A 144,179-nucleotide genomic window follows, 5' to 3' on the forward strand; every position below is an offset into this window, starting at 1 on the left:
TGTAAATTGTGCTGCAATGAACATTGTGGTGAATGTGTCTTTTTGATTTATGGTTTTCTCTGGGTATATGCCCAAAAGTGGGATTGCAGGCTCCTATGGTAATTCTCTTTTTAGTTATTTAAAGGAACATCCATACTGTTCTCCATAGTGAGTGTATCAATTTACCTTCCCACCAATAGTGGAAGAGGGTTCCTTTTGTCCACACCATCCCCGGAATTTGTTGTTTGTAGATTTGCTGATGATGCCGATTCTAACAGGTGTGAGGTCATACCTCATTGTCGTTTGGATTTGCATTTCTCTAATAATTAGTGATGTTGAGCAGCTTTTCATGTGCGTCTTGGCCATCTCTGTGACTTCTTTGAAGAAACGTCTATATAGATCTTCTGCCCATTTTTGTACTGGGTTGTTTGTTTTATTAATATTAAGCTGCGTGAGCTGTTTATATATATTGGAGATTAAACCGTTGTCCATTGATTCGTTTGCGAACGTTTTCGCCCATTCTGAGGCTTGCCTTTTTCCATTCCCGTTTTTTTAACCAAAAAAGAAAGAAAGCAAAAGAAGCAGAACACTAATGTGCGTGAAATATGCCTCTTGAAACAGTCGTTTTGAAATATGGACGTCTTTTGCATTTTTTGGTCGGTATATGACCCCAGGATTTGTTTTCAGGGCAGGTGTCATTTACAGGCCTGCAACGATTTTGAATATCCACTGACCATTAGCGCTGGGATTAAAGCTGCTCTTGTGTGAAACGGCCACAAGGTGGCAGCAGTTCTCGCTTACCAAATCTGGTTACTAGGGCCACAGAGCCTCAATGGAAGTCCTGTTCTAGATTGGAATTTAGAATGGAATGTGCCAGGAGAAAGCCCCTCAAGTTTGTCTCACTACTTCTTGTTCGTGTTTTTAATTTAATTTTTTATTTTTTATTACAGCAAGTTTGATGACAACGTTTGGCTTCTTGTAGGTGTGCAAGATGTGGTTCTTTTACACATATACATAGGTCTGTTCTTCCTGGGACCCTTTTCCCATGTACGTTATGACAGAATGTTGAGTAGTCTTCTCTTGGTATTCCGTAGGTCTTTGGTGATTATATATTTCACCTGTGTTTGTATATGTCTGTTAACCCCGATATCCTAATGAATCCAATCCTCACACCTTTCCATTGGTGAACCATAAGTTTGTTTAATGAATCTGTGATTGCCCTTCTCCGTGGAAATATCTGCCCTGGTATCAATTTTTAGGTAACACCTATAAGTGATATCCTACGATATGTGTCTTTCACTTTCTGACTTACTACAAGTCACGTGATTACCTCTAGACTCATCTACGGTGCTGCAAATGGCATTGTGTCCTTTTTTCCCTTGGCTAATATTCTGTCTTAGCGAGGTCCTTTTTCTGCAATGTGATTCCCTGGGGGCTGAGGATTAGCTGACCTGGGCAGCCTGACCCTGCCGGCAAGCCCTCCCCAGGTGTGCCTGGTTTGAGGTCAATATAAACAGCACTCCAGGCAGCAATAGCCCCTGCAGCTGTACCTGGCTCCATATTCTCTGCCCCGTCAGCAGTCTCGGGGCTGTGCTGGTGGGAGGGTGTGAGGGTCCACGGCTTTGTTGGTGGCCCGGTGTGAGTGGGGCTCTGCTGGACTTTCTGCAGGAGTTGCCAGGCTGCCACCTGTAAAGAAGAGGATGTGTCACCCATAACTTCCACTGGAATTTCTCTCCGGGCTGAGGAAGGAACAAAAGGAGTGGGGGGGCTTCCCTGGTGGCGCAGTGGTTGAGAGTCCGCCTGCCGATGCAGGGGACACGGGTTCGTGCCCCTGTCCTGGAAGATCCCCCATGCCGCGGAGTGGCTGGGCCCGCGAGCCATGGCCGCGGAACCTGTGTGTCCGGAGCCTGTGCTCCGCAACGGGAGAGGCCACAGCAGTGAGAGGCCCGCGTACAGCAAAAAAAAAAAAAAAAAAAAAAAAGGAGTGGGGGCCGGGACAGGAGGGGTATCTCAGGCAGGGAAATGGAAAGCTTCCAGAAGAGCGCCCGGGGCCGGGACCATCCTGGCTGGCCTGCAGGCAGCAAGTTGGCCTGCGTGCTGTCGCTGGTGTGGCTCCACGGCCCTTCCTCTAGGCTTTCAAGCCCTTGTACATATTCAGGTGTTTTACCTGGGAAGGGTGGGAACAGTTCAGTAGCAGCTGGCCTGGGGCTCAGCTCACGTTTACTCACAGAGGCCTCGGCATGGTCCCCCAGCTTTGCAGTGAGGACGCTCCTTGCATGGGGGGACGGGGCTGTTGGTTGTATGGAAGATGATTCCCCACCACTGACCAATTTCAGAATTGTTTACTGCTGGAACAAGTGCCTTGGTAGTGTTTTCCTCTGTATAACTGTTTGGTTTAGGTTTATTTTTCTTTCTTGGTTCAAGTTAGATTTTATTCCTCGTTTATGTATTTATAGATATAAGCATGGGAATAATTCATTCATATAAATACATCTGTGTGAATGGAAGAACTTTCTTCTGTTTTATTTTTAAAATTTTTGAAATTTAATTTTATTTATTTCTTTATACAGCAGGTTACTAGTAGTTATATATTTTATGCATATACATGTATACAGGTCCATCCCAATCTCCCAACTCATCCCACCACCACCACCCCATGGCTTCCCCCACTTGGTGTCCATACGTTTGTTCTCTACCTCTGTGTCTCTATTTCTGTCCTGCAAACCAGTTCATCTGTACCATTTTTCTAGGTTCCACATATATGCATTAATATACAATATTTGTTTTTCTCTTTCTGACTTACTTCACTCTGTATGACAGTCTCTAGATCCATCGACTTCTCTACAAATGACCCAGTTTCATTCCTTTTTATGGCTGAGCAATATTCCATTTTATATATGTACCACATCTTTATCCATTCGTCTTTCTGTGGGCATTTAGGTTGCTTCCATTACCTGGCTATTGTAAATTGTGCTGCAATGAACATTGTGGTGAATGTGTCTTTTTGATTTATGGTTTTCTCTGGGTATATGCCCAAAAGTGGGATTGCAGGCTCCTATGGTAATTCTCTTTTTAGTTATTTAAAGGAACATCCATACTGTTCTCCATAGTGAGTGTATCAATTTACCTTCCCACCAATAGTGGAAGAGGGTTCCTTTTGTCCACACCATCCCCGGAATTTGTTGTTTGTAGATTTGCTGATGATGCCGATTCTAACAGGTGTGAGGTCATACCTCATTGTCGGTTGGATTTGCATTTCTCTAATAATTAGTGATGTTGAGCAGCTTTTCATGTGCGTCTTGGCCATCTCTGTGACTTCTTTGAAGAAACGTCTATATAGATCTTCTGCCCATTTTTGTACTGGGTTGTTTGTTTTATTAATATTAAGCTGCGTGAGCTGTTTATATATATTGGAGATTAAACCTTTGTCCATTGATTCGTTTGCGAACGTTTTCACCCATTCTGAGGCTTGCCTTTTTCCATTCCCGTTTCTTTAACCAAAAAAGAAAGAAAGCAAAAGAAGCAGAACACTAATGTGCGTGAAATATGCCTCTTGAAACAGTCGTTTTGAAATATGGACGTCTTTTGCATTTTTTGGTCGGTATATGACCCCAGGATTTGTTTTCAGGGCAGGTGTCATTTACAGGCCTGCAACGATTTTGAATATCCACTGACCATTAGCGCTGGGATTAAAGCTGCTCTTGTGTGAAACGGCCACAAGGTGGCAGCAGTTCTCGCTTACCAAATCTGGTTACTAGGGCCACAGAGCCTCAATGGAAGTCCTGTTCTAGATTGGAATTTAGAATGGAATGTGCCAGGAGAAAGCCCCTCAAGTTTGTCTCACTACTTCTTGTTCGTGTTTTTAATTTAATTTTTTATTTTTTATTACAGCAAGTTTGATGACAACGTTTGGTTTCTTGTAGGTGTGCAAGATGTGGTTCTTTTACACATATACATAGGTCTGTTCTTCCTGGGACCCTTTTCCCATGTACGTTATGACAGAATGTTGAGTAGTCTTCTCTTGGTATTCCGTAGGTCTTTGGTGATTATATATTTCACCTGTGTTTGTATATGTCTCTTAACCCCGATATCCTAATGAATCCAATCCTCACACCTTTCCATTGGTGAACCATAAGTTTGTTTAATGAATCTGTGATTGCCCTTCTCCGTGGAAATATCTGCCCTGGTATCAATTTTTAGGTAACACCTATAAGTGATATCCTACGATATGTGTCTTTCACTTTCTGACTTACTACAAGTCACGTGATTACCTCTAGACTCATCTACGGTGCTGCAAATGGCATTGTGTCCTTTTTTCCCTTGGCTAATATTCTGTCTTAGCGAGGTCCATTTTCTGCAGTGTGATTCCCTGAGGGCTGAGGATTAGCTGACCTGGGCAGCCTGACCCTGCCGGCAAGCCCTCCCCAGGTGTGCCTGGTTTGAGGTCAATATAAACAGCACTCCAGGCAGCAATAGCCCCTGCAGCTGTACCTGGCTCCATATTCTCTGCCCCGTCAGCAGTCTCGGGGCTGTGCTGGTGGGAGGGTGTGAGGGTCCACGGCTTTGTTGGTGGCCCGGTGTGAGTGGGGCTCTGCTGGACTTTCTGCAGGAGTTGCCAGGCTGCCACCTGTAAAGAAGAGGATGTGTCACCCATAACTTCCACTGGAATTTCTCTCCGGGCTGAGGAAGGAAAAAAAGGAGTGGGGGCCGGGACAGGAGGGGTATCTCAGGCAGGGAAATGGAAAGCTTCCAGAAGAGCGCCCGGGGCCGGGACCATCCTGGCTGGCCTGCAGGCAGCAAGTTGGCCTGCGTGCTGTCGCTGGTGTGGCTCCACGGCCCTTCCTCTAGGCTTTCAAGCCCTTGTACATATTCAGGTGTTTTACCTGGGAAGGGTGGGAACAGTTCAGTAGCAGCTGGCCTGGGGCTCAGCTCACGTTTACTCACAGAGGCCTCGGCATGGTCCCCCAGCTTTGCAGTGAGGACGCTCCTTGCATGGGGGGACGGGGCTGTTGGTTGTATGGAAGATGATTCCCCACCACTGACCAATTTCAGAATTGTTTACTGCTGGAACAAGTGCCTTGGTAGTGTTTTCCTCTGTATAACTGTTTGGTTTAGGTTTTTTTTTCTTTCTTGGTTCAAGTTAGATTTTATTCCTCGTTTATGTATTTATAGATATAAGCATGGGAATAATTCATTCATATAAATACATCTGTGTGAATGGAAGAACTTTCTTCTGTTTTATTTTTAAAATTTTTGAAATTTAATTTTATTTATTTCTTTATACAGCAGGTTACTAGTAGTTATATATTTTATGCATATACATGTATACAGGTCCATCCCAATCTCCCAACTCATCCCACCACCACCACCCCATGGCTTCCCCCACTTGGTGTCCATACGTTTGTTCTCTACCTCTGTGTCTCTATTTCTGTCCTGCAAACCAGTTCATCTGTACCATTTTTCTAGGTTCCACATATATGCATTAATATACAATATTTGTTTTTCTCTTTCTGACTTACTTCACTCTGTATGACAGTCTCTAGATCCATCGACTTCTCTACAAATGACCCAGTTTCATTCCTTTTTATGGCTGAGCAATATTCCATTTTATATATGTACCACATCTTTATCCATTCGTCTTTCTGTGGGCATTTAGGTTGCTTCCATTACCTGGCTATTGTAAATTGTGCTGCAATGAACATTGTGGTGAATGTGTCTTTTTGATTTATGGTTTTCTCTGGGTATATGCCCAAAAGTGGGATTGCAGGCTCCTATGGTAATTCTCTTTTTAGTTATTTAAAGGAACATCCATACTGTTCTCCATAGTGAGTGTATCAATTTACCTTCCCACCAATAGTGGAAGAGGGTTCCTTTTGTCCACACCATCCCCGGAATTTGTTGTTTGTAGATTTGCTGATGATGCCGATTCTAACAGGTGTGAGGTCATACCTCATTGTCGTTTGGATTTGCATTTCTCTAATAATTAGTGATGTTGAGCAGCTTTTCATGTGCGTCTTGGCCATCTCTGTGACTTCTTTGAAGAAACGTCTATATAGATCTTCTGCCCATTTTTGTACTGGGTTGTTTGTTTTATTAATATTAAGCTGCGTGAGCTGTTTATATATATTGGAGATTAAACCGTTGTCCATTGATTCGTTTGCGAACGTTTTCGCCCATTCTGAGGCTTGCCTTTTTCCATTCCCGTTTTTTTAACCAAAAAAGAAAGAAAGCAAAAGAAGCAGAACACTAATGTGCGTGAAATATGCCTCTTGAAACAGTCGTTTTGAAATATGGACGTCTTTTGCATTTTTTGGTCGGTATATGACCCCAGGATTTGTTTTCAGGGCAGGTGTCATTTACAGGCCTGCAACGATTTTGAATATCCACTGACCATTAGCGCTGGGATTAAAGCTGCTCTTGTGTGAAACGGCCACAAGGTGGCAGCAGTTCTCGCTTACCAAATCTGGTTACTAGGGCCACAGAGCCTCAATGGAAGTCCTGTTCTAGATTGGAATTTAGAATGGAATGTGCCAGGAGAAAGCCCCTCAAGTTTGTCTCACTACTTCTTGTTCGTGTTTTTAATTTAATTTTTTATTTTTTATTACAGCAAGTTTGATGACAACGTTTGGCTTCTTGTAGGTGTGCAAGATGTGGTTCTTTTACACATATACATAGGTCTGTTCTTCCTGGGACCCTTTTCCCATGTACGTTATGACAGAATGTTGAGTAGTCTTCTCTTGGTATTCCGTAGGTCTTTGGTGATTATATATTTCACCTGTGTTTGTATATGTCTCTTAACCCCGATATCCTAATGAATCCAATCCTCACACCTTTCCATTGGTGAACCATAAGTTTGTTTAATGAATCTGTGATTGCCCTTCTCCGTGGAAATATCTGCCCTGGTATCAATTTTTAGGTAACACCTATAAGTGATATCCTACGATATGTGTCTTTCACTTTCTGACTTACTACAAGTCAGGTGATTACCTCTAGACTCATCTACGGTGCTGCAAATGGCATTGTGTCCTTTTTTCCCTTGGCTAATATTCTGTCTTAGCGAGGTCCTTTTTCTGCAATGAGATTCCCTGGGGGCTGAGGATTAGCTGACCTGGGCAGCCTGACCCTGCCGGCAAGCCCTCCCCAGGTGTGCCTGGTTTGAGGTCAATATAAACAGCACTCCAGGCAGCAATAGCCCCTGCAGCTGTACCTGGCTCCATATTCTCTGCCCCGTCAGCAGTCTCGGGGCTGTGCTGGTGGGAGGGTGTGAGGGTCCACGGCTTTGTTGGTGGCCCGGTGTGAGTGGGGCTCTGCTGGACTTTCTGCAGGAGTTGCCAGGCTGCCACCTGTAAAGAAGAGGATGTGTCACCCATAACTTCCACTGGAATTTCTCTCCGGGCTGAGGAAGGAAAAAAAGGAGTGGGGGCCGGGACAGGAGGGGTATCTCAGGCAGGGAAATGGAAAGCTTCCAGAAGAGCGCCCGGGGCCGGGACCATCCTGGCTGGCCTGCAGGCAGCAAGTTGGCCTGCGTGCTGTCGCTGGTGTGGCTCCACGGCCCTTCCTCTAGGCTTTCAAGCCCTTGTACATATTCAGGTGTTTTACCTGGGAAGGGTGGGAACAGTTCAGTAGCAGCTGGCCTGGGGCTCAGCTCACGTTTACTCACAGAGGCCTCGGCATGGTCCCCCAGCTTTGCAGTGAGGACGCTCCTTGCATGGGGGGACGGGGCTGTTGGTTGTATGGAAGATGATTCCCCACCACTGACCAATTTCAGAATTGTTTACTGCTGGAACAAGTGCCTTGGTAGTGTTTTCCTCTGTATAACTGTTTGGTTTAGGTTTATTTTTCTTTCTTGGTTCAAGTTAGATTTTATTCCTCGTTTATGTATTTATAGATATAAGCATGGGAATAATTCATTCATATAAATACATCTGTGTGAATGGAAGAACTTTCTTCTGTTTTATTTTTAAAAATTTTGAAATTTAATTTTATTTATTTCTTTATACAGCAGGTTACTAGTAGTTATATATTTTATGCATATACATGTATACAGGTCCATCCCAATCTCCCAACTCATCCCACCACCACCACCCCATGGCTTCCCCCACTTGGTGTCCATACGTTTGTTCTCTACCTCTGTGTCTCTATTTCTGTCCTGCAAACCAGTTCATCTGTACCATTTTTCTAGGTTCCACATATATGCATTAATATACAATATTTGTTTTTCTCTTTCTGACTTACTTCACTCTGTATGACAGTCTCTAGATCCATCGACTTCTCTACAAATGACCCAGTTTCATTCCTTTTTATGGCTGAGCAATATTCCATTTTATATATGTACCACATCTTTATCCATTCGTCTTTCTGTGGGCATTTAGGTTGCTTCCATTACCTGGCTATTGTAAATTGTGCTGCAATGAACATTGTGGTGAATGTGTCTTTTTGATTTATGGTTTTCTCTGGGTATATGCCCAAAAGTGGGATTGCAGGCTCCTATGGTAATTCTCTTTTTAGTTATTTAAAGGAACATCCATACTGTTCTCCATAGTGAGTGTATCAATTTACCTTCCCACCAATAGTGGAAGAGGGTTCCTTTTGTCCACACCATCCCCGGAATTTGTTGTTTGTAGATTTGCTGATGATGCCGATTCTAACAGGTGTGAGGTCATACCTCATTGTCGGTTGGATTTGCATTTCTCTAATAATTAGTGATGTTGAGCAGCTTTTCATGTGCGTCTTGGCCATCTCTGTGACTTCTTTGAAGAAACGTCTATATAGATCTTCTGCCCATTTTTGTACTGGGTTGTTTGTTTTATTAATATTAAGCTGCGTGAGCTGTTTATATATATTGGAGATTAAACCTTTGTCCATTGATTCGTTTGCGAACGTTTTCACCCATTCTGAGGCTTGCCTTTTTCCATTCCCGTTTCTTTAACCAAAAAAGAAAGAAAGCAAAAGAAGCAGAACACTAATGTGCGTGAAATATGCCTCTTGAAACAGTCGTTTTGAAATATGGACGTCTTTTGCATTTTTTGGTCGGTATATGACCCCAGGATTTGTTTTCAGGGCAGGTGTCATTTACAGGCCTGCAACGATTTTGAATATCCACTGACCATTAGCGCTGGGATTAAAGCTGCTCTTGTGTGAAACGGCCACAAGGTGGCAGCAGTTCTCGCTTACCAAATCTGGTTACTAGGGCCACAGAGCCTCAATGGAAGTCCTGTTCTAGATTGGAATTTAGAATGGAATGTGCCAGGAGAAAGCCCCTCAAGTTTGTCTCACTACTTCTTGTTCGTGTTTTTAATTTAATTTTTTATTTTTTATTACAGCAAGTTTGATGACAACGTTTGGCTTCTTGTAGGTGTGCAAGATGTGGTTCTTTTACACATATACATAGGTCTGTTCTTCCTGGGACCCTTTTCCCATGTACGTTATGACAGAATGTTGAGTAGTCTTCTCTTGGTATTCCGTAGGTCTTTGGTGATTATATATTTCACCTGTGTTTGTATATGTCTCTTAACCCCGATATCCTAATGAATCCAATCCTCACACCTTTCCATTGGTGAACCATAAGTTTGTTTAATGAATCTGTGATTGCCCTTCTCCGTGGAAATATCTGCCCTGGTATCAATTTTTAGGTAACACCTATAAGTGATATCCTACGATATGTGTCTTTCACTTTCTGACTTACTACAAGTCACGTGATTACCTCTAGACTCATCTACGGTGCTGCAAATGGCATTGTGTCCTTTTTTCCCTTGGCTAATATTCTGTCTTAGCGAGGTCCATTTTCTGCAGTGTGATTCCCTGAGGGCTGAGGATTAGCTGACCTGGGCAGCCTGACCCTGCCGGCAAGCCCTCCCCAGGTGTGCCTGGTTTGAGGTCAATATAAACAGCACTCCAGGCAGCAATAGCCCCTGCAGCTGTACCTGGCTCCATATTCTCTGCCCCGTCAGCAGTCTCGGGGCTGTGCTGGTGGGAGGGTGTGAGGGTCCACGGCTTTGTTGGTGGCCCGGTGTGAGTGGGGCTCTGCTGGACTTTCTGCAGGAGTTGCCAGGCTGCCACCTGTAAAGAAGAGGATGTGTCACCCATAACTTCCACTGGAATTTCTCTCCGGGCTGAGGAAGGAAAAAAAGGAGTGGGGGCCGGGACAGGAGGGGTATCTCAGGCAGGGAAATGGAAAGCTTCCAGAATAGCGCCCGGGGCCGGGACCATCCTGGCTGGCCTGCAGGCAGCAAGTTGGCCTGCGTGCTGTCGCTGGTGTGGCTCCACGGCCCTTCCTCTAGGCTTTCAAGCCCTTGTACATATTCAGGTGTTTTACCTGGGAAGGGTGGGAACAGTTCAGTAGCAGCTGGCCTGGGGCTCAGCTCACGTTTACTCACAGAGGCCTCGGCATGGTCCCCCAGCTTTGCAGTGAGGACGCTCCTTGCATGGGGGGACGGGGCTGTTGGTTGTATGGAAGATGATTCCCCACCACTGACCAATTTCAGAATTGTTTACTGCTGGAACAAGTGCCTTGGTAGTGTTTTCCTCTGTATAACTGTTTGGTTTAGGTTTTTTTTTCTTTCTTGGTTCAAGTTAGATTTTATTCCTCGTTTATGTATTTATAGATATAAGCATGGGAATAATTCATTCATATAAATACATCTGTGTGAATGGAAGAACTTTCTTCTGTTTTATTTTTAAAAATTTTGAAATTTAATTTTATTTATTTCTTTATACAGCAGGTTACTAGTAGTTATATATTTTATGCATATACATGTATACAGGTCCATCCCAATCTCCCAACTCATCCCACCACCACCACCCCATGGCTTCCCCCACTTGGTGTCCATACGTTTGTTCTCTACCTCTGTGTCTCTATTTCTGTCCTGCAAACCAGTTCATCTGTACCATTTTTCTAGGTTCCACATATATGCATTAATATACAATATTTGTTTTTCTCTTTCTGACTTACTTCACTCTGTATGACAGTCTCTAGATCCATCGACTTCTCTACAAATGACCCAGTTTCATTCCTTTTTATGGCTGAGCAATATTCCATTTTATATATGTACCACATCTTTATCCATTCGTCTTTCTGTGGGCATTTAGGTTGCTTCCATTACCTGGCTATTGTAAATTGTGCTGCAATGAACATTGTGGTGAATGTGTCTTTTTGATTTATGGTTTTCTCTGGGTATATGCCCAAAAGTGGGATTGCAGGCTCCTATGGTAATTCTCTTTTTAGTTATTTAAAGGAACATCCATACTGTTCTCCATAGTGAGTGTATCAATTTACCTTCCCACCAATAGTGGAAGAGGGTTCCTTTTGTCCACACCATCCCCGGAATTTGTTGTTTGTAGATTTGCTGATGATGCCGATTCTAACAGGTGTGAGGTCATACCTCATTGTCGTTTGGATTTGCATTTCTCTAATAATTAGTGATGTTGAGCAGCTTTTCATGTGCGTCTTGGCCATCTCTGTGACTTCTTTGAAGAAACGTCTATATAGATCTTCTGCCCATTTTTGTACTGGGTTGTTTGTTTTATTAATATTAAGCTGCGTGAGCTGTTTATATATATTGGAGATTAAACCGTTGTCCATTGATTCGTTTGCGAACGTTTTCGCCCATTCTGAGGCTTGCCTTTTTCCATTCCCGTTTTTTTAACCAAAAAAGAAAGAAAGCAAAAGAAGCAGAACACTAATGTGCGTGAAATATGCCTCTTGAAACAGTCGTTTTGAAATATGGACGTCTTTTGCATTTTTTGGTCGGTATATGACCCCAGGATTTGTTTTCAGGGCAGGTGTCATTTACAGGCCTGCAACGATTTTGAATATCCACTGACCATTAGCGCTGGGATTAAAGCTGCTCTTGTGTGAAACGGCCACAAGGTGGCAGCAGTTCTCGCTTACCAAATCTGGTTACTAGGGCCACAGAGCCTCAATGGAAGTCCTGTTCTAGATTGGAATTTAGAATGGAATGTGCCAGGAGAAAGCCCCTCAAGTTTGTCTCACTACTTCTTGTTCGTGTTTTTAATTTAATTTTTTATTTTTTATTACAGCAAGTTTGATGACAACGTTTGGCTTCTTGTAGGTGTGCAAGATGTGGTTCTTTTACACATATACATAGGTCTGTTCTTCCTGGGACCCTTTTCCCATGTACGTTATGACAGAATGTTGAGTAGTCTTCTCTTGGTATTCCGTAGGTCTTTGGTGATTATATATTTCACCTGTGTTTGTATATGTCTCTTAACCCCGATATCCTAATGAATCCAATCCTCACACCTTTCCATTGGTGAACCATAAGTTTGTTTAATGAATCTGTGATTGCCCTTCTCCGTGGAAATATCTGCCCTGGTATCAATTTTTAGGTAACACCTATAAGTGATATCCTACGATATGTGTCTTTCACTTTCTGACTTACTACAAGTCACGTGATTACCTCTAGACTCATCTACGGTGCTGCAAATGGCATTGTGTCCTTTTTTCCCTTGGCTAATATTCTGTCTTAGCGAGGTCCTTTTTCTGCAATGAGATTCCCTGGGGGCTGAGGATTAGCTGACCTGGGCAGCCTGACCCTGCCGGCAAGCCCTCCCCAGGTGTGCCTGGTTTGAGGTCAATATAAACAGCACTCCAGGCAGCAATAGCCCCTGCAGCTGTACCTGGCTCCATATTCTCTGCCCCGTCAGCAGTCTCGGGGCTGTGCTGGTGGGAGGGTGTGAGGGTCCACGGCTTTGTTGGTGGCCCGGTGTGAGTGGGGCTCTGCTGGACTTTCTGCAGGAGTTGCCAGGCTGCCACCTGTAAAGAAGAGGATGTGTCACCCATAACTTCCACTGGAATTTCTCTCCGGGCTGAGGAAGGAAAAAAAGGAGTGGGGGCCGGGACAGGAGGGGTATCTCAGGCAGGGAAATGGAAAGCTTCCAGAAGAGCGCCCGGGGCCGGGACCATCCTGGCTGGCCTGCAGGCAGCAAGTTGGCCTGCGTGCTGTCGCTGGTGTGGCTCCACGGCCCTTCCTCTAGGCTTTCAAGCCCTTGTACATATTCAGGTGTTTTACCTGGGAAGGGTGGGAACAGTTCAGTAGCAGCTGGCCTGGGGCTCAGCTCACGTTTACTCACAGAGGCCTCGGCATGGTCCCCCAGCTTTGCAGTGAGGACGCTCCTTGCATGGGGGGACGGGGCTGTTGGTTGTATGGAAGATGATTCCCCACCACTGACCAATTTCAGAATTGTTTACTGCTGGAACAAGTGCCTTGGTAGTGTTTTCCTCTGTATAACTGTTTGGTTTAGGTTTTTTTTTCTTTCTTGGTTCAAGTTAGATTTTATTCCTCGTTTATGTATTTATAGATATAAGCATGGGAATAATTCATTCATATAAATACATCTGTGTGAATGGAAGAACTTTCTTCTGTTTTATTTTTAAAAATTTTGAAATTTAATTTTATTTATTTCTTTATACAGCAGGTTACTAGTAGTTATATATTTTATGCATATACATGTATACAGGTCCATCCCAATCTCCCAACTCATCCCACCACCACCACCCCATGGCTTCCCCCACTTGGTGTCCATACGTTTGTTCTCTACCTCTGTGTCTCTATTTCTGTCCTGCAAACCAGTTCATCTGTACCATTTTTCTAGGTTCCACATATATGCATTAATATACAATATTTGTTTTTCTCTTTCTGACTTACTTCACTCTGTATGACAGTCTCTAGATCCATCGACTTCTCTACAAATGACCCAGTTTCATTCCTTTTTATGGCTGAGCAATATTCCATTTTATATATGTACCACATCTTTATCCATTCGTCTTTCTGTGGGCATTTAGGTTGCTTCCATTACCTGGCTATTGTAAATTGTGCTGCAATGAACATTGTGGTGAATGTGTCTTTTTGATTTATGGTTTTCTCTGGGTATATGCCCAAAAGTGGGATTGCAGGCTCCTATGGTAATTCTCTTTTTAGTTATTTAAAGGAACATCCATACTGTTCTCCATAGTGAGTGTATCAATTTACCTTCCCACCAATAGTGGAAGAGGGTTCCTTTTGTCCACACCATCCCCGGAATTTGTTGTTTGTAGATTTGCTGATGATGCCGATTCTAACAGGTGTGAGGTCATACCTCATTGTCGTTTGGATTTGCATTTCTCTAATAATTAGTGATGTTGAGCAGCTTTTCATGTGCGTCTTGGCCATCTCTGTGACTTCTTTGAAGAAACGTCTATATAGATCTTCTGCCCATTTTTGTACTGGGTTGTTTGTTTTATTAATATTAAGCTGCGTGAGCTGTTTATATATATTGGAGATTAAACCGTTGTCCATTGATTCGTTTGCGAACGTTTTCGCCCATTCTGAGGCTTGCCTTTTTCCATTCCCGTTTTTTTAACCAAAAAAGAAAGAAAGCAAAAGAAGCAGAACACTAATGTGCGTGAAATATGCCTCTTGAAACAGTCGTTTTGAAATATGGACGTCTTTTGCATTTTTTGGTCGGTATATGACCCCAGGATTTGTTTTCAGGGCAGGTGTCATTTACAGGCCTGCAACGATTTTGAATATCCACTGACCATTAGCGCTGGGATTAAAGCTGCTCTTGTGTGAAACGGCCACAAGGTGGCAGCAGTTCTCGCTTACCAAATCTGGTTACTAGGGCCACAGAGCCTCAATGGAAGTCCTGTTCTAGATTGGAATTTAGAATGGAATGTGCCAGGAGAAAGCCCCTCAAGTTTGTCTCACTACTTCTTGTTCGTGTTTTTAATTTAATTTTTTATTTTTTATTACAGCAAGTTTGATGACAACGTTTGGCTTCTTGTAGGTGTGCAACATGTGGTTCTTTTACACATATACATAGGTCTGTTCTTCCTGGGACCCTTTTCCCATGTACGTTATGACAGAATGTTGAGTAGTCTTCTCTTGGTATTCCGTAGGTCTTTGGTGATTATATATTTCACCTGTGTTTGTATATGTCCGTTAACCCCGATATCCTAATGAATCCAATCCTCACACCTTTCCATTGGTGAACCATAAGTTTGTTTAATGAATCTGTGATTGCCCTTCTCCGTGGAAATATCTGCCCTGGTATCAATTTTTAGGTAACACCTATAAGTGATATCCTACGATATGTGTCTTTCACTTTCTGACTTACTACAAGTCACGTGATTACCTCTAGACTCATCTACGGTGCTGCAAATGGCATTGTGTCCTTTTTTCCCTTGGCTAATATTCTGTCTTAGCGAGGTCCTTTTTCTGCAATGTGATTCCCTGGGGGCTGAGGATTAGCTGACCTGGGCAGCCTGACCCTGCCGGCAAGCCCTCCCCAGGTGTGCCTGGTTTGAGGTCAATATAAACAGCACTCCAGGCAGCAATAGCCCCTGCAGCTGTACCTGGCTCCATATTCTCTGCCCCGTCAGCAGTCTCGGGGCTGTGCTGGTGGGAGGGTGTGAGGGTCCACGGCTTTGTTGGTGGCCCGGTGTGAGTGGGGCTCTGCTGGACTTTCTGCAGGAGTTGCCAGGCTGCCACCTGTAAAGAAGAGGATGTGTCACCCATAACTTCCACTGGAATTTCTCTCCGGGCTGAGGAAGGAAAAAAAGGAGTGGGGGCCGGGACAGGAGGGGTATCTCAGGCAGGGAAATGGAAAGCCTCCAGAAGAGCGCCCGGGTCCGGGACCATCCTGGCTGGCCTGCAGGCAGCAAGTTGGCCTGCGTGCTGTCGCTGGTGTGGCTCCACGGCCCTTCCTCTAGGCTTTCAAGCCCTTGTACATATTCAGGTGTTTTACCTGGGAAGGGTGGGAACAGTTCAGTAGCAGCTGGCCTGGGGCTCAGCTCACGTTTACTCACAGAGGCCTCGGCATGGTCCCCCAGCTTTGCAGTGAGGACGCTCCTTGCATGGGGGGACGGGGCTGTTGGTTGTATGGAAGATGATTCCCCACCACTGACCAATTTCAGAATTGTTTACTGCTGGAACAAGTGCCTTGGTAGTGTTTTCCTCTGTATAACTGTTTGGTTTAGGTTTTTTTTTCTTTCTTGGTTCAAGTTAGATTTTATTCCTCGTTTATGTATTTATAGATATAAGCATGGGAATAATTCATTCATATAAATACATCTGTGTGAATGGAAGAACTTTCTTCTGTTTTATTTTTAAAAATTTTGAAATTTAATTTTATTTATTTCTTTATACAGCAGGTTACTAGTAGTTATATATTTTATGCATATACATGTATACAGGTCCATCCCAATCTCCCAACTCATCCCACCACCACCACCCCATGGCTTCCCCCACTTGGTGTCCATACGTTTGTTCTCTACCTCTGTGTCTCTATTTCTGTCCTGCAAACCAGTTCATCTGTACCATTTTTCTAGGTTCCACATATATGCATTAATATACAATATTTGTTTTTCTCTTTCTGACTTACTTCACTCTGTATGACAGTCTCTAGATCCATCGACTTCTCTACAAATGACCCAGTTTCATTCCTTTTTATGGCTGAGCAATATTCCATTTTATATATGTACCACATCTTTATCCATTCGTCTTTCTGTGGGCATTTAGGTTGCTTCCATTACCTGGCTATTGTAAATTGTGCTGCAATGAACATTGTGGTGAATGTGTCTTTTTGATTTATGGTTTTCTCTGGGTATATGCCCAAAAGTGGGATTGCAGGCTCCTATGGTAATTCTCTTTTTAGTTATTTAAAGGAACATCCATACTGTTCTCCATAGTGAGTGTATCAATTTACCTTCCCACCAATAGTGGAAGAGGGTTCCTTTTGTCCACACCATCCCCGGAATTTGTTGTTTGTAGATTTGCTGATGATGCCGATTCTAACAGGTGTGAGGTCATACCTCATTGTCGTTTGGATTTGCATTTCTCTAATAATTAGTGATGTTGAGCAGCTTTTCATGTGCGTCTTGGCCATCTCTGTGACTTCTTTGAAGAAACGTCTATATAGATCTTCTGCCCATTTTTGTACTGGGTTGTTTGTTTTATTAATATTAAGCTGCGTGAGCTGTTTATATATATTGGAGATTAAACCGTTGTCCATTGATTCGTTTGCGAACGTTTTCGCCCATTCTGAGGCTTGCCTTTTTCCATTCCCGTTTTTTTAACCAAAAAAGAAAGAAAGCAAAAGAAGCAGAACACTAATGTGCGTGAAATATGCCTCTTGAAACAGTCGTTTTGAAATATGGACGTCTTTTGCATTTTTTGGTCGGTATATGACCCCAGGATTTGTTTTCAGGGCAGGTGTCATTTACAGGCCTGCAACGATTTTGAATATCCACTGACCATTAGCGCTGGGATTAAAGCTGCTCTTGTGTGAAACGGCCACAAGGTGGCAGCAGTTCTCGCTTACCAAATCTGGTTACTAGGGCCACAGAGCCTCAATGGAAGTCCTGTTCTAGATTGGAATTTAGAATGGAATGTGCCAGGAGAAAGCCCCTCAAGTTTGTCTCACTACTTCTTGTTCGTGTTTTTAATTTAATTTTTTATTTTTTATTACAGCAAGTTTGATGACAACGTTTGGCTTCTTGTAGGTGTGCAAGATGTGGTTCTTTTACACATATACATAGGTCTGTTCTTCCTGGGACCCTTTTCCCATGTACGTTATGACAGAATGTTGAGTAGTCTTCTCTTGGTATTCCGTAGGTCTTTGGTGATTATATATTTCACCTGTGTTTGTATATGTCTCTTAACCCCGATATCCTAATGAATCCAATCCTCACACCTTTCCATTGGTGAACCATAAGTTTGTTTAATGAATCTGTGATTGCCCTTCTCCGTGGAAATATCTGCCCTGGTATCAATTTTTAGGTAACACCTATAAGTGATATCCTACGATATGTGTCTTTCACTTTCTGACTTACTACAAGTCACGTGATTACCTCTAGACTCATCTACGGTGCTGCAAATGGCATTGTGTCCTTTTTTCCCTTGGCTAATATTCTGTCTTAGCGAGGTCCTTTTTCTGCAATGAGATTCCCTGGGGGCTGAGGATTAGCTGACCTGGGCAGCCTGACCCTGCCGGCAAGCCCTCCCCAGGTGTGCCTGGTTTGAGGTCAATATAAACAGCACTCCAGGCAGCAATAGCCCCTGCAGCTGTACCTGGCTCCATATTCTCTGCCCCGTCAGCAGTCTCGGGGCTGTGCTGGTGGGAGGGTGTGAGGGTCCACGGCTTTGTTGGTGGCCCGGTGTGAGTGGGGCTCTGCTGGACTTTCTGCAGGAGTTGCCAGGCTGCCACCTGTAAAGAAGAGGATGTGTCACCCATAACTTCCACTGGAATTTCTCTCCGGGCTGAGGAAGGAAAAAAAGGAGTGGGGGCCGGGACAGGAGGGGTATCTCAGGCAGGGAAATGGAAAGCTTCCAGAAGAGCGCCCGGGGCCGGGACCATCCTGGCTGGCCTGCAGGCAGCAAGTTGGCCTGCGTGCTGTCGCTGGTGTGGCTCCACGGCCCTTCCTCTAGGCTTTCAAGCCCTTGTACATATTCAGGTGTTTTACCTGGGAAGGGTGGGAACAGTTCAGTAGCAGCTGGCCTGGGGCTCAGCTCACGTTTACTCACAGAGGCCTCGGCATGGTCCCCCAGCTTTGCAGTGAGGACGCTCCTTGCATGGGGGGACGGGGCTGTTGGTTGTATGGAAGATGATTCCCCACCACTGACCAATTTCAGAATTGTTTACTGCTGGAACAAGTGCCTTGGTAGTGTTTTCCTCTGTATAACTGTTTGGTTTAGGTTTTTTTTTCTTTCTTGGTTCAAGTTAGATTTTATTCCTCGTTTATGTATTTATAGATATAAGCATGGGAATAATTCATTCATATAAATACATCTGTGTGAATGGAAGAACTTTCTTCTGTTTTATTTTTAAAAATTTTGAAATTTAATTTTATTTATTTCTTTATACAGCAGGTTACTAGTAGTTATATATTTTATGCATATACATGTATACAGGTCCATCCCAATCTCCCAACTCATCCCACCACCACCACCCCATGGCTTCCCCCACTTGGTGTCCATACGTTTGTTCTCTACCTCTGTGTCTCTATTTCTGTCCTGCAAACCAGTTCATCTGTACCATTTTTCTAGGTTCCACATATATGCATTAATATACAATATTTGTTTTTCTCTTTCTGACTTACTTCACTCTGTATGACAGTCTCTAGATCCATCGACTTCTCTACAAATGACCCAGTTTCATTCCTTTTTATGGCTGAGCAATATTCCATTTTATATATGTACCACATCTTTATCCATTCGTCTTTCTGTGGGCATTTAGGTTGCTTCCATTACCTGGCTATTGTAAATTGTGCTGCAATGAACATTGTGGTGAATGTGTCTTTTTGATTTATGGTTTTCTCTGGGTATATGCCCAAAAGTGGGATTGCAGGCTCCTATGGTAATTCTCTTTTTAGTTATTTAAAGGAACATCCATACTGTTCTCCATAGTGAGTGTATCAATTTACCTTCCCACCAATAGTGGAAGAGGGTTCCTTTTGTCCACACCATCCCCGGAATTTGTTGTTTGTAGATTTGCTGATGATGCCGATTCTAACAGGTGTGAGGTCATACCTCATTGTCGTTTGGATTTGCATTTCTCTAATAATTAGTGATGTTGAGCAGCTTTTCATGTGCGTCTTGGCCATCTCTGTGACTTCTTTGAAGAAACGTCTATATAGATCTTCTGCCCATTTTTGTACTGGGTTGTTTGTTTTATTAATATTAAGCTGCGTGAGCTGTTTATATATATTGGAGATTAAACCGTTGTCCATTGATTCGTTTGCGAACGTTTTCGCCCATTCTGAGGCTTGCCTTTTTCCATTCCCGTTTTTTTAACCAAAAAAGAAAGAAAGCAAAAGAAGCAGAACACTAATGTGCGTGAAATATGCCTCTTGAAACAGTCGTTTTGAAATATGGACGTCTTTTGCATTTTTTGGTCGGTATATGACCCCAGGATTTGTTTTCAGGGCAGGTGTCATTTACAGGCCTGCAACGATTTTGAATATCCACTGACCATTAGCGCTGGGATTAAAGCTGCTCTTGTGTGAAACGGCCACAAGGTGGCAGCAGTTCTCGCTTACCAAATCTGGTTACTAGGGCCACAGAGCCTCAATGGAAGTCCTGTTCTAGATTGGAATTTAGAATGGAATGTGCCAGGAGAAAGCCCCTCAAGTTTGTCTCACTACTTCTTGTTCGTGTTTTTAATTTAATTTTTTATTTTTTATTACAGCAAGTTTGATGACAACGTTTGGCTTCTTGTAGGTGTGCAAGATGTGGTTCTTTTACACATATACATAGGTCTGTTCTTCCTGGGACCCTTTTCCCATGTACGTTATGACAGAATGTTGAGTAGTCTTCTCTTGGTATTCCGTAGGTCTTTGGTGATTATATATTTCACCTGTGTTTGTATATGTCTCTTAACCCCGATATCCTAATGAATCCAATCCTCACACCTTTCCATTGGTGAACCATAAGTTTGTTTAATGAATCTGTGATTGCCCTTCTCCGTGGAAATATCTGCCCTGGTATCAATTTTTAGGTAACACCTATAAGTGATATCCTACGATATGTGTCTTTCATTTTCTGACTTACTACAAGTCACGTGATTACCTCTAGACTCATCTACGGTGCTGCAAATGGCATTGTGTCCTTTTTTCCCTTGGCTAATATTCTGTCTTAGCGAGGTCCTTTTTCTGCAATGAGATTCCCTGGGGGCTGAGGATTAGCTGACCTGGGCAGCCTGACCCTGCCGGCAAGCCCTCCCCAGGTGTGCCTGGTTTGAGGTCAATATAAACAGCACTCCAGGCAGCAATAGCCCCTGCAGCTGTACCTGGCTCCATATTCTCTGCCCCGTCAGCAGTCTCGGGGCTGTGCTGGTGGGAGGGTGTGAGGGTCCACGGCTTTGTTGGTGGCCCGGTGTGAGTGGGGCTCTGCTGGACTTTCTGCAGGAGTTGCCAGGCTGCCACCTGTAAAGAAGAGGATGTGTCACCCATAACTTCCACTGGAATTTCTCTCCGGGCTGAGGAAGGAAAAAAAGGAGTGGGGGCCGGGACAGGAGGGGTATCTCAGGCAGGGAAATGGAAAGCTTCCAGAAGAGCGCCCGGGGCCGGGACCATCCTGGCTGGCCTGCAGGCAGCAAGTTGGCCTGCGTGCTGTCGCTGGTGTGGCTCCACGGCCCTTCCTCTAGGCTTTCAAGCCCTTGTACATATTCAGGTGTTTTACCTGGGAAGGGTGGGAACAGTTCAGTAGCAGCTGGCCTGGGGCTCAGCTCACGTTTACTCACAGAGGCCTCGGCATGGTCCCCCAGCTTTGCAGTGAGGACGCTCCTTGCATGGGGGGACGGGGCTGTTGGTTGTATGGAAGATGATTCCCCACCACTGACCAATTTCAGAATTGTTTACTGCTGGAACAAGTGCCTTGGTAGTGTTTTCCTCTGTATAACTGTTTGGTTTAGGTTTTTTTTTCTTTCTTGGTTCAAGTTAGATTTTATTCCTCGTTTATGTATTTATAGATATAAGCATGGGAATAATTCATTCATATAAATACATCTGTGTGAATGGAAGAACTTTCTTCTGTTTTATTTTTAAAAATTTTGAAATTTAATTTTATTTATTTCTTTATACAGCAGGTTACTAGTAGTTATATATTTTATGCATATACATGTATACAGGTCCATCCCAATCTCCCAACTCATCCCACCACCACCACCCCATGGCTTCCCCCACTTGGTGTCCATACGTTTGTTCTCTACCTCTGTGTCTCTATTTCTGTCCTGCAAACCAGTTCATCTGTACCATTTTTCTAGGTTCCACATATATGCATTAATATACAATATTTGTTTTTCTCTTTCTGACTTACTTCACTCTGTATGACAGTCTCTAGATCCATCGACTTCTCTACAAATGACCCAGTTTCATTCCTTTTTATGGCTGAGCAATATTCCATTTTATATATGTACCACATCTTTATCCATTCGTCTTTCTGTGGGCATTTAGGTTGCTTCCATTACCTGGCTATTGTAAATTGTGCTGCAATGAACATTGTGGTGAATGTGTCTTTTTGATTTATGGTTTTCTCTGGGTATATGCCCAAAAGTGGGATTGCAGGCTCCTATGGTAATTCTCTTTTTAGTTATTTAAAGGAACATCCATACTGTTCTCCATAGTGAGTGTATCAATTTACCTTCCCACCAATAGTGGAAGAGGGTTCCTTTTGTCCACACCATCCCCGGAATTTGTTGTTTGTAGATTTGCTGATGATGCCGATTCTAACAGGTGTGAGGTCATACCTCATTGTCGTTTGGATTTGCATTTCTCTAATAATTAGTGATGTTGAGCAGCTTTTCATGTGCGTCTTGGCCATCTCTGTGACTTCTTTGAAGAAACGTCTATATAGATCTTCTGCCCATTTTTGTACTGGGTTGTTTGTTTTATTAATATTAAGCTGCGTGAGCTGTTTATATATATTGGAGATTAAACCGTTGTCCATTGATTCGTTTGCGAACGTTTTCGCCCATTCTGAGGCTTGCCTTTTTCCATTCCCGTTTTTTTAACCAAAAAAGAAAGAAAGCAAAAGAAGCAGAACACTAATGTGCGTGAAATATGCCTCTTGAAACAGTCGTTTTGAAATATGGACGTCTTTTGCATTTTTTGGTCGGTATATGACCCCAGGATTTGTTTTCAGGGCAGGTGTCATTTACAGGCCTGCAACGATTTTGAATATCCACTGACCATTAGCGCTGGGATTAAAGCTGCTCTTGTGTGAAACGGCCACAAGGTGGCAGCAGTTCTCGCTTACCAAATCTGGTTACTAGGGCCACAGAGCCTCAATGGAAGTCCTGTTCTAGATTGGAATTTAGAATGGAATGTGCCAGGAGAAAGCCCCTCAAGTTTGTCTCACTACTTCTTGTTCGTGTTTTTAATTTAATTTTTTATTTTTTATTACAGCAAGTTTGATGACAACGTTTGGCTTCTTGTAGGTGTGCAAGATGTGGTTCTTTTACACATATACATAGGTCTGTTCTTCCTGGGACCCTTTTCCCATGTACGTTATGACAGAATGTTGAGTAGTCTTCTCTTGGTATTCCGTAGGTCTTTGGTGATTATATATTTCACCTGTGTTTGTATATGTCTCTTAACCCCGATATCCTAATGAATCCAATCCTCACACCTTTCCATTGGTGAACCATAAGTTTGTTTAATGAATCTGTGATTGCCCTTCTCCGTGGAAATATCTGCCCTGGTATCAATTTTTAGGTAACACCTATAAGTGATATCCTACGATATGTGTCTTTCACTTTCTGACTTACTACAAGTCACGTGATTACCTCTAGACTCATCTACGGTGCTGCAAATGGCATTGTGTCCTTTTTTCCCTTGGCTAATATTCTGTCTTAGCGAGGTCCTTTTTCTGCAATGTGATTCCCTGGGGACTGAGGATTAGCTGACCTGGGCAGCCTGACCCTGCCGGCAAGCCCTCCCCAGGTGTGCCTGGTTTGAGGTCAATATAAACAGCACTCCAGGCAGCAATAGCCCCTGCAGCTGTACCTGGCTCCATATTCTCTGCCCCGTCAGCAGTCTCGGGGCTGTGCTGGTGGGAGGGTGTGAGGGTCCACGGCTTTGTTGGTGGCCCGGTGTGAGTGGGGCTCTGCTGGACTTTCTGCAGGAGTTGCCAGGCTGCCACCTGTAAAGAAGAGGATGTGTCACCCATAACTTCCACTGGAATTTCTCTCCGGGCTGAGGAAGGAAAAAAAGGAGTGGGGGCCGGGACAGGAGGGGTATCTCAGGCAGGGAAATGGAAAGCCTCCAGAAGAGCGCCCGGGTCCGGGACCATCCTGGCTGGCCTGCAGGCAGCAAGTTGGCCTGCGTGCTGTCGCTGGTGTGGCTCCACGGCCCTTCCTCTAGGCTTTCAAGCCCTTGTACATATTCAGGTGTTTTACCTGGGAAGGGTGGGAACAGTTCAGTAGCAGCTGGCCTGGGGCTCAGCTCACGTTTACTCACAGAGGCCTCGGCATGGTCCCCCAGCTTTGCAGTGAGGACGCTCCTTGCATGGGGGGACGGGGCTGTTGGTTGTATGGAAGATGATTCCCCACCACTGACCAATTTCAGAATTGTTTACTGCTGGAACAAGTGCCTTGGTAGTGTTTTCCTCTGTATAACTGTTTGGTTTAGGTTTTTTTTTCTTTCTTGGTTCAAGTTAGATTTTATTCCTCGTTTATGTATTTATAGATATAAGCATGGGAATAATTCATTCATATAAATACATCTGTGTGAATGGAAGAACTTTCTTCTGTTTTATTTTTAAAAATTTTGAAATTTAATTTTATTTATTTCTTTATACAGCAGGTTACTAGTAGTTATATATTTTATGCATATACATGTATACAGGTCCATCCCAATCTCCCAACTCATCCCACCACCACCACCCCATGGCTTCCCCCACTTGGTGTCCATACGTTTGTTCTCTACCTCTGTGTCTCTATTTCTGTCCTGCAAACCAGTTCATCTGTACCATTTTTCTAGGTTCCACATATATGCATTAATATACAATATTTGTTTTTCTCTTTCTGACTTACTTCACTCTGTATGACAGTCTCTAGATCCATCGACTTCTCTACAAATGACCCAGTTTCATTCCTTTTTATGGCTGAGCAATATTCCATTTTATATATGTACCACATCTTTATCCATTCGTCTTTCTGTGGGCATTTAGGTTGCTTCCATTACCTGGCTATTGTAAATTGTGCTGCAATGAACATTGTGGTGAATGTGTCTTTTTGATTTATGGTTTTCTCTGGGTATATGCCCAAAAGTGGGATTGCAGGCTCCTATGGTAATTCTCTTTTTAGTTATTTAAAGGAACATCCATACTGTTCTCCATAGTGAGTGTATCAATTTACCTTCCCACCAATAGTGGAAGAGGGTTCCTTTTGTCCACACCATCCCCGGAATTTGTTGTTTGTAGATTTGCTGATGATGCCGATTCTAACAGGTGTGAGGTCATACCTCATTGTCGTTTGGATTTGCATTTCTCTAATAATTAGTGATGTTGAGCAGCTTTTCATGTGCGTCTTGGCCATCTCTGTGACTTCTTTGAAGAAACGTCTATATAGATCTGCCCATTTTTGTACTGGGTTGTTTGTTTTATTAATATTAAGCTGCGTGAGCTGTTTATATATATTGGAGATTAAACCTTTGTCCATTGATTCGTTTGCGAACGTTTTCGCCCATTCTGAGGCTTGCCTTTTTCCATTCCCGTTTTTTTAACCAAAAAAGAAAGAAAGCAAAAGAAGCAGAACACTAATGTGCGTGAAATATGCCTCTTGAAACAGTCGTTTTGAAATATGGACGTCTTTTGCATTTTTTGGTCGGTATATGACCCCAGGATTTGTTTTCAGGGCAGGTGTCATTTACAGGCCTGCAACGATTTTGAATATCCACTGACCATTAGCGCTGGGATTAAAGCTGCTCTTGTGTGAAACGGCCACAAGGTGGCAGCAGTTCTCGCTTACCAAATCTGGTTACTAGGGCCACAGAGCCTCAATGGAAGTCCTGTTCTAGATTGGAATTTAGAATGGAATGTGCCAGGAGAAAGCCCCTCAAGTTTGTCTCACTACTTCTTGTTCGTGTTTTTAATTTAATTTTTTATTTTTTATTACAGCAAGTTTGATGACAACGTTTGGCTTCTTGTAGGTGTGCAACATGTGGTTCTTTTACACATATACATAGGTCTGTTCTTCCTGGGACCCTTTTCCCATGTACGTTATGACAGAATGTTGAGTAGTCTTCTCTTGGTATTCCGTAGGTCTTTGGTGATTATATATTTCACCTGTGTTTGTATATGTCCGTTAACCCCGATATCCTAATGAATCCAATCCTCACACCTTTCCATTGGTGAACCATAAGTTTGTTTAATGAATCTGTGATTGCCCTTCTCCGTGGAAATATCTGCCCTGGTATCAATTTTTAGGTAACACCTATAAGTGATATCCTACGATATGTGTCTTTCACTTTCTGACTTACTACAAGTCACGTGATTACCTCTAGACTCATCTACGGTGCTGCAAATGGCATTGTGTCCTTTTTTCCCTTGGCTAATATTCTGTCTTAGCGAGGTCCTTTTTCTGCAATGTGATTCCCTGGGGGCTGAGGATTAGCTGACCTGGGCAGCCTGACCCTGCCGGCAAGCCCTCCCCAGGTGTGCCTGGTTTGAGGTCAATATAAACAGCACTCCAGGCAGCAATAGCCCCTGCAGCTGTACCTGGCTCCATATTCTCTGCCCCGTCAGCAGTCTCGGGGCTGTGCTGGTGGGAGGGTGTGAGGGTCCACGGCTTTGTTGGTGGCCCGGTGTGAGTGGGGCTCTGCTGGACTTTCTGCAGGAGTTGCCAGGCAGCCACCTGTAAAGAAGAGGATGTGTCACCCATAACTTCCACTGGAATTTCTCTCCGGGCTGAGGAAGGAAAAAAAGGAGTGGGGGCCGGGACAGGAGGGGTATCTCAGGCAGGGAAATGGAAAGCTTCCAGAAGAGCGCCCGGGGCCGGGACCATCCTGGCTGGCCTGCAGGCAGCAAGTTGGCCTGCGTGCTGTCGCTGGTGTGGCTCCACGGCCCTTCCTCTAGGCTTTCAAGCCCTTGTACATATTCAGGTGTTTTACCTGGGAAGGGTGGGAACAGTTCAGTAGCAGCTGGCCTGGGGCTCAGCTCACGTTTACTCACAGAGGCCTCGGCATGGTCCCCCAGCTTTGCAATGAGGATGCTCCTTGCATGGGGGGGCGGGGCTGCTGGCTGTATGGGAGATGATTCCCCACCTCTGCCCAAATTCAGAATTGTTTACCGCTGGAGCAAGTGCCTTGGTAGGGTTTTCCTCTCTATAACTGTTTGGTTTAGGTTTTTTTTTCTTTTTTGGTTCAAGTTAGATTTAATTCCTCTTTTATATATTTATAGATATAAGCATGGGAATAATTCATTCATATAAATACATCTGTGTGAATGGAAGAACTTTTTCCTGTTTTATTTTTAAAAATTTTGAAATTTAATTTTATTTATTTCTTTATACAGCAGGTTACTATTAGTTATATATTTTATGCATATACATGTATACAGGTCCATCCCAATCTCCCAACTCATCCCACCACCACCACCCCATGGCTTCCCCCACTTGGTGTCCATACGTTTGTTCTCTACCTCTGTGTCTCTATTTCTGCCCTGCAAACCAGTTCATCTGTACCATTTTTCTAGGTTCCACCTATATGCATTAATATACAATATTTGTTTTTCTCTTTCTGACTTACTTCACTCTGTATGACAGTCTCTAGATCCATCGACTTCTACAAATGAACCAGTTTCATTCCTTTTTATGGCTGAGTAATATTCCATTTTATATATGTACCACATCTTTATCCATTCGTCTGTCTGTGGGCATTTAGGTTGCTTCCATTACCTGGCTATTGTAAATAGTGCTGCAATGAACATTGTGGTGAATGTGTCTTTTTGATTTATGGTTTTCTCTGGGTATATGCCCAGAAGTGGGATTGCTGGATCCTATGGTAATTCTCTTTTTAGTTTTTTAAAGGAACCTCCATACTGTTCTCCATAGTGACTGTATCAATTTACCTTCCCACCAATAGTGGAAGAGGGTTCCTTTTGTCCACACCCTCCCCAGAATTTGTTGTTTGTATATTTTCTGATGATGCCGATTCTAAAAGGTGTGAGGTCATACCTCATTGTCGTTTGGATTTGCATTTCTCTAATAATTAGTGATGTTGAGCAGCTTTTCATGTGCGTCTTGGCCATCTCTGTGACTTCTTTGAAGAAACGTCTATATAGATCTTCTGCCCATTTTTGTACTGGGTTGTTTGTTTTATTAATATTAAGCTGCGTGAGCTGTTTATATATATTGGAGATTAAACCGTTGTCCGTTGATTCGTTTGCGAACGTTTTCGCCCATTCTGAGGCTTGCCTTTTTCCATTCCCGTTTTTTTAACCAAAAAAGAAAGAAAGCAAAAGAAGCAGAACACTAATGTGCGTGAAATATGCCTCTTGAAACAGTCGTTTTGAAATATGGACGTCTTTTGCATTTTTTGGTCGGTATATGACCCCAGGATTTGTTTTCAGGGCAGGTGTCATTTACAGGCCTGCAACGATTTTGAATATCCACTGACCATTAGCGCTGGGATTAAAGCTGCTCTTGTGTGAAACGGCCACAAGGTGGCAGCAGTTCTCGCTTACCAAATCTGGTTACTAGGGCCACAGAGCCTCAATGGAAGTCCTGTTCTAGATTGGAATTTAGAATGGAATGTGCCAGGAGAAAGCCCCTCAAGTTTGTCTCACTACTTCTTGTTCGTGTTTTTAATTTAATTATTTATTTTTTATTACAGCAAGTTTGATGACAACGTTTGGCTTCTTGTAGGTGTGCAAGATGTGGTTCTTTTACACATATACATAGGTCTGTTCTTCCTGGGACCCTTTTCCCATGTACATTATGACAGAATGTTGAGTAGTCTTCTCTTGGTATTCCGTAGGTCTTTGGTGATTATATATTTCTCCTGTGTTTGTATATGTGTGTTAACCCCGATATCCTAATGAATCCAATCCTCACACCTTTCCATTGGTGAACCATAAGTTTGTTTAATGAATCTGTGATTGCCCTTCTCCGTGGAAATATCTGCCCTGGTATCAATTTTTAGGTAACACCTATAAGTGATATCCTACGATATGAGTCTTTCACTTTCTGACTTACTACAAGTCACGTGATTACCTCTAGACTCATCTATGGTGCTGCAAATGGCATTGTGTCCTTTTTTCCCTTGGCTAATATTCTGTCTTAGCGAGGTCCTTTTTCTGCAAAGTGATTCCCTGAGGGCTGAGGATTAGCTGACCTGGGCAGCGTGACCCTGCCGGCAAGCCCTCCCCAGGTGTGCCTGGTTTGAGGTCAATATAAACAGCACTCCAGGCAGCAATAGCCCCTGCAGCTGTGCCTGGCTCCATATTCTCTGCCCCGTCAGCAGTCTCGGGGCTGTGCTGGTGGGAAGGTGTGAGGGTCCACGGCTTTGTTGGTGGCCCGGTGTGAGTGGGGCTCTGCTGGACTTTCTGCAGGAGTTGCCAGGCTGCCACCTGTAAAGAAGAGGATGTGTCACCCATAACTTCCACTGGAATTTCTCTCCGGGCTGAGGAAGGAACAAAAGGAGTAGGGGGGCTTCCCTGGTGGCGCAGTGGTTGAGAGTCCGCCTGCCGATGCAGGGGACACGGGTTCGTGCCCCTGTCCTGGAAGATCCCACATGCCGCGGAGTGGCTGGGCCCGCGAGCCATGGCCGCGGAACCTGTGTGTCCGGAGCCTGTGCTCCGCAACGGGAGAGGCCACAGCAGTGAGAGGCCCGCGTACAGCAAAAAAAAAAAAAAAAAAAAAAAAAAGTAGTGGGGGCCGGGACAGGAGGGGTATCTCAGGCAGGGAAATGGAAAGCTTCCAGAAGAGCGCCCGGGGCCGGGACCATCCTGGCTGGCCTGCAGGCAGCAAGTTGGCCTGCGTGCTGTCGCTGGTGTGGCTCCACGGCCCTTCCTCTAGGCTTTCAAGCCCTTGTACATATTCAGGTGTTTTACCTGGGAAGGGTGGGAACAGTTCAGTAGCAGCTGGCCTGGGGCTCAGCTCACGTTTACTCACAGAGGCCTCGGCATGGTCCCCCAGCTTTGCAGTGAGGACGCTCCTTGCATGGGGGGACGGGGCTGTTGGTTGTATGGAAGATGATTCCCCACCACTGACCAATTTCAGAATTGTTTACTGCTGGAACAAGTGCCTTGGTAGTGTTTTCCTCTGTATAACTGTTTGGTTTAGGTTTTTTTTTCTTTCTTGGTTCAAGTTAGATTTTATTCCTCGTTTATGTATTTATAGATATAAGCATGGGAATAATTCATTCATATAAATACATCTGTGTGAATGGAAGAACTTTCTTCTGTTTTATTTTTAAAAATTTTGAAATTTAATTTTATTTATTTCTTTATACAGCAGGTTACTAGTAGTTATATATTTTATGCATATACATGTATACAGGTCCATCCCAATCTCCCAACTCATCCCACCACCACCACCCCATGGCTTCCCCCACTTGGTGTCCATACGTTTGTTCTCTACCTCTGTGTCTCTATTTCTGTCCTGCAAACCAGTTCATCTGTACCATTTTTCTAGGTTCCACATATATGCATTAATATACAATATTTGTTTTTCTCTTTCTGACTTACTTCACTCTGTATGACAGTCTCTAGATCCATCGACTTCTCTACAAATGACCCAGTTTCATTCCTTTTTATGGCTGAGCAATATTCCATTTTATATATGTACCACATCTTTATCCATTCGTCTTTCTGTGGGCATTTAGGTTGCTTCCATTACCTGGCTATTGTAAATTGTGCTGCAATGAACATTGTGGTGAATGTGTCTTTTTGATTTATGGTTTTCTCTGGGTATATGCCCAAAAGTGGGATTGCAGGCTCCTATGGTAATTCTCTTTTTAGTTATTTAAAGGAACATCCATACTGTTCTCCATAGTGAGTGTATCAATTTACCTTCCCACCAATAGTGGAAGAGGGTTCCTTTTGTCCACACCATCCCCGGAATTTGTTGTTTGTAGATTTGCTGATGATGCCGATTCTAACAGGTGTGAGGTCATACCTCATTGTCGTTTGGATTTGCATTTCTCTAATAATTAGTGATGTTGAGCAGCTTTTCATGTGCGTCTTGGCCATCTCTGTGACTTCTTTGAAGAAACGTCTATATAGATCTTCTGCCCATTTTTGTACTGGGTTGTTTGTTTTATTAATATTAAGCTGCGTGAGCTGTTTATATATATTGGAGATTAAACCTTTGTCCATTGATTCGTTTGCGAACGTTTTCGCCCATTCTGAGGCTTGCCTTTTTCCATTCCCGTTTTTTTAACCAAAAAAGAAAGAAAGCAAAAGAAGCAGAACACTAATGTGCGTGAAATATGCCTCTTGAAACAGTCGTTTTGAAATATGGACGTCTTTTGCATTTTTTGGTCGGTATATGACCCCAGGATTTGTTTTCAGGGCAGGTGTCATTTACAGGCCTGCAACGATTTTGAATATCCACTGACCATTAGCGCTGGGATTAAAGCTGCTGTTGTGTGAAACGGCCACAAGGTGGCAGCAGTTCTCGCTTACCAAATCTGGTTACTAGGGCCACAGAGCCTCAATGGAAGTCCTGTTCTAGATTGGAATTTAGAATGGAATGTGCCAGGAGAAAGCCCCTCAAGTTTGTCTCACTACTTCTTGTTCGTGTTTTTAATTTAATTTTTTATTTTTTATTACAGCAAGTTTGATGACAACGTTTGGCTTCTTGTAGGTGTGCAACATGTGGTTCTTTTACACATATACATAGGTCTGTTCTTCCTGGGACCCTTTTCCCATGTACGTTATGACAGAATGTTGAGTAGTCTTCTCTTGGTATTCCGTAGGTCTTTGGTGATTATATATTTCACCTGTGTTTGTATATGTCCGTTAACCCCGATATCCTAATGAATCCAATCCTCACACCTTTCCATTGGTGAACCATAAGTTTGTTTAATGAATCTGTGATTGCCCTTCTCCGTGGAAATATCTGCCCTGGTATCAATTTTTAGGTAACACCTATAAGTGATATCCTACGATATGTGTCTTTCACTTTCTGACTTACTACAAGTCACGTGATTACCTCTAGACTCATCTACGGTGCTGCAAATGGCATTGTGTCCTTTTTTCCCTTGGCTAATATTCTGTCTTAGCGAGGTCCTTTTTCTGCAATGTGATTCCCTGGGGGCTGAGGATTAGCTGACCTGGGCAGCCTGACCCTGCCGGCAAGCCCTCCCCAGGTGTGCCTGGTTTGAGGTCAATATAAACAGCACTCCAGGCAGCAATAGCCCCTGCAGCTGTACCTGGCTCCATATTCTCTGCCCCGTCAGCAGTCTCGGGGCTGTGCTGGTGGGAGGGTGTGAGGGTCCACGGCTTTGTTGGTGGCCCGGTGTGAGTGGGGCTCTGCTGGACTTTCTGCAGGAGTTGCCAGGCAGCCACCTGTAAAGAAGAGGATGTGTCACCCATAACTTCCACTGGAATTTCTCTCCGGGCTGAGGAAGGAAAAAAAGGAGTGGGGGCCGGGACAGGAGGGGTATCTCAGGCAGGGAAATGGAAAGCTTCCAGAAGAGCGCCCGGGGCCGGGACCATCCTGGCTGGCCTGCAGGCAGCAAGTTGGCCTGCGTGCTGTCGCTGGTGTGGCTCCACGGCCCTTCCTCTAGGCTTTCAAGCCCTTGTACATATTCAGGTGTTTTACCTGGGAAGGGTGGGAACAGTTCAGTAGCAGCTGGCCTGGGGCTCAGCTCACGTTTACTCACAGAGGCCTCGGCATGGTCCCCCAGCTTTGCAATGAGGATGCTCCTTGCATGGGGGGGCGGGGCTGCTGGCTGTATGGGAGATGATTCCCCACCTCTGCCCAAATTCAGAATTGTTTACCGCTGGAGCAAGTGCCTTGGTAGGGTTTTCCTCTGTATAACTGTTTGGTTTAGGTTTTTTTTTCTTTTTTGGTTCAAGTTAGATTTAATTCCTCTTTTATATATTTATAGATATAAGCATGGGAATAATTCATTCATATAAATACATCTGTGTGAATGGAAGAACTTTTTCCTGTTTTATTTTTAAAAATTTTGAAATTTAATTTTATTTATTTCTTTATACAGCAGGTTACTATTAGTTATATATTTTATGCATATACATGTATACAGGTCCATCCCAATCTCCCAACTCATCCCACCACCACCACCCCATGGCTTCCCCCACTTGGTGTCCATACGTTTGTTCTCTACCTCTGTGTCTCTATTTCTGCCCTGCAAACCAGTTCATCTGTACCATTTTTCTAGGTTCCACCTATATGCATTAATATACAATATTTGTTTTTCTCTTTCTGACTTACTTCACTCTGTATGACAGTCTCTAGATCCATCGACTTCTACAAATGAACCAGTTTCATTCCTTTTTATGGCTGAGTAATATTCCATTTTATATATGTACCACATCTTTATCCATTCGTCTGTCTGTGGGCATTTAGGTTGCTTCCATTACCTGGCTATTGTAAATAGTGCTGCAATGAACATTGTGGTGAATGTGTCTTTTTGATTTATGGTTTTCTCTGGGTATATGCCCAGAAGTGGGATTGCTGGATCCTATGGTAATTCTCTTTTTAGTTTTTTAAAGGAACCTCCATACTGTTCTCCATAGTGACTGTATCAATTTACCTTCCCACCAATAGTGGAAGAGGGTTCCTTTTGTCCACACCCTCCCCAGAATTTGTTGTTTGTATATTTTCTGATGATGCCGATTCTAACAGGTGTGAGGTCATACCTCATTGTCGTTTGGATTTGCATTTCTCTAATAATTAGTGATGTTGAGCAGCTTTTCATGTGCGTCTTGGCCATCTCTGTGACTTCTTTGAAGAAACGTCTATATAGATCTTCTGCCCATTTTTGTACTGGGTTGTTTGTTTTATTAATATTAAGCTGCGTGAGCTGTTTATATATATTGGAGATTAAACCGTTGTCCATTGATTCGTTTGCGAACGTTTTCGCCCATTCTGAGGCTTGCCTTTTTCCATTCCCGTTTTTTTAACCAAAAAAGAAAGAAAGCAAAAGAAGCAGAACACTAATGTGCGTGAAATATGCCTCTTGAAACAGTCGTTTTGAAATATGGACGTCTTTTGCATTTTTTGGTCGGTATATGACCCCAGGATTTGTTTTCAGGGCAGGTGTCATTTACAGGCCTGCAACGATTTTGAATATCCACTGACCATTAGCGCTGGGATTAAAGCTGCTCTTGTGTGAAACGGCCACAAGGTGGCAGCAGTTCTCGCTTACCAAATCTGGTTACTAGGGCCACAGAGCCTCAATGGAAGTCCTGTTCTAGATTGGAATTTAGAATGGAATGTGCCAGGAGAAAGCCCCTCAAGTTTGTCTCACTACTTCTTGTTCGTGTTTTTAATTTAATTATTTATTTTTTATTACAGCAAGTTTGATGACAACGTTTGGCTTCTTGTAGGTGTGCAAGATGTGGTTCTTTTACACATATACATAGGTCTGTTCTTCCTGGGACCCTTTTCCCATGTACATTATGACAGAATGTTGAGTAGTCTTCTCTTGGTATTCCGTAGGTCTTTGGTGATTATATATTTCTCCTGTGTTTGTATATGTCTGTTAACCCCGATATCCTAATGAATCCAATCCTCACACCTTTCCATTGGTGAACCATAAGTTTGTTTAATGAATCTGTGATTGCCCTTCTCCGTGGAAATATCTGCCCTGGTATCAATTTTTAGGTAACACCTATAAGTGATATCCTACGATATGAGTCTTTCACTTTCTGACTTACTACAAGTCACGTGATTACCTCTAGACTCATCTATGGTGCTGCAAATGGCATTGTGTCCTTTTTTCCCTTGGCTAATATTCTGTCTTAGCGAGGTCCTTTTTCTGCAAAGTGATTCCCTGAGGGCTGAGGATTAGCTGACCTGGGCAGCGTGACCCTGCCGGCAAGCCCTCCCCAGGTGTGCCTGGTTTGAGGTCAATATAAACAGCACTCCAGGCAGCAACAGCCCCTGCAGCTGTGCCTGGCTCCATATTCTCTGCCCCGTCAGCAGTCTCGGGGCTGTGCTGGTGGGAAGGTGTGAGGGTCCACGGCTTTGTTGGTGGCCCGGTGTGAGTGGGGCTCTGCTGGACTTTCTGCAGGAGTTGCCAGGCTGCCACCTGTAAAGAAGAGGATGTGTCACCCATAACTTCCACTGGAATTTCTCTCCGGGCTGAGGAAGGAACAAAAGGAGTGGGGGGGCTTCCCTGGTGGCGCAGTGGTTGAGAGTCCGCCTGCCGATGCAGGGGACACGGGTTCGTGCCCCTGTCCTGGAAGATCCCACATGCCGCGGAGTGGCTGGGCCCGCGAGCCATGGCCGCGGAACCTGTGTGTCCGGAGCCTGTGCTCCGCAACGGGAGAGGCCACAGCAGTGAGAGGCCCGCGTACAGCAAAAAAAAAAAAAAAAAAAAAAAAAAAGTAGTGGGGGCCGGGACAGGAGGGGTATCTCAGGCAGGGAAATGGAAAGCTTCCAGAAGAGCGCCCGGGGCCGGGACCATCCTGGCTGGCCTGCAGGCAGCAAGTTGGCCTGCGTGCTGTCGCTGGTGTGGCTCCACGGCCCTTCCTCTAGGCTTTCAAGCCCTTGTACATATTCAGGTGTTTTACCTGGGAAGGGTGGGAACAGTTCAGTAGCAGCTGGCCTGGGGCTCAGCTCACGTTTACTCACAGAGGCCTCGGCATGGTCCCCCAGCTTTGCAGTGAGGACGCTCCTTGCATGGGGGGACGGGGCTGTTGGTTGTATGGAAGATGATTCCCCACCACTGACCAATTTCAGAATTGTTTACTGCTGGAACAAGTGCCTTGGTAGTGTTTTCCTCTGTATAACTGTTTGGTTTAGGTTTTTTTTTCTTTCTTGGTTCAAGTTAGATTTTATTCCTCGTTTATGTATTTATAGATATAAGCATGGGAATAATTCATTCATATAAATACATCTGTGTGAATGGAAGAACTTTCTTCTGTTTTATTTTTAAAATTTTTGAAATTTAATTTTATTTATTTCTTTATACAGCAGGTTACTAGTAGTTATATATTTTATGCATATACATGTATACAGGTCCATCCCAATCTCCCAACTCATCCCACCACCACCACCCCATGGCTTCCCCCACTTGGTGTCCATACGTTTGTTCTCTACCTCTGTGTCTCTATTTCTGTCCTGCAAACCAGTTCATCTGTACCATTTTTCTAGGTTCCACATATATGCATTAATATACAATATTTGTTTTTCTCTTTCTGACTTACTTCACTCTGTATGACAGTCTCTAGATCCATCGACTTCTCTACAAATGACCCAGTTTCATTCCTTTTTATGGCTGAGCAATATTCCATTTTATATATGTACCACATCTTTATCCATTCGTCTTTCTGTGGGCATTTAGGTTGCTTCCATTACCTGGCTATTGTAAATTGTGCTGCAATGAACATTGTGGTGAATGTGTCTTTTTGATTTATGGTTTTCTCTGGGTATATGCCCAAAAGTGGGATTGCAGGCTCCTATGGTAATTCTCTTTTTAGTTATTTAAAGGAACATCCATACTGTTCTCCATAGTGAGTGTATCAATTTACCTTCCCACCAATAGTGGAAGAGGGTTCCTTTTGTCCACACCATCCCCGGAATTTGTTGTTTGTAGATTTGCTGATGATGCCGATTCTAACAGGTGTGAGGTCATACCTCATTGTCGTTTGGATTTGCATTTCTCTAATAATTAGTGATGTTGAGCAGCTTTTCATGTGCGTCTTGGCCATCTCTGTGACTTCTTTGAAGAAACGTCTATATAGATCTTCTGCCCATTTTTGTACTGGGTTGTTTGTTTTATTAATATTAAGCTGCGTGAGCTGTTTATATATATTGGAGATTAAACCTTTGTCCATTGATTCGTTTGCGAACGTTTTCGCCCATTCTGAGGCTTGCCTTTTTCCATTCCCGTTTTTTTAACCAAAAAAGAAAGAAAGCAAAAGAAGCAGAACACTAATGTGCGTGAAATATGCCTCTTGAAACAGTCGTTTTGAAATATGGACGTCTTTTGCATTTTTTGGTCGGTATATGACCCCAGGATTTGTTTTCAGGGCAGGTGTCATTTACAGGCCTGCAACGATTTTGAATATCCACTGACCATTAGCGCTGGGATTAAAGCTGCTCTTGTGTGAAACGGCCACAAGGTGGCAGCAGTTCTCGCTTACCAAATCTGGTTACTAGGGCCACAGAGCCTCAATGGAAGTCCTGTTCTAGATTGGAATTTAGAATGGAATGTGCCAGGAGAAAGCCCCTCAAGTTTGTCTCACTACTTCTTGTTCGTGTTTTTAATTTAATTTTTTATTTTTTATTACAGCAAGTTTGATGACAACGTTTGGCTTCTTGTAGGTGTGCAAGATGTGGTTCTTTTACACATATACATAGGTCTGTTCTTCCTGGGACCCTTTTCCCATGTACGTTATGACAGAATGTTGAGTAGTCTTCTCTTGGTATTCCGTAGGTCTTTGGTGATTATATATTTCACCTGTGTTTGTATATGTCTCTTAACCCCGATATCCTAATGAATCCAATCCTCACACCTTTCCATTGGTGAACCATAAGTTTGTTTAATGAATCTGTGATTGCCCTTCTCCGTGGAAATATCTGCCCTGGTATCAATTTTTAGGTAACACCTATAAGTGATATCCTACGATATGTGTCTTTCACTTTCTGACTTACTACAAGTCACGTGATTACCTCTAGACTCATCTACGGTGCTGCAAATGGCATTGTGTCCTTTTTTCCCTTGGCTAATATTCTGTCTTAGCGAGGTCCTTTTTCTGCAATGTGATTCCCTGGGGGCTGAGGATTAGCTGACCTGGGCAGCCTGACCCTGCCGGCAAGCCCTCCCCAGGTGTGCCTGGTTTGAGGTCAATATAAACAGCACTCCAGGCAGCAATAGCCCCTGCAGCTGTACCTGGCTGCATATTCTCTGCCCCGTCAGCAGTCTCGGGGCTGTGCTGGTGGGAGGGTGTGAGGGTCCACGGCTTTGTTGGTGGCCCGGTGTGAGTGGGGCTCTGCTGGACTTTCTGCAGGAGTTGCCAGGCAGCCACCTGTAAAGAAGAGGATGTGTCACCCATAACTTCCACTGGAATTTCTCTCCGGGCTGAGGAAGGAAAAAAAGGAGTGGGGGCCGGGACAGGAGGGGTATCTCAGGCAGGGAAATGGAAAGCTTCCAGAAGAGCACCCGGGGCCGGGACCATCCTGGCTGGCCTGCAGGCAGCAAGTTGGCCTGCGTGCTGTCGCTGGTGTGGCTCCACGGCCCTTCCTCTAGGCTTTCAAGCCCTTGTACATATTCAGGTGTTTTACCTGGGAAGGGTGGGAACAGTTCAGTAGCAGCTGGCCTGGGGCTCAGCTCACGTTTACTCACAGAGGCCTCGGCATGGTCCCCCAGCTTTGCAATGAGGATGCTCCTTGCATGGGGGGGCGGGGCTGCTGGCTGTATGGGAGATGATTCCCCACCTCTGCCCAATTTCAGAATTGTTTACCGCTGGAGCAAGTGCCTTGGTAGGGTTTTCCTCTGTATAACTGTTTGGTTTAGGTTTTTTTTTTCTTTTTTGGTTCAAGTTAGATTTAATTCCTCTTTTATATATTTATAGATATAAGCATGGGAATAATTCATTCATATAAATACATCTGTGTGAATGGAAGAACTTTTTCCTGTTTTATTTTTAAAAATTTTGAAATTTAATTTTATTTATTTCTTTATACAGCAGGTTACTATTAGTTATATATTTTATGCATATACATGTATACAGGTCCATCCCAATCTCCCAACTCATCCCACCACCACCACCCCATGGCTTCCCCCACTTGGTGTCCATACGTTTGTTCTCTACCTCTGTGTCTCTATTTCTGCCCTGCAAACCAGTTCATCTGTACCATTTTTCTAGGTTCCACCTATATGCATTAATATACAATATTTGTTTTTCTCTTTCTGACTTACTTCACTCTGTATGACAGTCTCTAGATCCATCGACTTCTACAAATGAATCAGTTTCATTCCTTTTTATGGCTGAGTAATATTCCATTTTATATATGTACCACATCTTTATCCATTCGTCTGTCTGTGGGCATTTAGGTTGCTTCCATTACCTGGCTATTGTAAATAGTGCTGCAATGAACATTGTGGTGAATGTGTCTTTTTGATTTATGGTTTTCTCTGGGTATATGCCCAGAAGTGGGATTGCTGGATCCTATGGTAATTCTCTTTTTAGTTTTTTAAAGGAACCTCCATACTGTTCTCCATAGTGACTGTATCAATTTACCTTCCCACCAATAGTGGAAGAGGGTTCCTTTTGTCCACACCCTCCCCAGAATTTGTTGTTTGTATATTTTCTGATGATGCCGATTCTAACAGGTGTGAGGTCATACCTCATTGTCGTTTGGATTTGCATTTCTCTAATAATTAGTGATGTTGAGCAGCTTTTCATGTGCGTCTTGGCCATCTCTGTGACTTCTTTGAAGAAACGTCTATATAGATCTTCTGCCCATTTTTGTACTGGGTTGTTTGTTTTATTAATATTAAGCTGCGTGAGCTGTTTATATATATTGGAGATTAAACCTTTGTCCATTGATTCGTTTGCGAACGTTTTCGCCCATTCTGAGGCTTGCCTTTTTCCATTCCCGTTTTTTTAACCAAAAAAGAAAGAAAGCAAAAGAAGCAGAACACTAATGTGCGTGAAATATGCCTCTTGAAACAGTCGTTTTGAAATATGGACGTCTTTTGCATTTTTTGGTCGGTATATGACCCCAGGATTTGTTTTCAGGGCAGGTGTCATTTACAGGCCTGCAACGATTTTGAATATCCACTGACCATTAGCGCTGGGATTAAAGCTGCTCTTGTGTGAAACGGCCACAAGGTGGCAGCAGTTCTCGCTTACCAAATCTGGTTACTAGGGCCACAGAGCCTCAATGGAAGTCCTGTTCTAGATTGGAATTTAGAATGGAATGTGCCAGGAGAAAGCCCCTCAAGTTTGTCTCACTACTTCTTGTTCGTGTTTTTAATTTAATTTTTTATTTTTTATTACAGCAAGTTTGATGACAACGTTTGGCTTCTTGTAGGTGTGCAAGATGTGGTTCTTTTACACATATACATAGGTCTGTTCTTCCTGGGACCCTTTTCCCATGTACGTTATGACAGAATGTTGAGTAGTCTTCTCTTGGTATTCCGTAGGTCTTTGGTGATTATATATTTCACCTGTGTTTGTATATGTCTGTTAACCCCGATATCCTAATGAATCCAATCCTCACACCTTTCCATTGGTGAACCATAAGTTTGTTTAATGAATCTGTGATTGCCCTTCTCCGTGGAAATATCTGCCCTGGTATCAATTTTTAGGTAACACCTATAAGTGATATCCTACGATATGTGTCTTTCACTTTCTGACTTACTACAAGTCACGTGATTACCTCTAGACTCATCTACGGTGCTGCAAATGGCATTGTGTCCTTTTTTCCCTTGGCTAATATTCTGTCTTAGCGAGGTCCTTTTTCTGCAATGTGATTCCCTGGGGGCTGAGGATTAGCTGACCTGGGCAGCCTGACCCTGCCGGCAAGCCCTCCCCAGGTGTGCCTGGTTTGAGGTCAATATAAACAGCACTCCAGGCAGCAATAGCCCCTGCAGCTGTACCTGGCTCCATATTCTCTGCCCCGTCAGCAGTCTCGGGGCTGTGCTGGTGGGAGGGTGTGAGGGTCCACGGCTTTGTTGGTGGCCCGGTGTGAGTGGGGCTCTGCTGGACTTTCTGCAGGAGTTGCCAGGCTGCCACCTGTAAAGAAGAGGATGTGTCACCCATAACTTCCACTGGAATTTCTCTCCGGGCTGAGGAAGGAACAAAAGGAGTGGGGGGGCTTCCCTGGTGGCGCAGTGGTTGAGAGTCCGCCTGCCGATGCAGGGGACACGGGTTCGTGCCCCTGTCCTGGAAGATCCCACATGCCGCGGAGTGGCTGGGCCCGCGAGCCATGGCCGCGGAACCTGTGTGTCCGGAGCCTGTGCTCCGCAACGGGAGAGGCCACAGCAGTGAGAGGCCCGCGTACAGCAAAAAAAAAAAAAAAAAAAAAAAGGAGTGGGTGCCGGGACAGGAGGGGTATCTCAGGCAGGGAAATGGAAAGCTTCCAGAAGAGCGCCCGGGGCCGGGACCATCCTGGCTGGCCTGCAGGCAGCAAGTTGGCCTGCGTGCTGTCGCTGGTGTGGCTCCACGGCCCTTCCTCTAGGCTTTCAAGCCCTTGTACATATTCAGGTGTTTTACCTGGGAAGGGTGGGAACAGTTCAGTAGCAGCTGGCCTGGGGCTCAGCTCACGTTTACTCACAGAGGCCTCGGCATGGTCCCCCAGCCTTGCAGTGAGGACGCTCCTTGCATGGGGGGATGGGGCTGTTGGTTGTATGGAAGATGATTCCCCACCACTGACCAATTTCAGAATTGTTTACTGCTGGAACAAGTGCCTTGGTAGTGTTTTCCTCTGTATAACTGTTTGGTTTAGGTTTTTTTTTCTTTCTTGGTTCAAGTTAGATTTTATTCATCGTTTATGTATTTATAGATATAAGCATGGGAATAATTCATTCATATAAATACATCTGTGTGAATGGAAGAACTTTCTTCTGTTTTATTTTTAAAAATTTTGAAATTTAATTTTATTTATTTCTTTATACAGCAGGTTACTAGTAGTTATATATTTTATGCATATACATGTATACAGGTCCATCCCAATCTCCCAACTCATCCCACCACCACCACCCCATGGCTTCCCCCACTTGGTGTCCATACGTTTGTTCTCTACCTCTGTGTCTCTATTTCTGTCCTGCAAACCAGTTCATCTGTACCATTTTTCTAGGTTCCACATATATGCATTAATATACAATATTTGTTTTTCTCTTTCTGACTTACTTCACTCTGTATGACAGTCTCTAGATCCATCGACTTCTCTACAAATGACCCAGTTTCATTCCTTTTTATGGCTGAGCAATATTCCATTTTATATATGTACCACATCTTTATCCATTCGTCTTTCTGTGGGCATTTAGGTTGCTTCCATTACCTGGCTATTGTAAATTGTGCTGCAATGAACATTGTGGTGAATGTGTCTTTTTGATTTATGGTTTTCTCTGGGTATATGCCCAAAAGTGGGATTGCAGGCTCCTATGGTAATTCTCTTTTTAGTTATTTAAAGGAACATCCATACTGTTCTCCAGAGTGAGTGTATCAATTTACCTTCCCACCAATAGTGGAAGAGGGTTCCTTTTGTCCACACCATCCCCGGAATTTGTTGTTTGTAGATTTGCTGATGATGCCGATTCTAACAGGTGTGAGGTCATACCTCATTGTCGTTTGGATTTGCATTTCTCTAATAATTAGTGATGTTGAGCAGCTTTTCATGTGCGTCTTGGCCATCTCTGTGACTTCTTTGAAGAAACGTCTATATAGATCTTCTGCCCATTTTTGTACTGGGTTGTTTGTTTTATTAATATTAAGCTGCGTGAGCTGTTTATATATATTGGAGATTAAACCTTTGTCCATTGATTCGTTTGCGAACGTTTTCGCCCATTCTGAGGCTTGCCTTTTTCCATTCCCGTTTTTTTAACCAAAAAAGAAAGAAAGCAAAAGAAGCAGAACACTAATGTGCGTGAAATATGCCTCTTGAAACAGTCGTTTTGAAATATGGACGTCTTTTGCATTTTTTGGTCGGTATATGACCCCAGGATTTGTTTTCAGGGCAGGTGTCATTTACAGGCCTGCAACGATTTTGAATATCCACTGACCATTAGCGCTGGGATTAAAGCTGCTCTTGTGTGAAACGGCCACAAGGTGGCAGCAGTTCTCGCTTACCAAATCTGGTTACTAGGGCCACAGAGCCTCAATGGAAGTCCTGTTCTAGATTGGAATTTAGAATGGAATGTGCCAGGAGAAAGCCCCTCAAGTTTGTCTCACTACTTCTTGTTCGTGTTTTTAATTTAATTTTTTATTTTTTATTACAGCAAGTTTGATGACAACGTTTGGCTTCTTGTAGGTGTGCAACATGTGGTTCTTTTACACATATACATAGGTCTGTTCTTCCTGGGACCCTTTTCCCATGTACGTTATGACAGAATGTTGAGTAGTCTTCTCTTGGTATTCCGTAGGTCTTTGGTGATTATATATTTCACCTGTGTTTGTATATGTCTGTTAACCCCGATATCCTAATGAATCCAATCCTCACACCTTTCCATTGGTGAACCATAAGTTTGTTTAATGAATCTGTGATTGCCCTTCTCCGTGGAAATATCTGCCCTGGTATCAATTTTTAGGTAACACCTATAAGTGATATCCTACGATATGTGTCTTTCACTTTCTGACTTACTACAAGTCACGTGATTACCTCTAGACTCATCTACGGTGCTGCAAATGGCATTGTGTCCTTTTTTCCCTTGGCTAATATTCTGTCTTAGCGAGGTCCTTTTTCTGCAATGTGATTCCCTGGGGGCTGAGGATTAGCTGACCTGGGCAGCCTGACCCTGCCGGCAAGCCCTCCCCAGGTGTGCCTGGTTTGAGGTCAATATAAACAGCACTCCAGGCAGCAATAGCCCCTGCAGCTGTACCTGGCTCCATATTCTCTGCCCCGTCAGCAGTCTCGGGGCTGTGCTGGTGGGAGGGTGTGAGGGTCCACGGCTTTGTTGGTGGCCCGGTGTGAGTGGGGCTCTGCTGGACTTTCTGCAGGAGTTGCCAGGCTGCCACCTGTAAAGAAGAGGATGTGTCACCCATAACTTCCACTGGAATTTCTCTCCGGGCTGAGGAAGGAACAAAAGGAGTGGGGGGGCTTCCCTGGTGGCGCAGTGGTTGAGAGTCCGCCTGCCGATGCAGGGGACTCGGGTTCGTGCCCCTGTCCTGGAAGATCCCACATGCCGCAGAGTGGCTGGGCCCGCGAGCCATGGCCGCGGAACCTGTGTGTCCGGAGCCTGTGCTCCGCAACGGGAGAGGCCACAGCAGTGAGAGGCCCGCGTACAGCAAAAAAAAAAAAAAAAAAAAAAAGGAGTGGGGGCCGGGACAGGAGGGGTATCTCAGGCAGGGAAATGGAAAGCTTCCAGAAGAGCGCCCGGGGCCGGGACCATCCTGGCTGGCCTGCAGGCAGCAAGTTGGCCTGCGTGCTGTCGCTGGTGTGGCTCCACGGCCCTTCCTCTAGGCTTTCAAGCCCTTGTACATATTCAGGTGTTTTACCTGGGAAGGGTGGGAACAGTTCAGTAGCAGCTGGCCTGGGGCTCAGCTCACGTTTACTCACAGAGGCCTCGGCATGGTCCCCCAGCTTTGCAGTGAGGACGCTCCTTGCATGGGGGGACGGGGCTGTTGGTTGTATGGAAGATGATTCCCCACCACTGACCAATTTCAGAATTGTTTACTGCTGGAACAAGTGCCTTGGTAGTGTTTTCCTCTGTATAACTGTTTGGTTTAGGTTTTTTTTTCTTTCTTGGTTCAAGTTAGATTTTATTCCTCGTTTATGTATTTATAGATATAAGCATGGGAATAATTCATTCATATAAATACATCTGTGTGAATGGAAGAACTTTCTTCTGTTTTATTTTTAAAAATTTTGAAATTTAATTTTATTTATTTCTTTATACAGCAGGTTACTAGTAGTTATATATTTTATGCATATACATGTATACAGGTCCATCCCAATCTCCCAACTCATCCCACCACCACCACCCCATGGCTTCCCCCACTTGGTGTCCATACGTTTGTTCTCTACCTCTGTGTCTCTATTTCTGTCCTGCAAACCAGTTCATCTGTACCATTTTTCTAGGTTCCACATATATGCATTAATATACAATATTTGTTTTTCTCTTTCTGACTTACTTCACTCTGTATGACAGTCTCTAGATCCATCGACTTCTCTACAAATGACCCAGTTTCATTCCTTTTTATGGCTGAGCAATATTCCATTTTATATATGTACCACATCTTTATCCATTCGTCTTTCTGTGGGCATTTAGGTTGCTTCCATTACCTGGCTATTGTAAATTGTGCTGCAATGAACATTGTGGTGAATGTGTCTTTTTGATTTATGGTTTTCTCTGGGTATATGCCCAAAAGTGGGATTGCAGGCTCCTATGGTAATTCTCTTTTTAGTTATTTAAAGGAACATCCATACTGTTCTCCATAGTGAGTGTATCAATTTACCTTCCCACCAATAGTGGAAGAGGGTTCCTTTTGTCCACACCATCCCCGGAATTTGTTGTTTGTAGATTTGCTGATGATGCCGATTCTAACAGGTGTGAGGTCATACCTCATTGTCGTTTGGATTTGCATTTCTCTAATAATTAGTGATGTTGAGCAGCTTTTCATGTGCGTCTTGGCCATCTCTGTGACTTCTTTGAAGAAACGTCTATATAGATCTTCTGCCCATTTTTGTACTGGGTTGTTTGTTTTATTAATATTAAGCTGCGTGAGCTGTTTATATATATTGGAGATTAAACCGTTGTCCATTGATTCGTTTGCGAACGTTTTCGCCCATTCTGAGGCTTGCCTTTTTCCATTCCCGTTTTTTTAACCAAAAAAGAAAGAAAGCAAAAGAAGCAGAACACTAATGTGCGTGAAATATGCCTCTTGAAACAGTCGTTTTGAAATATGGACGTCTTTTGCATTTTTTGGTCGGTATATGACCCCAGGATTTGTTTTCAGGGCAGGTGTCATTTACAGGCCTGCAACGATTTTGAATATCCACTGACCATTAGCGCTGGGATTAAAGCTGCTCTTGTGTGAAACGGCCACAAGGTGGCAGCAGTTCTCGCTTACCAAATCTGGTTACTAGGGCCACAGAGCCTCAATGGAAGTCCTGTTCTAGATTGGAATTTAGAATGGAATGTGCCAGGAGAAAGCCCCTCAAGTTTGTCTCACTACTTCTTGTTCGTGTTTTTAATTTAATTTTTTATTTTTTATTACAGCAAGTTTGATGACAACGTTTGGCTTGTTGTAGGTGTGCAAGATGTGGTTCTTTTACACATATACATAGGTCTGTTCTTCCTGGGACCCTTTTCCCATGTACGTTATGACAGAATGTTGAGTAGTCTTCTCTTGGTATTCCGTAGGTCTTTGGTGATTATATATTTCACCTGTGTTTGTATATGTCTGTTAACCCCGATATCCTAATGAATCCAATCCTCACACCTTTCCATTGGTGAACCATAAGTTTGTTCAATGAATCTGTGATTGCCCTTCTCCGTGGAAATATCTGCCCTGGTATCAATTTTTAGGTAACACCTATAAGTGATATCCTACGATATGTGTCTTTCACTTTCTGACTTACTACAAGTCACGTGATTACCTCTAGACTCATCTACGGTGCTGCAAATGGCATTGTGTCCTTTTTTCCCTTGGCTAATATTCTGTCTTAGCGAGGTCCTTTTTCTGCAATGAGATTCCCTGGGGGCTGAGGATTAGCTGACCTGGGCAGCCTGACCCTGCCGGCAAGCCCTCCCCAGGTGTGCCTGGTTTGAGGTCAATATAAACAGCACTCCAGGCAGCAATAGCCCCTGCAGCTGTACCTGGCTCCATATTCTCTGCCCCGTCAGCAGTCTCGGGGCTGTGCTGGTGGGAGGGTGTGAGGGTCCACGGCTTTGTTGGTGGCCCGGTGTGAGTGGGGCTCTGCTGGACTTTCTGCAGGAGTTGCCAGGCAGCAACCTGTAAAGAAGAGGATGTGTCACCCATAACTTCCACTGGAATTTCTCTCCGGGCTGAGGAAGGAAAAAAAGGAGTGGGGGCCGGGACAGGAGGGGTATCTCAGGCAGGGAAATGGAAAGCTTCCAGAAGAGCGCCCGGGGCCGGGACCATCCTGGCTGGCCTGCAGGCAGCAAGTTGGCCTGCGTGCTGTCGCTGGTGTGGCTCCACGGCCCTTCCTCTAGGCTTTCAAGCCCTTGTACATATTCAGGTGTTTTACCTGGGAAGGGTGGGAACAGTTCAGTAGCAGCTGGCCTGGGGCTCAGCTCACGTTTACTCACAGAGGCCTCGGCATGGTCCCCCAGCTTTGCAGTGAGGACGCTCCTTGCATGGGGGGACGGGGCTGTTGGTTGTATGGAAGATGATTCCCCACCACTGACCAATTTCAGAATTGTTTACTGCTGGAACAAGTGCCTTGGTAGTGTTTTCCTCTGTATAACTGTTTGGTTTAGGTTTTTTTTTCTTTCTTGGTTCAAGTTAGATTTTATTCCTCGTTTATGTATTTATAGATATAAGCATGGGAATAATTCATTCATATAAATACATCTGTGTGAATGGAAGAACTTTCTTCTGTTTTATTTTTAAAAATTTTGAAATTTAATTTTATTTATTTCTTTATACAGCAGGTTACTAGTAGTTATATATTTTATGCATATACATGTATACAGGTCCATCCCAATCTCCCAACTCATCCCACCACCACCACCCCATGGCTTCCCCCACTTGGTGTCCATACGTTTGTTCTCTACCTCTGTGTCTCTATTTCTGTCCTGCAAACCAGTTCATCTGTACCATTTTTCTAGGTTCCACATATATGCATTAATATACAATATTTGTTTTTCTCTTTCTGACTTACTTCACTCTGTATGACAGTCTCTAGATCCATCGACTTCTCTACAAATGACCCAGTTTCATTCCTTTTTATGGCTGAGCAATATTCCATTTTATATATGTACCACATCTTTATCCATTCGTCTTTCTGTGGGCATTTAGGTTGCTTCCATTACCTGGCTATTGTAAATTGTGCTGCAATGAACATTGTGGTGAATGTGTCTTTTTGATTTATGGTTTTCTCTGGGTATATGCCCAAAAGTGGGATTGCAGGCTCCTATGGTAATTCTCTTTTTAGTTATTTAAAGGAACATCCATACTGTTCTCCATAGTGAGTGTATCAATTTACCTTCCCACCAATAGTGGAAGAGGGTTCCTTTTGTCCACACCATCCCCGGAATTTGTTGTTTGTAGATTTGCTGATGATGCCGATTCTAACAGGTGTGAGGTCATACCTCATTGTCGTTTGGATTTGCATTTCTCTAATAATTAGTGATGTTGAGCAGCTTTTCATGTGCGTCTTGGCCATCTCTGTGACTTCTTTGAAGAAACGTCTATATAGATCTTCTGCCCATTTTTGTACTGGGTTGTTTGTTTTATTAATATTAAGCTGCGTGAGCTGTTTATATATATTGGAGATTAAACCGTTGTCCATTGATTCGTTTGCGAACGTTTTCGCCCATTCTGAGGCTTGCCTTTTTCCATTCCCGTTTTTTTAACCAAAAAAGAAAGAAAGCAAAAGAAGCAGAACACTAATGTGCGTGAAATATGCCTCTTGAAACAGTCGTTTTGAAATATGGACGTCTTTTGAATTTTTTGGTCGGTATATGACCCCAGGATTTGTTTTCAGGGCAGGTGTCATTTACAGGCCTGCAACGATTTTGAATATCCACTGACCATTAGCGCTGGGATTAAAGCTGCTCTTGTGTGAAACGGCCACAAGGTGGCAGCAGTTCTCGCTTACCAAATCTGGTTACTAGGGCCACAGAGCCTCAATGGAAGTCCTGTTCTAGATTGGAATTTAGAATGGAATGTGCCAGGAGAAAGCCCCTCAAGTTTGTCTCACTACTTCTTGTTCGTGTTTTTAATTTAATTTTTTATTTTTTATTACAGCAAGTTTGATGACAACGTTTGGCTTCTTGTAGGTGTGCAAGATGTGGTTCTTTTACACATATACATAGGTCTGTTCTTCCTGGGACCCTTTTCCCATGTACGTTATGACAGAATGTTGAGTAGTCTTCTCTTGGTATTCCGTAGGTCTTTGGTGATTATATATTTCACCTGTGTTTGTATATGTCTCTTAACCCCGATATCCTAATGAATCCAATCCTCACACCTTTCCATTGGTGAACCATAAGTTTGTTTAATGAATCTGTGATTGCCCTTCTCCGTGGAAATATCTGCCCTGGTATCAATTTTTAGGTAACACCTATAAGTGATATCCTACGATATGTGTCTTTCACTTTCTGACTTACTACAAGTCACGTGATTACCTCTAGACTCATCTACGGTGCTGCAAATGGCATTGTGTCCTTTTTTCCCTTGGCTAATATTCTGTCTTAGCGAGGTCCTTTTTCTGCAATGAGATTCCCTGGGGGCTGAGGATTAGCTGACCTGGGCAGCCTGACCCTGCCGGCAAGCCCTCCCCAGGTGTGCCTGGTTTGAGGTCAATATAAACAGCACTCCAGGCAGCAATAGCCCCTGCAGCTGTACCTGGCTCCATATTCTCTGCCCCGTCAGCAGTCTCGGGGCTGTGCTGGTGGGAGGGTGTGAGGGTCCACGGCTTTGTTGGTGGCCCGGTGTGAGTGGGGCTCTGCTGGACTTTCTGCAGGAGTTGCCAGGCTGCCACCTGTAAAGAAGAGGATGTGTCACCCATAACTTCCACTGGAATTTCTCTCCGGGCTGAGGAAGGAAAAAAAGGAGTGGGGGCCGGGACAGGAGGGGTATCTCAGGCAGGGAAATGGAAAGCTTCCAGAAGAGCGCCCGGGGCCGGGACCATCCTGGCTGGCCTGCAGGCAGCAAGTTGGCCTGCGTGCTGTCGCTGGTGTGGCTCCACGGCCCTTCCTCTAGGCTTTCAAGCCCTTGTACATATTCAGGTGTTTTACCTGGGAAGGGTGGGAACAGTTCAGTAGCAGCTGGCCTGGGGCTCAGCTCACGTTTACTCACAGAGGCCTCGGCATGGTCCCCCAGCTTTGCAGTGAGGACGCTCCTTGCATGGGGGGACGGGGCTGTTGGTTGTATGGAAGATGATTCCCCACCACTGACCAATTTCAGAATTGTTTACTGCTGGAACAAGTGCCTTGGTAGTGTTTTCCTCTGTATAACTGTTTGGTTTAGGTTTTTTTTTCTTTCTTGGTTCAAGTTAGATTTTATTCATCGTTTATGTATTTATAGATATAAGCATGGGAATAATTCATTCATATAAATACATCTGTGTGAATGGAAGAACTTTCTTCTGTTTTATTTTTAAAAATTTTGAAATTTAATTTTATTTATTTCTTTATACAGCAGGTTACTAGTAGTTATATATTTTATGCATATACATGTATACAGGTCCATCCCAATCTCCCAACTCATCCCACCACCACCACCCCATGGCTTCCCCCACTTGGTGTCCATACGTTTGTTCTCTACCTCTGTGTCTCTATTTCTGTCCTGCAAACCAGTTCATCTGTACCATTTTTCTAGGTTCCACATATATGCATTAATATACAATATTTGTTTTTCTCTTTCTGACTTACTTCACTCTGTATGACAGTCTCTAGATCCATCGACTTCTCTACAAATGACCCAGTTTCATTCCTTTTTATGGCTGAGCAATATTCCATTTTATATATGTACCACATCTTTATCCATTCGTCTTTCTGTGGGCATTTAGGTTGCTTCCATTACCTGGCTATTGTAAATTGTGCTGCAATGAACATTGTGGTGAATGTGTCTTTTTGATTTATGGTTTTCTCTGGGTATATGCCCAAAAGTGGGATTGCAGGCTCCTATGGTAATTCTCTTTTTAGTTATTTAAAGGAACATCCATACTGTTCTCCATAGTGAGTGTATCAATTTACCTTCCCACCAATAGTGGAAGAGGGTTCCTTTTGTCCACACCATCCCCGGAATTTGTTGTTTGTAGATTTGCTGATGATGCCGATTCTAACAGGTGTGAGGTCATACCTCATTGTCGTTTGGATTTGCATTTCTCTAATAATTAGTGATGTTGAGCAGCTTTTCATGTGCGTCTTGGCCATCTCTGTGACTTCTTTGAAGAAACGTCTATATAGATCTTCTGCCCATTTTTGTACTGGGTTGTTTGTTTTATTAATATTAAGCTGCGTGAGCTGTTTATATATATTGGAGATTAAACCGTTGTCCATTGATTCGTTTGCGAACGTTTTCGCCCATTCTGAGGCTTGCCTTTTTCCATTCCCGTTTTTTTAACCAAAAAAGAAAGAAAGCAAAAGAAGCAGAACATCCCCACAGATACACCAGAAATACAGCTACACGTGCAACAACTCCTACAGAACACCTACTGAACGCTGGCAGAAGACCCCAGACCTCCCAAAAGGCAAGAAACTCCCCACATACCTGGGTAGGGCAAAGCAGAGAGATTCCCGCACAGAGGAGCGGTGCCGAGCGGCACTCACCAGCCCGAGAGGCTTGTCTGCTCCCCCGCCAGGGCGGGCGGCGCTGGAGCTGAGGCTCGGGCTTCGGTCAGAGCGCAGGGAGAGGACTGGGACTGGCGGCGAGAACTCAGCCTGAAGGGGGCTAGTGTGCCACAGCTAGCCGGGAGGGAGTCCGGGAAAACTCTGGAGCTGCCGAAGAGGCAGGAGACTTTTTCTTCCCTCTTGGTTTCCTGCTGCGCGAGGAGAGGGGATTAAGAGCGCCACGTAAAGGAGCTCCAGAGACGGGCGCGAGTCGCGGCTGAAAGCGCGGAGCCCAGAGACGGGCGTGGGACGCTGGGGCTGCTGCTGCCGCCGCCAAGAAGCCTGTGTGCGAGCGCAGGACACTGTCCACACCGCCCTTCCGGGAGCCTGTGCAGCCTGCCACTGCCGGGGTCCCGGGATCCAGGGGCGGCTTCCCTGGGGGAACGCACGGCGCGCCTCGGGCTGGTGCAACGTCACGCCGACCTCTGCCGCTGCAGGCTCGCCCCTCACTCCGTGCCCCTCCCTCCCGCCCGGCCTGAGTGAGCCAGAGTCCCCGAAGAGGCTGCTCCTTTAACCCTGTCCTGTCTGAGCGAAGAACAGACGCCCTCCGGCGACCTACACGCAGAGGCGGGGCCAAATCCAAAGCTGAGACCCAGGAGCTGTGAGAACAAAGAAGAGAAAGGGAAACCTCTCCCAGCAGCCTCAGAAGCAGCGGATTAAAGCTCCACAATCAACTTCATGTACCCTGCATCTGTGGAATACATGAATAGACAACAAATCATCCCAAATTGAGGAGCCAGGAGTCAGTGCTGTGCCTCTGAGGTGGGAGAGCCAACTTCAGGACACTGGTCCACAAGAGACCTCCCAGCTCCACATAATATCAAACGGCGAAAATCTTCCAGAGATCTCCATATCAACACCAGCACCCAGCTTCACTCAACGACCAGCAAGCTACAGTGCTGGACACCCTATGCCAAACAACTAGCAAGACAGGAACACAACACCACCCATTAGCAGAGAGGCTGCCTCAAATCATAAAAAGTCCGCAAACACCCCAAAACACACCACCAGACGTGGACCTGCCCACCAGAAAGACAAGATCCAGCCTCATCCACCAGAACACAGGCAGTAGTCCCCTCCACCAAGAAGCCTACACAACCCACTAAACCAACCTTAGCCACTGGGGACAGACACCAAAAACAACGGGAACTACGAACCTGCAGCCTGCGAAGAGGAGACCCCAAACACAGTAACATAAGCAAAATGAGAAGACAGAAAAACACACAGCAGGAGAAGGAGCAAGATAAAAACCCACCAGACCTAACAAATGAAGAGGTAATAGGCAGTCTATCTGAAAAAGAATTCAGAATAATGATGGTAAAGATGATCCAAAATCTTGGAAATAGAATAGACAAAATGCAAGAAACAGTTAACAAGGACCTAGAAGAACTAAAGACGAATCAAGCATCGATTAAAAACACAATAAATGAAATAAAAAATACTCTAGATGGGATCAATAGCAGAATAACTGAGGCAGAAGAACGGATAAGTGAGGTGGAAGATAAAATAGTGGAAATAACTGCTGTACAGCAAAATAAAGAAAAAAGAATGAAAAGAACAGAGGACAGTCTCAGAGACCTCTGGGACAACATTAAACGCACCAACATTCGAATTATAGGGGTTCCAGAAGAAGAAGAGAAAAAGAAAGGGACTGAGAAAATATTTGAAGAGATTATAGCTGAAAACTTCCCTAATATGGGAAAGGAAATAGTTAATCAAGTCCAGGAGGCACAGAGAGTCCCATACAGAATAAATCCAAGGAGAAATACACCAAGACACATATTAATCAAACTGTCAAAAATTAAACACAAAGAAATCATATTAAAAGCAGCAAGGCAAAAACAACAAATAACACACAAGGGAATCCCAATCAGGTTAACAGCTGATCTCTCAGCAGAAACTCTACAAGCCAGAAGGGAGTGGCAGGACATACTTAAAGTGATGAAGGAGAAAAACCTGCAACCAAGATTACTCTACCCAGCAAGGATCTCATTCAGATTTGATGGAGAAATTAAAACCTTTACAGACAAGCAAAAGCTGAGAGAGTTCAGCACCACCAAACCAGCTTTACAACAAATGCTAAAGGAACTTCTCTAGGCAAGAAACACAACAGAAGGAAAAGAACTACAATAACGAACCCAAAACAATTAAGAAAATGGGAATAGGAACATACATATCAATAATTACCTTAAATGTAAATGGACTAAATGCTCCCACCAAAAGACACAGACTGGCTGAATGGATACAAAAACAAGACCCATATATATGCTGTCTACAAGAGACCCACTTCAGACCTAGAGATACATACAGACTGAAAGTAAGGGGATGGAAAAAGATATTCCATGCAAATGGAAACCAAAAGAAAGCTGGAGTAGCAATTCTCATATCAGACAAAATAGACTTTAAAATAAAGACTACTAGAAGAGACAAAGAAGGACACTACATAATGATCAAGGGATCAATCCAAGAAGAAGATATAACAATTGTAAATATTTATGCACCAAACATAGGAGCACCTCAATACATAAGGGAAATATTAACAGCCATAAAAGGAGAAATCGACAGTAACACAATCATAGTAGGGGACTTTAACACCCCACTTTCACCAATGGACAGGTCATCCAAAATGAAAATAAATAAGGAAACACAAGCTCTAAATGATACATTAAACAAGATGGACTTAATTGATATTTATAGGACATTCCATCCAAAAACAACAGAATACACATTTTTCTCAAGTGCTCATGGAACATTCTCCAGGATAGATCATATCTTGGGTCACAAATCAAGCCTTGGTAAATTTAAGAAAATTGAAATTGTATCAAGTATCTTTTCCGACCACAATGCTATGAGACTAGATATCAATTACAGGAAAAGAGCTGTAAAACATACAAACACATGGAGGCTAAACAATACACTACTTAATAACGAAGTGATCACTGAAGAAATCAAAGAGGAAATTAAAAAATACCTAGAAACAAATGACAATGGAGACACGACGACCCAAAACCTATGGGATGCAGCAAAAGCAGTTCTAAGAGGGAAGTTTATGGCAATACAATCCCACCTTAAGAAACAGGAAATATCTCGAATAAACAACCTAACCTTGCACCTAAAGCAATTAGAGAAAGAAGAACAAAAACATCCCAAAGTTAGCAGAAGGAAAGAAATCATAAAAATCAGATCAGAAATAAATGAAAAAGAAATGAAGGAAACGATAGCAAAGATCAATAAAACTAAAAGCTGGTTCTTTGAGAAGATAAACAAAATTGATAAACCATTAGCCAGACTCATCAAGAAAAAAAGGGAGAAGACTCAAATCAATAGAATTAGAAATGAAAAAGGAGAAGTAACAACTGACACTGCAGAAATACAAAAGATCATGAGAGATTACTATAAGCAACTCTATGCCAATAAAATGGACAACCTGGAAGAAATGGACAAATTCTTAGAAATGCACAACCTGCCAAGACTGAATCAGGAAGAAATAGAAAATATGAATAGACCAATCACAAGCACTGAAATTGAAACTGTGATTAAAAATCTTCCAACAAACAAAAGCCCAGGACCAGATGGCTTCACAGGCGAATTCTATCAAGCATTTAGAGAAGAGCTAACACCTATCCTTCTCAAACTCTTCCAAAATATAGCAGAGGGAGGAACACTCCCAAACTCATTCTACGAGGCCACCATCACCTTGATACCAAAACCAGACAAGGATGTCACAAAGAAAGAAAACTACAGGCCAATATCACTGATGAACATAGATGCAAAAATCCTCAACAAAATACTAGCAAACAGAATCCAACAGCACATTAAAAGGATCATACACCATGATCAAGTGGGGTTTATTCCAGGAATGCAAGGATTCTTCAATATACGCAAATCAATCAATGTGATACACCATATTAACAAGTTGAAGGAGAAAAACCATATGATCATCTCAATAGATGCAGAGAAAGCTTTTGACAAAATTCAACACCCATTTATGATAAAAACCCTGCAGAAAGTAGGCATAGAGGGAACTTTCCTCAACATAATAAAGGCCATATATGACAAACCCACAGCCAGCATCGTCCTCAATGGTGAAAAACTGAAACCATTTCCACTAAGATCAGGAACAAGACAAGGCTGCCCACTCTCACCACTCTTATTCAACATAGTTTTGGAAGTTTTAGCCACAGCAATCAGAGAAGAAAAGGAAATAAAAGGAATCCAAATGGGAAAAGAAGAAGTAAAGCTGTCACTGTTTGCAGATGACATGATACTATACATAGAGAATCCTAAAGATGCTACCAGAAAACTACTAGAGCTAATCAATGAATTTGGTAAAGTTGCAGGATACAAAATTAATGCACAGAAATCTCTGGCATTCCTATATACTAATGATGAAAAATCTGAAAGTGAAATCAAGGAAACACTCCCATTTACCATTGCAACAAAAAGAATAAAATATCTAGGAATAAACCTACCTAAGGAGACAAAAGACCTGTATGCAGAAAATTATAAGACACTGATGAAAGAAATTAAAGATGATACAAATAGATGGAGAGATGTACCATGTTCTTGGATTGGAAGAATCAACATTGTGAAAATGACTCTACTACCCAAAGCAATCTACAGATTCAATGCAATACCTATCAAACTACCAATGGCATTTTTCACAGAACTAGAACAAAAAATTTCACAATTTGTATGGAAACACAAAAGACCCCGAATAGCCAAAGCAATCTTGAGAACGAAAAATGGAGCTGGAGGAATCAGGCTCCCTGACTTCAGACTATACTACAAAGCTACAGTAATCAAGACAGTATGGTACTGGCACAAAAACAGAAAGATAGATCAATGGAACAGGATAGAAAGCCCAGAGATAAACCCACGGACATATGGTCACCTTATCTTTGATAAAGGAGGCAGGAATGTACAGTGGAGAAAGGACAGTCTCTTCAATAAGTGGTGCTGGGAAAACTGGACAGGGACATGTAAAAGTATGAGATTAGATCACTCCCTAACACCATACACAAAAATTAGCTCAAAATGGATTAAAGACCTAAATGTAAGGCCAGACACTATCAAACTCCTAGAGGAAAACATAGGCAGAACACTCTATGACATAAATCACAGCAAGATCCTTTTTGACCCACCTCCTAGAGAAATGGAAATAAAGACAAAAATAAACACATGGGACCTAATGAAAATTCAAAGCTTTTGCACAGCAAAGGAAACCATAAACAAGACCAAAAGACAACCCTCAGAATGGGAGAAAATATTTGCAAATGAAGCAACTGACAAAGGATTAATCTCCAAAATTTATAAGCAGCTCATGCAGCTCAATAGCAAAAAAACAAACAACCCAATCCAAAAATGGGCAGAAGACCTAAATAGACATTTCTCCACAGAAGATATACAGACAGCCAACAAACACATGAAAGGATGCTCAACATCTTTACTCATTAGAGAAATGCAAATCAAAACTACAATGAGATATCATCTCACACCAGTCAGAATGGCCATCATCAAAAAATCTAGAAACAATAAATGCTGGAGAGGGTGTGGAAAAAAGGGAACACTCTTGCACTGCTGGTGGGAATGTGAATTGGTACAGCCACTATGGAGAACAGTATGGAGGTTCCTTAAAAAACTACAAATAGAACTACCATATGACCCAGCAATCCCACTACTGGGCATATACCCTGAGAAAACCATAATTCAAAAAGAGACATGTACCAAAATGTTCATAGCAGCCCTATTTACAATAGCCCGGAGATGGAAACAACCTAAGTGTCCATCATCGGATGAATGGATAAAGAAGATGTGGCACATATATACAATGGAATATTACTCAGCCATAAAAAGAAATGAAATTGAGCTATTTGTAATGAGGTGGGTGGACCTAGAGTCTGTCATACAGAGTGAAGTAAGTCAGAAAGAGAAAGACAAATACTGTATGCTGACACATATATATGGAACTTAAGAAAAAAATGTCATCAAGAACATAGGGGTAAGACAGGAATAAAGACACAGACCTACTAGAGCATGGACTTGAGGATATGGGGAGGGGGAAGGGTAAGCTGTGACAAAGTGAAAGAGCGACATGGACATATATACACTACCAAATGTAAGGTAGATAGCTAGTGGGAAGCAGCCGCATAGCACAGGGAGATCAGCCCGGTTCTTTGTGACCGTCTGGAGGGGTGGGATAGGGAGGGTGGGAGGGAGACGCAAAAGGGAGGGGATATGGGAACATATGTATATGTATAACTGATTAAATTTGTAAAATAAAAAAAAATTAAAAAAATAAAAAAAAAATAAAATAAAAAAAAAAAAAAAAAAAAAAAAAAGAAGCAGAACACTAATGTGCGTGAAATATGCCTCTTGAAACAGTCGTTTTGAAATATGGACGTCTTTTGCATTTTTTGGTCGGTATATGACCCCAGGATTTGTTTTCAGGGCAGGTGTCATTTACAGGCCTGCAACGATTTTGAATATCCACTGACCATTAGCGCTGGGATTAAAGCTGCTCTTGTGTGAAACGGCCACAAGGTGGCAGCAGTTCTCGCTTACCAAATCTGGTTACTAGGGCCACAGAGCCTCAATGGAAGTCCTGTTCTAGATTGGAATTTAGAATGGAATGTGCCAGGAGAAAGCCCCTCAAGTTTGTCTCACTACTTCTTGTTCGTGTTTTTAATTTAATTTTTTATTTTTTATTACAGCAAGTTTGATGACAACGTTTGGCTTCTTGTAGGTGTGCAAGATGTGGTTCTTTTACACATATACATAGGTCTGTTCTTCCTGGGACCCTTTTCCCATGTACGTTATGACAGAATGTTGAGTAGTCTTCTCTTGGTATTCCGTAGGTCTTTGGTGATTATATATTTCACCTGTGTTTGTATATGTCTCTTAACCCCGATATCCTAATGAATCCAATCCTCACACCTTTCCATTGGTGAACCATAAGTTTGTTTAATGAATCTGTGATTGCCCTTCTCCGTGGAAATATCTGCCCTGGTATCAATTTTTAGGTAACACCTATAAGTGATATCCTACGATATGTGTCTTTCACTTTCTGACTTACTACAAGTCACGTGATTACCTCTAGACTCATCTACGGTGCTGCAAATGGCATTGTGTCCTTTTTTCCCTTGGCTAATATTCTGTCTTAGCGAGGTCCTTTTTCTGCAATGAGATTCCCTGGGGGCTGAGGATTAGCTGACCTGGGCAGCCTGACCCTGCCGGCAAGCCCTCCCCAGGTGTGCCTGGTTTGAGGTCAATATAAACAGCACTCCAGGCAGCAATAGCCCCTGCAGCTGTACCTGGCTCCATATTCTCTGCCCCGTCAGCAGTCTCGGGGCTGTGCTGGTGGGAGGGTGTGAGGGTCCACGGCTTTGTTGGTGGCCCGGTGTGAGTGGGGCTCTGCTGGACTTTCTGCAGGAGTTGCCAGGCTGCCACCTGTAAAGAAGAGGATGTGTCACCCATAACTTCCACTGGAATTTCTCTCCGGGCTGAGGAAGGAAAAAAAGGAGTGGGGGCCGGGACAGGAGGGGTATCTCAGGCAGGGAAATGGAAAGCTTCCAGAAGAGCGCCCGGGGCCGGGACCATCCTGGCTGGCCTGCAGGCAGCAAGTTGGCCTGCGTGCTGTCGCTGGTGTGGCTCCACGGCCCTTCCTCTAGGCTTTCAAGCCCTTGTACATATTCAGGTGTTTTACCTGGGAAGGGTGGGAACAGTTCAGTAGCAGCTGGCCTGGGGCTCAGCTCACGTTTACTCACAGAGGCCTCGGCATGGTCCCCCAGCTTTGCAGTGAGGACGCTCCTTGCATGGGGGGACGGGGCTGTTGGTTGTATGGAAGATGATTCCCCACCACTGACCAATTTCAGAATTGTTTACTGCTGGAACAAGTGCCTTGGTAGTGTTTTCCTCTGTATAACTGTTTGGTTTAGGTTTTTTTTTCTTTCTTGGTTCAAGTTAGATTTTATTCCTCGTTTATGTATTTATAGATATAAGCATGGGAATAATTCATTCATATAAATACATCTGTGTGAATGGAAGAACTTTCTTCTGTTTTATTTTTAAAAATTTTGAAATTTAATTTTATTTATTTCTTTATACAGCAGGTTACTAGTAGTTATATATTTTATGCATATACATGTATACAGGTCCATCCCAATCTCCCAACTCATCCCACCACCACCACCCCATGGCTTCCCCCACTTGGTGTCCATACGTTTGTTCTCTACCTCTGTGTCTCTATTTCTGTCCTGCAAACCAGTTCATCTGTACCATTTTTCTAGGTTCCACATATATGCATTAATATACAATATTTGTTTTTCTCTTTCTGACTTACTTCACTCTGTATGACAGTCTCTAGATCCATCGACTTCTCTACAAATGACCCAGTTTCATTCCTTTTTATGGCTGAGCAATATTCCATTTTATATATGTACCACATCTTTATCCATTCGTCTTTCTGTGGGCATTTAGGTTGCTTCCATTACCTGGCTATTGTAAATTGTGCTGCAATGAACATTGTGGTGAATGTGTCTTTTTGATTTATGGTTTTCTCTGGGTATATGCCCAAAAGTGGGATTGCAGGCTCCTATGGTAATTCTCTTTTTAGTTATTTAAAGGAACATCCATACTGTTCTCCATAGTGAGTGTATCAATTTACCTTCCCACCAATAGTGGAAGAGGGTTCCTTTTGTCCACACCATCCCCGGAATTTGTTGTTTGTAGATTTGCTGATGATGCCGATTCTAACAGGTGTGAGGTCATACCTCATTGTCGTTTGGATTTGCATTTCTCTAATAATTAGTGATGTTGAGCAGCTTTTCATGTGCGTCTTGGCCATCTCTGTGACTTCTTTGAAGAAACGTCTATATAGATCTTCTGCCCATTTTTGTACTGGGTTGTTTGTTTTATTAATATTAAGCTGCGTGAGCTGTTTATATATATTGGAGATTAAACCTTTGTCCATTGATTCGTTTGCGAACGTTTTCGCCCATTCTGAGGCTTGCCTTTTTCCATTCCCGTTTTTTTAACCAAAAAAGAAAGAAAGCAAAAGAAGCAGAACACTAATGTGCGTGAAATATGCCTCTTGAAACAGTCGTTTTGAAATATGGACGTCTTTTGCATTTTTTGGTCGGTATATGACCCCAGGATTTGTTTTCAGGGCAGGTGTCATTTACAGGCCTGCAACGATTTTGAATATCCACTGACCATTAGCGCTGGGATTAAAGCTGCTGTTGTGTGAAACGGCCACAAGGTGGCAGCAGTTCTCGCTTACCAAATCTGGTTACTAGGGCCACAGAGCCTCAATGGAAGTCCTGTTCTAGATTGGAATTTAGAATGGAATGTGCCAGGAGAAAGCCCCTCAAGTTTGTCTCACTACTTCTTGTTCGTGTTTTTAATTTAATTTTTTATTTTTTATTACAGCAAGTTTGATGACAACGTTTGGCTTCTTGTAGGTGTGCAACATGTGGTTCTTTTACACATATACATAGGTCTGTTCTTCCTGGGACCCTTTTCCCATGTACGTTATGACAGAATGTTGAGTAGTCTTCTCTTGGTATTCCGTAGGTCTTTGGTGATTATATATTTCACCTGTGTTTGTATATGTCCGTTAACCCCGATATCCTAATGAATCCAATCCTCACACCTTTCCATTGGTGAACCATAAGTTTGTTTAATGAATCTGTGATTGCCCTTCTCCGTGGAAATATCTGCCCTGGTATCAATTTTTAGGTAACACCTATAAGTGATATCCTACGATATGTGTCTTTCACTTTCTGACTTACTACAAGTCACGTGATTACCTCTAGACTCATCTACGGTGCTGCAAATGGCATTGTGTCCTTTTTTCCCTTGGCTAATATTCTGTCTTAGCGAGGTCCTTTTTCTGCAATGTGATTCCCTGGGGGCTGAGGATTAGCTGACCTGGGCAGCCTGACCCTGCCGGCAAGCCCTCCCCAGGTGTGCCTGGTTTGAGGTCAATATAAACAGCACTCCAGGCAGCAATAGCCCCTGCAGCTGTACCTGGCTCCATATTCTCTGCCCCGTCAGCAGTCTCGGGGCTGTGCTGGTGGGAGGGTGTGAGGGTCCACGGCTTTGTTGGTGGCCCGGTGTGAGTGGGGCTCTGCTGGACTTTCTGCAGGAGTTGCCAGGCAGCCACCTGTAAAGAAGAGGATGTGTCACCCATAACTTCCACTGGAATTTCTCTCCGGGCTGAGGAAGGAAAAAAAGGAGTGGGGGCCGGGACAGGAGGGGTATCTCAGGCAGGGAAATGGAAAGCTTCCAGAAGAGCGCCCGGGGCCGGGACCATCCTGGCTGGCCTGCAGGCAGCAAGTTGGCCTGCGTGCTGTCGCTGGTGTGGCTCCACGGCCCTTCCTCTAGGCTTTCAAGCCCTTGTACATATTCAGGTGTTTTACCTGGGAAGGGTGGGAACAGTTCAGTAGCAGCTGGCCTGGGGCTCAGCTCACGTTTACTCACAGAGGCCTCAGCATGGTCCCCCAGCTTTGCAATGAGGATGCTCCTTGCATGGGGGGGCGGGGCTGCTGGCTGTATGGGAGATGATTCCCCACCTCTGCCCAAATTCAGAATTGTTTACCGCTGGAGCAAGTGCCTTGGTAGGGTTTTCCTCTGTATAACTGTTTGGTTTAGGTTTTTTTTTCTTTTTTGGTTCAAGTTAGATTTAATTCCTCTTTTATATATTTATAGATATAAGCATGGGAATAATTCATTCATATAAATACATCTGTGTGAATGGAAGAACTTTTTCCTGTTTTATTTTTAAAAATTTTGAAATTTAATTTTATTTATTTCTTTATACAGCAGGTTACTATTAGTTATATATTTTATGCATATACATGTATACAGGTCCATCCCAATCTCCCAACTCATCCCACCACCACCACCCCATGGCTTCCCCCACTTGGTGTCCATACGTTTGTTCTCTACCTCTGTGTCTCTATTTCTGCCCTGCAAACCAGTTCATCTGTACCATTTTTCTAGGTTCCACCTATATGCATTAATATACAATATTTGTTTTTCTCTTTCTGACTTACTTCACTCTGTATGACAGTCTCTAGATCCATCGACTTCTACAAATGAACCAGTTTCATTCCTTTTTATGGCTGAGTAATATTCCATTTTATATATGTACCACATCTTTATCCATTCGTCTGTCTGTGGGCATTTAGGTTGCTTCCATTACCTGGCTATTGTAAATAGTGCTGCAATGAACATTGTGGTGAATGTGTCTTTTTGATTTATGGTTTTCTCTGGGTATATGCCCAGAAGTGGGATTGCTGGATCCTATGGTAATTCTCTTTTTAGTTTTTTAAAGGAACCTCCATACTGTTCTCCATAGTGACTGTATCAATTTACCTTCCCACCAATAGTGGAAGAGGGTTCCTTTTGTCCACACCCTCCCCAGAATTTGTTGTTTGTATATTTTCTGATGATGCCGATTCTAACAGGTGTGAGGTCATACCTCATTGTCGTTTGGATTTGCATTTCTCTAATAATTAGTGATGTTGAGCAGCTTTTCATGTGCGTCTTGGCCATCTCTGTGACTTCTTTGAAGAAACGTCTATATAGATCTTCTGCCCATTTTTGTACTGGGTTGTTTGTTTTATTAATATTAAGCTGCGTGAGCTGTTTATATATATTGGAGATTAAACCGTTGTCCGTTGATTCGTTTGCGAACGTTTTCGCCCATTCTGAGGCTTGCCTTTTTCCATTCCCGTTTTTTTAACCAAAAAAGAAAGAAAGCAAAAGAAGCAGAACACTAATGTGCGTGAAATATGCCTCTTGAAACAGTCGTTTTGAAATATGGACGTCTTTTGCATTTTTTGGTCGGTATATGACCCCAGGATTTGTTTTCAGGGCAGGTGTCATTTACAGGCCTGCAACGATTTTGAATATCCACTGACCATTAGCGCTGGGATTAAAGCTGCTCTTGTGTGAAACGGCCACAAGGTGGCAGCAGTTCTCGCTTACCAAATCTGGTTACTAGGGCCACAGAGCCTCAATGGAAGTCCTGTTCTAGATTGGAATTTAGAATGGAATGTGCCAGGAGAAAGCCCCTCAAGTTTGTCTCACTACTTCTTGTTCGTGTTTTTAATTTAATTATTTATTTTTTATTACAGCAAGTTTGATGACAACGTTTGGCTTCTTGTAGGTGTGCAAGATGTGGTTCTTTTACACATATACATAGGTCTGTTCTTCCTGGGACCCTTTTCCCATGTACATTATGACAGAATGTTGAGTAGTCTTCTCTTGGTATTCCGTAGGTCTTTGGTGATTATATATTTCTCCTGTGTTTGTATATGTGTGTTAACCCCGATATCCTAATGAATCCAATCCTCACACCTTTCCATTGGTGAACCATAAGTTTGTTTAATGAATCTGTGATTGCCCTTCTCCGTGGAAATATCTGCCCTGGTATCAATTTTTAGGTAACACCTATAAGTGATATCCTACGATATGAGTCTTTCACTTTCTGACTTACTACAAGTCACGTGATTACCTCTAGACTCATCTATGGTGCTGCAAATGGCATTGTGTCCTTTTTTCCCTTGGCTAATATTCTGTCTTAGCGAGGTCCTTTTTCTGCAAAGTGATTCCCTGAGGGCTGAGGATTAGCTGACCTGGGCAGCGTGACCCTGCCGGCAAGCCCTCCCCAGGTGTGCCTGGTTTGAGGTCAATATAAACAGCACTCCAGGCAGCAATAGCCCCTGCAGCTGTGCCTGGCTCCATATTCTCTGCCCCGTCAGCAGTCTCGGGGCTGTGCTGGTGGGAAGGTGTGAGGGTCCACGGCTTTGTTGGTGGCCCGGTGTGAGTGGGGCTCTGCTGGACTTTCTGCAGGAGTTGCCAGGCTGCCACCTGTAAAGAAGAGGATGTGTCACCCATAACTTCCACTGGAATTTCTCTCCGGGCTGAGGAAGGAACAAAAGGAGTGGGGGGGCTTCCCTGGTGGCGCAGTGGTTGAGAGTCCGCCTGCCGATGCAGGGGACACGGGTTCGTGCCCCTGTCCTGGAAGATCCCACATGCCGCGGAGTGGCTGGGCCCGCGAGCCATGGCCGCGGAACCTGTGTGTCCGGAGCCTGTGCTCCGCAACGGGAGAGGCCACAGCAGTGAGAGGCCCGCGTACAGCAAAAAAAAAAAAAAAAAAAAAAAAAGTAGTGGGGGCCGGGACAGGAGGGGTATCTCAGGCAGGGAAATGGAAAGCTTCCAGAAGAGCGCCCGGGGCCGGGACCATCCTGGCTGGCCTGCAGGCAGCAAGTTGGCCTGCGTGCTGTCGCTGGTGTGGCTCCACGGCCCTTCCTCTAGGCTTTCAAGCCCTTGTACATATTCAGGTGTTTTACCTGGGAAGGGTGGGAACAGTTCAGTAGCAGCTGGCCTGGGGCTCAGCTCACGTTTACTCACAGAGGCCTCGGCATGGTCCCCCAGCTTTGCAGTGAGGACGCTCCTTGCATGGGGGGACGGGGTTGTTGGTTGTATGGAAGATGATTCCCCACCACTGACCAATTTCAGAATTGTTTACTGCTGGAACAAGTGCCTTGGTAGTGTTTTCCTCTGTATAACTGTTTGGTTTAGGTTTTTTTTTCTTTCTTGGTTCAAGTTAGATTTTATTCCTCGTTTATGTATTTATAGATATAAGCATGGGAATAATTCATTCATATAAATACATCTGTGTGAATGGAAGAACTTTCTTCTGTTTTATTTTTAAAATTTTTGAAATTTAATTTTATTTATTTCTTTATACAGCAGGTTACTAGTAGTTATATATTTTATGCATATACATGTATACAGGTCCATCCCAATCTCCCAACTCATCCCACCACCACCACCCCATGGCTTCCCCCACTTGGTGTCCATACGTTTGTTCTCTACCTCTGTGTCTCTATTTCTGTCCTGCAAACCAGTTCATCTGTACCATTTTTCTAGGTTCCACATATATGCATTAATATACAATATTTGTTTTTCTCTTTCTGACTTACTTCACTCTGTATGACAGTCTCTAGATCCATCGACTTCTCTACAAATGACCCAGTTTCATTCCTTTTTATGGCTGAGCAATATTCCATTTTATATATGTACCACATCTTTATCCATTCGTCTTTCTGTGGGCATTTAGGTTGCTTCCATTACCTGGCTATTGTAAATTGTGCTGCAATGAACATTGTGGTGAATGTGTCTTTTTGATTTATGGTTTTCTCTGGGTATATGCCCAAAAGTGGGATTGCAGGCTCCTATGGTAATTCTCTTTTTAGTTATTTAAAGGAACATCCATACTGTTCTCCATAGTGAGTGTATCAATTTACCTTCCCACCAATAGTGGAAGAGGGTTCCTTTTGTCCACACCATCCCCGGAATTTGTTGTTTGTAGATTTGCTGATGATGCCGATTCTAACAGGTGTGAGGTCATACCTCATTGTCGTTTGGATTTGCATTTCTCTAATAATTAGTGATGTTGAGCAGCTTTTCATGTGCGTCTTGGCCATCTCTGTGACTTCTTTGAAGAAACGTCTATATAGATCTTCTGCCCATTTTTGTACTGGGTTGTTTGTTTTATTAATATTAAGCTGCGTGAGCTGTTTATATATATTGGAGATTAAACCTTTGTCCATTGATTCGTTTGCGAACGTTTTCGCCCATTCTGAGGCTTGCCTTTTTCCATTCCCGTTTTTTTAACCAAAAAAGAAAGAAAGCAAAAGAAGCAGAACACTAATGTGCGTGAAATATGCCTCTTGAAACAGTCGTTTTGAAATATGGACGTCTTTTGCATTTTTTGGTCGGTATATGACCCCAGGATTTGTTTTCAGGGCAGGTGTCATTTACAGGCCTGCAACGATTTTGAATATCCACTGACCATTAGCGCTGGGATTAAAGCTGCTGTTGTGTGAAACGGCCACAAGGTGGCAGCAGTTCTCGCTTACCAAATCTGGTTACTAGGGCCACAGAGCCTCAATGGAAGTCCTGTTCTAGATTGGAATTTAGAATGGAATGTGCCAGGAGAAAGCCCCTCAAGTTTGTCTCACTACTTCTTGTTCGTGTTTTTAATTTAATTTTTTATTTTTTATTACAGCAAGTTTGATGACAACGTTTGGCTTCTTGTAGGTGTGCAACATGTGGTTCTTTTACACATATACATAGGTCTGTTCTTCCTGGGACCCTTTTCCCATGTACGTTATGACAGAATGTTGAGTAGTCTTCTCTTGGTATTCCGTAGGTCTTTGGTGATTATATATTTCACCTGTGTTTGTATATGTCCGTTAACCCCGATATCCTAATGAATCCAATCCTCACACCTTTCCATTGGTGAACCATAAGTTTGTTTAATGAATCTGTGATTGCCCTTCTCCGTGGAAATATCTGCCCTGGTATCAATTTTTAGGTAACACCTATAAGTGATATCCTACGATATGTGTCTTTCACTTTCTGACTTACTACAAGTCACGTGATTACCTCTAGACTCATCTACGGTGCTGCAAATGGCATTGTGTCCTTTTTTCCCTTGGCTAATATTCTGTCTTAGCGAGGTCCTTTTTCTGCAATGTGATTCCCTGGGGGCTGAGGATTAGCTGACCTGGGCAGCCTGACCCTGCCGGCAAGCCCTCCCCAGGTGTGCCTGGTTTGAGGTCAATATAAACAGCACTCCAGGCAGCAATAGCCCCTGCAGCTGTACCTGGCTCCATATTCTCTGCCCCGTCAGCAGTCTCGGGGCTGTGCTGGTGGGAGGGTGTGAGGGTCCACGGCTTTGTTGGTGGCCCGGTGTGAGTGGGGCTCTGCTGGACTTTCTGCAGGAGTTGCCAGGCAGCCACCTGTAAAGAAGAGGATGTGTCACCCATAACTTCCACTGGAATTTCTCTCCGGGCTGAGGAAGGAAAAAAAGGAGTGGGGGCCGGGACAGGAGGGGTATCTCAGGCAGGGAAATGGAAAGCTTCCAGAAGAGCGCCCGGGGCCGGGACCATCCTGGCTGGCCTGCAGGCAGCAAGTTGGCCTGCGTGCTGTCGCTGGTGTGGCTCCACGGCCCTTCCTCTAGGCTTTCAAGCCCTTGTACATATTCAGGTGTTTTACCTGGGAAGGGTGGGAACAGTTCAGTAGCAGCTGGCCTGGGGCTCAGCTCACGTTTACTCACAGAGGCCTCGGCATGGTCCCCCAGCTTTGCAATGAGGATGCTCCTTGCATGGGGGGGCGGGGCTGCTGGCTGTATGGGAGATGATTCCCCACCTCTGCCCAAATTCAGAATTGTTTACCGCTGGAGCAAGTGCCTTGGTAGGGTTTTCCTCTGTATAACTGTTTGGTTTAGGTTTTTTTTTCTTTTTTGGTTCAAGTTAGATTTAATTCCTCTTTTATATATTTATAGATATAAGCATGGGAATAATTCATTCATATAAATACATCTGTGTGAATGGAAGAACTTTTTCCTGTTTTATTTTTAAAAATTTTGAAATTTAATTTTATTTATTTCTTTATACAGCAGGTTACTATTAGTTATATATTTTATGCATATACATGTATACAGGTCCATCCCAATCTCCCAACTCATCCCACCACCACCACCCCATGGCTTCCCCCACTTGGTGTCCATACGTTTGTTCTCTACCTCTGTGTCTCTATTTCTGCCCTGCAAACCAGTTCATCTGTACCATTTTTCTAGGTTCCACCTATATGCATTAATATACAATATTTGTTTTTCTCTTTCTGACTTACTTCACTCTGTATGACAGTCTCTAGATCCATCGACTTCTACAAATGAACCAGTTTCATTCCTTTTTATGGCTGAGTAATATTCCATTTTATATATGTACCACATCTTTATCCATTCGTCTGTCTGTGGGCATTTAGGTTGCTTCCATTACCTGGCTATTGTAAATAGTGCTGCAATGAACATTGTGGTGAATGTGTCTTTTTGATTTATGGTTTTCTCTGGGTATATGCCCAGAAGTGGGATTGCTGGATCCTATGGTAATTCTCTTTTTAGTTTTTTAAAGGAACCTCCATACTGTTCTCCATAGTGACTGTATCAATTTACCTTCCCACCAATAGTGGAAGAGGGTTCCTTTTGTCCACACCCTCCCCAGAATTTGTTGTTTGTATATTTTCTGATGATGCCGATTCTAACAGGTGTGAGGTCATACCTCATTGTCGTTTGGATTTGCATTTCTCTAATAATTAGTGATGTTGAGCAGCTTTTCATGTGCGTCTTGGCCATCTCTGTGACTTCTTTGAAGAAACGTCTATATAGATCTTCTGCCCATTTTTGTACTGGGTTGTTTGTTTTATTAATATTAAGCTGCGTGAGCTGTTTATATATATTGGAGATTAAACCGTTGTCCATTGATTCGTTTGCGAACGTTTTCGCCCATTCTGAGGCTTGCCTTTTTCCATTCCCGTTTTTTTAACCAAAAAAGAAAGAAAGCAAAAGAAGCAGAACACTAATGTGCGTGAAATATGCCTCTTGAAACAGTCGTTTTGAAATATGGACGTCTTTTGCATTTTTTGGTCGGTATATGACCCCAGGATTTGTTTTCAGGGCAGGTGTCATTTACAGGCCTGCAACGATTTTGAATATCCACTGACCATTAGCGCTGGGATTAAAGCTGCTCTTGTGTGAAACGGCCACAAGGTGGCAGCAGTTCTCGCTTACCAAATCTGGTTACTAGGGCCACAGAGCCTCAATGGAAGTCCTGTTCTAGATTGGAATTTAGAATGGAATGTGCCAGGAGAAAGCCCCTCAAGTTTGTCTCACTACTTCTTGTTCGTGTTTTTAATTTAATTATTTATTTTTTATTACAGCAAGTTTGATGACAACGTTTGGCTTCTTGTAGGTGTGCAAGATGTGGTTCTTTTACACATATACATAGGTCTGTTCTTCCTGGGACCCTTTTCCCATGTACATTATGACAGAATGTTGAGTAGTCTTCTCTTGGTATTCCGTAGGTCTTTGGTGATTATATATTTCTCCTGTGTTTGTATATGTGTGTTAACCCCGATATCCTAATGAATCCAATCCTCACACCTTTCCATTGGTGAACCATAAGTTTGTTTAATGAATCTGTGATTGCCCTTCTCCGTGGAAATATCTGCCCTGGTATCAATTTTTAGGTAACACCTATAAGTGATATCCTACGATATGAGTCTTTCACTTTCTGACTTACTACAAGTCACGTGATTACCTCTAGACTCATCTATGGTGCTGCAAATGGCATTGTGTCCTTTTTTCCCTTGGCTAATATTCTGTCTTAGCGAGGTCCTTTTTCTGCAAAGTGATTCCCTGAGGGCTGAGGATTAGCTGACCTGGGCAGCGTGACCCTGCCGGCAAGCCCTCCCCAGGTGTGCCTGGTTTGAGGTCAATATAAACAGCACTCCAGGCAGCAACAGCCCCTGCAGCTGTGCCTGGCTCCATATTCTCTGCCCCGTCAGCAGTCTCGGGGCTGTGCTGGTGGGAAGGTGTGAGGGTCCACGGCTTTGTTGGTGGCCCGGTGTGAGTGGGGCTCTGCTGGACTTTCTGCAGGAGTTGCCAGGCTGCCACCTGTAAAGAAGAGGATGTGTCACCCATAACTTCCACTGGAATTTCTCTCCGGGCTGAGGAAGGAACAAAAGGAGTGGGGGGGCTTCCCTGGTGGCGCAGTGGTTGAGAGTCCGCCTGCCGATGCAGGGGACACGGGTTCGTGCCCCTGTCCTGGAAGATCCCACATGCCGCGGAGTGGCTGGGCCCGCGAGCCATGGCCGCGGAACCTGTGTGTCCGGAGCCTGTGCTCCGCAACGGGAGAGGCCACAGCAGTGAGAGGCCCGCGTACAGCAAAAAAAAAAAAAAAAAAAAAAAAAAGTAGTGGGGGCCGGGACAGGAGGGGTATCTCAGGCAGGGAAATGGAAAGCTTCCAGAAGAGCGCCCGGGGCCGGGACCATCCTGGCTGGCCTGCAGGCAGCAAGTTGGCCTGCGTGCTGTCGCTGGTGTGGCTCCACGGCCCTTCCTCTAGGCTTTCAAGCCCTTGTACATATTCAGGTGTTTTACCTGGGAAGGGTGGGAACAGTTCAGTAGCAGCTGGCCTGGGGCTCAGCTCACGTTTACTCACAGAGGCCTCGGCATGGTCCCCCAGCTTTGCAGTGAGGACGCTCCTTGCATGGGGGGACGGGGCTGTTGGTTGTATGGAAGATGATTCCCCACCACTGACCAATTTCAGAATTGTTTACTGCTGGAACAAGTGCCTTGGTAGTGTTTTCCTCTGTATAACTGTTTGGTTTAGGTTTTTTTTTCTTTCTTGGTTCAAGTTAGATTTTATTCCTCGTTTATGTATTTATAGATATAAGCATGGGAATAATTCATTCATATAAATACATCTGTGTGAATGGAAGAACTTTCTTCTGTTTTATTTTTAAAATTTTTGAAATTTAATTTTATTTATTTCTTTATACAGCAGGTTACTAGTAGTTATATATTTTATGCATATACATGTATACAGGTCCATCCCAATCTCCCAACTCATCCCACCACCACCACCCCATGGCTTCCCCCACTTGGTGTCCATACGTTTGTTCTCTACTTCTGTGTCTCTATTTCTGTCCTGCAAACCAGTTCATCTGTACCATTTTTCTAGGTTCCACATATATGCATTAATATACAATATTTGTTTTTCTCTTTCTGACTTACTTCACTCTGTATGACAGTCTCTAGATCCATCGACTTCTCTACAAATGACCCAGTTTCATTCCTTTTTATGGCTGAGCAATATTCCATTTTATATATGTACCACATCTTTATCCATTCGTCTTTCTGTGGGCATTTAGGTTGCTTCCATTACCTGGCTATTGTAAATTGTGCTGCAATGAACATTGTGGTGAATGTGTCTTTTTGATTTATGGTTTTCTCTGGGTATATGCCCAAAAGTGGGATTGCAGGCTCCTATGGTAATTCTCTTTTTAGTTATTTAAAGGAACATCCATACTGTTCTCCATAGTGAGTGTATCAATTTACCTTCCCACCAATAGTGGAAGAGGGTTCCTTTTGTCCACACCATCCCCGGAATTTGTTGTTTGTAGATTTGCTGATGATGCCGATTCTAACAGGTGTGAGGTCATACCTCATTGTCGTTTGGATTTGCATTTCTCTAATAATTAGTGATGTTGAGCAGCTTTTCATGTGCGTCTTGGCCATCTCTGTGACTTCTTTGAAGAAACGTCTATATAGATCTTCTGCCCATTTTTGTACTGGGTTGTTTGTTTTATTAATATTAAGCTGCGTGAGCTGTTTATATATATTGGAGATTAAACCTTTGTCCATTGATTCGTTTGCGAACGTTTTCGCCCATTCTGAGGCTTGCCTTTTTCCATTCCCGTTTTTTTAACCAAAAAAGAAAGAAAGCAAAAGAAGCAGAACACTAATGTGCGTGAAATATGCCTCTTGAAACAGTCGTTTTGAAATATGGACGTCTTTTGCATTTTTTGGTCGGTATATGACCCCAGGATTTGTTTTCAGGGCAGGTGTCATTTACAGGCCTGCAACGATTTTGAATATCCACTGACCATTAGCGCTGGGATTAAAGCTGCTGTTGTGTGAAACGGCCACAAGGTGGCAGCAGTTCTCGCTTACCAAATCTGGTTACTAGGGCCACAGAGCCTCAATGGAAGTCCTGTTCTAGATTGGAATTTAGAATGGAATGTGCCAGGAGAAAGCCCCTCAAGTTTGTCTCACTACTTCTTGTTCGTGTTTTTAATTTAATTTTTTATTTTTTATTACAGCAAGTTTGATGACAACGTTTGGCTTCTTGTAGGTGTGCAACATGTGGTTCTTTTACACATATACATAGGTCTGTTCTTCCTGGGACCCTTTTCCCATGTACGTTATGACAGAATGTTGAGTAGTCTTCTCTTGGTATTCCGTAGGTCTTTGGTGATTATATATTTCACCTGTGTTTGTATATGTCCGTTAACCCCGATATCCTAATGAATCCAATCCTCACACCTTTCCATTGGTGAACCATAAGTTTGTTTAATGAATCTGTGATTGCCCTTCTCCGTGGAAATATCTGCCCTGGTATCAATTTTTAGGTAACACCTATAAGTGATATCCTACGATATGTGTCTTTCACTTTCTGACTTACTACAAGTCACGTGATTACCTCTAGACTCATCTACGGTGCTGCAAATGGCATTGTGTCCTTTTTTCCCTTGGCTAATATTCTGTCTTAGCGAGGTCCTTTTTCTGCAATGTGATTCCCTGGGGGCTGAGGATTAGCTGACCTGGGCAGCCTGACCCTGCCGGCAAGCCCTCCCCAGGTGTGCCTGGTTTGAGGTCAATATAAACAGCACTCCAGGCAGCAATAGCCCCTGCAGCTGTACCTGGCTCCATATTCTCTGCCCCGTCAGCAGTCTCGGGGCTGTGCTGGTGGGAGGGTGTGAGGGTCCACGGCTTTGTTGGTGGCCCGGTGTGAGTGGGGCTCTGCTGGACTTTCTGCAGGAGTTGCCAGGCAGCCACCTGTAAAGAAGAGGATGTGTCACCCATAACTTCCACTGGAATTTCTCTCCGGGCTGAGGAAGGAAAAAAAGGAGTGGGGGCCGGGACAGGAGGGGTATCTCAGGCAGGGAAATGGAAAGCTTCCAGAAGAGCGCCCGGGGCCGGGACCATCCTGGCTGGCCTGCAGGCAGCAAGTTGGCCTGCGTGCTGTCGCTGGTGTGGCTCCACGGCCCTTCCTCTAGGCTTTCAAGCCCTTGTACATATTCAGGTGTTTTACCTGGGAAGGGTGGGAACAGTTCAGTAGCAGCTGGCCTGGGGCTCAGCTCACGTTTACTCACAGAGGCCTCGGCATGGTCCCCCAGCTTTGCAATGAGGATGCTCCTTGCATGGGGGGGCGGGGCTGCTGGCTGTATGGGAGATGATTCCCCACCTCTGCCCAAATTCAGAATTGTTTACCGCTGGAGCAAGTGCCTTGGTAGGGTTTTCCTCTGTATAACTGTTTGGTTTAGGTTTTTTTTTCTTTTTTGGTTCAAGTTAGATTTAATTCCTCTTTTATATATTTATAGATATAAGCATGGGAATAATTCATTCATATAAATACATCTGTGTGAATGGAAGAACTTTTTCCTGTTTTATTTTTAAAAATTTTGAAATTTAATTTTATTTATTTCTTTATACAGCAGGTTACTATTAGTTATATATTTTATGCATATACATGTATACAGGTCCATCCCAATCTCCCAACTCATCCCACCACCACCACCCCATGGCTTCCCCCACTTGGTGTCCATACGTTTGTTCTCTACCTCTGTGTCTCTATTTCTGCCCTGCAAACCAGTTCATCTGTACCATTTTTCTAGGTTCCACCTATATGCATTAATATACAATATTTGTTTTTCTCTTTCTGACTTACTTCACTCTGTATGACAGTCTCTAGATCCATCGACTTCTACAAATGAACCAGTTTCATTCCTTTTTATGGCTGAGTAATATTCCATTTTATATATGTACCACATCTTTATCCATTCGTCTGTCTGTGGGCATTTAGGTTGCTTCCATTACCTGGCTATTGTAAATAGTGCTGCAATGAACATTGTGGTGAATGTGTCTTTTTGATTTATGGTTTTCTCTGGGTATATGCCCAGAAGTGGGATTGCTGGATCCTATGGTAATTCTCTTTTTAGTTTTTTAAAGGAACCTCCATACTGTTCTCCATAGTGACTGTATCAATTTACCTTCCCACCAATAGTGGAAGAGGGTTCCTTTTGTCCACACCCTCCCCAGAATTTGTTGTTTGTATATTTTCTGATGATGCCGATTCTAACAGGTGTGAGGTCATACCTCATTGTCGTTTGGATTTGCATTTCTCTAATAATTAGTGATGTTGAGCAGCTTTTCATGTGCGTCTTGGCCATCTCTGTGACTTCTTTGAAGAAACGTCTATATAGATCTTCTGCCCATTTTTGTACTGGGTTGTTTGTTTTATTAATATTAAGCTGCGTGAGCTGTTTATATATATTGGAGATTAAACCGTTGTCCATTGATTCGTTTGCGAACGTTTTCGCCCATTCTGAGGCTTGCCTTTTTCCATTCCCGTTTTTTTAACCAAAAAAGAAAGAAAGCAAAAGAAGCAGAACACTAATGTGCGTGAAATATGCCTCTTGAAACAGTCGTTTTGAAATATGGACGTCTTTTGCATTTTTTGGTCGGTATATGACCCCAGGATTTGTTTTCAGGGCAGGTGTCATTTACAGGCCTGCAACGATTTTGAATATCCACTGACCATTAGCGCTGGGATTAAAGCTGCTCTTGTGTGAAACGGCCACAAGGTGGCAGCAGTTCTCGCTTACCAAATCTGGTTACTAGGGCCACAGAGCCTCAATGGAAGTCCTGTTCTAGATTGGAATTTAGAATGGAATGTGCCAGGAGAAAGCCCCTCAAGTTTGTCTCACTACTTCTTGTTCGTGTTTTTAATTTAATTATTTATTTTTTATTACAGCAAGTTTGATGACAACGTTTGGCTTCTTGTAGGTGTGCAAGATGTGGTTCTTTTACACATATACATAGGTCTGTTCTTCCTGGGACCCTTTTCCCATGTACATTATGACAGAATGTTGAGTAGTCTTCTCTTGGTATTCCGTAGGTCTTTGGTGATTATATATTTCTCCTGTGTTTGTATATGTCTGTTAACCCCGATATCCTAATGAATCCAATCCTCACACCTTTCCATTGGTGAACCATAAGTTTGTTTAATGAATCTGTGATTGCCCTTCTCCGTGGAAATATCTGCCCTGGTATCAATTTTTAGGTAACACCTATAAGTGATATCCTACGATATGAGTCTTTCACTTTCTGACTTACTACAAGTCACGTGATTACCTCTAGACTCATCTATGGTGCTGCAAATGGCATTGTGTCCTTTTTTCCCTTGGCTAATATTCTGTCTTAGCGAGGTCCTTTTTCTGCAAAGTGATTCCCTGAGGGCTGAGGATTAGCTGACCTGGGCAGCGTGACCCTGCCGGCAAGCCCTCCCCAGGTGTGCCTGGTTTGAGGTCAATATAAACAGCACTCCAGGCAGCAACAGCCCCTGCAGCTGTGCCTGGCTCCATATTCTCTGCCCCGTCAGCAGTCTCGGGGCTGTGCTGGTGGGAAGGTGTGAGGGTCCACGGCTTTGTTGGTGGCCCGGTGTGAGTGGGGCTCTGCTGGACTTTCTGCAGGAGTTGCCAGGCTGCCACCTGTAAAGAAGAGGATGTGTCACCCATAACTTCCACTGGAATTTCTCTCCGGGCTGAGGAAGGAACAAAAGGAGTGGGGGGGCTTCCCTGGTGGCGCAGTGGTTGAGAGTCCGCCTGCCGATGCAGGGGACACGGGTTCGTGCCCCTGTCCTGGAAGATCCCACATGCCGCGGAGTGGCTGGGCCCGCGAGCCATGGCCGCGGAACCTGTGTGTCCGGAGCCTGTGCTCCGCAACGGGAGAGGCCACAGCAGTGAGAGGCCCGCGTACAGCAAAAAAAAAAAAAAAAAAAAAAAGTAGTGGGGGCCGGGACAGGAGGGGTATCTCAGGCAGGGAAATGGAAAGCTTCCAGAAGAGCGCCCGGGGCCGGGACCATCCTGGCTGGCCTGCAGGCAGCAAGTTGGCCTGCGTGCTGTCGCTGGTGTGGCTCCACGGCCCTTCCTCTAGGCTTTCAAGCCCTTGTACATATTCAGGTGTTTTACCTGGGAAGGGTGGGAACAGTTCAGTAGCAGCTGGCCTGGGGCTCAGCTCACGTTTACTCACAGAGGCCTCGGCATGGTCCCCCAGCTTTGCAGTGAGGACGCTCCTTGCATGGGGGGACGGGGCTGTTGGTTGTATGGAAGATGATTCCCCACCACTGACCAATTTCAGAATTGTTTACTGCTGGAACAAGTGCCTTGGTAGTGTTTTCCTCTGTATAACTGTTTGGTTTAGGTTTTTTTTTCTTTCTTGGTTCAAGTTAGATTTTATTCCTCGTTTATGTATTTATAGATATAAGCATGGGAATAATTCATTCATATAAATACATCTGTGTGAATGGAAGAACTTTCTTCTGTTTTATTTTTAAAATTTTTGAAATTTAATTTTATTTATTTCTTTATACAGCAGGTTACTAGTAGTTATATATTTTATGCATATACATGTATACAGGTCCATCCCAATCTCCCAACTCATCCCAACACCACCACCCCATGGCTTCCCCCACTTGGTGTCCATACGTTTGTTCTCTACCTCTGTGTCTCTATTTCTGTCCTGCAAACCAGTTCATCTGTACCATTTTTCTAGGTTCCACATATATGCATTAATATACAATATTTGTTTTTCTCTTTCTGACTTACTTCACTCTGTATGACAGTCTCTAGATCCATCGACTTCTCTACAAATGACCCAGTTTCATTCCTTTTTATGGCTGAGCAATATTCCATTTTATATATGTACCACATCTTTATCCATTCGTCTTTCTGTGGGCATTTAGGTTGCTTCCATTACCTGGCTATTGTAAATTGTGCTGCAATGAACATTGTGGTGAATGTGTCTTTTTGATTTATGGTTTTCTCTGGGTATATGCCCAAAAGTGGGATTGCAGGCTCCTATGGTAATTCTCTTTTTAGTTATTTAAAGGAACATCCATACTGTTCTCCAGAGTGAGTGTATCAATTTACCTTCCCACCAATAGTGGAAGAGGGTTCCTTTTGTCCACACCATCCCCGGAATTTGTTGTTTGTAGATTTGCTGATGATGCCGATTCTAACAGGTGTGAGGTCATACCTCATTGTCGTTTGGATTTGCATTTCTCTAATAATTAGTGATGTTGAGCAGCTTTTCATGTGCGTCTTGGCCATCTCTGTGACTTCTTTGAAGAAACGTCTATATAGATCTTCTGCCCATTTTTGTACTGGGTTGTTTGTTTTATTAATATTAAGCTGCGTGAGCTGTTTATATATATTGGAGATTAAACCTTTGTCCATTGATTCGTTTGCGAACGTTTTCGCCCATTCTGAGGCTTGCCTTTTTCCATTCCCGTTTTTTTAACCAAAAAAGAAAGAAAGCAAAAGAAGCAGAACACTAATGTGCGTGAAATATGCCTCTTGAAACAGTCGTTTTGAAATATGGACGTCTTTTGCATTTTTTGGTCGGTATATGACCCCAGGATTTGTTTTCAGGGCAGGTGTCATTTACAGGCCTGCAACGATTTTGAATATCCACTGACCATTAGCGCTGGGATTAAAGCTGCTCTTGTGTGAAACGGCCACAAGGTGGCAGCAGTTCTCGCTTACCAAATCTGGTTACTAGGGCCACAGAGCCTCAATGGAAGTCCTGTTCTAGATTGGAATTTAGAATGGAATGTGCCAGGAGAAAGCCCCTCAAGTTTGTCTCACTACTTCTTGTTCGTGTTTTTAATTTAATTTTTTATTTTTTATTACAGCAAGTTTGATGACAACGTTTGGCTTCTTGTAGGTGTGCAAGATGTGGTTCTTTTACACATATACATAGGTCTGTTCTTCCTGGGACCCTTTTCCCATGTACGTTATGACAGAATGTTGAGTAGTCTTCTCTTGGTATTCCGTAGGTCTTTGGTGATTATATATTTCACCTGTGTTTGTATATGTCTGTTAACCCCGATATCCTAATGAATCCAATCCTCACACCTTTCCATTGGTGAACCATAAGTTTGTTTAATGAATCTGTGATTGCCCTTCTCCGTGGAAATATCTGCCCTGGTATCAATTTTTAGGTAACACCTATAAGTGATATCCTACGATATGTGTCTTTCACTTTCTGACTTACTACAAGTCACGTGATTACCTCTAGACTCATCTACGGTGCTGCAAATGGCATTGTGTCCTTTTTTCCCTTGGCTAATATTCTGTCTTAGCGAGGTCCTTTTTCTGCAATGTGATTCCCTGGGGGCTGAGGATTAGCTGACCTGGGCAGCCTGACCCTGCCGGCAAGCCCTCCCCAGGTGTGCCTGGTTTGAGGTCAATATAAACAGCACTCCAGGCAGCAATAGCCCCTGCAGCTGTACCTGGCTCCATATTCTCTGCCCCGTCAGCAGTCTCGGGGCTGTGCTGGTGGGAGGGTGTGAGGGTCCACGGCTTTGTTGGTGGCCCGGTGTGAGTGGGGCTCTGCTGGACTTTCTGCAGGAGTTGCCAGGCAGCCACCTGTAAAGAAGAGGATGTGTCACCCATAACTTCCACTGGAATTTCTCTCCGGGCTGAGGAAGGAAAAAAAGGAGTGGGGGCCGGGACAGGAGGGGTATCTCAGGCAGGGAAATGGAAAGCTTCCAGAAGAGCGCCCGGGGCCGGGACCATCCTGGCTGGCCTGCAGGCAGCAAGTTGGCCTGCGTGCTGTCGCTGGTGTGGCTCCACGGCCCTTCCTCTAGGCTTTCAAGCCCTTGTACATATTCAGGTGTTTTACCTGGGAAGGGTGGGAACAGTTCAGTAGCAGCTGGCCTGGGGCTCAGCTCACATTTACTCACAGAGGCCTCGGCATGGTCCCCCAGCTTTGCAATGAGGATGCTCCTTGCATGGGGGGGCGGGGCTGCTGGCTGTATGGGAGATGATTCCCCACCTCTGCCCAATTTCAGAATTGTTTACCGCTGGAGCAAGTGCCTTGGTAGGGTTTTCCTCTGTATAACTGTTTGGTTTAGGTTTTTTTTTTCTTTTTTGGTTCAAGTTAGATTTAATTCCTCTTTTATATATTTATAGATATAAGCATGGGAATAATTCATTCATATAAATACATCTGTGTGAATGGAAGAACTTTTTCCTGTTTTATTTTTAAAAATTTTGAAATTTAATTTTATTTATTTCTTTATACAGCAGGTTACTATTAGTTATATATTTTATGCATATACATGTATACAGGTCCATCCCAATCTCCCAACTCATCCCACCACCACCACCCCATGGCTTCCCCCACTTGGTGTCCATACGTTTGTTCTCTACCTCTGTGTCTCTATTTCTGCCCTGCAAACCAGTTCATCTGTACCATTTTTCTAGGTTCCACCTATATGCATTAATATACAATATTTGTTTTTCTCTTTCTGACTTACTTCACTCTGTATGACAGTCTCTAGATCCATCGACTTCTACAAATGAACCAGTTTCATTCCTTTTTATGGCTGAGTAATATTCCATTTTATATATGTACCACATCTTTATCCATTCGTCTGTCTGTGGGCATTTAGGTTGCTTCCATTACCTGGCTATTGTAAATAGTGCTGCAATGAACATTGTGGTGAATGTGTCTTTTTGATTTATGGTTTTCTCTGGGTATATGCCCAGAAGTGGGATTGCTGGATCCTATGGTAATTCTCTTTTTAGTTTTTTAAAGGAACCTCCATACTGTTCTCCATAGTGACTGTATCAATTTACCTTCCCACCAATAGTGGAAGAGGGTTCCTTTTGTCCACACCCTCCCCAGAATTTGTTGTTTGTATATTTTCTGATGATGCCGATTCTAACAGGTGTGAGGTCATACCTCATTGTCATTTGGATTTGCATTTCTCTAATAATTAGTGATGTTGAGCAGCTTTTCATGTGCGTCTTGGCCATCTCTGTGACTTCTTTGAAGAAACGTCTATATAGATCTTCTGCCCATTTTTGTACTGGGTTGTTTGTTTTATTAATATTAAGCTGTGTGAGCTGTTTATATATATTGGAGATTAAACCTTTGTCCATTGATTCGTTTGCGAACGTTTTCGCCCATTCTGAGGCTTGCCTTTTTCCATTCCCGTTTTTTTAACCAAAAAAGAAAGAAAGCAAAAGAAGCAGAACACTAATGTGCGTGAAATATGCCTCTTGAAACAGTCGTTTTGAAATATGGACGTCTTTTGCATTTTTTGGTCGGTATATGACCCCAGGATTTGTTTTCAGGGCAGGTGTCATTTACAGGCCTGCAACGATTTTGAATATCCACTGACCATTAGCGCTGGGATTAAAGCTGCTGTTGTGTGAAACGGCCACAAGGTGGCAGCAGTTCTCGCTTACCAAATCTGGTTACTAGGGCCACAGAGCCTCAATGGAAGTCCTGTTCTAGATTGGAATTTAGAATGGAATGTGCCAGGAGAAAGCCCCTCAAGTTTGTCTCACTACTTCTTGTTCGTGTTTTTAATTTAATTTTTTATTTTTTATTACAGCAAGTTTGATGACAACGTTTGGCTTCTTGTAGGTGTGCAAGATGTGGTTCTTTTACACATATACATAGGTCTGTTCTTCCTGGGACCCTTTTCCCATGTACATTATGACAGAATGTTGAGTAGTCTTCTCTTGGTATTCCGTAGGTCTTTGGTGATTATATATTTCTCCTGTGTTTGTATATGTCTGTTAACTCCGATATCCTAATGAATCCAATCCTCACACCTTTCCATTGGTGAACCATAAGTTTGTTTAATGAATCTGTGATTGCCCTTCTCCGTGGAAATATCTGCCCTGGTATCAATTTTTAGGTAACACCTATAAGTGATATCCTACGATATGAGTCTTTCACTTTCTGACTTACTACAAGTCACGTGATTACCTCTAGACTCATCTATGGTGCTGCAAATGGCATTGTGTCCTTTTTTCCCTTGGCTAATATTCTGTCTTAGCGAGGTCCTTTTTCTGCAAAGTGATTCCCTGAGGGCTGAGGATTAGCTGACCTGGGCAGCGTGACCCTGCCGGCAAGCCCTCCCCAGGTGTGCCTGGGTTGAGGTCAATATAAACTGCACTCCAGGCAGCAATAGCCCCTGCAGCTGTGCCTGACTCTATATTCTCTGCCCCATCAGCAGTCTCGGGGCTGTGCTGGTGGGAGGGTGTGAGGGTCCACGGCTTTGTTGGTGGCCCGGTGTGAGTGGGGCTCAGCTGGACTTTCTGCAGGAGTTGCCAGGCTGCCACCTGTAAAGAAGAGGATGTGTCACCCATAACTTCCACTGGAATTTCTCTCCGGGCTGAGGAAGGAACAAAAGGAGTGGGGGGGCTTCCCTGGTGGCGCAGTGGTTGAGAGTCCGCCTGCCGATGCAGGGGACACGGGTTCGTGCCCCTGTCCTGGAAGATCCCACATGCCGTGGAGTGGCTGGGCCCGCGAGCCATGGCCGCGGAACCTGTGTGTCCGGAGCCTGTGCTCCGCAACGGGAGAGGCCACAGCAGTGAGAGGCCCGCGTACAGCAAAAAAAAAAAAAAAAAAAAAAAAAAAGTAGTGGGGGCCGGGACAGGAGGGGTATCTCAGGCAGGGAAATGGAAAGCTTCCAGAAGAGCGCCCGGGGCCGGGACCATCCTGGCTGGCCTGCAGGCAGCAAGTTGGCCTGCGTGCTGTCGCTGGTGTGGTTCCACGGCCCTTCCTCTAGGCTTTCAAGCCCTTGTACATATTCAGGTGTTTTACCTGGGAAGGGTGGGAACAGTTCAGTAGCAGCTGGCCTGGGGCTCAGCTCACGTTTACTCACAGAGGCCTCGGCATGGTCCCCCAGCTTTGCAGTGAGGACGCTCCTTGCATGGGGGGACGGGGCTGTTGGTTGTATGGAAGATGATTCCCCACCACTGACCAATTTCAGAATTGTTTACTGCTGGAACAAGTGCCTTGGTAGTGTTTTCCTCTGTATAACTGTTTGGTTTAGGTTTTTTTTTCTTTCTTGGTTCAAGTTAGATTTTATTCCTCGTTTATGTATTTATAGATATAAGCATGGGAATAATTCATTCATATAAATACATCTGTGTGAATGGAAGAACTTTCTTCTGTTTTATTTTTAAAATTTTTGAAATTTAATTTTATTTATTTCTTTATACAGCAGGTTACTAGTAGTTATATATTTTATGCATATACATGTATACAGGTCCATCCCAATCTCCCAACTCATCCCACCACCACCACCCCATGGCTTCCCCCACTTGGTGTCCATACGTTTGTTCTCTACCTCTGTGTCTCTATTTCTGCCCTGCAAACCAGTTCATCTGTACCATTTTTCTAGGTTCCACCTATATGCATTAATATACAATATTTGTTTTTCTCTTTCTGACTTACTTCACTCTGTATGACAGTCTCTAGATCCATCGACTTCTACAAATGAACCAGTTTCATTCCTTTTTATGGCTGAGTAATATTCCATTTTATATATGTACCACATCTTTATCCATTCGTCTGTCTGTGGGCATTTAGGTTGCTTCCATTACCTGGCTATTGTAAATAGTGCTGCAATGAACATTGTGGTGAATGTGTCTTTTTGATTTATGGTTTTCTCTGGGTATATGCCCAGAAGTGGGATTGCTGGATCCTATGGTAATTCTCTTTTTAGTTTTTTAAAGGAACCTCCATACTGTTCTCCATAGTGACTGTATCAATTTACCTTCCCACCAATAGTGGAAGAGGGTTCCTTTTGTCCACACCCTCCCCAGAATTTGTTGTTTGTATATTTTCTGATGATGCCGATTCTAACAGGTGTGAGGTCATACCTCATTGTCATTTGGATTTGCATTTCTCTAATAATTAGTGATGTTGAGCAGCTTTTCATGTGCGTCTTGGCCATCTCTGTGACTTCTTTGAAGAAACGTCTATATAGATCTTCTGCCCATTTTTGTACTGGGTTGTTTGTTTTATTAATATTAAGCTGTGTGAGCTGTTTATATATATTGGAGATTAAACCTTTGTCCATTGATTCGTTTGCGAACGTTTTCGCCCATTCTGAGGCTTGCCTTTTTCCATTCCCGTTTTTTTAACCAAAAAAGAAAGAAAGCAAAAGAAGCAGAACACTAATGTGCGTGAAATATGCCTCTTGAAACAGTCGTTTTGAAATATGGACGTCTTTTGCATTTTTTGGTCGGTATATGACCCCAGGATTTGTTTTCAGGGCAGGTGTCATTTACAGGCCTGCAACGATTTTGAATATCCACTGACCATTAGCGCTGGGATTAAAGCTGCTCTTGTGTGAAACGGCCACAAGGTGGCAGCAGTTCTCGCTTACCAAATCTGGTTACTAGGGCCACAGAGCCTCAATGGAAGTCCTGTTCTAGATTGGAATTTAGAATGGAATGTGCCAGGAGAAAGCCCCTCAAGTTTGTCTCACTACTTCTTGTTCGTGTTTTTAATTTAATTTTTTATTTTTTATTACAGCAAGTTTGATGACAACGTTTGGCTTCTTGTAGGTGTGCAAGATGTGGTTCTTTTACACATATACATAGGTCTGTTCTTCCTGGGACCCTTTTCCCATGTACATTATGACAGAATGTTGAGTAGTCTTCTCTTGGTATTCCGTAGGTCTTTGGTGATTATATATTTCTCCTGTGTTTGTATATGTCTGTTAACTCCGATATCCTAATGAATCCAATCCTCACACCTTTCCATTGGTGAACCATAAGTTTGTTTAATGAATCTGTGATTGCCCTTCTCCGTGGAAATATCTGCCCTGGTATCAATTTTTAGGTAACACCTATAAGTGATATCCTACGATATGAGTCTTTCACTTTCTGACTTACTACAAGTCACGTGATTACCTCTAGACTCATCTATGGTGCTGCAAATGGCATTGTGTCCTTTTTTCCCTTGGCTAATATTCTGTCTTAGCGAGGTCCTTTTTCTGCAAAGTGATTCCCTGAGGGCTGAGGATTAGCTGACCTGGGCAGCGTGACCCTGCCGGCAAGCCCTCCCCAGGTGTGCCTGGGTTGAGGTCAATATAAACTGCACTCCAGGCAGCAATAGCCCCTGCAGCTGTGCCTGACTCTATATTCTCTGCCCCATCAGCAGTCTCGGGGCTGTGCTGGTGGGAGGGTGTGAGGGTCCACGGCTTTGTTGGTGGCCCGGTGTGAGTGGGGCTCAGCTGGACTTTCTGCAGGAGTTGCCAGGCTGCCACCTGTAAAGAAGAGGATGTGTCACCCATAACTTCCACTGGAATTTCTCTCCGGGCTGAGGAAGGAACAAAAGGAGTGGGGGGGCTTCCCTGGTGGCGCAGTGGTTGAGAGTCCGCCTGCCGATGCAGGGGACACGGGTTCGTGCCCCTGTCCTGGAAGATCCCACATGCCGCGGAGTGGCTGGGCCCGCGAGCCATGGCCGCGGAACCTGTGTGTCCGGAGCCTGTGCTCCGCAACGGGAGAGGCCACAGCAGTGAGAGGCCCGCGTACAGCAAAAAAAAAAAAAAAAAAAAAAAAAAAAGTAGTGGGGGCCGGGACAGGAGGGGTATCTCAGGCAGGGAAATGGAAAGCTTCCAGAAGAGCGCCCGGGGCCGGGACCATCCTGGCTGGCCTGCAGGCAGCAAGTTGGCCTGCGTGCTGTCGCTGGTGTGGTTCCACGGCCCTTCCTCTAGGCTTTCAAGCCCTTGTACATATTCAGGTGTTTTACCTGGGAAGGGTGGGAACAGTTCAGTAGCAGCTGGCCTGGGGCTCAGCTCACGTTTACTCACAGAGGCCTCGGCATGGTCCCCCAGCTTTGCAGTGAGGACGCTCCTTGCATGGGGGGACGGGGCTGTTGGTTGTATGGAAGATGATTCCCCACCACTGACCAATTTCAGAATTGTTTACTGCTGGAACAAGTGCCTTGGTAGTGTTTTCCTCTGTATAACTGTTTGGTTTAGGTTTTTTTTTCTTTCTTGGTTCAAGTTAGATTTTATTCCTCGTTTATGTATTTATAGATATAAGCATGGGAATAATTCATTCATATAAATACATCTGTGTGAATGGAAGAACTTTCTTCTGTTTTATTTTTAAAATTTTTGAAATTTAATTTTATTTATTTCTTTATACAGCAGGTTACTAGTAGTTATATATTTTATGCATATACATGTATACAGGTCCATCCCAATCTCCCAACTCATCCCACCACCACCACCCCATGGCTTCCCCCACTTGGTGTCCATACGTTTGTTCTCTACCTCTGTGTCTCTATTTCTGCCCTGCAAACCAGTTCATCTGTACCATTTTTCTAGGTTCCACCTATATGCATTAATATACAATATTTGTTTTTCTCTTTCTGACTTACTTCACTCTGTATGACAGTCTCTAGATCCATCGACTTCTACAAATGAACCAGTTTCATTCCTTTTTATGGCTGAGTAATATTCCATTTTATATATGTACCACATCTTTATCCATTCGTCTGTCTGTGGGCATTTAGGTTGCTTCCATTACCTGGCTATTGTAAATAGTGCTGCAATGAACATTGTGGTGAATGTGTCTTTTTGATTTATGGTTTTCTCTGGGTATATGCCCAGAAGTGGGATTGCTGGATCCTATGGTAATTCTCTTTTTAGTTTTTTAAAGGAACCTCCATACTGTTCTCCATAGTGACTGTATCAATTTACCTTCCCACCAATAGTGGAAGAGGGTTCCTTTTGTCCACACCCTCCCCAGAATTTGTTGTTTGTATATTTTCTGATGATGCCGATTCTAACAGGTGTGAGGTCATACCTCATTGTCATTTGGATTTGCATTTCTCTAATAATTAGTGATGTTGAGCAGCTTTTCATGTGCGTCTTGGCCATCTCTGTGACTTCTTTGAAGAAACGTCTATATAGATCTTCTGCCCATTTTTGTACTGGGTTGTTTGTTTTATTAATATTAAGCTGTGTGAGCTGTTTATATATATTGGAGATTAAACCTTTGTCCATTGATTCGTTTGCGAACGTTTTCGCCCATTCTGAGGCTTGCCTTTTTCCATTCCCGTTTTTTTAACCAAAAAAGAAAGAAAGCAAAAGAAGCAGAACACTAATGTGCGTGAAATATGCCTCTTGAAACAGTCGTTTTGAAATATGGACGTCTTTTGCATTTTTTGGTCGGTATATGACCCCAGGATTTGTTTTCAGGGCAGGTGTCATTTACAGGCCTGCAACGATTTTGAATATCCACTGACCATTAGCGCTGGGATTAAAGCTGCTCTTGTGTGAAACGGCCACAAGGTGGCAGCAGTTCTCGCTTACCAAATCTGGTTACTAGGGCCACAGAGCCTCAATGGAAGTCCTGTTCTAGATTGGAATTTAGAATGGAATGTGCCAGGAGAAAGCCCCTCAAGTTTGTCTCACTACTTCTTGTTCGTGTTTTTAATTTAATTTTTTATTTTTTATTACAGCAAGTTTGATGACAACGTTTGGCTTCTTGTAGGTGTGCAAGATGTGGTTCTTTTACACATATACATAGGTCTGTTCTTCCTGGGACCCTTTTCCCATGTACATTATGACAGAATGTTGAGTAGTCTTCTCTTGGTATTCCGTAGGTCTTTGGTGATTATATATTTCTCCTGTGTTTGTATATGTCTGTTAACTCCGATATCCTAATGAATCCAATCCTCACACCTTTCCATTGGTGAACCATAAGTTTGTTTAATGAATCTGTGATTGCCCTTCTCCGTGGAAATATCTGCCCTGGTATCAATTTTTAGGTAACACCTATAAGTGATATCCTACGATATGAGTCTTTCACTTTCTGACTTACTACAAGTCACGTGATTACCTCTAGACTCATCTATGGTGCTGCAAATGGCATTGTGTCCTTTTTTCCCTTGGCTAATATTCTGTCTTAGCGAGGTCCTTTTTCTGCAAAGTGATTCCCTGAGGGCTGAGGATTAGCTGACCTGGGCAGCGTGACCCTGCCGGCAAGCCCTCCCCAGGTGTGCCTGGGTTGAGGTCAATATAAACTGCACTCCAGGCAGCAATAGCCCCTGCAGCTGTGCCTGACTCTATATTCTCTGCCCCATCAGCAGTCTCGGGGCTGTGCTGGTGGGAGGGTGTGAGGGTCCACGGCTTTGTTGGTGGCCCGGTGTGAGTGGGGCTCAGCTGGACTTTCTGCAGGAGTTGCCAGGCTGCCACCTGTAAAGAAGAGGATGTGTCACCCATAACTTCCACTGGAATTTCTCTCCGGGCTGAGGAAGGAACAAAAGGAGTGGGGGGGCTTCCCTGGTGGCGCAGTGGTTGAGAGTCCGCCTGCCGATGCAGGGGACACGGGTTCGTGCCCCTGTCCTGGAAGATCCCACATGCCGCGGAGTGGCTGGGCCCGCGAGCCATGGCCGCGGAACCTGTGTGTCCGGAGCCTGTGCTCCGCAACGGGAGAGGCCACAGCAGTGAGAGGCCCGCGTACAGCAAAAAAAAAAAAAAAAAAAAAAAGTAGTGGGGGCCGGGACAGGAGGGGTATCTCAGGCAGGGAAATGGAAAGCTTCCAGAAGAGCGCCCGGGGCCGGGACCATCCTGGCTGGCCTGCAGGCAGCAAGTTGGCCTGCGTGCTGTCGCTGGTGTGGTTCCACGGCCCTTCCTCTAGGCTTTCAAGCCCTTGTACATATTCAGGTGTTTTACCTGGGAAGGGTGGGAACAGTTCAGTAGCAGCTGGCCTGGGGCTCAGCTCACGTTTACTCACAGAGGCCTCGGCATGGTCCCCCAGCTTTGCAGTGAGGACGCTCCTTGCATGGGGGGACGGGGCTGTTGGTTGTATGGAAGATGATTCCCCACCACTGACCAATTTCAGAATTGTTTACTGCTGGAACAAGTGCCTTGGTAGTGTTTTCCTCTGTATAACTGTTTGGTTTAGGTTTTTTTTTCTTTCTTGGTTCAAGTTAGATTTTATTCCTCGTTTATGTATTTATAGATATAAGCATGGGAATAATTCATTCATATAAATACATCTGTGTGAATGGAAGAACTTTCTTCTGTTTTATTTTTAAAATTTTTGAAATTTAATTTTATTTATTTCTTTATACAGCAGGTTACTAGTAGTTATATATTTTATGCATATACATGTATACAGGTCCATCCCAATCTCCCAACTCATCCCACCACCACCACCCCATGGCTTCCCCCACTTGGTGTCCATACGTTTGTTCTCTACCTCTGTGTCTCTATTTCTGTCCTGCAAACCAGTTCATCTGTACCATTTTTCTAGGTTCCACATATATGCATTAATATACAATATTTGTTTTTCTCTTTCTGACTTACTTCACTCTGTATGACAGTCTCTAGATCCATCGACTTCTCTACAAATGACCCAGTTTCATTCCTTTTTATGGCTGAGCAATATTCCATTTTATATATGTACCACATCTTTATCCATTCGTCTTTCTGTGGGCATTTAGGTTGCTTCCATTACCTGGCTATTGTAAATTGTGCTGCAATGAACATTGTGGTGAATGTGTCTTTTTGATTTATGGTTTTCTCTGGGTATATGCCCAAAAGTGGGATTGCAGGCTCCTATGGTAATTCTCTTTTTAGTTATTTAAAGGAACATCGATACTGTTCTCCATAGTGAGTGTATCAATTTACCTTCCCACCAATAGTGGAAGAGGGTTCCTTTTGTCCACACCATCCCCGGAATTTGTTGTTTGTAGATTTGCTGATGATGCCGATTCTAACAGGTGTGAGGTCATACCTCATTGTCGTTTGGATTTGCATTTCTCTAATAATTAGTGATGTTGAGCAGCTTTTCATGTGCGTCTTGGCCATCTCTGTGACTTCTTTGAAGAAACGTCTATATAGATCTTCTGCCCATTTTTGTACTGGGTTGTTTGTTTTATTAATATTAAGCTGCGTGAGCTGTTTATATATATTGGAGATTAAACCTTTGTCCATTGATTCGTTTGCGAACGTTTTCGCCCATTCTGAGGCTTGCCTTTTTCCATTCCCGTTTTTTTAACCAAAAAAGAAAGAAAGCAAAAGAAGCAGAACACTAATGTGCGTGAAATATGCCTCTTGAAACAGTCGTTTTGAAATATGGACGTCTTTTGCATTTTTTGGTCGGTATATGACCCCAGGATTTGTTTTCAGGGCAGGTGTCATTTACAGGCCTGCAACGATTTTGAATATCCACTGACCATTAGCGCTGGGATTAAAGCTGCTCTTGTGTGAAACGGCCACAAGGTGGCAGCAGTTCTCGCTTACCAAATCTGGTTACTAGGGCCACAGAGCCTCAATGGAAGTCCTGTTCTAGATTGGAATTTAGAATGGAATGTGCCAGGAGAAAGCCCCTCAAGTTTGTCTCACTACTTCTTGTTCGTGTTTTTAATTTAATTTTTTATTTTTTATTACAGCAAGTTTGATGACAACGTTTGGCTTCTTGTAGGTGTGCAAGATGTGGTTCTTTTACACATATACATAGGTCTGTTCTTCCTGGGACCCTTTTCCCATGTACGTTATGACAGAATGTTGAGTAGTCTTCTCTTGGTATTCCGTAGGTCTTTGGTGATTATATATTTCACCTGTGTTTGTATATGTCTGTTAACCCCGATATCCTAATGAATCCAATCCTCACACCTTTCCATTGGTGAACCATAAGTTTGTTTAATGAATCTGTGATTGCCCTTCTCCGTGGAAATATCTGCCCTGGTATCAATTTTTAGGTAACACCTATAAGTGATATCCTACGATATGTGTCTTTCACTTTCTGACTTACTACAAGTCACGTGATTACCTCTAGACTCATCTACGGTGCTGCAAATGGCATTGTGTCCTTTTTTCCCTTGGCTAATATTCTGTCTTAGCGAGGTCCTTTTTCTGCAATGTGATTCCCTGGGGGCTGAGGATTAGCTGACCTGGGCAGCCTGACCCTGCCGGCAAGCCCTCCCCAGGTGTGCCTGGTTTGAGGTCAATATAAACAGCACTCCAGGCAGCAATAGCCCCTGCAGCTGTACCTGGCTCCATATTCTCTGCCCCGTCAGCAGTCTCGGGGCTGTGCTGGTGGGAGGGTGTGAGGGTCCACGGCTTTGTTGGTGGCCCGGTGTGAGTGGGGCTCTGCTGGACTTTCTGCAGGAGTTGCCAGGCTGCCACCTGTAAAGAAGAGGATGTGTCACCCATAACTTCCACTGGAATTTCTCTCCGGGCTGAGGAAGGAACAAAAGGAGTGGGGGGGCTTCCCTGGTGGCGCAGTGGTTGAGAGTCCGCCTGCCGATGCAGGGGACTCGGGTTCGTGCCCCTGTCCTGGAAGATCCCACATGCCGCAGAGTGGCTGGGCCCGCGAGCCATGGCCGCGGAACCTGTGTGTCCGGAGCCTGTGCTCCGCAACGGGAGAGGCCACAGCAGTGAGAGGCCCGCGTACAGCAAAAAAAAAAAAAAAAAAAAAAGGAGTGGGGGCCGGGACAGGAGGGGTATCTCAGGCAGGGAAATGGAAAGCTTCCAGAAGAGTGCCCGGGGCCGGGACCATCCTGGCTGGCCTGCAGGCAGCAAGTTGGCCTGCGTGCTGTCGCTGGTGTGGCTCCACGGCCCTTCCTCTAGGCTTTCAAGCCCTTGTACATATTCAGGTGTTTTACCTGGGAAGGGTGGGAACAGTTCAGTAGCAGCTGGCCTGGGGCTCAGCTCACGTTTACTCACAGAGGCCTCGGCATGGTCCCCCAGCTTTGCAGTGAGGACGCTCCTTGCATGGGGGGACGGGGCTGTTGGTTGTATGGAAGATGATTCCCCACCACTGACCAATTTCAGAATTGTTTACTGCTGGAACAAGTGCCTTGGTAGTGTTTTCCTCTGTATAACTGTTTGGTTTAGGTTTTTTTTTCTTTCTTGGTTCAAGTTAGATTTTATTCCTCGTTTATGTATTTATAGATATAAGCATGGGAATAATTCATTCATATAAATACATCTGTGTGAATGGAAGAACTTTCTTCTGTTTTATTTTTAAAAATTTTGAAATTTAATTTTATTTATTTCTTTATACAGCAGGTTACTAGTAGTTATATATTTTATGCATATACATGTATACAGGTCCATCCCAATCTCCCAACTCATCCCACCACCACCACCCCATGGCTTCCCCCACTTGGTGTCCATACGTTTGTTCTCTACCTCTGTGTCTCTATTTCTGTCCTGCAAACCAGTTCATCTGTACCATTTTTCTAGGTTCCACATATATGCATTAATATACAATATTTGTTTTTCTCTTTCTGACTTACTTCACTCTGTATGACAGTCTCTAGATCCATCGACTTCTCTACAAATGACCCAGTTTCATTCCTTTTTATGGCTGAGCAATATTCCATTTTATATATGTACCACATCTTTATCCATTCGTCTTTCTGTGGGCATTTAGGTTGCTTCCATTACCTGGCTATTGTAAATTGTGCTGCAATGAACATTGTGGTGAATGTGTCTTTTTGATTTATGGTTTTCTCTGGGTATATGCCCAAAAGTGGGATTGCAGGCTCCTATGGTAATTCTCTTTTTAGTTATTTAAAGGAACATCCATACTGTTCTCCATAGTGAGTGTATCAATTTACCTTCCCACCAATAGTGGAAGAGGGTTCCTTTTGTCCACACCATCCCCGGAATTTGTTGTTTGTAGATTTGCTGATGATGCCGATTCTAACAGGTGTGAGGTCATACCTCATTGTCGTTTGGATTTGCATTTCTCTAATAATTAGTGATGTTGAGCAGCTTTTCATGTGCGTCTTGGCCATCTCTGTGACTTCTTTGAAGAAACGTCTATATAGATCTTCTGCCCATTTTTGTACTGGGTTGTTTGTTTTATTAATATTAAGCTGCGTGAGCTGTTTATATATATTGGAGATTAAACCGTTGTCCATTGATTCGTTTGCGAACGTTTTCGCCCATTCTGAGGCTTGCCTTTTTCCATTCCCGTTTTTTTAACCAAAAAAGAAAGAAAGCAAAAGAAGCAGAACACTAATGTGCGTGAAATATGCCTCTTGAAACAGTCGTTTTGAAATATGGACGTCTTTTGCATTTTTTGGTCGGTATATGACCCCAGGATTTGTTTTCAGGGCAGGTGTCATTTACAGGCCTGCAACGATTTTGAATATCCACTGACCATTAGCGCTGGGATTAAAGCTGCTCTTGTGTGAAACGGCCACAAGGTGGCAGCAGTTCTCGCTTACCAAATCTGGTTACTAGGGCCACAGAGCCTCAATGGAAGTCCTGTTCTAGATTGGAATTTAGAATGGAATGTGCCAGGAGAAAGCCCCTCAAGTTTGTCTCACTACTTCTTGTTCGTGTTTTTAATTTAATTTTTTATTTTTTATTACAGCAAGTTTGATGACAACGTTTGGCTTCTTGTAGGTGTGCAAGATGTGGTTCTTTTACACATATACATAGGTCTGTTCTTCCTGGGACCCTTTTCCCATGTACGTTATGACAGAATGTTGAGTAGTCTTCTCTTGGTATTCCGTAGGTCTTTGGTGATTATATATTTCACCTGTGTTTGTATATGTCTGTTAACCCCGATATCCTAATGAATCCAATCCTCACACCTTTCCATTGGTGAACCATAAGTTTGTTTAATGAATCTGTGATTGCCCTTCTCCGTGGAAATATCTGCCCTGGTATCAATTTTTAGGTAACACCTATAAGTGATATCCTACGATATGTGTCTTTCACTTTCTGACTTACTACAAGTCACGTGATTACCTCTAGACTCATCTACGGTGCTGCAAATGGCATTGTGTCCTTTTTTCCCTTGGCTAATATTCTGTCTTAGCGAGGTCCTTTTTCTGCAATGAGATTCCCTGGGGGCTGAGGATTAGCTGACCTGGGCAGCCTGACCCTGCCGGCAAGCCCTCCCCAGGTGTGCCTGGTTTGAGGTCAATATAAACAGCACTCCAGGCAGCAATAGCCCCTGCAGCTGTACCTGGCTCCATATTCTCTGCCCCGTCAGCAGTCTCGGGGCTGTGCTGGTGGGAGGGTGTGAGGGTCCACGGCTTTGTTGGTGGTCCGGTGTGAGTGGGGCTCTGCTGGACTTTCTGCAGGAGTTGCCAGGCAGCAACCTGTAAAGAAGAGGATGTGTCACCCATAACTTCCACTGGAATTTCTCTCCGGGCTGAGGAAGGAAAAAAAGGAGTGGGGGCCGGGACAGGAGGGGTATCCCAGGCAGGGAAATGGAAAGCTTCCAGAAGAGCGCCCGGGGCCGGGACCATCCTGGCTGGCCTGCAGGCAGCAAGTTGGCCTGCGTGCTGTCGCTGGTGTGGCTCCACGGCCCTTCCTCTAGGCTTTCAAGCCCTTGTACATATTCAGGTGTTTTACCTGGGAAGGGTGGGAACAGTTCAGTAGCAGCTGGCCTGGGGCTCAGCTCACGTTTACTCACAGAGGCCTCGGCATGGTCCCCCAGCTTTGCAGTGAGGACGCTCCTTGCATGGGGGGACGGGGCTGTTGGTTGTATGGAAGATGATTCCCCACCACTGACCAATTTCAGAATTGTTTACTGCTGGAACAAGTGCCTTGGTAGTGTTTTCCTCTGTATAACTGTTTGGTTTAGGTTTTTTTTTCTTTCTTGGTTCAAGTTAGATTTTATTCCTCGTTTATGTATTTATAGATATAAGCATGGGAATAATTCATTCATATAAATACATCTGTGTGAATGGAAGAACTTTCTTCTGTTTTATTTTTAAAAATTTTGAAATTTAATTTTATTTATTTCTTTATACAGCAGGTTACTAGTAGTTATATATTTTATGCATATACATGTATACAGGTCCATCCCAATCTCCCAACTCATCCCACCACCACCACCCCATGGCTTCCCCCACTTGGTGTCCATACGTTTGTTCTCTACCTCTGTGTCTCTATTTCTGTCCTGCAAACCAGTTCATCTGTACCATTTTTCTAGGTTCCACATATATGCATTAATATACAATATTTGTTTTTCTCTTTCTGACTTACTTCACTCTGTATGACAGTCTCTAGATCCATCGACTTCTCTACAAATGAACCAGTTTCATTCCTTTTTATGGCTGAGCAATATTCCATTTTATATATGTACCACATCTTTATCCATTCGTCTTTCTGTGGGCATTTAGGTTGCTTCCATTACCTGGCTATTGTAAATTGTGCTGCAATGAACATTGTGGTGAATGTGTCTTTTTGATTTATGGTTTTCTCTGGGTATATGCCCAAAAGTGGGATTGCAGGCTCCTATGGTAATTCTCTTTTTAGTTATTTAAAGGAACATCCATACTGTTCTCCATAGTGAGTGTATCAATTTACCTTCCCACCAATAGTGGAAGAGGGTTCCTTTTGTCCACACCATCCCCGGAATTTGTTGTTTGTAGATTTGCTGATGATGCCGATTCTAACAGGTGTGAGGTCATACCTCATTGTCGTTTGGATTTGCATTTCTCTAATAATTAGTGATGTTGAGCAGCTTTTCATGTGCGTCTTGGCCATCTCTGTGACTTCTTTGAAGAAACGTCTATATAGATCTTCTGCCCATTTTTGTACTGGGTTGTTTGTTTTATTAATATTAAGCTGCGTGAGCTGTTTATATATATTGGAGATTAAACCGTTGTCCATTGATTCGTTTGCGAACGTTTTCGCCCATTCTGAGGCTTGCCTTTTTCCATTCCCGTTTTTTTAACCAAAAAAGAAAGAAAGCAAAAGAAGCAGAACACTAATGTGCGTGAAATATGCCTCTTGAAACAGTCGTTTTGAAATATGGACGTCTTTTGCATTTTTTGGTCGGTATATGACCCCAGGATTTGTTTTCAGGGCAGGTGTCATTTACAGGCCTGCAACGATTTTGAATATCCACTGACCATTAGCGCTGGGATTAAAGCTGCTCTTATGTGAAACGGCCACAAGGTGGCAGCAGTTCTCGCTTACCAAATCTGGTTACTAGGGCCACAGAGCCTCAATGGAAGTCCTGTTCTAGATTGGAATTTAGAATGGAATGTGCCAGGAGAAAGCCCCTCAAGTTTGTCTCACTACTTCTTGTTCGTGTTTTTAATTTAATTTTTTATTTTTTATTACAGCAAGTTTGATGACAACGTTTGGCTTGTTGTAGGTGTGCAAGATGTGGTTCTTTTACACATATACATAGGTCTGTTCTTCCTGGGACCCTTTTCCCATGTACGTTATGACAGAATGTTGAGTAGTCTTCTCTTGGTATTCCGTAGGTCTTTGGTGATTATATATTTCACCTGTGTTTGTATATGTCTGTTAACCCCGATATCCTAATGAATCCAATCCTCACACCTTTCCATTGGTGAACCATAAGTTTGTTTAATGAATCTGTGATTGCCCTTCTCCGTGGAAATATCTGCCCTGGTATCAATTTTTAGGTAACACCTATAAGTGATATCCTACGATATGTGTCTTTCACTTTCTGACTTACTACAAGTCACGTGATTACCTCTAGACTCATCTACGGTGCTGCAAATGGCATTGTGTCCTTTTTTCCCTTGGCTAATATTCTGTCTTAGCGAGGTCCTTTTTCTGCAATGTGATTCCCTGGGGGCTGAGGATTAGCTGACCTGGGCAGCCTGACCCTGCCGGCAAGCCCTCCCCAGGTGTGCCTGGTTTGAGGTCAATATAAACAGCACTCCAGGCAGCAATAGCCCCTGCAGCTGTACCTGGCTCCATATTCTCTGCCCCGTCAGCAGTCTCGGGGTTGTGCTGGTGGGAGGGTGTGAGGGTCCACGGCTTTGTTGGTGGCCCGGTGTGAGTGGGGCTCTGCTGGACTTTCTGCAGGAGTTGCCAGGCTGCCACCTGTAAAGAAGAGGATGTGTCACCCATAACTTCCACTGGAATTTCTCTCCGGGCTGAGGAAGGAAAAAAAGGAGTGGGGGCCGGGACAGGAGGGGTATCTCAGGCAGAGAAATGGAAAGCTTCCAGAAGAGCGCCCGGGGCCGGGACCATCCTGGCTGGCCTGCAGGCAGCAAGTTGGCCTGCGTGCTGTCGCTGGTGTGGCTCCACGGCCCTTCCTCTAGGCTTTCAAGCCCTTGTACATATTCAGGTGTTTTACCTGGGAAGGGTGGGAACAGTTCAGTAGCAGCTGGCCTGGGGCTCAGCTCACGTTTACTCACAGAGGCCTCGGCATGGTCCCCCAGCTTTGCAATGAGGATGCTCCTTGCATGGGGGGGCGGGGCTGCTGGCTGTATGGGAGATGATTCCCCACCTCTGCCCAATTTCAGAATTGTTTACCGCTGGAGCAAGTGCCTTGGTAGGGTTTTCCTCTGTATAACTGTTTGGTTTAGGTTTTTTTTTTCTTTTTTGGTTCAAGTTAGATTTAATTCCTCTTTTATATATTTATAGATATAAGCATGGGAATAATTCATTCATATAAATACATCTGTGTGAATGGAAGAACTTTTTCCTGTTTTATTTTTAAAAATTTTGAAATTTAATTTTATTTATTTCTTTATACAGCAGGTTACTATTAGTTATATATTTTATGCATATACATGTATACAGGTCCATCCCAATCTCCCAACTCATCCCACCACCACCACCCCATGGCTTCCCCCACTTGGTGTCCATACGTTTGTTCTCTACCTCTGTGTCTCTATTTCTGCCCTGCAAACCAGTTCATCTGTACCATTTTTCTAGGTTCCACCTATATGCATTAATATACAATATTTGTTTTTCTCTTTCTGACTTACTTCACTCTGTATGACAGTCTCTAGATCCATCGACTTCTACAAATGAACCAGTTTCATTCCTTTATATGGCTGAGTAATATTCCATTTTATATATGTACCACATCTTTATCCATTCGTCTGTCTGTGGGCATTTAGGTTGCTTCCATTACCTGGCTATTGTAAATAGTGCTGCAATGAACATTGTGGTGAATGTGTCTTTTTGATTTATGGTTTTCTCTGGGTATATGCCCAGAAGTGGGATTGCTGGATCCTATGGTAATTCTCTTTTTAGTTTTTTAAAGGAACCTCCATACTGTTCTCCATAGTGACTGTATCAATTTACCTTCCCACCAATAGTGGAAGAGGGTTCCTTTTGTCCACACCATCCCCAGAATTTGTTGTTTGTATATTTTCTGATGATGCCGATTCTAACAGGTGTGAGGTCATACCTCATTGTCGTTTGGATTTGCATTTCTCTAATAATTAGTGATGTTGAGCAGCTTTTCATGTGCGTCTTGGCCATCTCTGTGACTTCTTTAAAGAAACGTCTATATAGATCTTCTGCCCATTTTTGTACTGGGTTGTTTGTTTTATTAATATTAAGCTGCGTGAGCTGTTTATATATATTGGAGATTAAACCTTTGTCCATTGATTCGTTTGCGAACGTTTTCGCCCATTCTGAGGCTTGCCTTTTTCCATTCCCGTTTTTTTAACCAAAAAAGAAAGAAAGCAAAAGAAGCAGAACACTAATGTGCGTGAAATATGCCTCTTGAAACAGTCGTTTTGAAATATGGACGTCTTTTGCAATTTTTGGTCGGTATATGACCCCAGGATTTGTTTTCAGGGCAGGTGTCATTTACAGGCCTGCAATGATTTTGAATATCCACTGACCATTAGCGCTGGGATTAAAGCTGCTGTTGTGTGAAACGGCCACAAGGTGGCAGCAGTTCTCGCTTACCAAATCTGGTTACTAGGGCCACAGAGCCTCAATGGAAGTCCTGTTCTAGATTGGAATTTAGAATGGAATGTGCCAGGAGAAAGCCCCTCAAGTTTGTCTCACTACTTCTTGTTTGTGTTTTTAATTTAATTTTTTATTTTTTATTACAGCAAGTTTGATGACAACGTTTGGCTTCTTGTAGGTGTGCAAGATGTGGTTCTTTTACACATATACATAGGTCTGTTCTTCCTGGGACCCTTTTCCCATGTACGTTATGACAGAATGTTGAGTAGTCTTCTCTTGGTATTCCGTAGGTCTTTGGTGATTATATATTTCACCTGTGTTTGTATATGTCTGTTAACCCCGATATCCTAATGAATCCAATCCTCACACCTTTCCATTGGTGAACCATAAGTTTGTTTAATGAATCTGTGATTGCCCTTCTCCGTGGAAATATCTGCCCTGGTATCAATTTTTAGGTAACACCTATAAGTGATATCCTACGATATGTGTCTTTCACTTTCTGACTTACTACAAGTCACGTGATTACCTCTAGACTCATCTACGGTGCTGCAAATGGCATTGTGTCCTTTTTTCCCTTGGCTAATATTCTGTCTTAGCGAGGTCCTTTTTCTGCAAAGTGATTCCCTGAGGGCTGAGGATTAGCTGACCTGGGCAGCCTGACCCTGCCGGCAAGCCCTCCCCAGGTGTGCCTGGTTTGAGGTCAATATAAACAGCACTCCAGGCAGCAATAGCCCCTGCAGCTGTGCCTGGCTCCATATTCTCTGCCCCGTCAGCAGTCTCGGGGCTGTGCTGGTGGGAGGGTGTGAGGGTACACGGCTTTGTTGGTGGCCCGGTGTGAGTGGGGCTCTGCTGGACTTTCTGCAGGAGTTGCCAGGCTGCCACCTGTAAAGAAGAGGATGTGTCACCCATAACTTCCACTGGAATTTCTCTCCGGGCTGAGGAAGGAACAAAAGGAGTGGGGGGCCTTCCCTGGTGGCGCAGTGGTTGAGAGTCCGCCTGCCGATGCAGGGGACACGGGTTCGTGCCCCTGTCCTGGAAGATCCCACATGCCGCGGAGTGGCTGGGCCCGCGAGCCATGGCCGCGGAACCTGTGTGTCCGGAGCCTGTGCTCCGCAACGGGAGAGGCCACAGCAGTGAGAGGCCCGCGTACAGCAAAAAAAAAAAAAAAAAAAAAAAAAAGGAGTGGGGGCCGGGACAGGAGGGGTATCTCAGGCAGGGAAATGGAAAGCTTCCAGAAGAGCGCCCGGGGCCGGGACCATCCTGGCTGGCCTGCAGGCAGCAAGTTGGCCTGCGTGCTGTCGCTGGTGTGGCTCCACGGCCCTTCCTCTAGGCTTTCAAGCCCTTGTACATATTCAGGTGTTTTACCTGGGAAGGGTGGGAACAGGTCAGTAGCAGCTGGCCTGGGGCTCAGCTCACGTTTACTCACAGAGGCCTCGGCATGGTCCCCCAGCTTTGCAGTGAGGACGCTCCTTGCATGGGGGGACGGGGCTGTTGGTTGTATGGAAGATGATTCCCCACCACTGACCAATTTCAGAATTGTTTACTGCTGGAACAAGTGCCTTGGTAGTGTTTTCCTCTGTATAACTGTTTGGTTTAGGTTTTTTTTTCTTTCTTGGTTCAAGTTAGATTTTATTCCTCGTTTATGTATTTATAGATATAAGCATGGGAATAATTCATTCATATAAATACATCTGTGTGAATGGAAGAACTTTCTTCTGTTTTATTTTTAAAAATTTTGAAATTTAATTTTATTTATTTCTTTATACAGCAGGTTACTAGTAGTTATATATTTTATGCATATACATGTATACAGGTCCATCCCAATCTCCCAACTCATCCCACCACCACCACCCCATGGCTTCCCCCACTTGGTGTCCATACGTTTGTTCTCTACCTCTGTGTCTCTATTTCTGCCCTTCAAACCAGTTCATCTGTACGATTTTTCTAGGTTCCACCTATATGCATTAATATACAATATTTGTTTTTCTCTTTCTGACTTACTTCACTCTGTATGACAGTCTCTAGATCCATCGACTTCTCTACAAATGACCCAGTTTCATTCCTTTTTATGCCTGAGCAATATTCCATTTTATATATGTACCACATCTTTATCCATTCGTCTTTCTGTGGGCATTTAGGTTGCTTCCATTACCTGGCTATTGTAAATTGTGCTGCAATGAACATTGTGGTGAATGTGTCTTTTTGATTTATGGTTTTCTCTGGGTATATGCCCAAAAGTGGGATTGCAGGCTCCTATGGTAATTCTCTTTTTAGTTATTTAAAGGAACATCCATACTGTTCTCCATAGTGAGTGTATCAATTTACCTTCCCACCAATAGTGGAAGAGGGTTCCTTTTGTCCACACCATCCCCGGAATTTGTTGTTTGTAGATTTGCTGATGATGCCGATTCTAACAGGTGTGAGGTCATACCTCATTGTCGTTTGGATTTGCATTTCTCTAATAATTAGTGATGTTGAGCAGCTTTTCATGTGCGTCTTGGCCATCTCTGTGACTTCTTTGAAGAAACGTCTATATAGATCTTCTGCCCATTTTTGTACTGGGTTGTTTGTTTTATTAATATTAAGCTGCGTGAGCTGTTTATATATATTGGAGATTAAACCTTTGTCCATTGATTCGTTTGCGAACGTTTTCGCCCATTCTGAGGCTTGCCTTTTTCCATTCCCGTTTTTTTAACCAAAAAAGAAAGAAAGCAAAAGAAGCAGAACACTAATGTGCGTGAAATATGCCTCTTGAAACAGTCGTTTTGAAATATGGACGTCTTTTGCATTTTTTGGTCGGTATATGACCCCAGGATTTGTTTTCAGGGCAGGTGTCATTTACAGGCCTGCAACGATTTTGAATATCCACTGACCATTAGCGCTGGGATTAAAGCTGCTCTTGTGTGAAACGGCCACAAGGTGGCAGCAGTTCTCGCTTACCAAATCTGGTTACTAGGGCCACAGAGCCTCAATGGAAGTCCTGTTCTAGATTGGAATTTAGAATGGAATGTGCCAGGAGAAAGCCCCTCAAGTTTGTCTCACTACTTCTTGTTCGTGTTTTTAATTTAATTTTTTATTTTTTATTACAGCAAGTTTGATGACAACGTTTGGCTTCTTGTAGGTGTGCAAGATGTGGTTCTTTTACACATATACATAGGTCTGTTCTTCCTGGGACCCTTTTCCCATGTACGTTATGACAGAATGTTGAGTAGTCTTCTCTTGGTATTCCGTAGGTCTTTGGTGATTATATATTTCACCTGTGTTTGTATATGTCTGTTAACCCCGATATCCTAATGAATCCAATCCTCACACCTTTCCATTGGTGAACCATAAGTTTGTTTAATGAATCTGTGATTGCCCTTCTCCGTGGAAATATCTGCCCTGGTATCAATTTTTAGGTAACACCTATAAGTGATATCCTACGATATGTGTCTTTCACTTTCTGACTTACTACAAGTCACGTGATTACCTCTAGACTCATCTACGGTGCTGCAAATGGCATTGTGTCCTTTTTTCCCTTGGCTAATATTCTGTCTTAGCGAGGTCCTTTTTCTGCAATGTGATTCCCTGGGGGCTGAGGATTAGCTGACCTGGGCAGCCTGACGCTGCCGGCAAGCCCTCCCCAGGTGTGCCTGGTTTGAGGTCAATATAAACAGCACTCCAGGCAGCAATAGGCCCTGCAGCTGTACCTGGCTCCATATTCTCTGCCCCGTCAGCAGTCTCGGGGCTGTGCTGGTGGGAGGGTGTGAGGGTCCACGGCTTTGTTGGTGGCCCGGTGTGAGTGGGGCTCTGCTGGACTTTCTGCAGGAGTTGCCAGGCTGCCACCTGTAAAGAAGAGGATGTGTCACCCATAACTTCCACTGGAATTTCTCTCCGGGCTGAGGAAGGAAAAAAAGGAGTGGGGGCCGGGACAGGAGGGGTATCTCAGGCAGGGAAATGGAAAGCTTCCAGAAGAGCGCCCGGGGCCGGGACCATCCTGGCTGGCCTGCAGGCAGCAAGTTGGCCTGCGTGCTGTCGCTGGTGTGGCTCCACGGCCCTTCCTCTAGGCTTTCAAGCCCTTGTACATATTCAGGTGTTTTACCTGGGAAGGGTGGGAACAGTTCAGTAGCAGCTGGCCTGGGGCTCAGCTCACGTTTACTCACAGAGGCCTCGGCATGGTCCCCCAGCTTTGCAATGAGGATGCTCCTTGCATGGGGGGGCGGGGCTGCTGGCTGTATGGGAGATGATTCCCCACCTCTGCCCAATTTCAGAATTGTTTACCGCTGGAGCAAGTGCCTTGGTAGGGTTTTCCTCTGTATAACTGTTTGGTTTAGGTTTTTTTTTCTTTTTTGGTTCAAGTTAGATTTAATTCCTCTTTTATATATTTATAGATATAAGCATGGGAATAATTCATTCATATAAATACATCTGTGTGAATGGAAGAACTTTTTCCTGTTTTATTTTTAAAAATTTTGAAATTTAATTTTATTTATTTCTTTATACAGCAGGTTACTATTAGTTATATATTTTATGCATATACATGTATACAGGTCCATCCCAATCTCCCAACTCATCCCACCACCACCACCCCATGGCTTCCCCCACTTGGTGTCCATACGTTTGTTCTCTACCTCTGTGTCTCTATTTCTGCCCTGCAAACCAGTTCATCTGTACCATTTTTCTAGGTTCCACCTATATGCATTAATATACAATATTTGTTTTTCTCTTTCTGACTTACTTCACTCTGTATGACAGTCTCTAGATCCATCGACTTCTACAAATGAACCAGTTTCATTCCTTTTTATGGCTGAGTAATATTCCATTTTATATATGTACCACATCTTTATCCATTCGTCTGTCTGTGGGCATTTAGGTTGCTTCCATTACCTGGCTATTGTAAATAGTGCTGCAATGAACATTGTGGTGAATGTGTCTTTTTGATTTATGGTTTTCTCTGGGTATATGCTCAGAAGTGGGATTGCTGGATCCTATGGTAATTCTCTTTTTAGTTTTTTAAAGGAACCTCCATACTGTTCTCCATAGTGACTGTATCAATTTACCTTCCCACCAATAGTGGAAGAGGGTTCCTTTTGTCCACACCATCCCCAGAATTTGTTGTTTGTATATTTTCTGATGATGCCGATTCTAAGAGGTGTGAGGTCATACCTCATTGTCGTTTGGATTTGCATTTCTCTAATAATTAGTGATGTTGAGCAGCTTTTCATGTGCGTCTTGGCCATCTCTGTGACTTCTTTGAAGAAACGTCTATATAGATCTTCTGCCCATTTTTGTACTGGGTTGTTTGTTTTATTAATATTAAGCTGCGTGAGCTGTTTATATATATTGGAGATTAAACCTTTGTCCATTGATTCGTTTGCGAACGTTTTCGCCCATTCTGAGGCTTGCCTTTTTCCATTCCCGTTTTTTTAACCAAAAAAGAAAGAAAGCAAAAGAAGCAGAACACTAATGTGCGTGAAATATGCCTCTTGAAACAGTCGTTTTGAAATATGGACGTCTTTTGAATTTTTTGGTCGGTATATGACCCCAGGATTTGTTTTCAGGGCAGGTGTCATTTACAGGCCTGCAACGATTTTGAATATCCACTGACCATTAGCGCTGGGATTAAAGCTGCTCTTGTGTGAAACGGCCACAAGGTGGCAGCAGTTCTCGCTTACCAAATCTGGTTACTAGGGCCACAGAGCCTCAATGGAAGTCCTGTTCTAGATTGGAATTTAGAATGGAATGTGCCAGGAGAAAGCCCCTCAAGTTTGTCTCACTACTTCTTGTTCGTGTTTTTAATTTAATTTTTTATTTTTTATTACAGCAAGTTTGATGACAACGTTTGGCTTCTTGTAGGTGTGCAAGATGTGGTTCTTTTACACATATACATAGGTCTGTTCTTCCTGGGACCCTTTTCCCATGTACGTTATGACAGAATGTTGAGTAGTCTTCTCTTGGTATTCCGTAGGTCTTTGGTGATTATATATTTCACCTGTGTTTGTATATGTCTGTTAACCCCGATATCCTAATGAATCCAATCCTCACACCTTTCCATTGGTGAACCATAAGTTTGTTTAATGAATCTGTGATTGCCCTTCTCCGTGGAAATATCTGCCCTGGTATCAATTTTTAGGTAACACCTATAAGTGATATCCTACGATATGTGTCTTTCACTTTCTGACTTACTACAAGTCACGTGATTACCTCTAGACTCATCTACGGTGCTGCAAATGGCATTGTGTCCTTTTTTCCCTTGGCTAATATTCTGTCTTAGCGAGGTCCTTTTTCTGCAAAGTGATTCCCTGAGGGCTGAGGATTAGCTGACCTGGGCAGCCTGACCCTGCCGGCAAGCCCTCCCCAGGTGTGCCTGGTTTGAGGTCAATATAAACAGCACTCCAGGCAGCAATAGCCCCTGCAGCTGTGCCTGGCTCCATATTCTCTGCCCCGTCAGCAGTCTCGGGGCTGTGCTGGTGGGAGGGTGTGAGGGTACACGGCTTTGTTGGTGGCCCGGTGTGAGTGGGGCTCTGCTGGACTTTCTGCAGGAGTTGCCAGGCTGCCATCTGTAAAGAAGAGGATGTGTCACCCATAACTTCCACTGGAATTTCTCTCCGGGCTGAGGAAGGAACAAAAGGAGTGGGGGGGCTTCCCTGGTGGCGCAGTGGTTGAGAGTCCGCCTGCCGATGCAGGGGACATGGGTTCGTGCCCCAGTCCTGGAAGATCCCACATGCCGCGGAGTGGCTGGGCCCGCGAGCCATGGCCGCGGAACCTGTGTGTCCGGAGCCTGTGCTCCGCAACGGGAGAGGCCACAGCAGTGAGAGGCCCGCGTACAGCAAAAAAAAAAATAAAAAATAAAAGAAAGTAGTGGGGGCCGGGACAGGAGGGGTATCTCAGGCAGGGAAATGGAAAGCTTCCAGAAGAGCGCCCGGGGCCGGGACCATCCTGGCTGGCCTGCAGGCAGCAAGTTGGCCTGCGTGCTGTCGCTGGTGTGGCTCCACGGCCCTTCCTCTAGGCTTTCAAGCCCTTGTACATATTCAGGTGTTTTACCTGGGAAGGGTGGGAACAGTTCAGTAGCAGCTGGCCTGGGGCTCAGCTCACGTTTACTCACAGAGGCCTCGGCATGGTCCCCCAGCTTTGCAGTGAGGACGCTCCTTGCATGGGGGGACAGGGCTGTTGGTTGTATGGAAGATGATTCCCCACCACTGACCAATTTCAGAATTGTTTACTGCTGGAACAAGTGCCTTTGTAGTGTTTTCCTCTATATAACTGTTTGGTTTAGGTTTTTTTTCTTTCTTGGTTCAAGTTAGGTTTTATTCCTCGTTTATGTATTTATAGATATAAGCATGGGAATAATTCATTCATATAAATACATCTGTGTGAATGGAAGAACTTTCTTCTGTTTTATTTTTAAAAATTTTGAAATTTAATTTTATTTATTTCTTTATACAGCAGGTTACTAGTAGTTATATATTTTATGCATATACATGTATACAGGTCCATCCCAATCTCCCAACTCATCCCACCACCACCACCCCATGGCTTCCCCCACTTGGTGTCCATACGTTTGTTCTCTACCTCTGTGTCTCTATTTCTGTCCTGCAAACCAGTTCATCTGTACCATTTTTCTAGGTTCCACATATATGCATTAATATACAATATTTGTTTTTCTCTTTCTGACTTACTTCACTCTGTATGACAGTCTCTAGATCCATCGACTTCTCTACAAATGACCCAGTTTCATTCCTTTTTATGGCTGAGCAATATTCCATTTTATATATGTACCACATCTTTATCCATTCGTCTTTCTGTGGGCATTTAGGTTGCTTCCATTACCTGGCTATTGTAAATTGTGCTGCAATGAACATTGTGGTGAATGTGTCTTTTTGATTTATGGTTTTCTCTGGGTATATGCCCAAAAGTGGGATTGCAGGCTCCTATGGTAATTCTCTTTTTAGTTATTTAAAGGAACATCCATACTGTTCTCCATAGTGAGTGTATCAATTTACCTTCCCACCAATAGTGGAAGAGGGTTCCTTTTGTCCACACCATCCCCGGAATTTGTTGTTTGTAGATTTGCTGATGATGCCGATTCTAACAGGTGTGAGGTCATACCTCATTGTCGTTTGGATTTGCATTTCTCTAATAATTAGTGATGTTGAGCAGCTTTTCATGTGCGTCTTGGCCATCTCTGTGACTTCTTTGAAGAAACGTCTATATAGATCTTCTGCCCATTTTTGTACTGGGTTGTTTGTTTTATTAATATTAAGCTGCGTGAGCTGTTTATATATATTGGAGATTAAACCTTTGTCCATTGATTCGTTTGCGAACGTTTTCGCCCATTCTGAGGCTTGCCTTTTTCCATTCCCGTTTTTTTAACCAAAAAAGAAAGAAAGCAAAAGAAGCAGAACACTAATGTGCGTGAAATATGCCTCTTGAAACAGTCGTTTTGAAATATGGACGTCTTTTGAATTTTTTGGTCGGTATATGACCCCAGGATTTGTTTTCAGGGCAGGTGTCATTTACAGGCCTGCAACGATTTTGAATATCCACTGACCATTAGCGCTGGGATTAAAGCTGCTCTTGTGTGAAACGGCCACAAGGTGGCAGCAGTTCTCGCTTACCAAATCTGGTTACTAGGGCCACAGAGCCTCAATGGAAGTCCTGTTCTAGATTGGAATTTAGAATGGAATGTGCCCGGAGAAAGCCCCTCAAGTTTGTCTCACTACTTCTTGTTCGTGTTTTTAATTTAATTTTTTATTTTTTATTACAGCAAGTTTGATGACAACGTTTGGCTTCTTGTAGGTGTGCAAGATGTGGTTCTTTTACACATATACATAGGTCTGTTCTTCCTGGGACCCTTTTCCCATGTACGTTATGACAGAATGTTGAGTAGTCTTCTCTTGGTATTCCGTAGGTCTTTGGTGATTATATATTTCACCTGTGTTTGTATATGTCTGTTAACCCCGATATCCTAATGAATCCAATCCTCACACCTTTCCATTGGTGAACCATAAGTTTGTTTAATGAATCTGTGATAGCCCTTCTCCGTGGAAATATCTGCCCTGGTATCAATTTTTAGGTAACACCTATAAGTGATATCCTACGATATGTGTCTTTCACTTTCTGACTTACTACAAGTCACGTGATTACCTCTAGACTCATCTACGGTGCTGCAAATGGCATTGTGTCCTTTTTTCCCTTGGCTAATATTCTGTCTTAGCGAGGTCCTTTTTCTGCAATGTGATTCCCTGGGGGCTGAGGATTAGCTGCCCTGGGCAGCCTGACCCTGCCGGCAAGCCCTCCCCAGGTGTGCCTGGTTTGAGGTCAATATAAACAGCACTCCAGGCAGCAATAGCCCCTGCAGCTGTACCTGGCTCCATATTCTCTGCCCCGTCAGCAGTCTCGGGGCTGTGCTCGTGGGAGGGTGTGAGGGTCCACGGCTTTGTTGGTGGCCCGGTGTGAGTGGGGCTCTGCTGGACTTTCTGCAGGAGTTGCCAGGCTGCCACCTGTAAAGAAGAGGATGTGTCACCCATAACTTCCACTGGAATTTCTCTCCGGGCTGAGGAAGGAAAAAAAGGAGTGGGGGCCGGGACAGGAGGGGTATCTCAGGCAGGGAAATGGAAAGCTTCCAGAAGAGCGCCCGGGGCCGGGACCATCCTGGCTGGCCTGCAGGCAGCAAGTTGGCCTGCGTGCTGTCGCTGGTGTGGCTCCACAGCCCTTCCTCTAGGCTTTCAAGCCCTTGTACATATTCAGGTGTTTTACCTGGGAAGGGTGGGAACAGTTCAGTAGCAGCTGGCCTGGGGCTCAGCTCACGTTTACTCACAGAGGCCTCGGCATGGTCCCCCAGCTTTGCAATGAGGACGCTCCTTGCATGGGGGGGCGGGTCTGCTGGCTGTATGGGAGATGATTCCCCACCTCTGCCCAATTTCAGAATTGTTTACCGCTGGAGCAAGTGCCTTGGTAGGGATTTCCTCTGTATAACTCTTTGGTTTAGGTTTTTTTTTCTTTTTTGGTTCAAGTTAGATTTTATTCCTCTCTTATATATTTATAGATATAAGCATGGGAATAATTCATTCATATAAATACATCTGTGTGAATGGAAGAACTTTTTCTGTTTTATTTTTAAAAATTTTGAAATTTAATTTTATTTATTTCTTTATACAGCAGGTAACTATTAGTTATATATTTTATGCATATACATGTATACAGGTCCATCCCAATCTCCCAACTCATCCCACCACCACCACCCCATAGCTTCCCCCACTTGGTGTCCATACGTTTGTTCTCTACCTCTGTGTCTCTATTTCTGCCCTGCAAACCAGTTCATCTGTACCATTTTTCTAGGTTCCACCTATATGCATTAATATACAATATTTGTTTTTCTCTTTCTGACTTACTTCACTCTGTATGACAGTCTCTAGATCCATCGACTTCTACAAATGAACCAGTTTCATTCCTTTTTATGGCTGAGTAATATTCCATTTTATATATGTATCACATCTTTATCCATTCGTCTGTCTGTGGGCATTTAGGTTGCTTCCATTACCTGGCTATTGTAAATTGTGCTGCAATGAACATTGTGGTGAATGTGTCTTTTTGATTTATGGTTTTCTCTGGGTATATGCCCAGAAGTGGGATTGCTGGATCCTATGGTAATTCTCTTTTTAGTTTTTTAAAGGAACCTCCATAGTGTTCTCCATATTGACTGTATCAATTTACCTTCCCACCAATAGTGGAAGAGGGTTCCTTTTGTCCACACCCTCCCCGGAATTTGTTGTTTGTAGATTTTCTGATGATGCCGATTCTAAGAGGTGTGAGGTCATACCTCATTGTCGTTTGGATTTGCATTTCTCTAATAATTAGTGATGTTGAGCAGCTTTTCATGTGCGTCTTGGCCATCTCTGTGACTTCTTTGAAGAAACGTCTATTTAGATCTTCTGCCCATTTTTGTATTGGGTTGTTTGTTTTATTAATATTAAGCTGCGTGAGCTGTTTATATATATTGGAGATTAAACCTTTGTCCATTGATTCATTTGCGAATGTTTTCGCCCATTCTGAGGGTTGCCTTTTTCCATCCCCGTTTTTTTAACCAAAAAAGAAAGAAAGCAAAAGAAGCAGAACACTAATGTGCGTGAAATATGCCTCTTGAAACTGTCGTTTTGAAATATGGACGTCTTTTGAATTTTTTGGTCGATATATGACCCTACGATTTGTTTTCAGTGCAGGTGTCATTTACAGGCCTGCAACGATTTTGAATATCCACTGACCATTAGCGCTGGGATTAAAGCTGCTCTTGTGTGAAACGGCCACAAGGTGGCAGCAGTTCTCGCTTACCAAATCTGGTTACTAGGGCCACAGAGCCTCAATGGAAGTCCTGTTCTAGATTGGAATTTAGAATGGAATGTGCCAGGAGAAAGCCCCTCAAGTTTGTCTCACTACTTCTTGTTCGTGTTTTTAATTTAATTTTTTATTTTTTATTACAGCAAGTTTGATGACAACGTTTGGCTTCTTGTAGGTGTGCAAGATGTGGTTCTTTTACACATATACATAGGTCTGTTCTTCCTGGGACCCTTTTCCCATGTACGTTATGACAGAATGTTGAGTAGTCTTCTCTTGGTATTCCGTAGGTCTTTGGTGATTATATATTTCACCTGTGTTTGTATATGTCTGTTAACCCCGATATCCTAATGAATCCAATCCTCACACCTTTCCATTGGTGAACCATAAGTTTGTTTAATGAATCTGTGATTGCCCTTCTCCGTGGAAATATCTGCCCTGGTATCAATTTTTAGGTAACACCTATAAGTGATATCCTACGATATGTGTCTTTCACTTTCTGACTTACTACAAGTCACGTGATTACCTCTAGACTCATCTACGGTGCTGAAAATGGCATTGTGTCCTTTTTTCCCTTGGCTAATATTCTGTCTTAGCTTGGCCCATTTTCTGCAGTGTGATTCCCTGAGGGCTGAGGATTAGCTAACCTGGGCAGCCTGACCCTGCCGGCAAGGCCTCCCCAGGTGTGCCTGGGTTGAGGTCAATATAAACAGCACTCCAGGCAGCAATAGCCCCTGCAGCTGTGCCTGACTCCATATTCTCTGCCCTGTCAGCAGTCTCGGGGCTGTGCTGGTGGGAGGGTGTGAGGGTCCACGGCTTTGTTGGTGGCCCGGTGTGAGTGGGGCTCTGCTGGACTTTCTGCAGGAGTTGCCAGGCTGCCACCTGTAAAGAAGAGGATGTGTCACCCATAACTTCCACTGGAATTTCTCTCCGGGCTGAGGAAGGAAAAAAAGGAGTGGGGGCCGGGACAGGAGGGGTATTTCAGGCAGGGAAATGGAAAGCTTCCAGAAGAGCGCCCGGGGCCGGGACCATCCTGGCTGGCCTGCAGGCAGCAAGTTGGCCTGCGTGCTGTCGCTGGTGTGGCTCCACGGCCCTTCCTCTAGGCTTTCAAGCCCTTGTACATATTCAGGTGTTTTACCTGGGAAGGGTGGGAACAGTTCAGTAGCAGCTGGCCTGGGGCTCAGCTCACGTTTACTCACAGAGGTCTCGGCATGGTCCCCCAGCTTTGCAATGAGGACGCTCCTTGCATGGGGGGGCGGGGCTGCTGGCTGTATGGGAGATGATTCCCCACCTCTGCCCAATTTCAGAATTGTTTACCGCTGGAGCAAGTGCCTTGGTAGGGTTTTCCTCTGTATAACTGTTTGGTTTAGGATTTTTTTTCTTTTTTGGTTCAAGTTAGATTTAATTCCTCTTTTATATATTTATAGATATAAGCATGGGAATAATTCATTCATATAAATACATCTGTGTGAATGGAAGAACTTTTTCCTGTTTTATTTTTAAAAATTTTGAAATTTAATTTTATTTATTTCTTTATACAGCAGGTTACTATTAGTTATATATTTTATGCATATACATGTATACAGGTCCATCCCAATCTCCCAACTCATCCCACCACCACCACCCCATGGCTTCCCCCACTTGGTGTCCATACGTTTGTTCTCTACCTCTGTGTCTCTATTTCTGCCCTTCAAACCAGTTCATCTGTACGATTTTTCTAGGTTCCACCTATATGCATTAATATACAATATTTGTTTTTCTCTTTCTGACTTACTTCACTCTGTATGACAGTCTCTAGATCCATCGACTTCTCTACAAATGACCCAGTTTCATTCCTTTTTATGCCTGAGCAATATTCCATTTTATATATGTACCACATCTTTATCCATTCGTCTTTCTGTGGGCATTTAGGTTGCTTCCATTACCTGGCTATTGTAAATTGTGCTGCAATGAACATTGTGGTGAATGTGTCTTTTTGATTTATGGTTTTCTCTGGGTATATGCCCAAAAGTGGGATTGCAGGCTCCTATGGTAATTCTCTTTTTAGTTATTTAAAGGAACATCCATACTGTTCTCCATAGTGAGTGTATCAATTTACCTTCCCACCAATAGTGGAAGAGGGTTCCTTTTGTCCACACCATCCCCGGAATTTGTTGTTTGTAGATTTGCTGATGATGCCGATTCTAACAGGTGTGAGGTCATACCTCATTGTCGTTTGGATTTGCATTTCTCTAATAATTAGTGATGTTGAGCAGCTTTTCATGTGCGTCTTGGCCATCTCTGTGACTTCTTTAAAGAAACGTCTATATAGATATTCTGCCCATTTTTGTACTGGGTTGTTTGTTTTATTAATATTAAGCTGCGTGAGCTGTTTATATATATTTGAGATTAAACCTTTGTCCATTGATTCGTTTGCGAACGTTTTCGCCCATTCTGAGGCATGCCTTTTTCCATTCCCATTTTTTTAACCAAAAAAGAAAGAAAGCAAAAGAAGCAGAACACTAATGTGCGTGAAATATGCCTCTTGAAACAGTCGTTTTGAAATATGGACGTCTTTTGAATTTTTTGGTCGGTATATGACCCCAGGATTTGTTTTCAGGGCAGGTGTCATTTACAGGCCTGCAACGATTTTGAATATCCACTGACCATTAGCGCTGGGATTAAACCTGCTGTTGTGTGAAACGGCCACAAGGTGGCAGCAGTTCTCGCTTACCAAATCTGGTTACTAGGGCCACAGAGCCTCAATGGAAGTCCTGTTCTAGATTGGAATTTAGAATGGAATGTGCCAGGAGAAAGCCCCTCAAGTTTGTCTCACTACTTCTTGTTCGTGTTTTTAATTTAATTTTTTATTTTTTATTACAGCAAGTTTGATGACAACGTTTGGCTTCTTGTAGGTGTGCAAGATGTGGTTCTCTTACACATATACATAGGTCTGTTCTTCCTGGGACCCTTTTCCCATGTACGTTATGACAGAATGTTGAGTAGTCTTCTCTTGGTATTCCGTAGGTCTTTGGTGATTATATATTTCACCTGTGTTTGTATATGTCTGTTAACCCCGATATCCTAATGAATCCAATCCTCACACCTTTCCATTGGTGAACCATAAGTTTGTTTAATGAATCTGTGACTGCCCTTCTCCGTGGAAATATCTGCCCTGGTATCAAATTTTTAGGTAACACCTATAAGTGATATCCTATGATATGTGTCTTTCACTTTCTGACTTACTACAAGTCACGTGATTAACTCTAGACTCATCTACGGTGCTGAAAATGGCATTGTGTCCTTTTTTCCCTTGGCTAATATTCTGTCTTAGCTTGGCCCATTTTCTGCAGTGTGATTCCCTGAGGGCTGAGGATTAGCTGACCTGGGCAGCCTGACCCTGCCGGCAAGGCCTCCCCAGGTGTGCCTGGGTTGAGGTCAATATAAACAGCACTCCAGGCAGCAATAGCCCCTGCAGCTGTGCCTGACTCCATATTCTCTGCCCTGTCAGCAGTCTCGGGGCTGTGCTGGTGGGAGGGTGTGAGGGTCCACGGCTTTGTTGGTGGCCCGGTGTGAGTGGGGCTCTGCTGGACTTTCTGCAGGAGTTGCCAGGCTGCCACCTGTAAAGAAGAGGATGTGTCACCCATAACTTCCACTGGAATTTCTCTCCGGGCTGAGGAAGGAAAAAAAGGAGTGGGGGCCGGGACAGGAGGGGTATCTCAGGCAGGGAAATGGAAAGCTTCCAGAAGAGCGCCCGGGGCCGGGACCATCCTGGCTGGCCTGCAGGCAGCAAGTTGGCCTGCGTGCTGTCGCTGGTGTGGCTCCACGGCCCTTCCTCTAGGCTTTCAAGCCCTTGTACATATTCAGGTGTTTTACCTGGGAAGGGTGGGAACAGTTCAGTAGCAGCTGGCCTGGGGCTCAGCTCACATTTACTCACAGAGGTCTCGGCATGGTCCCCCAGCTTTGCAATGAGGATGCTCCTTGCATGGGGGGGCGGGGCTGCTGGCTGTATGGGAGATGATTCCCCACCTCTGCCCAATTTCAGAATTGTTTACCGCTGGAGCAAGTGCCTTGGTAGGGTTTTCCTCTGTATAACTGTTTGGTTTAGGTTTTTTTTCTTTTTTGGTTCAAGTTAGATTTAATTCCTCTTTTATATATTTATAGATATAAGCATGGGAATAATTCATTCATATAAATACATCTGTGTGAATGGAAGAACTTTTTCCTGTTTTATTTTTAAAAATTTTGAAATTTAATTTTATTTATTTCTTTATACAGCAGGTTACTATTAGTTATATATTTTATGCATATACATGTATACAGGTCCATCCCAATCTCCCAACTCATCCCACCACCACCACCCCATGGCTTCCCCCACTTGGTGTCCATACGTTTGTTCTCTACCTCTGTGTCTCTATTTCTGCCCTGCAAACCAGTTCATCTGTACGATTTTTCTAGGTTCCACCTATATGCATTAATATACAATATTTGTTTTTCTCTTTCTGACTTACTTCACTCTGTATGACAGTCTCTATATCCATCAACTTCTCTACAAATGACCCAGTTTCATTCCTTTTTATGGCTGAGCAATATTCCATTTTATATATGTACCACATCTTTATCCATTCGTCTTTCTGTGGGCATTTAGGTTGCTTCCATTACCTGGCTATTGTAAATTGTGCTGCAATGAACATTGTGGTGAATGTGTCTTTTTGATTTATGGTTTTCTCTGGGTATATGCCCAAAAGTGGGATTGCAGGCTCCTATGGTAATTCTCTTTTTAGTTATTTAAAGGAACATCCATACTGTTCTCCATAGTGAGTGTATCAATTTACCTTCCCACCAATAGTGGAAGAGGGTTCCTTTTGTCCACACCATCCCCGGAATTTGTTGTTTGTAGATTTGCTGATGATGCCGATTCTAACAGGTGTGAGGTCATACCTCATTGTCGTTTGGATTTGCATTTCTCTAATAATTAGTGATGTTGAGCAGCTTTTCATGTGCGTCTTGGCCATCTCTGTGACTTCTTTGAAGAAACGTCTATATAGATCTTCTGCCCATTTTTGTACTGGGTTGTTTGTTTTATTAATATTAAGCTGCGTGAGCTGTTTATATATATTTGAGATTAAACCTTTGTCCATTGATTCGTTTGCGAACGTTTTCGCCCATTCTGAGGCTTGCCTTTTTCCATTCCCGTTTTTTTAACCAAAAAAGAAAGAAAGCAAAAGAAGCAGAACACTAATGTGCGTGAAATATGCCTCTTGAAACAGTCGTTTTGAAATATGGACGTCTTTTGCATTTTTTGGTCGGTATATGACCCCAGGATTTGTTTTCAGGGCAGGTGTCATTTACAGGCCTGCAACGATTTTGAATATCCACTGACCATTAGCGCTGGGATTAAACCTGCTGTTGTGTGAAACGGCCACAAGGTGGCAGCAGTTCTCGCTTACCAAATCTGGTTACTAGGGCCACAGAGCCTCAATGGAAGTCCTGTTCTAGATTGGAATTTAGAATGGAATGTGCCAGGAGAAAGCCCCTCAAGTTTGTCTCACTACTTCTTGTTCGTGTTTTTAATTTAATTTTTTATTTTTTATTACAGCAAGTTTGATGACAACGTTTGGCTTCTTGTAGGTGTGCAAGATGTGGTTCTTTTACACATAATCATAGGTCTGTTCTTCCTGGGACCCTTTTCCCATGTACGTTATGACAGAATGTTGAGTAGTCTTCTCTTGGTATTCCGTAGGTCTTTGGTGATTATATATTTCACCTGTGTTTGTATATGTCTGTTAACCCCGATATCCTAATGAATCCAATCCTCACACCTTTCCATTGGTGAACCATAAGTTTGTTTAATGAATCTGTGATTGCCCTTCTCCGTGGAAATATCTGCCCTGGTATCAATTTTTAAGTAACACATATAAGTGATATCCTACGATATGTGTCTTTCACTTTCTGACTTACTACAAGTCACGTGATTACCTCTAGACTCATCTACGGTGCTGCAAATGGCATTGTGTCCTTTTTTCCCTTGGATAATATTCTGTCTTAGCTTGGCCCATTTTCTGCAGTGTGATTCCCTGAGGGCTGAGGATTAGCTGACCTGGGCAGCCTGACCCTGCCGGCAAGGCCTCCCCAGGTGTGCCTGGGTTGAGGTCAATATAAACTGCACTCCAGGCAGCAATAGCCCCTGCAGCTGTGCCTGACTCCATATTCTCTGCCCCGTCAGCAGTCTCGGGGCTGTGCTGGTGGGAGGGTGGGAGGGTCCACGGCTTTGTTGGTGGCCCGGTGTGAGTGGGGCTCTGCTGGACTTTCTGCAGGAGTTGCCAGGCTGCCACCTGTAAAGAAGAGGATGTGTCACCCATAACTTCCACTGGAATTTCTCTCCGGGCTGAGGAAGGAAAAAAAGGAGTGGGGGCCAGGACAGGAGGGGTATCTCAGGCAGGGAAATGGAAAGCTTCCATAAGAGCGCCCGGGGCCGGGACCATCCTGGCTGGCCTGCAGGCAGCAAGTTGGCCTGCGTGCTGTCGCTGGTGTGGCTCCACGGCCCTTCCTCTAGGCTTTCAAGCCCTTGTACATATTCAGGTGTTTTACCTGGGAAGGGTGGGAACAGTTCAGTAGCAGCTGGCCTGGGGCTTAGCTCACGTTTACTCACAGAGGTCTCGGCATGGTTCCCCAGCTTTGCAATGAGGATGCTCCTTGCATGGGGGGGCGGGGCTGCTGGCTGTATGGGAGATGATTCCCCACCTCTGCCCAATTTCAGAATTGTTTACCGCTGGAGCAAGTGCCTTGGTAGGGTTTTCCTCTGTATAACTGTTTGGTTTAGGTTTTTGTTTCTTTTTTGGTTCAAGTTAGATTTAATTCCTCTTTTATATATTTATAGATATAAGCATGGGAATAATTCATTCATATAAATACATCTGTGTGAATGGAAGAACTTTTTCCTGTTTTATTTTTAAAAATTTTGAAATTTAATTTTATTTATTTCTTTATACAACAGGTTACTATTAGTTATATATTTTATGCATATACATGTATACAGGTCCATCCCAATCTCCCAACTCATCCCACCACCACCACCCCATGGCTTCCTCCACTTGGTGTCCATACGTTTGTTCTCTACCTCTGTGTCTCTATTTCTGCCCTGCAAACCAGTTCATCTGTACGATTTTTCTAGGTTCCACCTATATGCATTAATATACAATATTTGTTTTTCTCTTTCTGACTTACTTCACTCTGTATGACAGTCTCTATATCCATCGACTTCTCTACAAATGACCCAGTTTCATTCCTTTTTATGCCTGAGCAATATTCCATTTTATATATGTACCACATCTTTATCCATTCGTCTTTCTGTGGGCATTTAGGTTGCTTCCATTACCTGGCTATTGTAAATTGTGCTGCAATGAACATTGTGGTGAATGTGTCTTTTTGATTTATGGTTTTCTCTGGGTATATGCCCAAAAGTGGGATTGCAGGCTCCTATGGTAATTCTCTTTTTAGTTATTTAAAGGAACATCCATACTGTTCTCCATAGTGAGTGTATCAATTTACCTTCCCACCAATAGTGGAAGAGGGTTCCTTTTGTCCACACCATCCCCGGAATTTGTTGTTTGTAGATTTGCTGATGATGCCGATTCTAAGAGGTGTGAGGTCATACCTCATTGTCGCTTGGATTTGCATTTCTCTAATAATTAGTGATGTTGAGCAGCTTTTCATGTGCGTCTTGGCCATCTCTGTGACTTCTTTAAAGAAACGTCTATATAGATCTTCTGCCCATTTTTGTACTGGGTTGTTTGTTTTATTAAGCTGCGTGAGCTGTTTATATATATTGGAGATTAAACCTTTGTCCATTGATTCGTTTGCGAACGTTTTCACCCATTCTGAGGCTTGCCTTTTTCCATTCCCGTTTTTTTAACCAAAAAAAGAAAGAAAGCAAAAGAAGCAGAACACTAATGTGTGTGAAATATGCCTCTTGAAACAGTCGTTTTGAAATATGAACGTCTTTTGAATTTTTTGGTCGGTATATGACCCCAGGATTTGTTTTCAGGGCAGGTATAATTTACAGGCCTGCAACGATTTTGAATATCTACTGACCATTAGCGCTGGGATTAAAGCTGCTGTTGTGTGAAATGGCCACAAGGTGGCAGCAGTTCTCGCTTACCAAATCTGGTTACTAGGGCAACAGAGCCTCAATGGAAGTCCTGTTCTAGATTGGAATTTAGAATGGAATGTACCAGGAGAAAGCCCCTCAAGTTTGTCTCACTACTTCTTGTTCGTGTTTTTAATTTAATTTTTTATTTTTTATTACAGCAAGTTTGATGACAACGTTTGGCTTCTTGTAGGTGTGCAAGATGTGGTTCTTTTACACATATACATAGGTCTGTTCTTCCTGGGACCCTTTTCCCATGTACGTTATGACAGAATGTTGAGTAGTCTTCTCTTGGTATTCCGTAGGTCTTTGGTGATTATATATTTCACCTGTGTTTGTATATGTCTGTTAACCCCGATATCCTAATGAATCCAATCCTCACAGCTTTCCATTGGTGAACCATAAGTTTGTTTAATGAATCTGTGATTGCCCTTCTCCGTGGAAATATCTGCCCTGGTATCAATTTTTAGGTAACACCTATAAGTGATATCCTATGATATGTGTCTTTCACTTTCTGACTTACTACAAGTCACGTTATTACCTCTAGACTCATCTACGGTGCTGCAAATGGCATTGTGTCCTTTTTTCCCTTGGCTAATATTCTGTCTTAGCGAGGTACTTTTTCTGCAATGTGATTCCCTGAGGGCTGAGGATTAGCTGACCTGGGCAGCCTGAACCTGCCGGCAAGCCCTCCCCAGGTGTGCCTGGGTTGAGGTCAATATAAACTGCACTCCAGGCAGCAATAGCCCCTGCAGCTGTGCCTGACTCCATATTCTCTGCCCCGTCAGCAGTCTCGGGGCTGTGCTGTTGGGAGGGTGTGAGGGTCCACGGCATTGTTGGTGGCCCGGTGTGAGTGGGGCTCTGTTGGACTTTCTGCAGGAGTTGCCAGGCTGCCACCTGTAAAGAAGAGGATGTGTCACCCATAACTTCCACTGGAATTTCTCTCCGGGCTGAGGAAGGAAAAAAAGGAGTGGGGGCCGGGACAGGAGGGGTATCTCAGGCAGGGAAATGGAAAGCTTCCAGAAGAGCGCCCGGGGCCAGGACCATCCTGGCTGGCCTGCAGGCAGCAAGTTGGCCTGTGTGCTGTCGCTGGTGTGGCTCCACGGCCCTTCCTCTAGGCTTTCAAGCCCTTGTACATATTCAGGTGTTTTACCTGGGAAGGGTGGGAACAGTTCAGTAGCAGCTGGCCTGGGGCTCAGCTCACGTTTACTCACAGAGGCCTCGGCATGGTCCCCCAGCTTTGCAGTGAGGATGCTCCTTGCATGGGGGGGCGGGGCTGCTGGCTGTATGGGAGATGATTCCCCACCTCTGCCCAATTTCAGAATTGTTTACCGCTGGAGCAAGTGCCTTGGTAGGGTTTTACTCTGTATAACTGTTTGGTTTAGGATTTATTTTTTCTTTTTTGGTTCAAGTTAGATTTTATTCCTCTTTTATATATTTATAGATATAAGCATGGGAATAATTCATTCATATAAATACATCTGTGTGAATGGAAGAACTTTTTCTTGTTTTATTTTTAAAAATTTTGAAATTTAATTTTATTTATTTATTTATACAGCAGGTTACTGTTAGTTATATATTTTATGCATATACATGTATACAGGTCCATCCCAATCTCCCAACTCATCCCAACACCACCACCCCATGGCTTCCCCCACTTGGTGTCCATACGTTTGTTCTCTACCTCTGTGTCTCTATTTCTGCCCTGCAAACCAGTTCATCTGTACCATTTTTCTAGGTTCCACCTATATGCATTAATATACAATATTTGTTTTTCTCTTTCTGACTTACTTCACTCTGTATGACAGTCTCTAGATCCATCGACTTCTACAAATGAACCAGTTTCATTCCTTTTTATGGCTGAGTAATATTCCATTTTATATATGTACCACATCTTTATCCATTCGTCTGTCTGTGGGCATTTAGGTTGCTTCCATTACCTGGCTATTGTAAATAGTGCTGCAATGAACATTGTGGTGAATGTGTCTTTTTGATTTATGGTTTTCTCTGGGTATATGCCCAGAAGTGGGATTGCTGGATCCTATGGTAATTCTCTTTTTAGTTTTTTAAAGGAACCTCCATACTGTTCTCCATAGTGACTGTATCAATTTACCTTCCCACCAATAGTGGAAGAGGGTTACTTTTGTCCACACCCTCCCCGGAATTTGTTGTTTGTAGATTTTCTGATGATGCCGATTCTAAGAGGTGTGAGGTCATACCTCATTGTCGTTTGGATTTGCATTTCTCTAATAATTAGTGATGTTGAGCAGCTTTTCATGTGCGTCTTGGCCATCTCTGTGACTTCTTTGAAGAAACGTCTATTTAGATCTTCTGCCCATTTTTGTATTGGGTTGTTTGTTTTATTAATATTAAGCTGCGTGAGCTGTTTATATATATTGGAGATTAAACCTTTGTCCATTGATTCATTTGCGAATGTTTTCGCCCTTTCTGAGGGTTGCCTTTTTCCATCCCCATTTTTTTAACCAAAAAAGAAAGAAAGCAAAAGAAGCAGAACACTAATGTGCGTGAAATATGCCTCTTGAAACTGTCGTTTTGAAATATGGACGTCTTTTGAATTTTTTGGTCGATATATGACCCTAGGATTTGTTTTCAGGGCAGGTGTCATTTACAGGCCTGCAACGATTTTGAATATCCACTGACCATTAGCGCTGGGATTAAAGCTGTTCTTGTGTGAAACGGCCACAAGGTGGCAGCAGTTCTCGCTTACCAAATCTGGTTACTAGGGCCACAGAGCCTCAATGGAAGTCCTGTTCTAGATTGGAATTTAGAATGGAATGTGCCAGAAGAAAGCCCCTCAAGTTTGTCTCACTACTTCTTGTTCGTGTTTTTAATTTAATTTTTTATTTTTTATTACAGCAAGTTTGATGACAACGTTTGGCTTGTTGTAGGTGTGCAAGATGTGGTTCTTTTACACATATACATAGGTCTGTTCTTCCTGGGACCCTTTTCCCATGTACGTTATGACAGAATGTTGAGTAGTCTTCTCTTGGTATTCCGTAGGTCTTTGGTGATTATATATTTCACCTGTGTTTGTATATCTCTGTTAACCCCGATATCCTAATGAATCCAATCCTCACAGCTTTCCATTGGTGAACCATAAGTTTGTTTAATGAATCTGTGATTGCCCTTCTCCGTGGAAATATCTGCCCTGGTATCAATTTTTAGGTAACACCTATAAGTGATATCCTACGATATGTGTCTTTCACTTTCTGACTTACTACAAGTCACGTGATTACCTCTAGACTCATCTACGGTGCTGCAAATGGCATTGTGTCCTTTTTTCCGTTGGCTAATATTCTGTCTTAGCGAGGTCCATTTTCTGCAGTGTGATTCCCTGATGGCTGAGGATTAGCTGACCTGGGCAGCCTGACCCTGCCGGCAAGACCTCCCCAGGTGTGCCTGGTTTCAGGTCAATATAAACTGCACTCCAGGCAGCAATAGCCCCTGCAGCTGTACCTGGCTCCATATTCTCTGCCCCGTCAGCAGTCTCGGGGCTGTGCTCGTGGGAGGGTGTGAGGGTCCACGGCTTTGTTGGTGGCCCGGTGTGAGTGGGGCTCTGCTGGACTTTCTGCAGGAGTTGCCAGGCTGCCACCTGTAAAGAAGAGGATGTGTCACCCATAACTTCCACTGGAATTTCTCTCCGGGCTGAGGAAGGAAAAAAAGGAGTGGGGGCCGGGACAGGAGGGGTATCTCAGGCAGGGAAATGGAAAGCTTCCAGAAGAGCGCCCGGGGCCGGGACCATCCTGGCTGGCCTGCAGGCAGCAAGTTGGCCTGCGTGCTGTCGCTGGTGTGGCTCCACGGCCCTTCCTCTAGGCTTTCAAGCTCTTGTACATATTCAGGTGTTTTACCTGGGAAGGGTGGGAACAGTTCAGTAGCAGCTGGCCTGGGGCTCAGCTCACGTTTACTCACAGAGGCCTCGGCATGGTCCCCCAGCTTTGCAATGAGGACGCTCCTTGCATGGGGGGGCGGGGCTGCTGGCTGTATGGGAGATGATTCCCCACCTCTGCGCAATTTCAGAATTGTTTACCGCTGGAGCAAGTGCCTTGGTAGGGATTTCCTCTGTATAACTGTTTGGTTTAGGTTTTTTTTTCTTTTTTGGTTCAAGTTAGATTTTATTCCTCTCTTATATATTTATAGATATAAGCATGGGAATAATTCATTCATATAAATACATCTGTGTGAATGGAAGAACTTTTTCTGTTTTATTTTTAAAAATTTTGAAATTTAATTTTATTTATTTCTTTATACACCAGGTTACTATTAGTTATATATTTTATGCATATACATGTATACAGGTCCATCCCAATCTCCCAACTCATCCCACCACCACCACCCCATGGCTTCCCCCACTTGGTGTCCATACGTTTGTTCTCTACCTCTGTGTCTCTATTTCTGCCCTGCAAACCAGTTCATCTGTACCATTTTTCTAGGTTCCACCTATATGCATTAATATACAATATTTGTTTTTCTCTTTCTGACTTACTTCACTCTGTATGACAGTCTCTAGATCCATCGACTTCTACAAATGAACCAGTTTCATTCCTTTTTATGGCTGAGTAATATTCCATTTTATATATGTATCACATCTTTATCCATTCGTCTGTCTGTGGGCATTTAGGTTGCTTCCATTACCTGGCTAGTGTAAATTGTGCTGCAATGAACATTGTGGTGAATGTGTCTTTTTGATTTATGTTTTTCTCTGGGTATATGCCCAGAAGTGGGATTGCTGGATCCTATGGTAATTCTCTTTTTAGTTTTTTAAAGGTACCTCCATACTGTTCTCCATAGTGACTGTATCAATTTACCTTCCCACCAATAGTGGAAGAGGGTTCATTTTGTCCACACCCTCCCCGGAATTTGTTGTTTGTAGATTTTCTGATGATGCCGATTCTAAGAGGTGTGAGGTCATACCTCATTGTCGTTTGGATTTGCATTTCTCTAATAATTAGTGATGTTGAGCAGCTTTTCATGTGCGTCTTGGCCATCTCTGTGACTTCTTTGAAGAAACGTCTATTTAGATCTTCTGCCCATTTTTGTATTGGGTTGTTTGTTTTATTAATATTAAGCTGCGTGAGCTGTTTATATATATTGGAGATTAAACCTTTGTCCATTGATTCATTTGCGAATGTTTTCGCCCATTCTGAGGGTTGCCTTTTTCCATCCCCATTTTTTTAACCAAAAAAGAAAGAAAGCAAAAGAAGCAGAACACTAATGTGCGTGAAATATGCCTCTTGAAACTGTCGTTTTGAAATATGGACGTCTTTTGAATTTTTTGGTCGATATATGACCCTAGGATTTGTTTTCAGGGCAGGCGTCATTTACAGGCCTGCAACGATTTTGAATATCCACTGACCATTAGCGCTGGGATTAAAGCTGCTCTTGTGTGAAACGGCCACAAGGTGGCAGCAGTTCTCGCTTACCAAATCTGGTTACTAGGGCCACAGAGCCTCAATGGAAGTCCTGTTCTAGATTGGAATTTAGAATGGAATGTGCCAGGAGAAAGCCCCTCAAGTTTGTCTCACTACTTCTTGTTCGTGTTTTTAATTTAATTTTTTATTTTTTATTACAGCAAGTTTGATGACAACGTTTGGCTTCTTGTAGGTGTGCAAGATGTGGTTCTTTTACACATATACATAGGTCTGTTCTTCCTGGGACCCTTTTCCCATGTACGTTATGACAGAATGTTGAGTAGTCTTCTCTTGGTATTCCGTAGGTCTTTGGTGATTATATATTTCACCTGTGTTTGTATATGTCTGTTAACCCCGATATCCTAATGAATCCAATCCTCACACCTTTCCATTGGTGAACCATAAGTTTGTTTAATGAATCTGTGATTTCCCTTCTCCGTGGAAATATCTGCCCTGGTATCAATTTTTAGGTAACACCTATAAGTGATATCCTACGATATGTGTCTTTCACTTTCTGACTTACTACAAGTCACGTGATTACCTCTAGACTCATCTACGGTGCTGCAAATGGCATTGTGTCCTTTTTTCCCTTGGCTAATATTCTGTCTTAGCGAGGTCCTTTTTCTGCAAAGTGATTCCCTGAGGGCTGAGGATTAGCTGACCTGGGCAGCCTGACCCTGCCGGCAAGCCCTCCCCAGGTGTGCCTGGTTTGAGGTCAATATAAACAGCACTCCAGGCAGCAATAGCCCCTGCAGCTGTGCCTGGCTCCATATTCTCTGCCCCGTCAGCAGTCTCGGGGCTGTGCTGGTGGGAGGGTGTGAGGGTCCACGGCTTTGTTGGTGGCCCGGTGTGAGTGGGGCTCTGCTGGACTTTCTGCAGGAGTTGCCAGGCTGCCACCTGTAAAGAAGAGGATGTGTCACCCATAACTTCCACTGGAATTTCTCTCCGGGCTGAGGAAGGAACAAAAGGAGTGGCGGGGCTTCCCTGGTGGCGCAGTTGTTGAGAGTCCGCCTGCCGATGCAGGGGACACGGGTTCGTGCCCCTGTCCCGGAAGATCCCACATGCCGCGGAGTGGCTGGGCCCGCGAGCCATGGCCGCGGAACCTGTGTGTCGAGAGCCTGTGCTCCGCAACGGGAGAGGCCACAGCAGTGAGAGGCCCGCGTACAGCAAAAAAAAAAAAAAAAAAAAAAAAAAAAAAGGAGTGGGGGCCGGGACAGGAGAGGTATCTCAGGCAGGGAAATGGAAAGCTTCCAGTAGAGTGCCCGGGGCCGGGACAATCCTGGCTGGCCTGCAGGCAGCAAGTTGGCCTGCGTGATGTCGCTGGTGTGGCTCCACGGCCCTTCCTCTAGGCTTTCAAGCCCTTGTACATATTCAGGTGTTTTACCTGGGAAGGGTGGGAACAGTTCAGTAGCAGCTGGCCTGGGGCTCAGCTCACGTTTACTCACAGAGGCCTCGGCATGGTCCCCCAGCTTTGCAATGAGGACGCTCCTTGCATGGGGGGGCGGGGCTGCTGGCTGTATGGGAGATGATTCCCCACCTCTGCCCAATTTCAGAATTGTTTACCGCTGGAGCAAGTGCCTTGGTAGGGATTTCCTCTGTATAACTGTTTGGTTTAGGTTTTTTTTTCTTTTTTGGTTCAAGTTAGATTTTATTCCTCTCTTATATATTTATAGATATAAGCATGGGAATAATTCATTCATATAAATACATCTGTGTGAATGGAAGAACTTTTTCTGTTTTATTTTTAAAAATTTTGAAATTTAATTTTATTTATTTCTTTATACAGCAGGTTACTATTAGTTATATATTTTATGCATATACATGTATACAGGTCCATCCCAATCTCCCAACTCATCCCACCACCACCACCCCATGGCTTCCCCCACTTGGTGTCCATACGTTTGTTCTCTACCTCTGTGTCTCTATTTCTGCCCTGCAAACCAGTTCATCTGTACCATTTTTCTAGGTTCCACCTATATGCATTAATATACAATATTTGTTTTTCTCTTTCTGACTTACTTCACTCTGTATGACAGTCTCTAGATCCATCGACTTCTCTACAAATGAACCAGTTTCATTCCTTTTTATGGCTGAGTAATATTCCATTTTATATATGTACCACATCTTTATCCATTCGTCTGTCTGTGGGCATTTAGGTTGCTTCCATTACCTGGCTATTGTAAATAGTGCTGCAATGAACATTGTGGTGAATGTGTCTTTTTGATTTATGGTTTTCTCTGGGTATATGCCCAGAAGTGTGATTGCTGGATCCTATGGTAATTCTCTTTTTAGTTTTATAAAGGAACCTCCATACTGTTCTCCATAGTGACTGAATCAATTTACCTTCCCACCAATAGTGGAAGAGGGTTCCTTTTGTCCACACCCTCCCCGGAATTTGTTGTTTGTATATTTTCTGATGATGCCGATTCTAACAGGTGTGAGGTCATACCTCATTGTCGTTTGGATTTGCATTTCTCTAATAATTAGTGATGTTGAGCAGCTTTTCATGTGCGTCTTGGCCATCTCTGTGACTTCTTTAAAGAAACATCTATATAGATCTTCTGCCCATTTTTGTACTGGGTTGTTTGTTTTATTAATATTAAGCTGCGTGAGCTGTTTATATATATTTGAGATTAAACCTTTGTCCATTGATTCGTTTGCGAATGTTTTCGCCCATTCTGAGGGTTGCCTTATTCCATCCCCATTTTTTTAACCAAAAAAGAAAGAAAGCAAAAGAAGCAGAACACTAATGTGCGTGAAATATGCCTCTTGAAACTGTCGTTTTGAAATATGGACGTCTTTTGAATTTTTTGGTCGATATATGACCCTAGGATTTGTTTTCAGGGCAGGCGTCATTTACAGGCCTGCAACGATTTTGAATATCCACTGACCATTAGCGCTGGGATTAAAGCTGCTGTTGTGTGAAACGGCCACAAGGTGGCAGCAGTTCTCGCTTACCAAATCTGGTTACTAGGGCCACAGAGCCTCAATGGAAGTCCTGTTCTAGATTGGAATTTAGAATGGAATGTGCCAGGAGAAAGCCCCTCAAGTTTGTCTCACTACTTCTTGTTCGTGTTTTTAATTTAATTTTTTATTTTTTATTACAGCAAGTTTGATGACAACGTTTGGCTTCTTGTAGGTGTGCAAGATGTGGTTCTTTTACACATATACATAGGTCTGTTCTTCCTGGGACCCTTTTCCCATGTACGTTATGACAGAATGTTGAGTAGTCTTCTCTTGGTATTCCGTAGGTCTTTGGTGATTATATATTTCACCTGTGTTTGTATATGTCTGTTAACCCCGATATCCTAATGAATCCAATCCTCACACCTTTCCATTGGTGAACCATAAGTTTGTTTAATGAATCTGTGATTTCCCTTCTCCGTGGAAATATCTGCCCTGGTATCAATTTTTAGGTAACACCTATAAGTGATATCCTACGATATGTGTCTTTCACTTTCTGACTTACTACAAGTCACGTGATTACCTCTAGACTCATCTACGGTGCTGCAAATGGCATTGTGTCCTTTTTTCCCTTGCCTAATATTCTGTCTTAGCGAGGTCCTTTTTCTGCAATGTGATTCCCTGGGGGCTGAGGATTAGCTGACCTGGGCAGCCTGACCCTGCCGGCAAGCCCTCCCCAGGTGTGCCTGGTTTGAAGTCAATATAAACAGCACTCCAGGCAGCAATAGCCCCTGCAGCTGTGCCTGGCTCCATATTCTCTGCCCCGTCATCAGTCTCGGGGCTGTGCTGGTGGGAGGGTGTGAGGGTCCACGGCTTTGTTGGTGGCCCGGTGTGAGTGGGGCTCTGCTGGACTTTCTGCAGGAGTTGCCAGGCTGCCACCTGTAAAGAAGAGGATGTGTCACCCATAACTTCCACTGGAATTTCTCTCCGGGCTGAGGAAGGAACAAAAGGAGTGGCGGGGCTTCCCTGGTGGCGCAGTGGTTGAGAGTCCGCCTGCCGATGCAGGGGACACGGGTTCGTGCCCCTGTCCCGGAAGATCCCACATGCCGCGGAGTGGCTGGGCCCGCGAGCCATGGCCGCGAAACCTGTGTGTCCGGAGCCTGTGCTCCGCAACGGGAGAGGCCACAGCAGTGAGATTCCGGTGTACAGCAAAAAAAAAAAAAAAAAAAAAAAAAAAAAAGGAGTGGGGGCCGGGACAGGAGGGGTATCTCAGGCAGGGAAATGGAAAGCTTCCAGAAGAGCGCCCGGGGCCGGGACCATCCTGGCTGGCCTGCAGGCAGCAAGTTGGCCTGTGTGCTGTCGCTGGTGTGGCTCCACGGCCCTTCCTCTAGGCTTTCAAGCCCTTGTACATATTCAGGTGTTTTACCTGGGAAGGGTGGGAACAGTTCAGTAGCAGCTGGCCTGGGGCTCAGCTCACGTTTACTCACAGAGGCCTCGGCATTGTCCCCCAGCTTTGCAATGAGGACGCTCCTTGCATGGGGGGGCGGGGCTGCTGGCTGTATGGGAGATGATTCCCCACCTCTGCCTAATTTCAGAATTGTTTAACGCTGGAGCAAGTGCCTTGGTAGGGATTTCCTCTGTATAACTGTTTGGTTTAGGTTTTTTTTTCTTTTTTGGTTCAAGTTAGATTTTATTCCTCTCTTATATATTTATAGATATAAGCATGGGAATAATTCATTCATATAAATACATCTGTGTGAATGGAAGAACTTTTTCTGTTTTATTTTTAAAATTTTGAAATTTAATTTTATTTATTTCTTTATACACCAGGTTACTATTAGTTATATATTTTATGCATATACATGTATACAGGTCCATCCCAATCTCCCAACTCATCCCACCACCACCACCCCATGGCTTCCCCCACTTGGTGTCCATACATTTGTTCTCTACCTCTGTGTCTCTATTTCTGCCCTGCAAACCAGTTCATCTGTACCATTTTTCTAGGTTCCACCTATATGCATTAATATACAATATTTGTTTTTCTCTTTCTGACTTACTTCACTCTGTATGACAGTCTCTAGATCCATCGACTTCTACAAATGAACCAGTTTCATTCCTTTTTATGGCTGAGTAATATTCCATTTTATATATGTATCACATCTTTATCCATTCGTCTGTCTGTGGGCATTTAGGTTGCTTCCATTACCTGGCTAGTGTAAATTGTGCTGCAATGAACATTGTGGTGAATGTGTCTTTTTGACTTATGTTTTTCTCTGGGTATATGCCCAGAAGTGGGATTGCTGGATCCTATGGTAATTCTCTTTTTAGTTTTTTAAAGGAACCTCCATACTGTTCTCCATAGTGACTGTATCAATTTACCTTCCCACCAATAGTGGAAGAGGGTTCCTTTTGTCCACACCCTCCCCGGAATTTGTTGTTTGTAGATTTTCTGATGATGCCGATTCTAAGAGGTGTGAGGTCATACCTCATTGTCGTTTGGATTTGCATTTCTCTAATAATTAGTGATGTTGAGCAGCTTTTCCTGTGCGTCTTGGCCATCTCTGTGACTTCTTTGAAGAAACGTCTATTTAGATCTTCTGCCCATTTTTGTATTGGGTTGTTTGTTTTATTAATATTAAGCTGCGTGAGCTGTTTATATATATTGGAGATTAAACCTTTGTCCATTGATTCATTTGCGAATGTTTTCGCCCATTCTGAGGGTTGCCTTTTTCCATTCCCATTTTTTTAACCAAAAAAGAAAGAAAGCAAAAGAAGCAGAACACTAATGTGCGTGAAATATGCCTCTTGAAACTGTCGTTTTGAAATATGGACGTCTTTTGAATTTTTTGGTCGATATATGACCCTAGGATTTGTTTTCAGGGCAGGCGTCATTTACAGGCCTGCAACGATTTTGAATATCCACTGACCATTAGCGCTGGGATTAAAGCTGCTCTTGTGTGAAACGGCCACAAGGTGGCAGCAGTTCTCGCTTACCAAATCTGGTTACTAGGGCCACAGAGCCTCAATGGAAGTCCTGTTCTAGATTGGAATTTAGAATGGAATGTGCCAGGAGAAAGCCCCTCAAGTTTGTCTCACTACTTCTTGTTCGTGTTTTTAATTTAATTTTTTATTTTTTATTACAGCAAGTTTGATGACAACGTTTGGCTTCTTGTAGGTGTGCAAGATGTGGTTCTTTTACACATATACATAGGTCTGTTCTTCCTGGGACCCTTTTCCCATGTACGTTATGACAGAATGTTGAGTAGTCTTCTCTTGGCATTCCGTAGGTCTTTGGTGATTATACATTTCACCTGTGTTTGTATATGTCTGTTAACCCCGATATCCTAATGAATCCAATCCTCACACCTTTCCATTGGTGAACCATAAGTTTGTTTAATGAATCTGTGATTTCCCTTCTCCGTGGAAATATCTGCCCTGGTATCAATTTTTAGGTAACACCTATAAGTGATATCCTACGATATGTGTCTTTCACTTTCTGACTTACTACAAGTCACGTGATTACCTCTAGACTCATCTACGGTGCTGCAAATGGCATTGTGTCCTTTTTTCCCTTGGCTAATATTCTGTCTTAGCGAGGTCCTTTTTCTGCAATGTGATTCCCTGGGGGCTGAGGATTAGCTGACCTGGGCAGCCTGACCCTGCCGGCAAGCCCTCCCCAGGTGTGCCTGGTTTGAAGTCAATATAAACAGCACTCCAGGCAGCAATAGCCCCTGCAGCTGTGCCTGGCTCCATATTCTCTGCCCCGTCAGCAGTCTCGGGGCTGTGCTGGTGGGAGGGTGTGAGGGTCCACGGCTTTGTTGGTGGCCCGGTGTGAGTGGGGCTCTGCTGGACTTTCTGCAGGAGTTGCCAGGCTGCCACCTGTAAAGAAGAGGATGTGTCACCCATAACTTCCACTGGAATTTCTCTCCGGGCTGAGGAAGGAACAAAAGGAGTGGCGGGGCTTCCCTGGTGGCGCAGTGGTTGAGAGTCCGCCTGCCGATGCAGGGGACACGGGTTCGTGCCCCTGTCCCGGAAGATCCCACATGCCGCGGAGTGGCTGGGCCCGCGAGCCATGGCCGCGAAACCTGTGTGTCCGGAGCCTGTGCTCCGCAACGGGAGAGGCCACAGCAGTGAGATTCCGGTGTACAGCAAAAAAAAAAAAAAAAAAAAAAAAAAAAAAGGAGTGGGGGCCGGGACAGGAGGGGTATCTCAGGCAGGGAAATGGAAAGCTTCCAGAAGAGCGCCCGGGGCCGGGACCATCCTGGCTGGCCTGCAGGCAGCAAGTTGGCCTGTGTGCTGTCGCTGGTGTGGCTCCACGGCCCTTCCTCTAGGCTTTCAAGCCCTTGTACATATTCAGGTGTTTTACCTGGGAAGGGTGGGAACAGTTCAGTAGCAGCTGGCCTGGGGCTCAGCTCACGTTTACTCACAGAGGCCTCGGCATTGTCCCCCAGCTTTGCAATGAGGACGCTCCTTGCATGGGGGGGCGGGGCTGCTGGCTGTATGGGAGATGATTCCCCACCTCTGCCTAATTTCAGAATTGTTTAACGCTGGAGCAAGTGCCTTGGTAGGGATTTCCTCTGTATAACTGTTTGGTTTAGGTTTTTTTTTCTTTTTTGGTTCAAGTTAGATTTTATTCCTCTCTTATATATTTATAGATATAAGCATGGGAATAATTCATTCATATAAATACATCTGTGTGAATGGAAGAACTTTTTCTGTTTTATTTTTAAAATTTTGAAATTTAATTTTATTTATTTCTTTATACACCAGGTTACTATTAGTTATATATTTTATGCATATACATGTATACAGGTCCATCCCAATCTCCCAACTCATCCCACCACCACCACCCCATGGCTTCCCCCACTTGGTGTCCATACATTTGTTCTCTACCTCTGTGTCTCTATTTCTGCCCTGCAAACCAGTTCATCTGTACCATTTTTCTAGGTTCCACCTATATGCATTAATATACAATATTTGTTTTTCTCTTTCTGACTTACTTCACTCTGTATGACAGTCTCTAGATCCATCGACTTCTACAAATGAACCAGTTTCATTCCTTTTTATGGCTGAGTAATATTCCATTTTATATATGTATCACATCTTTATCCATTCGTCTGTCTGTGGGCATTTAGGTTGCTTCCATTACCTGGCTAGTGTAAATTGTGCTGCAATGAACATTGTGGTGAATGTGTCTTTTTGACTTATGTTTTTCTCTGGGTATATGCCCAGAAGTGGGATTGCTGGATCCTATGGTAATTCTCTTTTTAGTTTTTTAAAGGAACCTCCATACTGTTCTCCATAGTGACTGTATCAATTTACCTTCCCACCAATAGTGGAAGAGGGTTCCTTTTGTCCACACCCTCCCCGGAATTTGTTGTTTGTAGATTTTCTGATGATGCCGATTCTAAGAGGTGTGAGGTCATACCTCATTGTCGTTTGGATTTGCATTTCTCTAATAATTAGTGATGTTGAGCAGCTTTTCCTGTGCGTCTTGGCCATCTCTGTGACTTCTTTGAAGAAACGTCTATTTAGATCTTCTGCCCATTTTTGTATTGGGTTGTTTGTTTTATTAATATTAAGCTGCGTGAGCTGTTTATATATATTGGAGATTAAACCTTTGTCCATTGATTCATTTGCGAATGTTTTCGCCCATTCTGAGGGTTGCCTTTTTCCATTCCCATTTTTTTAACCAAAAAAGAAAGAAAGCAAAAGAAGCAGAACACTAATGTGCGTGAAATATGCCTCTTGAAACTGTCGTTTTGAAATATGGACGTCTTTTGAATTTTTTGGTCGATATATGACCCTAGGATTTGTTTTCAGGGCAGGCGTCATTTACAGGCCTGCAACGATTTTGAATATCCACTGACCATTAGCGCTGGGATTAAAGCTGCTCTTGTGTGAAACGGCCACAAGGTGGCAGCAGTTCTCGCTTACCAAATCTGGTTACTAGGACCACAGAGCCTCAATGGAAGTCCTGTTCTAGATTGGAATTTAGAATGGAATGTGCCAGGAGAAAGCCCCTCAAGTTTGTCTCACTACTTCTTGTTCGTGTTTTTAATTTAATTTTTTATTTTTTATTACAGCAAGTTTGATGACAACGTTTGGCTTCTTGTAGGTGTGCAAGATGTGGTTCTTTTACACATATACATAGGTCTGTTCTTCCTGGGACCCTTTTCCCATGTACGTTATGACAGAATGTTGAGTAGTCTTCTCTTGGCATTCCGTAGGTCTTTGGTGATTATACATTTCACCTGTGTTTGTATATGTCTGTTAACCCCGATATCCTAATGAATCCAATCCTCACACCTTTCCATTGGTGAACCATAAGTTTGTTTAATGAATCTGTGATTTCCCTTCTCCGTGGAAATATCTGCCCTGGTATCAATTTTTAGGTAACACCTATAAGTGATATCCTACGATATGTGTCTTTCACTTTCTGACTTACTACAAGTCACGTGATTACCTCTAGACTCATCTACGGTGCTGCAAATGGCATTGTGTCCTTTTTTCCCTTGGCTAATATTCTGTCTTAGCGAGGTCCTTTTTCTGCAATGTGATTCCCTGGGGGCTGAGGATTAGCTGACCTGGGCAGCCTGACCCTGCCGGCAAGCCCTCCCCAGGTGTGCCTGGTTTGAAGTCAATATAAACAGCACTCCAGGCAGCAATAGCCCCTGCAGCTGTGCCTGGCTCCATATTCTCTGCCCCGTCAGCAGTCTCGGGGCTGTGCTGGTGGGAGGGTGTGAGGGTCCACGGCTTTGTTGGTGGCCCGGTGTGAGTGGGGCTCTGCTGGACTTTCTGCAGGAGTTGCCAGGCTGCCACCTGTAAAGAAGAGGATGTGTCACCCATAACTTCCACTGGAATTTCTCTCCGGGCTGAGGAAGGAACAAAAGGAGTGGCGGGGCTTCCCTGGTGGCGCAGTGGTTGAGAGTCCGCCTGCCGATGCAGGGGACACGGGTTCGTGCCCCTGTCCCGGAAGATCCCACATGCCGCGGAGTGGCTGGGCCCGCGAGCCATGGCCGCGAAACCTGTGTGTCCGGAGCCTGTGCTCCGCAACGGGAGAGGCCACTGCAGTGAGAGTCCCGTGTACAGCAAAAAAAAAAAAAAAAAAAAAAAAAAGGAGTGGGGGCCGGGACAGGAGGGGTATCTCAGGCAGGGAAATGGAAAGCTTCCAGAAGAGCGCCCGGGGCCGGGACCATCCTGGCTGGCCTGCAGGCAGCAAGTTGGCCTGTGTGCTGTCGCTGGTGTGGCTCCACGGCCCTTCCTCTAGGCTTTCAAGCCCTTGTACATATTCAGGTGATTTACCTGGGAAGGGTGGGAACAGTTCAGTAGCAGCTGGCCTGGGGCTCAGCTCACGTTTACTCACAGAGGCCTCGGCATTGTCCCCCAGCTTTGCAATGAGGACGCTCCTTGCATGGGGGGGCGGGGCTGCTGGCTGTATGGGAGATGATTCCCCACCTCTGCCTAATTTCAGAATTGTTTAACGCTGGAGCAAGTGCCTTGGTAGGGATTTCCTCTGTATAACTGTTTGGTTTAGGTTTTTTTTTCTTTTTTGGTTCAAGTTAGATTTTATTCCTCTCTTATATATTTATAGATATAAGCATGGGAATAATTCATTCATATAAATACATCTGTGTGAATGGAAGAACTTTTTCTGTTTTATTTTTAAAAATTTTGAAATTTAATTTTATTTATTTCTTTATACACCAGGTTACTATTAGTTATATATTTTATGCATATACATGTATACAGGTCCATCCCAATCTCCCAACTCATCCCACCACCACCACCCCATGGCTTCCCCCACTTGGTGTCCATACGTTTGTTCTCTACCTCTGTGTCTCTATTTCTGCCCTGCAAACCAGTTCATCTGTACCATTTTTCTAGGTTCCACCTATATGCATTAATATACAATATTTGTTTTTCTCTTTCTGACTTACTTCACTCTGTATGACAGTCTCTAGATCCATCGACTTCTACAAATGAACCAGTTTCATTCCTTTTTATGGCTGAGTAATATTCCATTTTATATATGTATCACATCTTTATCCATTCGTCTGTCTGTGGGCATTTAGGTTGCTTCCATTACCTGGCTAGTGTAAATTGTGCTGCAATGAACATTGTGGTGAATGTGTCTTTTTGACTTATGTTTTTCTCTGGGTATATGCCCAGAAGTGGGATTGCTGGATCCTATGGTAATTCTCTTTTTAGTTTTTTAAAGGAACCTCCATACTGTTCTCCATAGTGACTGTATCAATTTACCTTCCCACCAATAGTGGAAGAGGGTTCCTTTTGTCCACACCCTCCCCGGAATTTGTTGTTTGTAGATTTTCTGATGATGCCGATTCTAAGAGGTGTGAGGTCATACCTCATTGTCGTTTGGATTTGCATTTCTCTAATAATTAGTGATGTTGAGCAGCTTTTCCTGTGCGTCTTGGCCATCTCTGTGACTTCTTTGAAGAAACGTCTATTTAGATCTTCTGCCCATTTTTGTATTGGGTTGTTTGTTTTATTAATATTAAGCTGCGTGAGCTGTTTATATATATTGGAGATTAAACCTTTGTCCATTGATTCATTTGCGAATGTTTTCGCCCATTCTGAGGGTTGCCTTTTTCCATTCCCATTTTTTTAACCAAAAAAGAAAGAAAGCAAAAGAAGCAGAACACTAATGTGCGTGAAATATGCCTCTTGAAACTGTCGTTTTGAAATATGGACGTCTTTTGAATTTTTTGGTCGATATATGACCCTAGGATTTGTTTTCAGGGCAGGCGTCATTTACAGGCCTGCAACGATTTTGAATATCCACTGACCATTAGCGCTGGGATTAAAGCTGCTCTTGTGTGAAACGGCCACAAGGTGGCAGCAGTTCTCGCTTACCAAATCTGGTTACTAGGGCAACAGAGCCTCAATGGAAGTCCTGTTCTAGATTGGAATTTAGAATGGAATGTGCCAGGAGAAAGCCCCTCAAGTTTGTCTCACTACTTCTTGTTCGTGTTTTTAATTTAATTTTTTATTTTTTATTACAGCAAGTTTGATGACAACGTTTGGCTTCTTGTAGGTGTGCAAGATGTGGTTCTTTTACACATATACATAGGTCTGTTCTTCCTGGGACCCTTTTCCCATGTACGTTATGACAGAATGTTGAGTAGTCTTCTCTTGGCATTCCGTAGGTCTTTGGTGATTATATATTTCACCTGTGTTTGTATATGTCTGTTAACCCCGATATCCTAATGAATCCAATCCTCACACCTTTCCATTGGTGAACCATAAGTTTGTTTAATGAATCTGTGATTGCCCTTCTCCGTGGAAATATCTGCCCTGGTATCAATTTTTAGGTAACACCTATAAGTGATATCCTACGATATGTGTCTTTCACTTTCTGACTTACTACAAGTCACGTGATTACCTCTAGACTCATCTACGGTGCTGCAAATGGCATTGTGTCCTTTTTTCCGTTGGCTAATATTCTGTCTTAGGGAGGTCCATTTTCTGCAGTGTGATTCCTTGAGGGCTGAGGATTAGCTTACTTGGGCAGCCTGACCCTGCCGGCAAGCCCTCCCCAGGTGTGCCTGGGTTGAGGACAATATAAACTGCACTCCAGGCAGCAATAGCCCCTGCAGCTGTGCCTGGCTCCATATTCTCTGCCCCGTCAGCAGTCTCGGGGCTGTGCTGGTGGGAGGGTGTGAGGGTCCACGGCTTTGTTGGTGGCCCGGTGTGAGTGGGGCTCTGCTGGACTTTCTGCAGGAGTTGCCAGGCTGCCACCTGTAAAGAAGAGGATGTGTCACCCATAACTTCCACTGGAATTTCTCTCCGGGCTGAGGAAGGAAAAAAAGGAGTGGGGGCCGGGACAGGAGGGGTATCTCTGGCAGGGAAATGGAAAGCTTCCAGAAGAGCGCCCGGGGCCAGGACCATCCTGGCTGGCCTGCAGGCAGCAAGTTGGCCTGCGTGCTGTCGCTGGTGTGGCTCCACGGCCCTTCCTCTAGGCTTTCAAGCCCTTGTACATATTCAGGTGTTTTACCTAGGAAGGGTGGGAACAGTTCAGTAGCAGCTGGCCTGGGGCTCAGCTCACGTTTACTCACAGAGGCCTCGGCATGGTCCCCCAGCTTTGCAGTGAGGACGCTCCTTCCATGGGGGGACGGGGCTGTTGGTTGTATGGAAGATGATTCCCAACCACTGACCAATTTCAGAATTGTTTACTGCTGGAACAAGTGCCTTGGTAGTGTTTTCCTCTGTATAACTGTTTGGTTTAGGTTTTTTTTTCTTTCTTGGTTCAAGTTAGATTTTATTCCTCGTTTATGTATTTATAGATATAAGCATGGGAATAATTCATTCATATAAATACATCTGTGTGAATGGAAGAACTTTCTTCTGTTTTATTTTTAAAAATTTTGAAATTTAATTTTATTTATTTCTTTATACAGCAGGTTACTAGTAGTTATATATTTTATGCATATACATGTATACAGGTCCATCCCAATCTCCCAACTCATCCCACCACCACCACCCCATGGCTTCCCCCACTTGGTGTCCATACGTTTGTTCTCTACCTCTGTGTCTCTATTTCTGTCCTGCAAACCAGTTCATCTGTACCATTTTTCTAGGTTCCACATATATGCATTAATATACAATATTTGTTTTTCTCTTTCTGACTTACTTCACTCTGTATGACAGTCTCTAGATCCATCGACTTCTCTACAAATGACCCAGTTTCATTCCTTTATATGGCTGAGCAATATTCCATTTTATATATGTACCACATCTTTATCCATTCGTCTTTCTGTGGGCATTTAGGTTGCTTCCATTACCTGGCTATTGTAAATTGTGCTGCAATGAACATTGTGGTGAATGTGTCTTTTTGATTTATGGTTTTCTCTGGGTATATGCCCAGAAGTGGGATTGCAGGCTCCTATGGTAATTCTCTTTTTAGTTATTTAAAGGAACATCCATATTGTTCTCCATAGTGAGTGTATCAATTTACCTTCCCACCAATAGTGGAAGAGGGTTCCTTTTGTCCACACCATCCCCGGAATTTGTTGTTTGTAGATTTGCTGATGATGCCGATTCTAACAGGTGTGAGGTCATACCTCATTGTCGTTTGGATTTGCATTTCTCTAATAATTAGTGATGTTGAGCAGCTTTTCATGTGCGTCTTGGCCATCTCTGTGACTTCTTTAAAGAAACGTCTATATAGATCTTCTGCCCATTTTTGTACTGGGTTGTTTGTTTTATTAATATTAAGCTGCGTGAGCTGTTTATATATATTGGAGATTAAACCTTTGTCCATTGATTCGTTTGCGAACGTTTTCGCCCATTCTGAGGCTTGCCTTTTTCCATTCCCGTTTTTTTAACCAAAAAAGAAAGAAAGCAAAAGAAGCAGAACACTAATGTGCGTGAAATATGCCTCTTGAAACAGTCGTTTTGAAATATGGATGTCTTTCGCATATTTTGGTCGGTATATGACCCCAGGATTTGTTTTCAGGGCAGGTGTCATTTACAGGCCTGCAACGATTTTGAATATCCACTGACCATTAGCGCTGGGATTAAAGCTGCTCTTGTGTGAAACGGCCACAAGGTGGCAGCAGTTCTCGCTTACCAAATCTGGTTACTAGGGCCACAGAGCCTCAATGGAAGTCCTGTTCTAGATTGGAATTTAGAATGGAATGTGCCAGGAGAAACCCCTCAAGTTTGTCTCACTACTTCTTGTTCGTGTTTTTAATTTAATTTTTTATTTTTTATTACAGCAAGTTTGATGACAACGTTTGGCTTCTTGTAGGTGTGCAAGATGTGGTTCTTTTACACATATACATAGGTCTGTTCTTCCTGGGACCCTTTTCCCATGTACGTTATGACAGAATGTTGAGTAGTCTTCTCTTGGCATTCCGTAGGTCTTTGGTGATTATATATTTCACCTGTGTTTGTATATGTCTGTTAACCCCGATATCCTAATGAATCCAATCCTCACACCTTTCCATTGGTGAACCATAAGTTTGTTTAATGAATCTGTGATTGCCCTTCTCCGTGGAAATATCTGCCCTGGTATCAATTTTTAGGTAACACCTATAAGTGATATCCTACGATATGTGTCTTTCACTTTCTGACTTACTACAAGTCACGTGATTACCTCTAGACTCATCTACGGTGCTGCAAATGGCATTGTGTCCTTTTTTCCCTTGGCTAATATTCTGTCTTAGCGAGGTCCTTTTTCTGCAATGTGATTCCCTGGGGGCTGAGGATTAGCTGACCTGGGCAGCCTGACCCTGCCGGCAAGCCCTCCCCAGGTGTGCCTGGTTTGAGGTCAATATAAACAGCACTCCAGGCAGCAATAGCCCCTGCAGCTGTGCCTGGCTCCATATTCTCTGCCCCGTCAGCAGTCTCGGGGCTGTGCTGGTGGGAGGGTGTGAGGGTCCACGGCTTTGTTGGTGGCCCGGTGTGAGTGGGGCTCTGCTGGACTTTCTGCAGGAGTTGCCAGGCTGCCACCTGTAAAGAAGAGGATGTGTCACCCATAACTTCCACTGGAATTTCTCTCCGGGCTGAGGAAGGAAAAAAAGGAGTGGGGGCCGGGACAGGAGGGGTATCTCAGGCAGGGAAATGGAAAGCTTCCAGAAGAGCGCCCGGGGCCAGGACCATCCTGGCTGGCCTGCAGGCAGCAAGTTGGCCTGCGTGCTGTCGCTGGTGTGGCTCCACGGCCCTTCCTCTAGGCTTTCAAGCCCTTGTACATATTCAGGTGTTTTACCTGGGAAGGGTGGGAACAGTTCAGTAGCAGCTGGCCTGGGGCTCAGCTCACGTTTACTCACAGAGGCCTCGGCATGGTCCCCCAGCTTTGCAATGAGGACGCTCCTTGCATGGGGGGGCGGGGCTGCTGGCTGTATGGGAGATGATTCCCCACCTCTGCCCAATTTCAGAATTGTTTACCGCTGGAGCAAGTGCCTTGGTAGGGTTTTCCTCTGTATAACTGTTTGGTTTAGGTTTTTTTTTCTTTTTTGGTTCAAGTTAGATTTAATTCCTCTTTTATATATTTATAGATATAAGCATGGGAATAATTCATTCATATAAATACATCTGTGTGAATGGAAGAACTTTTTCCTGCTTTATTTTTAAAAATTTTGAAATTTAATTTTATTTATTTCTTTATACAGCAGATTACTATTAGTTATATATTTTATGCATATACATGTATACAGGTCCATCCCAATCTCCCAACTCATCCCACCACCACCACCCCATGGCTTCCCCCACTTGGTGTCCATACGTTTGTTCTCTACCTCTGTGTCTCTATTTCTGCCCTGCAAACCAGTTCATCTGTACGATTTTTCTAGGTTCCACCTATATGCATTAATATACAATATTTGTTTTTCTCTTTCTGACTTACTTCACTCTGTATGACAGTGTCTAGATCCATCGACTTCTACAAATGAACCAGTTTCATTCCTTTTTATGGCTGAGTAATATTCCATTTTATATATGTACCACATCTTTATCCATTCGTCTGTCTGTGGGCATTTAGGTTGCTTCCATTACCTGGCTATTGTAAATAGTGCTGCAATGAACATTGTGGTGAATGTGTCTTTTTGATTTATGGTTTTCTCTGGGTATATGCCCAGAAGTGGGATTGCTGGATCCTATGGTAATTCTCTTTTTAGTTTTTTAAAGGAACCTCCATACTGTTCTCCATAGTGACTGTATCAATTTACCTTCCCACCAATAGTGGAAGAGGGTTCCTTTTGTCCACACCCTCCCCAGAATTTGTTGTTTGTAGAATTTCTGATGATGCCGATTCTAACAGGTGTGAGGTCATACCTCATTGTCGTTTGGATTTGCATTTCTCTAATAATTAGTGATGTTGAGCAGCTTTTCATGTGCGTCTTGGCCATCTCTGTGACTTCTTTGAAGAAACGTCTATTTAGATCTTCTGCCCATTTTTGTATTGGGATGTTTGTTTTATTAATATTAAGCTGCGTGAGCTGTTTATATATATTGGAGATTAAACCTTTGTCCATTGATTCGTTTGTGAAGGTTTTCGCCCATTCTGAGGGTTGCCTTTTTCCATCCCCGTTTTTTTAACCAAAAAAGAAAGAAAGCAAAAGAAGCAGAACACTAATGTGCGTGAAATATGCCTCTTGAAACTGTCGTTTTGAAATATGGACGTCTTTTGCATTTTTTGGTCGATATATGACCCTAGGATTTGTTTTCAGGGCAGGCGTCATTTACAGGCCTGCAACGATTTTGAATATCCACTGACCATTAGCGCTGGGATTAAAGCTGCTCTTGTGTGAAACGGCCACAAGGTGGCAGCAGTTCTCGCTTACCAAATCTGGTTACTAGGGCCACAGAGCCTCAATGGAAGTCCTGTTCTAGATTGGAATTTAGAATGGACTGTGCCAGAAGAAAGCCCTTCAAGTTTGTCTCACTACTTCTTGTTCGTGTTTTTAATTTAATTTTTTATTTTTTATTACAGCAAGTTTGATGACAACGTTTGGCTTGTTGTAGGTGTGCAAGATGTGGTTCTTTTACACATATACATAGGTCTGTTCTTCCTGGGACCCTTTTCCCATGTACGTTATGACAGAATGTTGAGTAGTCTTCTCTTGGTATTCCGTAGGTCTTTGGTGATTTTATATTTCACCTGTGTTTGTATATGTCTGTTAACCCCGATATCCTAATGAATCCAATCCTCACACCTTTCCATTGGTGAACCATAAGTTTGTTTAATGAATCTGTGATAGCCCTTCTCCGTGGAAATATCTGCCCTGGTATCAATTTTTAGGTAACACCTATAAGTGATATCCTACGATATGTGTCTTTCACTTTCTGACTTACTACAAGTCACGTGATTACCTCTAGACTCATCTACGGTGCTGCAAATGGCATTGTGTCCTTTTTTCCCTTGGCTAATATTCTGGCTTAGCGAGGTCCATTTTCTGCAGTGTGATTCCCTGAGGGCTGAGGATTAGCTGACCTGGGCAGCCTGACGCTGCCGGCAAGACCTCCCCAGGTGTGCCTGGTTTCAGGTCAATATAAACTGCACTCCAGGCAGCAATAGCCCCTGCAGCTGTGCCTGACTCCATATTCTCTACCCCGTCAGCAGTCTCGGGGCTGTGCTGGTGGGAGGGTGTGAGGGTCCACGGCTTTGTTGGTGTCCCGGTGTGAGTGGGGCTCTGCTGGACTTTCTGCAGGAGTTGCCAGGCTGCCACCTGTAAAGAAGAGGATGTGTCACCCATAACTTCCACTGGAATTTCTCTCCAGGCCGAGGAAGGAAACAAAGGAGTGGGGGCCGGGACAGGAGGGGTATCTCAGGCAGGGAAATGGAAAGCTTCCAGAAGAGCGCCCGGGGACAGGAGCATCCTGGCTGGCCTGCAGGCAGCAAGTTGGCCTGCGTGCTGTCGCTGGTGTAGCTCCACGGCCCTTCCTCTAGGCTTTCAAGCCCTTGTACATATTCAGGTGTTTTACCTGGGAAGCGTGGGAACAGTTCAGTAGCAGCTGGCCTGGGGCTCAGCTCACGTTTACTCACAGAGGCCTCGGCACAGTCCCCCAGCTTTGCAATGAGGACGCTCCTTGCATGGGGGGACGGGGCTGTTGGTTGTATGGAAGATGATTCCCCACCACTGACCAATTTCAGAATTGTTTACTGCTGGAACAAGTGCCTTGGTAATGATTTCCTCTGTATAACTGTTTGGTTTAGGTATTTTTTCTTTCTTGGTTCAAGTTAGATTTTATTCCTCTTTTATGTATTTATAGATATAAGCATGGGAATAATTCATTCATATAAATACATCTGTGTGAATGGAAGAACTTTTTCTTGTTTTATTTTTAAAAATTTTGAAATTTAATTTTATTTATTTCTTTATACAGCAGGTTACTATTAGTTATATATTTTATGCATATACATGTATACAGGTCCATCCCAATCTCCCAACTCATCCCACCACCACCACCCCATGGCTTCCCCCACTTGGTGTCCATACGTTTGTTCTCTACCTCTGTGTCTCTATTTCTGCCCTGCAAACAAGTTCATCTGTACCATTTTTCTAGGTTCCACCTATATGCATTAATATACAATATTTGTTTTTCTCTTTCTGACTTACTTCACTCTGTATGACAGTCTCTAGATCCATCGACTTCTACAAATGAACCAGTTTCATTCCTTTTTATGGCTGAGTAATATTCCATTTTATATATGTACCACATCTTTATCCATTCGTCTGTCTGTGGGCATTTAGGTTGCTTCCATTACCTGGCTATTGTAAATAGTGCTGCAATGAACATTGTGGTGAATGTGTCTTTTTGATTTATGGTTTTCTCTGGGTATATGTCCAGAAGTGGGATTGCTGGATCCTATGGTAATTCTCTTTTTAGTTTTTTAAAGGAACCTCCATACTGTTCTCCATAGTGACTGTATCAATTTACCTTCCCACCAATAGTGGAAGAGGGTTCCTTTTGTCCACACCCTCCCCAGAATTTGTTGTTTGTAGAATTTCTGATGATGCCGATTCTAACAGGTGTGAGGTCATACCTCATTGTCGTTTGGATTTGCATTTCTCTAATAATTAGTGATGTTGAGCAGCTTTTCATGTGCGTCTTGGCCATCTCTGTGACTTCTTTGAAGAAACGTCTATTTAGATCTTCTGCCCATTTTTGTATTGGGATGTTTGTTTTATTAATATTAAGCTGCGTGAGCTGTTTATATATATTGGAGATTAAACCTTTGTCCATTGATTCGTTTGCGAATGTTTTCGCCCATTCTGGGGGTTGCCTTTTTCCATCCCCGTTTTTTTAACCAAAAAAGAAAGAAAGCAAAAGAAGCAGAACACTAATGTGCGTGAAATATGCCTCTTGAAACTGTCGTTTTGAAATATGGACGTCTTTTGCATTTTTTGGTCGATATATGACCCTAGGATTTGTTTTCAGGGCAGGTGTCATTTACAGGCCTGCAACGATTTTGAATATCCACTGACCATTAGCGCTGGGATTAAAGCTGCTCTTGTGTGAAACGGCCACAAGGTGGCAGCAGTTCTCGCTTACCAAATCTGGTTACTAGGACCACAGAGCCTCAATGGAAGTCCTGTTCTAGATTGGAATTTAGAATGGAATGTGCCAGGAGAAAGCCCCTCAAGTTTGTCTCACTACTTCTTGTTCGTGTTTTTAATTTAATTTTTTATTTTTTATTACAGCAAGTTTGATGACAACGTTTGGCTTGTTGTAGGTGTGCAAGATGTGGTTCTTTTACACATATACATAGGTCTGTTCTTCCTGGGACCCTTTTCCCATGTACGTTATGACAGAATTTTGAGTAGTCTTCTCTTGGTATTCCGTAGGTCTTTGGTGATTATATATTTCACCTGTGTTTGTATATGTCTGTTAACCCCGTTATCCTAATGAATCCAATCCTCACACCTTTCCATTGGTGAACCATAAGTTTGTTTAATGAATCTGTGATTGCCCTTCTCCGTGGAAATATCTGCCCTGGTATCAATTTTTAGGTAACACCTATAAGTGATATCCTACGATATGTGTCTTTCACTTTCTGACTTACTACAAGTCACGTGATTACCTCTAGACTCATCTACGGTGCTGCAAATGGCATTGTGTCCTTTTTTCCGTTGGCTAATATTCTGTCTTAGCGAGGTCCATTTTCTGCAGTTTGATTCCCTGAGGGCTGAGGATTAGCTGACCTGGGCAGCCTGACCCTGCCGGCAAGCCCTCCCCAGGTGTGCCTGGTTTGAGGTCAATATAAACTGCACTCCAGGCAGCAATAGCCCCTGCAGCTGTGCCTGACTCCATATTCTCTGCCCCGTCAGCAGTCTCGGGGCTGTGCTGGTGGGAGGGTGTGAGGGTCCACGGCTTTGTTGGTGGCCCAGTGTGAGTGGGGCTCTGCTGGACTTTCTGCAGGAGTTGCCAGGCTGCCACCTGTAAAGAAGAGGATGTGTCACCCATAACTTCCACTGGAATTTCTCTCCAGGCCGAGGAAGGAAAGAAAGGAGTGGGGGCCGGGACAGGAGGGGTATCTCAGGCAGGGAAATGGAAAGTTTCCAGAAGAGCGCCCGGGGCCAGGACCATCCTGGCTGGCCTGCAGGCAGCAATTTGGCCTGCGTGCTGTCGCTGGTGTGGCTCCACGGCCCTTCCTCTAGGCTTTCAAGCCCTTGTACATATTCAGGTGTTTTACCTGGGAAGGGTGGGAACAGTTCAGTAGCAGCTGGCCTGGGGCTCAGCTCACGTTTACTCACAGAGGCCTCGGCATGGTCCCCCAGCTTTGCAGTGAGGACGCTCCTTGCATGGGGGGACGGGGCTGTTGGTTGTATGGAAGATGATTCCCCACCACTGACCAATTTCAGAATTGTTTACTGCTCTAACAAGTGCCTTGGTAGTGTTTTCCTCTGTATAACTGTTTGGTTTAGGTTTTTTTTTTCTTTCTTGGTTCAAGTTAGATTTTATTCCTCGTTTATGTATTTATAGATATAAGCATGGGAATAATTCATTCATATAAATACATCTGTGTGAATGGAAGAACTTTCTTCTGTTTTATTTTTAAAAATTTTGAAATTTAATTTTATTTATTTCTTTATACAGCAGGTTACTAGTAGTTATATATGTTATGCATATACATGTATACAGGTCCATCCCAATCTACCAACTCATCCCACCACCACCACCCCATGGCTTCCCCCACTTGGTGTCCATACGTTTGTTCTCTACCTCTGTGTCTCTATTTCTGTCCTGCCTACCAGTTCATCTGTACCATTTTTCTAGGTTCCACATATATGCATTAATATACAATATTTGTTTTTCTCTTTCTGACTTACTTCACTCTGTATGACAGTCTCTAGATCCATCGACTTCTCTACAAATGACCCAGTTTCATTCCTTTTTATGGCTGAGCAATATTCCATTTTATATATGTACCACATCTTTATCCATTCGTCTTTCTGTGGGCATTTAGGTTGATTCCAGAAGTGGGATTGCTGGATCCTATGGTAATTCTCTTTTTAGTTTTTTAAAGGAACCTCCATACTGTTCTCCATAGTGACTGTATCAATTTACCTTCCCACCAATAGTGGAAGAGGGTTCCTTTTGTCCACACCCTCCCCGTAATTTGTTGTTTGTAGATTTTCTGATGATGCCGATTCTAAGAGGTGTGAGGTCATACCTCATTGCCGTTTGGATTTGCATTTCTCTAATAATTAGTGATGTTGAGCAGCTTTTCATGTGCGTCTTGGCCATCTCTGTGACTTCTTTGAAGAAACGTCTATTTAGATCTTCTGCCCATTTTTGTACTGGGTTGTTTGTTTTATTAAGCTGCGTGAGCTGTTTATATATATTGGAGATTAAACCGTTGTCCATTGATTCGTTTGCGAACGTTTTCGCCCATTCTGAGGCTTGCCTTTTTCCATTCCCGTTTTTTTAACCAAAAAAGAAAGAAAGCAAAAGAAGCAGAACAC

This window comes from Mesoplodon densirostris, chromosome 12 (genome assembly GCF_025265405.1).
Source record: "Mesoplodon densirostris isolate mMesDen1 chromosome 12, mMesDen1 primary haplotype, whole genome shotgun sequence".
NCBI classification, from domain to species: Eukaryota; Metazoa; Chordata; class Mammalia; order Artiodactyla; family Ziphiidae; genus Mesoplodon; species Mesoplodon densirostris.